Here is a 132,769-nt window from a genome sequence, read left to right as displayed (position 1 = left end):
TATATATATATATATATATATATATATATATATATATATATATATATTTACATAAATTATATATATATATAAAATGAAAGTTCCATATAGCCAAGCATTTGCTCTCTTGAATATTTATCCAAGACAAAACTTATGCTTACACAAAAACCATCTACACAAGAACAAAAAATATCATCAAAATGTATTGTATGAAAAAATTTAAAACACTTATACATGAATGATTGTAGCAAATTACTTCTAATTGAAAACTGAAAGCACTCTAGATGCCTTAAATAAATGAACAGATAAACATACAGAACTATACACATAGCACAGAATATAACACTACTTATTCGTGTGCAAGATGAATTATATTCAGTGAATTATTTGGTGGAAACAAGGATAGAACATAGAAAGCATTTCTGTATTATTTCTTACAACTGTATGTGTATTTGTTATCACATAGTTTGAAGTTTGGTTTAAAAAAAGAGCTACTGCAGGAAATCTTAGGAAAGAAGTGGGAAACAATAAGATCTGGAGAGGACAGGAACTCCACAAGGAGAGCAACAGAACCAAAAAATCTGAGCACAGGGGTCTTCCCAGAGACTCATACAACAACCAAGTACCATGCATGGAGATAACCTAGAACCCCTGAACAGATGTAGCCCATGACAGTTCAGTATCCAAGTGGGTTCCATTGTAATAGGACGGGAGAAGGGAGAGAACCACAGGGGGGATACAAAGTGAATAAAGTGTAATTAATAAAGAAAAAAATCAAATAAATAAATAAATAAATGGATAAGAGCTACTACTAGCTGTGCACTAAGGATGCTATTGGATCTAGATGTAATAGCACTACTAGTACTATGTTATTTCAAACTCACCAATATCTGAAGAGGCAAAAGATGCAGCAGCAGGTCTGTGGCCTCTACTATTTTCCGGTATAACTGGGTTAGTCAGTGTCTCAAAGTTGTCATCCACGATGTTTTCTGGAACATTGTCGTCCACACGGTTTTCTGGAACATTGTCATCCCTGAGGTTTCCTGGAACATTGTCATCGGCAACGTTTTCTGGAGCACTATCATCCTCAAGGTTTTCTGGAACAAGTGGCACTTCTAATAGTATCAGTTTTTCAATTACTGAAACACAAAAATTCTCAATTATGACTAAAATACTGAGTAAAATTACCATTCACTGAAAAGTAGAAGGAAAACATACTCACAAAAAGGAAATTCAAATAATTTGTCCCTCAAAGATTTACCCTTAAAAATGGCAAACAAAAATTTTTCAAACAGAAAGGCTATTACAAAAACAAGGACTTGATACCTCAGGAAAGAAAGAATAACAATGGCAAACTCAGAAATAGAGATGTAGAGAGACTGCAACCATGCTTTGCTATCAGGAATGGAAAATGGTTCAGCCTCCATGAAAAACTGTTTGGCAGTGTCTTAAAACTAAACATGTTATTTCCCTAAGAAATAACAATTAACACTTATGGCATTCATAACAAAGAAAACAAAAGCTTGCATTTATATAAAAACTATACATAAATGTTCACAGTTGCTTTGTAGAAAAAAAAACAAATGAATTTTAAAAAGGGAAAAAAGGAGCCTGTTCAAATATATATACTTTAGAAAGTTCATAATAATAATTTAGAGAGACTCGCAAGATGGTGGCACCAGGACGACTCTCATTCTGACCAGCAGCACAGCAGGATCAGCACAGTTACCAACAGTCAGAACTCCCGGCCCTAAATCACAATTGATTGTTTCCCAAGTGAGAGGATACCCCACGGTGGGAGATTCAATCAGCTTCAACTCACTCAGCTAAACCGAAGAAGAGAGCCCAGTTCCACCAGGTGCTTGGTCGCCAGCCCAGAGCCACATGCCGGCGTGCTCTGATCATTATCCCAGACTGAACTGTGAGCACCATAACATCAGAGACTGGGATATCCAGTCGAGAGAGAACCCCACAGTGCAGGAAACAATTGGGACTGACCTTAGGTCACCCAGACATTTCCTGGAAAAGACCCCGGGTTCCAAAGGTGCCCAGCAGCCAGCCCAGAGCCGGGGACCCAGGCACCAGCACAGAGTCCTGCCTGCGTGCCTGACTCCCTGCCCCAGATAGAACTGTGGGCCCCAGGGCACCAGAGACTGAGTTTCTCTGTCGGATGCAAACCCACAGGGAGAGGAACAGCAGAGCAGGTCTGATCTCAGAGCACAGAGCCGATACCACCACCCTGAAAAGGTCTCGGGAAAAATTATCCAGTTTCAGCAGATGCCCAGGCACCCAACTGCCAGAAAGGCAGAGCCACGCAAGTCTGTGCCTGCGGGTTCTACTTGCCATCCCAGACAGAACGGCTGTCCCCAAAGCAAAGACTGGGTGTCCCCGTCAGGAGGAAACCCCACAGCGGGGGGATCATCGGTCCAACTCAGGATACCCAGCTCCAAAAGACTTTCTGGATTCACGCAGACTCTAGGCTCTAGCCTTCTACTGCAGGCAGGAGCGCTGTGCTCAGCCGCCATTATTGAGTACCACTAGGGCACTGGGGTACACAGCTGCATCCTCAGACCTACAAAAGCTGGAGCACCATTACAGCAGCCCTCAGATATTGCTCCAAGGTTCAACCAGTTATCCCTAGCTGAACTGACAAAACTGTGAGAATCCCTGGTTCTTCAAGAGGGCTGCACCCAACAATTACACCTTAAGAGCAATAACTGCTGCTCACTAAATTCAGAGCAAGAAACCCAGCAGCAGGGCAGCCATCACCAGGAACAGTCCTGATGGGAGGAGAGCCTTCCTGAACACCACAGTTACCACATGGGTCCATATGCCTGAAGTGAACTGTGACAGTTCCTGAGAAGCACCACCATTCAGTTGACCATACTCAAAAAGCTAAAGAGATCTCCTTCAGAACCCTGCCAAGTGGATTCTCCCCACCCCAGGACTCAGCAGGCACCAGAAATTAACAGACAACACCTAAGACAGAGAGATGGGTAGAGGCCAGCGAAAAAGCACAACCAACAAAAGGCAAAGCAATATGGCATCCCCAGAACCCAGTTATCCAGGGGCAAGTAGCCCTGGACACCCTAACATAAGTGAAATTCAAGAAGATGACCTTACATCTATGCTTAATGGAGGTTAATGGAGGAAGCAAATAAAATAGGTAAAGAATTAGGGGAATATATAGTTAAACAGATTATGGCCATCCGTAAAGAAATACAGGAAGATGCAGCCAAACAGTTTGTAGCTTTCAGAGAAAAAAATGATTAAATCACTGAAAGAAATAAAAGAAACAGAGAAACAGGTGAAGAAATTGAAGGAAAATCAGGAAAACAACGTCAGACAGATGAGGGAAATCAACAAAACGGTTCAAGATCTGAAGATAGAATTGGAAAAATTAAAGAAAACACAAATGGAGGAAATCATGGAGAGGGAGAACTTAGGGAAGAAAACAGGAAGTAGTACACAAGTAAGCATAACCAACAGACTACAAGAGATGGAAGAAAGAATCTCAGGTGTGGAAGATACAATGGAAGAAATCAATGTATCTGTCAAAGAAAGTGCTAAATCTAAAAAAATTCCTGAGACAAACCATAAACCATCCAAGAACTCCAAGACAATATGAAAACACAAAACCTAAGAATAATAGGAATAGAAGACAAAGAAGATTCCCATCTCCAAGGCCCAGGAAATATTTTCAACAAAATCGTTGAAGAAAATTTCCACAATTTAAAGGAGAGGCCTATAACCATACAAAAGCACTACAGAATACCTAATGGATTAGACCAGAAAAGAAAATCCTCCCTCTACATAATAATCAAAACAGTAAGTATACAGAACAAAGAAAAAATACTAAAAGCTGCAAGGGAAAAAGGCCAAGTAACATACAATGGCAAACCCATTAGAATCACACCTGACATCTCAACAGAGACTATGAAAACCAGAAGGGCCTGGACGGATATCATGCATACCCTATGAGAACACAGATGTCAGCCTAGCCTACCAGACATACCCAGCAAATCTTTCAGTCCTCATAGATGGAGAAAACAAGATATTCAATGACAAAAACAAATTTCAACAATACCTACCCACAAATCTAGTCTTACAAAAGATATTACAAGAAAAAATACAACCCAAGAAAGTTAACTACGTTCAGGAAAACACAGGAATTAAATAACCTCACTACAGCAAAACTAACAGTAGCCAAGCACACAAACACACCACCACAACCTAGAGCAAAACCAAAGGATCTAGCAGTCACTGGTCATTAAACTCATTCAACATCAATGGACTCAACTTTCCAATTAAAAAAAACACAGACTAACAGAATGGATATGTAAACAAGACCCAAAAATCTGTTCCATACAAGAAACACACCTAAGTCACAAAGATAGACATCACCTGAGAACAAAGGGCTGGAAGACAATTTTCCAAGCAAATGGACCCAAAAAGCAGGCAGGAGTAGTCACTCTAATATCTAATAAAATAGACTTTCAACCAAATTAATCAAAAGAGATGAGGAGGGACACTTCATTTTCATCAAAGGTAAAATCCCCCAAGAAGACATCACAGTTCTGAACATCTATGTCGCAAATACAAAAGCACCCACATTTGTAAAAGAAACATTAATTAAATTTAAACCACACATAGATCCCCACACATTAACAGTGGGAGACTTCAACACCCCACTCTCAACAAAGGACAGGTCAACAAAACAGAAATTAAACAAAAAAAAAAAAAAACAAAAAACAAAAAACAAAAAACAAAAAAAAAAACATGACTCTATCAGATATCATGAATCAAATGGACCTAACAGACATCTCCAGAACCTTTCACCCAAACACAAAAGAATTTACTTTCTTCTCAGCACCTCATGGAACCTTCTCCAAAATAGACCATATAGTTGGTCACAAAGCAAGCCTCAACAGATACAAGAAGACTTAAATAATCCCTTGTACCATATCTGACCACCATGGACTAAAGCTGGACCTCAACAACAACAGAAATAACAAAAAGTCTACACACACATGGAAACTGAACAACTCAATGACAGCTGAATCAAGGGAAAAATAAAGCACAAAATAAAAGGCTTCCTAGAATTCAATGAAAATGAAGGTACAACATACCCAAATTTATAGGACTTAATGAAAGCAGTGCTAAGAGGAAATTTCATAGCACTAAGTGCCTTCATAAAGAAATTTGAAACATCTCATACAAACAACTTAACAGCTCACCTGAAAGCCAAAGATAAAAAAAAGAATTAAAAAACCCAAGAGGAATAGAATACTGGAAATAATCAAACACTGGGCTGAAATCAACTAATCAGAAACAACTAAAACAATTCAAAAAATCAATGAAACCAAGAGCTTGTTCTTTGAGAAAATCAACAAGATAGACACACCATTAGCCAAACCAACTAAAAGGCAGACAGACACTATCAAAAGCAACAAAAGCAGAAATGAAATGGGGACATAACAACAGACACTGAGGAAATCCAAACAATCATTTGGTCTTACTTCAAAATCCTATTTGGCACAAAATTTTAGTAGCTAAATGAAACTGACAATTTTCCTTAGGTTCAACTAACCAGAACTGAATCAAGACCAGGTAAAGAAAATAAATAGTTTTATAACCCCTAGGGAAATAGAAACTGTCATGAAAAGTCTCCCTGACAAAAAAAAAAAAGTCCAGAGCCAGATGGTTTCAGTGCAGAAATCTACCATACCTTCAGAGAAGAGCTAACACCAATACTCTTCAAACTATTCCACAAAACAGAAACAGAAGGAACATTATCAAATTAATTCTATGAAGCCACAGTCACCTTGATATGTAAACCTCACAGAGACCCAACAAAGAAAGAGAATTTCAGGCCAATCTCCCTTATGAACATTGATGGAAAAATACTCAACATAATACTCACAACCCAAATCCAAGTACACATAAAAGATATCATCCACTATGATCAAGCAGACTTCGTCCCAGGTATGCAAAGGAGGTTCAATATAAGAAAATTAATCAATGTAATCCACCATAGAAACAAACTGAAAGAGAAAACCACATGATCAACTCCTTCGATGATGAAAAGCATTTGAAAAAAAAATAAAACCCCAGTTCATGATTAATGTGCTGTAGAGATCAGGGATACAAAGCAATTACCTAAACTTAGTAAAGTAAATAAACAGGAAGCCTACAGCCAACATCAAACTAAACAAAGAGAAACTTAAATCAATCCCACTAAAATCAGGGACAAGGCAAGGCTGTCCACTCTCTCCATATCTCTTCAACATAGTTCTTAAAGTCCTTGCTAGTGCAATTAAGGGGGATAAAGGGGATACAAATTGGAATGGAAGAAGTCAAATTATCACTATTTGCAGATGATATGATAGTATACATGAGTGACCACAAAAACTCTATCATGGAACCCCTACCTACAGCTAATAAACACTGTCAGCAAAGTGGCTTCAAACAAATTAATTACAAAAAAGAAATCATTAGCCCTCCTGTATACACAAGATAAAGGGGATAAGAAAGAAATTAGGGAAACAAAACTCTTCACAATGGCCACAAAAGACAAAAAGTAGTTTGGTGTAACTCTAGCCAAGCAAGTCAAAGACTTGTATTACAAAAAAAATTTTAAGTCTCTGAAGAAAGAAATAGAAGATATCAGAAGTTAGAAATATCTCCCCTGCTGATGGCTTGGCAGGATTAACATAGTAAAATTGGCCATCTTACCAAAAGCATTCTACACATTCAATTCCCATCAAACTACCAACACAATAACCACTTTGGAAATCAATCTGGAACTTTCTCAGACAATTAGGAATAGTGTTTCCTCAAGATCCAGCTATACCACTCCTAGGCATAAATCCAAATTATGTTCAAGTACACAATAATGACATTTGTTTAACCATGTTCATAGCAGCTTTATTTATAATAGCCAGAACCTGGAAACTACCCAGATGCCCCTCAACGGAGGAATGTATGCAGAAATTGTTGTACATTTACACAATGGAATACTACTCAGCAATTAAAATCAAGGAAATCATGACATTTGCAGGCAAATGGTGGGATCTAGAAAAGATCATCCTGAAACCTAAAGAAACCAAGCAAGAAGGAGGACCCTGGGTAGGATGATCAATCCTCACTCAAAATGAAAAACAGGATGGACATTGGAAAAAGGAGAAAATAAGGAACAGGACAGGAGCTTAACACAAAGAGCCTCTGAAAGACTCTACCCAACAGTGTATCAAAGCAGATGCTGAGACACATAACCAAACCTTGGGCAGAGTGCAGAGAATCTTAGGAAAGGAAAGGAAGTTAGTAAGACATGGAGAAGACAGGCGCTCCACAAGGAGAGCAACAGTACCAACATATCTGGGCACAGGGGTCTTTTCTGAGACTGATACTCCAACCAAGGACCATTCATGGATATTACCTAGAACCCCTGCTTAGATGTAGCACATGGCAGCTCAATGTCCAAGTGGGTTCCCTAGTAAGGAGAACAGGGACTGTCTCTGACATGAACTCAGTGGCTGGCTCTTTGACCACTTCCCCATGAGGAGGGAACAGCCTTGCTAGGCCACAGAGGAGGACAATTCAGCCACTCCTGATGAGACCTAATTGACTAGGATCAGAAGGAAGGAAAAGAAGACATCCCCTATCAGTGGACTTGGGGAGGAGCATGCATATAGAGGGTGGAGGAAGGGAGGAACTGGGACAGGAGGAGGGATGGAACCACAGGGGGGATACAAAGTGAATAAAGTGTAATTAATAAAGAATTAAAAAAATTACCAACACAATTCTTTACAGACCTTGAAAGAAAAATTCTCAACTTCATATGGAATAACAAGAAACCCAGAATAGATAAAACAATCCTCTACAATAAAAGACCTTCTGGAGTTATCTCCATGTCTGATCTCAAGCGGTACTACAGAGCAACACTAATAAATGCATGTTATTGGAATAGAAACAGAATGGTGGATCAATGGAATCCAATAGAAGACCCAGAAATAAACCCCCACACCTATGGATATTGATTGAAAAAGAAACCAAAACAATACAATGGAAAAAAAGATACCATCTTTAACAAATGGTGCTGTTCTACCTGGATATCTACATGTAGAAAAATGCAAATAGATCCATACTTATCACCCTGCACAAAATTAAAGACCATGTGGATCAAGGACCTCAACAAAAAACCAGACACCACTTGAAACTACTTCCTGAACAGAACACCAACAGCACAAGATCAACAATCAATAAATGGGACCTCATGAAACTGAAAAGCTTCTGTAAAGCAAAGGACACTGTCATCAGAACAAAATGACATCCTACATATTGGGAAACGATGTTCACCAACCCTATATCTGACAGAGGGCTGATAACCAGAATATATAAAGAATTCAAGAAATTAAACAGCAACAAATCAAGCAATCCAATTTAAATAATGGGGTACGGAGCTAAACAGAGAATTCTCTGTAGAAGAATATAGAATTGCAGAAAAACACTTAAAGAGATGCTCAGTGTCCTTAGCCATCAGAGAGATGCAAATCAAAACGACCCTGAGATTTCACCTTACACCCATCAGAATGGCTAAGTTCAAAAACTCAAATGACAACACATGCTGGAGAGGTTGTAGAGAATTGGGAACCCTCCTCCATTGCTGGTGGGAATGTAAACTTGTACAACCACTTTCCAAATCAATCTGAGGCTTTCTCAAAAAATTAAGAATAGTGCTACTTCAAGATCTAGCTATACCACTCCTAGGCATATATCCAAAATATACTCAAGTATACAACAAGGACATTTGCTCAACTATGTTCATGGCAGCTTTATCTGTAATAGCCAGAATTTGGAAACAACCCAGATGTCCCTCAACTGAGGAATGGATACAGAAAATGTGGTACATTTACACAATGGAATACTTACTCAGCAATTAAAAACAGGGAAATCATGACATTTGCATGCAAATGGTGGGAACTGGAAAAGATTATCCTTAGTGAGGTGTCCCAGAAGCAGAAAGACACACATGGTATATACTCACTTATATAAGTGGATATTAGACATATGATATAGGCTAAACTTACTAAAATCTGTACACCTAAAGAAGCTGAGCAAGATGGAGGACCCTGGATAAGATGATATATCCTCATTTAGAAAAGCAAACAGGATAGACCTTGAAAGATGGAGAAAACAGGGAAGAGGACATGAACGTACCACAGAGCTCCACAAGGAGAGCAACAGAACAAAAAAAAATCTGGGAACAGGGGTCTTTTCTGAAACTAATACTCCAACCAAGGACCATGCATGGAGATAAACCTAGAACCCCTGCACAGATGTAGCCATGGCAGTATCCAAGCATGTTCTCTAGTAAGGAGAACAGGGGCTGTCTCTAACATGGACTCAGTGGCTGGGTCTTTGATCACCTCTCCCTGGGCCAGGCAGCCTTACCAGGCCACAAAGGAAAACAAAGCAGTGAGTCCTGATGAGACCTGATTGGCTAGGGTCAGATGGAAATGGAGGAGGACCTACCTATCAGTAGATTTAGGTAGGGCCATGGGAAAAGAGGGAGGGAAGGTGGGATTGGGAGGGGGTGAGGGAAGGGGCTGGGATAAAAAGGTAAAAAATTTTAAGAAAGAAAAATATTTTTTAAAGTTTTTAAAAGTTCATTCATAGTAGAAAGATCTATTGAGGAAGTAAAAGTTACATTTATACGTAAATGTGTACACAAATAGTTAGAAGTTTTATTGCCAAGAGAAAACCAAACAAAAAGCATGGACTCTGTTGCCTGCTCTTGGATCACATTCCCCTACCAGAGCTGCCTTGCCTGGCCTCAGTGGAATAGGGTACACTCAGTCCTGATGAGACCTGATGTGCAGTGGTGGTTTGATATTGGGTGCAGCTCCCCTTTTCTGAGGAGAATTGGAGATGGGAAAGAGGGAAGAATGGATTGGAAGTATGGGACAGGAAGGAGAGGAGGGAGGGGGCTGTGTTCCAGACATAAAGTGAATAAATAAATAAACTTAGAGAAACACACAGAGAGAGTAATAGTTAAATAAAAGAAAGTATGTCCAAACAATGGAGGAGTAAAGAGTACAAACTACCACTTGTTTACCTCATCTTCTCCCAAAGAATATCTCAAAAATGGAGACAGAATAAATGTAAGAGCCCTAAGAAAGTCTTCGAATGTTGTCTTCTGGGCAACACATGACCATTTATCAACTCACAACAGCAGTGATTACCTGCACAATGCCTATGACAAAATGTGGCCTGTCAAATTTCTGTCATAAATTGGGGAGGGACCAATGAGATCCGACCCCTTCTTGAGGCTCAATAGGCAGCCAATGGAAAGGAAGACAGTCAAGAGGACCGTAAAACTAGCCTTAGCTACACAGCAAGCCCCAGGTCAGCCTGGGCTGTGTATGATCCGATCTAAAACAAAGCCAAACAAAAGCTGTCAGTGACAATATTAAGAATATTGGGAGTGGAGAGATAGCTCGGCAGTTAAGAGCATTGGTTCCTCTCACATAGGACCCACGTTCAGTTCAAGTACACATGATGGTTCACAACCATCTGTAACTCCAGTTCCAGGGGATTCAACATCTTTTTGTTCTTCACGAACATTGCCTATAGCAGGTACACAGACATTATATACAGGCAAAATATCCATACACAAAAAACAAAAATAATAAATCTTTTAAAAATATTAAGAATGTTAATTCAGAGAGGCCGGAATGATGGCTCAGTAGTTAAGAGCACTTACTACTCTTTAGAGGTACTAGGTTTGATACCCAGAACCCACATGGTAGCAAATAACCATGCATAACACCAGGTACACAGGAACTCCAGGTATACAGGATCCAATCACTTCCTTGGACACCAGGCATGCACATGGCACACAGACACAGACACAGACACACACACAAAACCACTGCAATAAACAAGTATCTTTTATAGAAAGAATGCTAATTGGTAGCTCACAACTATCTGTAACTCTATTTCCAGGGGATTTGACCCTCTCTGGCCTCTGTAAGCACCAAGCATGAAAGTGGTGCACAGACGTGCAGACAGGCAAAACACCAAAACACATAAAATAATTCAATTTTAAAAATGTTAATGCATCTTGATTTAAAAAGTGTTATCTGGGGCAAGAATGATAATTCGGCAGATAAATAGCTTGTCACAATAGCATGAATAATAGAAAGAGTCTCCAGAACCCACCAAAAAAGCCATGCAGATGTAGAAGTCTACCTGTAATCCCAGGACTCAGATCAGTATTTATAGGGCACGGACAGAGCATACCTGGGGTAAGCTGACCAGCTAGAGGAAGAGATCTGCTTCAGTAAGTAAAGTGAAGTACAATCACAAAAGACACCGAACAACTTCAGATCTCCACAGATGCACATACAGACATAACCTGTACACATACTACACACAGACATGTGCTAAAATAAAAATACTTCTAGTACTATGTATGTATTATTCCAAACTCACCAATCTCATGGTAGATAGAGGCAGCTATTGTTTCAGGATCTGGAGGAACAATATTTCCTAATAAAGCAGGGCAATACACTATCTGTTTTTTTTCATCCGTGATAACTTCAGTTTTTTCTGGCATTTCTACCAGCACAACTGCTTCAATCTCTGAAAGTAAAGAATTGACAACCATGAATTCTATATAATATAAAACTATCTTTCGGGGGGGGGGATAAGTAAAATAAAAAAATGCTCTCAAAACAAATGAAAATTTGATAAATCTTCCCCTAGCATACTCACCCCTATAGAGAACTAACAGAAGACCTGCAATGAAAAGGGTAGTAACAAAAATGTGGAGAAACTGTTTCACCTTTGATTGCAATTTGGGGTAAAAATGGTACTGAAGCTCTGGAAAACTGATTGGCAGTTTCTTATTGTAATGTCATTACCAAAAGATATTACCATAAGACCCAGCAATTGCACTCTTGTCATTTATGAAAAAGAAATAAAACTTACATTTACACAAAAGCCAGTAAACAAATGTTTATAGCAGTTTACTCCTAATTCTAAAAACTGGATGGAAAAAAGTATATTTTTCAATGGATGAATGGGCAAAACAGAGTCAGGGGGAATGAAAGAGAATATGAACGATCTACAGATACCCACAAGGGGTATGAGTCTAAAGGGAATTGTGTTGATAAGAACAAAATCTACATGCTATAAGATTTTCTTTATATAATACTATTAAAGCAACAAAATTATGCAAACCAGTATTAGCCAGATGGCAGGAACAGGTAGTTCCTACCTTTCTATTTTTCTCCCCCAACCCTTTTCTGATTCTCTAACTTCCCTCCTTACAGCAGATCCTTTACATTTACAGGTCTTCTGTTAGCTCTATATAGGGATGAGTATGCTAAAGGAAGATTTATCAAGTTTTCCTTTGTTTGGGGAACATTTTTCTTTGGAAGAAAAGCATGACTTGAATAAGGTGGGTGGGGTAACAAAAACAAATGAGGTAGCCAGAGGTTGTGTACTCATTCTGTATCTTCACTACAGTAGTGACAAGAAAACCTACTCATAATAAATCTATACAGAAATCAATATAAGCACACTAATACAAAAAGACTTGGAAATTCTCAAGTAATAGCTTAGTTATCAGATCAATGTGACTATTCTGGCTGTATTATTTAATCTTAGTTTTGTTAAATAGTACTGTTGGATAAAATGATAAAATATAAAGGGGGTGATGTTACATTCTTTCTTACAAAAATATAAATCTAAAATTATTTCAAAATAAAAAGTTTTAAAAAATGATCTACAAGTGTTTTGCATTAAGGGTGTTGAGATGGTTATGGGTTAAACTGAAGCATGCTTTTTGTAAAGGGTATCATCTGCAGCTCACCAGAATCAGGAACATGCCCAGGAGATGATGAATTTTGCTGGCCACTGCTATTTTCCATTGCAGATGGGTAATTAATAGTCTCAGGGTTGTTTTCCGAGACAGCTTCTGGTATTGCTGGAACATCTACTAGAAAAACACTTTCATGTTTTTTTCATGTTCCCAATTATCAATTCATACATAACAAGACTATCCTTGAGTAATGTTCAGGAAATAAACACTTTCTCACATTGACTAAGACTAAAATTACTCCTCCTTAAATGACCTATCTTTTTGAAAAGGCTAAAATATATCATCTAAAAAGTACATTATGAAATGAATGAAACTCTGAGAATAAAAAAAAAAGAACAATGAAAAGATAAAATATGCATGTAGAGAAACTGTATCACTTACAAAACTAGTGAGGAAACAAAATGGTATATCGTTCCTTGGGAAATAATTTGGTGATTTCTTATAAAACGAAGCATGTGTCATCATATAACTTAGAATTTCATGTAAACTTGTAAACTTACACAAAACATACGTGAACATCTACAGTGTTTACTCCTAAGAGTGAATCTAGAAACATCTTCAATATTTTTCAGTGGGTGAACAGACAGAGAAAGTTGTACATCCATGTCATGGAATAGTAGGCAACACTAAAAGAACTACTGAAATATGCAAAATGTGATATTAATTGCAAGCAAATTATGTTTCATAAAAAATTATCCCCAAAGAGTTACATCACATTTGATTAAATCGAAGTAAAATGAAAATGAAAATTATAGAAAGGAATCAGGGTCGTAGATAGCCAGCTGATGCTTATGATGAAGCAAGGTGGGAGAGAAAAAAGATAAAAGAGGAGATGGTTGTGGTTTATAGGGGGTAGCATGATCTATTTTTACAATGATTCTAGAAATCTTCTATATCATAACTGTGGAGGTAGACAAGTAAGCAGCTCAAATTATAAAACTTCCTAGAACAAAATATAAACACTAGTGCAAACACATGTAAAATTAATCAATGTCAATTTACTAGTCATAGTGTTATATTTCTGCAATACATTATCACTGAGGAAAATGAGTACAGTTTAAATGGGGTCTCTCTATAATTTCTTCCCACTAACATACGAATTTTAAATTATCTCAAAATATAAAGCTATAAGGATGCTGTTGAAAACTAAACTGTAAACTACAAATTCTATAAGACTATCCTTAAATAATATAAAGGAAATACACATTCCTACAAAAAAAACTTTAAAATCCCCAAATAAAGGCAAAAGGAAATTATTCTTACAGAAAGAATCAACTGTGGATCACCAGAAAGGATCAAATAACAACAGAAATATCAGAAATGCAAAGGTGGAGAAAATAGATAATTCACATGTAAGTCCTGGGAATGAAAAACATATAAAGCAGAAGAAATGGAAGACTGGCAGTTCCTTATAAACCTGGACATGAAGAGGGTTATTATCTAGAATATACAAAGAACTAAAAAAAAAAAAAAAAAAAACTGAACATCAAGAAAATTATCCAATTTCAAAAGAACTAAGGAGAGGCGGTCCTGCTTTGTTGGGGAATGTGTGAGTGAGTGAGTGAGTGAGTGTGTGTGTGTGTGTGTGTGTGTGTGTGTGTGTGTGTTGGGGGAAGGAGGGATACTGAGGAGTAAGAGGATGCAAAGCAGAACCAGCCAAGGCAGCACTGGAAGAAGAGAACAGGGCCAGGGTCTGAAAGGGCCAAAGTGCAAGAGGGCGGTGGGACCATCAAATGTAACTTTTGTCTGTAGACTGCTGGAGAAGTTGTAGGCAGCATTTGTGGCCACCTGTGTTGTTGGCAGTATCTTCATCAGAGGCTGGAGAAAAGGCCAGACAAGCAGGAGTGCTGATTGTGTAAACCTGGCATCAGCTGAGCCAAAAGCCACAGGGACCCAGATTGAAAACTCCATCCTGCCCTCAGGGCCAACAGACCAGCTCCAGAGCCAGAGGGCACATGGGTGTCTGAGGGGGGCGGGGAGGGAGGGGAGTGTGTTCCAACCATTTGGTGTTACCAGGGGCTTTCACTTCTCCTTTGGTGTTGGTGCTTTCCTCTTTGGCTTTTTCACTACTGTAATTAATGCCCAGGGAGCTTTTCTGAAGGAGAGCAGGTGTGGACCTGGGATAGGGTGACCCTGCCTCCAGCTGGCAAGACTTCCTCTTCCTATTTCTCACTATCTTGTTTTTCTGGCTGCTCAATATTTGAGCTGTGTCTCCTGCCTGCCCACCTCTAGCTAGAGGAAAATCAAGAATGAATATTGGGGTCCCTGCTGGCTCTTCCTTACTTTTGGACCACCCCTCACTTTCCATGACCCATGTCTGTTTGTTGAGAACTCTTTCAGGAAGTATGTGGGGAGGAGTGACCAATCTGCTTAAGGTGGGAGTCTGCTGCTGTGTACTGCTGCACAGTCACTCCCTGTCCCAGTGGAGGACAGACTAAAGACCTTTCTCCAATCCTTTGCTTTCTCCCAGATTTCTTTATTTGATGTTTAAAGGTGGGCTCTTCCCAACTCCTCCACTGGTTGATTCAATTTTTTTTCTCCCCACTGTCTTGAGTTCTGACTCAAGCATCTCCCTCTTTTCCATCTTCCATCTTCAATGCCTCCTTTATTAAAACTATATATTATATTATATTATATTATATTATATTATATTATATTATATTATATTATATTATATTATATTATATTATATTATATTATATTATATTATATTATATTATATTATATTATACTATATTATACTATATTATATTATATATTTAAATCATAATTTAAAAAGTCATGAAATGTTACAAAATAAAACTAAGCAGAAGGTTCTCAAAAGATGAAATACATACAACTGAGAAACACTTTTGAAAAGGTTCAACATCATTAGCCATTAGGGAAATGTAAATTAAAACTACTTTGAGACTCACACAGGCATTTGAATGACCAAGATTAATAAAATAGATGACATCACATGCTGGTGAGGATGTGGGCAAAGAGGAACACATATACACTGATGAGCACAAACTTGACAGCCTCTATGGAAATCAGTGTAAAGAATCCTCCAAAAGCTGAAACTAGATGTACCATATGATTCAGCTCTTCCACTCTTGGGCATATACTCACAGAACTCAACATCTGAATAGTTGTTCTAGCATATTCATTGCTGCTCTATTCTTAACAGTCAGAAATTGGAAAAAGCCTAGATGTCCATCAATGGATGAATAGGATGACTATGATAAACTTAGAAAATGGGTTTTATTCAGCTGCTGAGAAAAATGAAATCATGAAATGTACAGGTAAATGGATGAAGCTACAAATGACTATCCTAAATAAAGCAACCAAGACCCAGAAAGACCACCATTTTGTTTTCTCTCACATACAGAAGTTAGCTTTTATGTTTAAATGCGTGTCTTGTAATTAGAATACTCATAATGGATAATGGTTAGGTAGCTAGTAAGGGACCAGAAGGAAAAAGGAATCATCCAAAGAAGAGGATATAGCATATAATGTTATAAAGGAATGAAGGGAAAATTTGAACAGGAAGATTAGAGGGAGTGGGAGAAAAAATGGAGGGTAAAGGATGAAATACCTAAAGGAATAACTAATGCTAAAAGTCTTTTGAAGAGCTATATGGAAATCTACTATTATAGAAGCTTCCTAACATGCTGTAGTGGTTTGAATGAAAATGGCCTCCATAGGCCCACAAGGAGTGACACTATTAGGAGTTCTGGCCTTGTTGGAATGGGTGTAGTAGCTTTGAAAGAAGTGTCATTGCAAGTGGGCTTTGAGGTCTCAGGTTCTGAAGCCAGGCTTAGTATCTTGCTTTCTACCTGCTGCCCGCTGATCCTGGTATAGAACTCTCAGTTATCTCTCCAGCACCATTTTTACCTGTGTGCTGCCATACTTCCCACCATGACAATAATGGACCAAGCCTCTGAATCTGTAAGCCAGCCCCAATTAAATGTTTTCCTTTATAAAAATTGCTGTAGTCATGACGTCTCTTCACAATAATAGAAACTCTTAACTAATACAAATTTCTACATAGAATCCTGTGAGCTATAATAATAACCTGCCTCTGAGATATGCTCACAGTGGCATGAACTTTGTAAGAGTAATCAAAAAAGAAAAAGAGGAGGTCCTCCTCCCCTTCCTTCTGATCTTAGTCTATCAAATCACATCAGGAATGGCTGCATTGTCATCTTCTGTGGCCTGGTAAGGCTGCTCCCCCCTCAGGGGGAGGTCATCAAAGACCAGGCCAATCATATTATGTCAGAGGCAGTCCCTCTTCCCATTACTATATAACCCACTTGAACACTAAACTGCCATGGGCTACATCTGTGCAGGGGTTCTAGGCCATCTCCATGCATGGTACTTGGTTGGAGTATGAGTCTCTGGGAAGACTTATATAATAGATAAATAAATAAGAAACGCTTAGTTTTAAAACATGTAACATTTTGTATTTTAGAATTCAGATGTTTTGTGATCAATTGCCTTCTTTGACTATGAGGTAATTCCTTTTCTGGGTATAAATACCTGTGGCCAAATAATAAACAAAGTTGAGGTTAAAGTTATTAATTTCATCCACCTTTTCCCTTCATCATGTGTGCATGAGTGGTCTTTGCTTACTTTCTCCCCCTTTTTATTTTTCTTTTTTTTTTTATCCCCCTCCCCCCTTTTTCTTTTTCTTACCAATTTCCAAACAGGTTAACAGAGATTCAGGATCTAACTACCAGCCTAGGACAAGCAGTACAAGTTTACTTTAGCCTGTGGAGGCCTTCACTGGCTGCCTGCCCCCGTACAGGAGCTAATCTCGGGTCAAAGAGCCCCCTTTTTACAACCCATTGCAGTTTTGCCTAGTTTACAGTACTAGCTTCAGGGAAAAAAAATGGTGACCAGTTAGTTTTTCCCCTTAGCAGCAGGGTAGTCAGTCCCTAGACTTAGAAAAGGAATCCTGGGATCCCTCCCCTATTTCTTTTTATTTCAATCATCTTTTATGATCAGTTGCCTGAGTTAGGTGACCCAAGAGAGAAAGTGAATGGGGAAACTCCACATCCCATCCCAGATCCTATTCTGGACCCTTGCCAAAGCAGAGAGAAGCTTTGGCAATCAGACCATACACGACTTTAGCAAGCAGGGATGTAAAATAGTCTAAATATACTAGAGAGCAATCATGCAGTTTCTCGTAAGAGTAAACATGCATATGGTCAAATCTGTCAAACTGTACGAATTCAACATGTGTAGGATTTTTACATATCAACTACTATAGCTTCAATGAAAATGTTGTCTCATTTGGAATCCAGTACTGATAATGTGATAGTATTAAGATAAGAGGACTAAGAGGTTAGTAGGCTATGAGAACTTCTCTCATGAATGGCATTAGGTTCCTTGTAAAAGAGGCTTAGTGGGACCTCATGAAACTGAAAAGCTTCTGTAAAGCAAAGGACACTGTCATCAGAACAAAACGACAGCCTGCAGACTAGGAAAGGATTTTCACCAACCCTATATCTGACAGAGGGCTGATATCTAGAATATAGAAAGAACTAAAAAAGTTAAAAAGCAACAAATCAAGCAATCTAATTAAAAAATGGGGTACGGAGCTAAACAGAATTCTCTGTAGAGGAATAGAGAATGGCAGAGAAACACTTAAAGAGATGCTCAACGTCCTTAGCCATCAGGGAGATGCAAATCAAAATGATCCTGAGATTTCTTCTTACACCCATCAAAATGGCTAAGACCAATAACTCAAGTAACAACACATGCTGGAGAGGATGTGGAGAAAGGGGGAACCCTCCTCCATTGCTGTTGGGAATGTAAACTTGTACAACCACTCTGGAAATCAGTCTGGCGCTTTCTCAGACAATTAGGAAGATCCAGCCATACCACTCTTAAGCATATATCCAAAAGATGCTCAAGTACACAACACGGACATTTGCTCAACCATATTTGTAGCAGCTTTATTCATAATAGCCAGAACCTGGAAAAAACCCAGATGTCCATCAATGGAGGAATGGATACAGAAATTGTGGTACTTTTACACAATGGAATACTACCCTGCAATTAAAAAAAAAAAAAAGGAAATCATGAAATTTGCAAGCAAATGGTGGGATCCAGAAAAGATCATCCTGAGTGAGGTATCCCAGAAGAAAGACTCACATGGTATATACTCACTTACAAGTGGATACTAGACCTATAAGATAGGATAAACATCCTAAAATCCGTATACCTAAAGAAGATAAACAAGAAAGAGGATCTGGGGTAAGATGATCAATCTTCACTTAGAAAGACAAATGGGGTGGTCATTGAAAGTAGGAGAAAACAAGTAAGAGGACAGGAGCCTACCACAGAGGGCCTCTGAAAAACTTTACCTAGCAGTGTATCAAAGTAGATGCTGAGAATCATAACCAAACCTTGGGCAGAGTGCAGGGAATCATATGAAAGAAGGGAGAGTTAGTATGACCTGGAGAGAACAGGAGCTTCACAAGGACCAAATATATCTGGGCACAGGGGTCTTTTCTGAGACTGTATCTCCAACCAAGGACCATGTATGGATATAACCTAGAACCCCTGCTCAGATGTAGTCCATGGCAGCTCAGTATCCAACTGGTTTTCCCTAGTATGGGGAACAGGGACTGTCTCTGACATGAACTCAATGGCTGGCTCTTTGACCTCCCCAACTCCCTTGGTAAAAGCAGCCTAGCTAGGCCACAGAGGAGGACATTGCGGACAGTCCTGAAGAGACCAGATAAGCTAGGATCAGATGGAAGGGGAGGAGGACTTCCCCTATCAGTGAACCTAAAGAGGGGCAAGGAAGAGATAAAGGAAGGAGGGTGAGATTGGGAGGGAATGAGAGAGGGGGCTACAGCTGGGATACAAAGTAAACTGTAACATATAAAAAAATAAAAATTTAATTAAAAAAAGAGGCTAGTGCAGCAGTTACTGAGCATGCCTTTAGCTATCTGAGGACATAGCCTCTCTCCTTCATAGGAAGCATCCTTAACCATAAAATGGCACTTTGTTCTTGAACTTCCCAGCTTCTAGAACAGTAAAAAAAAAAAAAAAAAAAAAAAAAAAAAGCATTCCCATTTGTACAAATTAGTTAAGTCTGTGGCATTTTTTACTAGCAGAAATAGACTATAACATTAGTTACATCTTAATATAACTTTTTAGATTTTTAAAAACTAAATATCTAATTCATATATTATAAGTAATCACATATTATAAATAATCAAACTCTTGAGAATTTGTGTCAGTGAAATAAAACCTTAAATGTATATAAAAATCTATACATAAATGTTCATAGCAGTCTTAATAGTAAAAACCCACAAAATTTCCTTTAAATATGAATGGTTACATCACAGTATACCTAAACCATGGGCTAGATTATTCAAAAATTAAAAGAATGAAACTGTTTATATATACAATGATTTGAATGAAACCCCTTGGAATTATATTGTAAAGGGGGTTATATTAAAAGGTTACAAATGGAAGGGAAGGGCAACCAAAGAGGAACGCATTTAGGTGTGTATATGTGACAACACAACTATGTGGGATAGAAAAGAACCTTGTGATAGAACCTGGACTGTGGTTAACACAAACTTTCTAATGTGATAAACTGCACAGAACTAAATTCACATGCACAAATGACAACCATAGCTTTCATAAGATGTTGCCTTTCAGAAAGACTGTATTTCTGCCTTGTTTCCTACCACTATGTGTGAATCTGAAAAGATCTCAACATACATCTTTCAATTAAAAAATGAATAGTAGTTTGTGTGAAGAAGTTTTAAAATCTAAAGAATGTTATTTATACATCTTTACAAACTCACCCAAATTGGGAGGCATGCAGACAATTGGTGTTCTCACAGCAACCGGATAAATGATCCCATTAGGGTCACAGACTGGAATGATCTCTACTGGTTGCTGAAGTGCTAGAGGAGCTTCCATGGCAGCCTGCTCAGATGAGGTGATGACACTGTAGATTCCTTGAGCACCTCCATCCTGGAGTACTAGATTTTCAGGTCTGGCCTCTGCCACTGGCTGAGGAACTGTTCCCTCAGGGTTGTCCTGGCCCTGGGCTACCTGCTCCATGTGGTTTAATAAAGCATCACAATTTTGCTGTCCAAGTAAAGAGAACAGAATGAGATAAACTTCCCTCAGTTCCTGGACTTCAATTCCTCCATGAGGTCAGCCAATTAAAATGTTTGGTTTTGTTGGTTTTTGTTTGTTTGTTTGTTTGTTTGTTTCTTGAGACAGGTTATCATATCATTGAAGTTTTCCTACAAATAATAACCCTCTTGCCTGGGCATATTTCACCACATCTGGCTGTCTGAACATTGCTTTTTGCAATTAAAACTTTATTATAAAGAACTTGCAAATTAAAAAAAAAATCACTCATCTAAATTAACCAGACCCAAAGTCAAGATACTCTTTTGTGAATATACATCACATCTAAAATGACACTAGTTTAAGTCAACTGTGAATAAAAACAAAAATTAAAATGCTAATCAGAGATGGCTAACTGTATTGTTCTTCCAGAAGATCCAAGATTGGTTTCCATCACCCATATCAAGAAGCTAACATCTGCTGCTGACTTCCACCCCATGGATTCTGACATGCCCTTTTGGCCTCCTGCAGCAATCATGCACACACACACAAACATATACACATAAAAATTTTTAAAATATGTACATCTGGTCAAAACACGTACATCTATTTCTGTTACTTCGTCATTTTCTATTATTAAAGGTAAATACTGCCCTTCCCCTTCCCTTTAACACATTTTAATTGGAACTTAATACATTTTAATTGGTCATTTAGTAACCTAAAAGTAGTTGTGATTTGGCAGGGCTGCATTTTCCAGTAGGATTTTAGTCACCCAAGCGCTGCTGAAATAAGTGTAGATCAACCTTGTTAATTTTCTTGTTACCTGTTCCATATCTTTAGGTACTAGAAGTTTAGGAAAATTGAAGGAATAATGCCTTTGTAATACTTACACATCTCTCCATCTGTAATATCCCATAAAACTGTTGTATTCTTGAAATCGTTGCGTAAATACTGTTGATATGTGTGCTTGTCCTTTCAAGAAGTTCTTCGAAATGCTATTATAAATAAAAAAAAATTATTAAGTTCTCATTTTAAAAGACAAGAAATACATGTGAAAATGGAGGAAGGATGAATCTGAACAGATGCCTCAGCTGTTAAGAGCACTTGCCCCTTTTGCTAAGGACCTGAGTTCAGTTCCCAACACCCATATGATGGTTCACAACTATCCTGAACTACAGTTTCAGGAAATCTCTTCCTTTTTCTGACCTCTGCAGGCAGCATACATGCATGTGGTGCACATACATACATGTAGATAAAATATTTACATAAATAAAATGAGCACATTCAATAAAACTTTTTAAAAAAACATAATTAATTAAAAAAACAAAATGTATGAAGCTGACTTTTGAGTTCTTGGCACAATGGATGTTGTCCAGCAGGCGAAAGGCCCCATTTCACTGATGAGGCCTGGGTGTGACACCAACCACTTGGCTGAGACACAGACTCTCAACTTGCCCCTACACTATTTAATCTAGGCACATTTGAAGAAACTTTGGTGATGAAAGGTGAGCATATCACAGCCCCTGACAGCCTCCTATGCACATAAACATGCTATAGCCACTTCCCATCAATGAAGGTGGTAACTTAGAGAAATGCAAAAATCAAGGGCTCCACCCCATACTTCCTGAATGGAGAACCTGAATGGAAGCAACAAGTCCTCTGATGGGTCCAGATCCATGGTCAAGTGGGAGAGGCCCAGGACTGTGATACTGAGATAAACACTACAGCTCTAGGGGAATATGACTGGCTTCAATACTAGAACTTTGCCAATTATTAGGTGTGTACCATTGGACAAATTACTCAACTTCTTTGTGTTTCAGTTTTTCTCACATTCAGAATTAGGATAAAAATATCTCCTAAGGATTCTCTTAAAGACAAATACTTCTGTAGCATTACCTTAATACTAAATGTATCAGTGCTGCAAGACGATTGGTTCAACAGTGCTCGGTACTCCATTCGTAGTATTCTCACCCCTGCACACTAGGTAAAGAGATAAGGCAAAACTTGCCCAGAAGAACAGACATAATCTAGACTGTCAGCTGAGGCTTTTCAGAAAATGTGGAGTCTGAGTAGAACATTTAAAGGTAAGGTAAAAAAAGATGTTGGCTGGGTAGAGATATGTAGAGCATACAGGGCAGAACAATCATCATATTCAAAAATACTCAGGGAGACAGGCAGTGGTGGTGCATGCCTTGATCCCAGCACTCTTGGGGCAGAGGCAGGGAGACCTCTAGTTCAAGGCCAGCCTAGTTTACAGACCAAGAAACAGGACAGCCAAAGCTACACAGAGAAAGCCTGTCTTGAAGAACAAAACAAACAACAAAAATCTCAGTGAGAAATTGAAGCTCAATGTTTCAATATCCAGTATACATGCTATCAAAGGAACTGTGTTCAGAAGGGAGTATAAAGTGACAGTCGCTGATAGGGAATAGGAGGGCAAAGAAAGTGGTGTTTCGAGGCTGCAGAGAAGAAAAAGCAACAGGGATTGCATATGAGATTGAGAGGTGAAGGGCTGTGAAAATGCACATAAACCTCTGAACACAGAAAAGGAAGATGAAGAAACCACAAAGGCATCAGTCCTGAGCAAAAGACTTCACTCTTTATGAACCAAAATGGTCCAAAAAATGGTAGGCTCTGGCAGGTTTGCTGGCTGTAAAAGCTGACTGGGGCTATGGAATTTTCTCCAGGCAAAACACAGCCCTGCTAAAACAGTCTACCCATCTGTATTCTGCCTCCAGCCTATATCAGGCTCAGAGACATACACAAGGTGCCTGGCACGGAAAATTTGCTATAAGGGAACTAGGGAAAAAAGAACCAAGGGTTGCAAACAGCACAGCCTAGGGGTGTGTCAGTAAAACTCAGTGAAAACCAGGAGCCAGTAATATCAGAAATGGATGTGCCTCAAAGGCCACTTCTTCAGAAAATGACTTGGGAACCTGAGTTTTTTGTTTTGTTTTGTTTTTTTGTTATTTGTTTTTTGTTTTTTGCGCTGACTTCACATTCTACCCAGATTTGTAGTTGTTGGGACCATAGCTAAATACTACACTATAGGTGGTAAGCTACTAAAGTCTAGACACTGTAGCCCTGCTAGATCTCAAACTTTTTAAATGATTTTTTATTATTTATTTCCTTTTCATATTTTACTGGAGATTGAATCTAGAACTTCATACATGCCAGACAAGGGCTCTGATACTAAACTGTATCCCCAGCTCTTTTTACCTTCTTATTTTGAAACAGGACCTCACTAAATTGCCCTGGCTAGCCTTGGCCTCAAGACACTCCTGCCTTAACCTCCCAAGTAGCTGGGATTATATGCCTGCACCACCACACCCAAACAAACTTTTGCTTTGCATTTCTTGTGTCAGCACATTCTATTCAAGAAATCTTATGAGATGAAAACCACCTATTTCATACCTATCTCCACTGTCTTTAACACAGTGGTTCTCAACCTTCCTAATGCTGCAACCCTTTAATATAGTTTCTCAAGTTGTGGTGACCCCCAAGCATAAAGTTATTTTCCTTGTTACTTCATGCTGCAATTTGCTACTGTTAAGAGTTGTAATGGAAATATCTGTGCTTTCCAATGGTCTTAGGCGACCTCTGTGAAAAGTTGTTCCACCTCCAAAGCACTTAGTTATGACCTACCAGTTTGAGAACCACTACTCTAGGGTATGCAGTTCCCAAAACCCCTGAGAATTACACATTTCTGTTGGTATCTGATAAAAGGTTAGTTTTTCTAATATCCCGTCAAAACAACATTAAGATAAATACCTCACAAAATATATCCTTTTGTTTCAGTTGAGATAACTTTATATATAGTTAGGGGCATAGTAAAACTGCCTCCAAAACAGCCAATGTCGTAGAAGACTACATTGGAAAAATTAAACACCAAAGAATTTACATGAATTTTAAATTAGCTATATCACCAGTCCTTTCTTCACTTTTTGAATTTAAGATCCTTCTCACTTAGCTTCCTGATTATACAATTCCTGAAAATACAAGCCTGCACTAGCAGGTCCAGTTAATTATAAGTTATTATATATGTTATAATATATATTAGTTATTATAACTTATTACAGTTAATTACAAGTTATTATATATGTTATAATAATTATATTTCTATTTCAAAATTTTCACATTAGAATAATATTCCGCCTGAAATTTTAAATATATATTATAGTGTGATGATAATTACAGCACAAGAGAAAATTTTAATGGTGTGATATCACTAAATGTAGTAAAATGTGTTCAATTTTTTTAAAATTACATTTAAAACACAGAAATTTGCTACATCACAAAACAATGGAAGTCTCTAAGAAAGTTTCAAATATTCTGTTCCTCTATGTATATTATAAAAGCAAGTAGTGCTTAACATCACTAAGAGCTAAATTAAGCACTAAGAAAATATCTTTAAATAGTTATCCGTTTTAATAGTTTTTAATTTTCACCTACATTTTAAAGGATTTCAGAAACATAGTAGACAAAGCAAAGATAAAGTAAGCCAAAACTCCACCTTCATATGATAATGAAAATACTAATTTTAAAGACAGAAAAGAAAGAAGTTATATAAGGACTTAAGTTTACAGAAAGTGACTGATGAGTAGTATTATGAACATATTTTAATATAGATAAACACAAGGTTAAGGATGTAGGTTGTTGGTAGAACACATGCCTAGTATGCTCAAGGAATTTTTCCATGTGTACTGCATGGCTTATTTTCCACCTCTATCCACTGAGAGGGCCTAGAATTACTGACCCAAGAATTAACAATGAATGCACCTAGCATCCAGAGGAAGATTTTTTTTTTCCTCTAAAACAGGAGGATTTCTTCAGAAGTTGAATTCCTGGGCAGGTGCAGGGAAAATGCCAATGTATACAGAACACCTTCTGGTGCCAGAAAAGAAGACAGTCCTCAAGAAAAGTGAAGACAGAGCCAAAAAGCATTAGGAGCCAAAAGGAAGACCAGATTAATGAAATTAGTGATGCTAATAACTGGATTACAAGATATACTACAATAAGCATTGAATATATATATACTTATATATAAATATTGGCTCAACTCACAGTAAATTTTCATGAGTCTGTTTTAATATGATGATATATAATTATATGAGTAAGAAATTGATGATGGTCTTCCTAACAAATTCTAACCAACTAATTCTAATAAACATAGAAGAAATGAAGAAATAGTCACCAATAGGCAAATATCACACTAATGATGGCCACAGTTAATATATGGAGAGATGCTAACCCAAATCAGTGTGTTTTGGAGAATCAGAATGTTAAAGAACCACAGAGGAAGGCACTTTGTGAATCAAATAATCTATATTGACATCACCATTAAAAAGATATACAGGCAACACCTACACTGTGCTGTGGCTCAACAAAATAACATCATTAGTGCAGTATTCTTGCCAACAATGTATAATAACAGTCTATTCAAATAAGAATATTAGACACAAAAATTGAGAGACATTTTACAAAATAACTGACTAGTCATCAAATATCAAGGTCACAATAACATGACAAGAATAAGGAACTGTGACAGATTCAAAGACACAAGGGAGACAATTAAATTCAGTATGTGTATGGGTGTGTAAGCATACATTTAATGATAATAATTACAGAAGAGGTCATGAATTCTAAAGGGGTTGGTTCATAAGAAGAAATGGTGGTGCTGCCAGAGAAGAAACAGTGACTCACAAGAAGAATTGGGGAAGAAATTATATAAATGCAATATGAAATCCTCAAAACATGATAAATTTTTTTAAATAGGAAAATACTACATGTGAAATACTGCATTGAACCTAGCCACAGGGGAAAATGTGATATATGGAAATAACAGCATAACTCAAGTAAGAACTATAGTTCAAATAATATTGCTGTACCAATGTTAACCACCTATTTTCCATTATAGTAGAATTAGTTTAATTTTAGAGGCACGAAATGAGGTTCACATATGGATAACTCTAAAGTATCTTGTAACTCATTCAAAAGTTTAAAACTATTTCAAAATTAGGAAACCCAATAAAACAAGGAACAAACTGCTCTGTGAAATGGATAATAAGGCTGTAGCTCAGGAGTGAACCACTTGTCTACCGTGTAGGTATGATCCCCAACACTGAAAAAAAAAATCTTTGAATTTCAGACAAGAGGAAAACAAAATGATTCATTCCTTGTCTCAAAAAAAAAAAGAAAGTACACCCTTTCCGGCGGTGACGACCTCCCTACGAGAACATGCCTCTCGCAAAGGATCTCCTTCATCCCTCTCCAGAAGAGGAGAAGAGGAAACACAAGAAAAAGCGCCTGGTACAGAGCCCCAATTCCTACTTTATGGATGTGAAATGCCCAGGATGCTATAAAATCACCACGGTCTTTAGCCATGCACAAACGGTAGTATTGTGTGTTGGCTGCTCCACTGTTCTCTGTCAGCCTACTGGCGGAAAAGCAAGGCTGACAGAAGGATGTTCCTTCAGGAGGAAGCAGCACTGAATGCGCCCGATTGAGGATGAGTCGGAGCCATCCCAATAAACACATTTTGGATAAAAAAAAAAGAAAGTACAAAAATTCAGGATGGAGAAGTATTCCCTTGAGTAAGAGTCTAAAGTAAGTAAGTGCACAGTAAACAAAATTGAAAGAGTCTGATGCTGACGATGTGGCTCAGTACTAGAGAGCTTGACAAAAGCCAGGAATCCATCTCTAGCACTGAAAATAAAACCTGAATTGGTCCCTTAGTAAATGTGAAAGTACCTAACAATTACCAGTGGATATTACATAAGCATTCAAAATCTGAACTATGTCAGTTAATAATACTTCTTTCTTTGCTAACAAGTGCTCTATTTCTATTCACAGTACAAGAATTGAGTCCTTCATGGGGAATTCTGCGTGCTTGAGAGAAAACTCCAAGAAAATAAAAACAAAAGACAAAACAACAACAAAAAATTCCCACTGAAGTACTACAACAACATGAAAGGATGTACTGGTAGAATTGTACTCTTTTGTTTTTGATATAATAAATAGACATTTGGGGCTTCTTCAAACAAAATAGATGTTCTAAACTTCAGGGCACCAAGGCTAGTCTTCCAGTAACCTAGAATAATTTCTGCTATGAAAGGAAATATTCCTAACTATGGACAAAGAATTAAATGTTACAGAGCTCTTGATCTTCAAATAATCCAACAGTGACACTCTGTGGACAAGAAAGAAAACAATCCTTCTTTGGAACAAAACAGGATGCAAATGACTGAATTAAACAAGAAACATCACATTGAATTATAATAACTATTCAAAAGGTAAATTACGGACTTTAAAGATAATCTTAGCACAAATATATTAAGTAGTTAGCAAATTATTTGTTCTAAAATACATGATTAAAATTACTTGAATCAGTCTTGCATTATACACTTAACCAATAACCAAAACTAAAAATAATTATAGTAAAACATGTACTAGTAAAACTGTATTCTTATCAGGCCAACTTCCCTTAAGAACATAACCCTTTCAGTACTTCAGGTCTTTAAGGCTATGTCTGGCCCTCTTCACCGACCCCACCATACCCCAACCTCAGAGCCACAATCTTGCAGCTTCCTTAGGTCCTACCAGACCCTTAGGACCTTTTTCTTCCCTCACCCCCACTTTTCCACCTCCCCTTTTGAAGCTGCCTATAATCCCACAGCTTCTCTATGCCCTTGTAGCTTTTATGATACTGGGTAATTCTGTTCCCATCCCTTTCCTATCAATAAGACCTCATTCCTCAGCTTTGTTTTTCATTGCCTTTGGGCAAATCTATGCCCCTCCCCCAATCCACAAAGGCGCTGATACCAGGTGCAGTATTGTTAACCCTGACCCCTGCTGAGTACAGTAAAAATATACTGAAATGCTTGATCCCCTTTGGTCTACCCTGAATATTAGGGATGCCAACAAGTACAGCTGCTGGGATATTTTTTCTTACACCCCCTTCATCCATGGGAAAGGTGACATCCACACCCTCTTATTCCCCCTTGTTATGCCCCTTAGAAAACCTCCAGCCACTCACCCAGCACCTGACCTAAAGAGCCCCATATTTATTCACTTTTTCCAACAAATATGACTCCAATATCCCTTAGATAATTAATCTAATAATTAATGACACCCTAGATTCCCAATATTATTTGGGATTTTAACAGCTACTTTGAGCAATCAGGGAAATGAAAAAAAGATTCCCCAATCCCTACATTCCAGCTTTCTCTTATCTTTGCTCCAAGCCCTGTTTGTTTTTCTCTCTGCCCACTCCAGCCCCTGCCCTCCCCTCACACAAATGCTTTGTGAATGTTCTTTCTTTTTAAGTTTCTGTTGATGTATTTGTAAGTTTGCTGCAGATGTAGGAGCTGGGAGCCAGACACAGCAGGCAAGGGAAGGATCAAAGAAGTAGGTATGCACACACGCCTTGCTGGCTGGTGTCTGTCTCAGCTCTTTCCTGCAGCGTCCTCTATAGCTAGAACTCAAAAACTTTTCTATCTCTAAGCCTTCTTTGTTTTCAGCTTACTGGATTCAGTTTTACAGGGATTTAGGTATCTTATAGGTATGGGCATTATTAAATTGTTGTTTTATGCTGCTCCACTTCAATAAAAAAAGCTGACTCTGGAGTTGGGTTATGGCTTCCCCTCCTCCTCTAGACCTAAGCATGCTTGTTTAAAGGTTTCCTCCCAAAAATCTCTGTCCCATCAGGCAGGCCACTTGACTATGTGACAGAGAAAGGAGAGCAAAACAGGAGACTACTTCCAAAGGGAATTATTACTACTCATTTCATACTCCTTTAGGTTTTGGTTTAACTCTCTAAAACTTTTGCTAAGGTATAAATCTTATTTCAGTATTTGCAGGACCTTGGCATGACCACCACCATCTCTAACAGGGAGCTGCAGATAGTCATCACAGTATTAGGATGACCCATCTCCTTCCTTTTGGACACTGGGGCCACTTACTGACAGAGTTTGGGGGACCCACCTCTCCTTTTTGTTCCTCTATTGTCGGGGTAGGAGGACAGCCTTACCAACCTTCTAAACCCTCATCACTTAGTTGTATTTTTAGAGGTATTCACTTACTCACTCCTTCCTAGTAATACCAAGCTGCCAAGTCTCCTTGCTGAGAAGCAACCTCCTAGCCAAAGTGGGAGCCTCTATTTCTTTTGCTCCCCCAATCCAGTTGACCCCAAGCTCAAAGGCCACTCCCCTCTTCCTTTTTCTCCAAACCACACAAACCAAGATGCCATTCTATTTACCAGCCTTCCAGGTGGATTCTTGAGAATGGGACACCCAAAATCCCTGTGTAGCCAAACATCAGTCTCCTTTTGTATCTAACTACAAAACTCTACCAATTACATCACCCAGGCCCAATAGTCACTCTCTCTCCAAAGTCCCAGAGGACTTAAGCCTTTACTCTCTGACTTAAGAAAAGGCCTTTTGTGCCCCATGTCTTCTCCCTTTAACAGCTCCTTCAACAGTTTAAAAACCCAGTGGAACCTCCACTTTGTTCAGGATCTCCAACTTATTAACTCTGCAGTGATTCCTCTCTAACCCATAGTACCAACTCCTATGTTCTCTTTTCTACCATTGTCCAGGGGCCTCTAAATTTTTTTCTGGCCAAGACCTCAAGGATGCATCCTTTTTCCATTTCTCTCAACCCCAGTCACAAAATATCTTTACCTTTACTTGAACTGACATGGACACCAACCTTTGTACCCAACTCAACAGTTCTGTATTACCCTAGGTGCTCTAGGACAGCCCACATCTATTTGGCATAGTTTGGCCTCTAACTTACTCTTTTTGTCTCTTCCAAAATCCAAGCTTATACAATACATAGATGATCTTCTCCTCTGTAATCCATCCTTACAAATTAGCCAGGCTGACACCTCTACAGCTTTCCATCTGGCCAGAGATTTAGGGTCTCACCCTCCAAGGTCCAGCTGTACATCCTTCAGATTACTAGTGGACTAGCTATTATTCAACTCACAAGTCCATTACCTTAAATATAAAGCACTTAATTCAGCCACTCATAGTCCTACCACTGAGGATGAAATTCTGTCCTTTCTAGAGATGGCTGGTTTCTTATGGTTTTCGATCCCCTCTTTCTCCCTTCTTGTTGGCCCCCTATCTGAAGGCAGCCCATGGCATCTCACGTTAGTACCTCCTTGTACCCATTATCAAGTTCCTTCATAAGCTGCAAGGTCTCCCCTCTTAAAAGATACTGATCCCACCTCTCTGTCTTCATGGTCATTCTATCTCTTCTTTCAGACCTTAATCTCCCCATATCTGCTACTAAATAACATTCTGCATGGCCACTTTGGAGAATGCTGGTTTTGTGTCCCTCCAGGGTCAAACTCATGACCACCATTAATGGCCTCACTCATTGGACTATTAGTCTGTCTCACCTCATTAACTGCTCTGAGCCAAATACCACTACAATCCCTTATCTCTCCTCTTTCTCTCTCTCTCTCTCTCTCTCTCTCTCTCTCTCTCTCATTCTCTCTTGAATTTCAGGCTGCTTTAACTCCTCAGGAACACATTGGAACTGTAATAAATACTTTCATTATGAGCACTACCACACAGTCCTTATGTCCAAATGTTCACAATACCTCAACCCTCTGCAGCACTCAAGTTTACCACTGGCTACCCACCAGGTACTCTGGAACTTGTGCCCTGCTATTCCTTTTCCAAAAATTAGGGCTGGTACCTAGAGAAGAACCTTTGTCAGTTCCCATCACAGAGTTTATGGCAGCAGGACCTGACAAATGAATAGTTCAGGTCCTGCCCCTTGTCACAGTCCTGGGTTTAATCACTGGCATTACTACTGGAACAGTGAGACATATTACTTCCTTAATTATCTATACCATCAGTCTTCCTCACAGTTTATCCAGGAGCTCCAAGAGGTAACATCCTCACCCTCCAGGGACAAATATATTCACTGGCTGCCGTGATGCTACAAAATTTTTGAGGATTAGGTCTACTAACAGCAAAGAAAGGGAAAAGAGTGTTCTTTGCCTCTTTCTCAGGGAAAAAAAAAATGTTGCTTCTATGTCACCCAATCAGGTATAATAAAAAACAAGATCTGACTACTCCGGAAAGATCACCAAAAAAAAAAAAAAGAAAGAAACAGTTTGATGTTTCTGGCCAATGGATCATTGACAGTTCATCTAAATTGGATACTGCCTTTCTTAATCTTTTTTCTCTTCCATTTCCTAATCCAGATAATTGCATCCTGTTTTACAAACTCATCTAAATCTCTTCAGCAACAAATTCAAAAGATTTCTCACCAGGCCTTTAGTCAGTTGCTATTTCAGAATTGCCAGCCCCTACCTATGGTACCAGAGGCCTACAACTCTCAATTATGCCCTAACAGTGAAGCTCAAGCTTGCCCTAGGGACTTTGTCGCCCTATACAGGAGGTAATCTAATGATCTTTGTTCTCTTTCCCAAACCCCTGATTAATTAGCAGTAGTAAATAAAAAGGGGATGAATGTGGGGACCAGGGACCAGGGGAAAACACACTACCCTGTGGCTTGACCCAGAGCCCATGAAGCTTGGAAATCCCCACCACTGTGACTCATTGATATAAAAAAACAACCAGCTCCACCATACTTTACCCCTAGTTTACTGTACATACTCCATGGCCCTATAAAAGTCCTTCCTTCCCTTTTTACCCAGCCTCTGCTGTCTTTCTTCTCATTCAGAGGCAGCCACCATTCTGTTCTTCTCTCCAATAAATCTCTTGTATGTTTTGTTGCATGGTATGACTTTGTGGTATTTCTTGGCTTCTAACTGCCAAGATGTCCCTGAGCCAGAAAAACCCTTACAATAACTACCTTCCTTTATTATCCATTCTGTATTTTCTTCACCTTTGCCAAGTACCTCAGCAGGCCTTGTCTCTTTTCACAAGGGAGTGACCTATACCATCATTCCTGAAGGGTCTATGCCTTTTGTCATCCTGCCTGGATTAGGCTGTGACTTTAAACACAGGACATGGTAGCATCAAAAAAGGCCCAAAAGAATTACCTGCATTCCAGATATAATCTTTATACCTCCATTGTGGAAAAACAATCCAATTTTACCTTGGTAATATAAATCAATCACTTTCCCTAACACTGTTAATCCTTTCTTAGCCTGTTTGCTTACTGGCATCAGAAACCCCAAGTGGCCAGTCTGAGCTTCCAGTTCAATGGAATGCTCTTTTTTTTTTTTTAAGGAATGTAATGAGAACAAATATTTTCACTTAAATATACGAACCATAAAATAATCTGTAATAGATCGTTGGCTTCTTTCTCTTAATGAGTGAAAATCTGAGCTACGGCTGCATTGTCCCATAAGATTTTCTTCACCATGATCGTTTTCATCTTCTTCATCTTTTTCTTCATCATTTTCATAGACTTCAATGTCTTCAGTATGCTCAGCTTCATTCTCTGAAAAGCGGAAATTAAAGTCACTTTATATACTTACTACCTAAAAACCTTATTAGAGATATGTTCTGAGTATGCCACTTTAAATTAAAACCTATTTCAATTTTAAAGAGTAACAAAACAGAAATCCCTCCATGAGCAACTTAGAATAAATATTTAAACATGGAAAGGACAAACCTCTTCAAACAGGAATAAGTACAAAGTTAGAAAAATCCAAACTATGAAGAAATGTTTTACAATGCTACAAAATATATGCTAGAAACAGGGAAACAAGAGAAGATAACTGCTAAAGCTTTTCTAAGGATCACCAAAAATTACTTTTCTTTTTATTTCTTCTTTTGTTTTTTAGTTAGGGAAGTAGGATACCTTCAAAAATATGTTTCAGAAATCTGTTCTAATCTGTGCACCCACCACCAACCTGCTATGGTCTCTGATACCCTTGCCTCTGCATTACAGAGTCCAATGTTGCTGCCTGGGTAGTACCACTGCAAAGATTGCCTTCTCTGTTGAACTGAAAACCTTCAGTGCATCTTCACCACTTGTTACAACTCCAAAATCATGGTTGCCTTACAAGTTAGACTTGACATGCAATTTAAATAAACAGATGTGAAATAAAAGTTTAAGTCAGATGTGGTAGTGCATGCCTGTAATAACGACACTCAAAGAGACAGAGGCAGGCAGATCTCTTTGAGTCTGAAACCAGCCTGGTCTACAAAGTGAGTCCAAGACAGCCAAGGCTACACAAAGAAAGCCTGAGGGAAGGACGGTGGGAGGGAGAGAGGGAAGGAGGGAAGGAGGGAAGAAGAGAGGGAGGGAGGGAGGGAGGGAAGGAGGGTAAGGGAAGAGGGAGGAAAGGGAAAAGAGGGAAGGAAGGAGGAAAGACGGAAGGAAGGAAGGAAGGAAGGAAGGAAGGAAGGAAGGAAGGAAGGAAGGAAGGAAGGAAGGAAGGAAGGAAGGAAAACCAAAAAGAAATAAAAGTTGAAAAATCTAGAAATATCAAGGTAACGGTATGGCTTTACATCATTCAGTACAGAACTAGAACCAGGAGTGTCTACAATGATATGACCCTCAGGCTTGATCTAGGTCAGGATTGCACCCTTTCTTCATAGTTTTGAAGGAGCAGAAGAGTACAAAAGCTAATTCACTTTATCCATCCTGAGCTAGAGCAGCAAGGAGGTATTAATGACCTAAAAGACCCAGATGACAGAAACAAAAAGAACTAAGAAGATGGTAATTAATTGGATGTAGTGGTTTACACCCTGAAGCCAAGGCAAGAGGATATCAAGTGAGAGCCAGACTGAGCTGGCCTATGTGGATTACATAGAGACCCTTTAATTTCCTCTCAAAATGAATGAGGGGCACTGGATTTGATTCAGGCAGGAGATTCTTACATTCAAGGTCATCCTGGGCAACTTAGCTAGATGATCTCAAATGGAAAAAAAAAATATGTAAAAGGAAAGCCAAGTAAAAGGAGGCTCAAAGGCAACATGCATGGGGCCCAAAGTTCAAGTCATTCCCCAGCAGTACACAGGGATGATTTTAAAAAAGAAAAAAAAATGGGAGAATTAACTCTCACATGAGGTAAAAAATAGAGCAATAAATTAAAAAAATAAGGACACATCCAACTTGAACTGCATAAAGCAAATCCAAATAAGATTTGCCACTAAATCTTATTTTTTTAACTGAAATTTTCTGACCATAAAATTAGTAAGCTATGAGTAATTAACCCAAAGAGTGTCCATAAAGACAAACTTAGAATAAGCCACTTACCGGAGTTTCCAGTAAGCATGCATTTCATAAACCTGAACTTAAATAGAAGAAGCCAGACATAACAGTGAATACAGTGCATGATTCAACACAAAGAAAGCTCAAAGACAGGACAAAGTAAGCCATGATGAAAGAAGTCAGCATAGTGATTTCCTTGATAAGTAGGTTAGGGACCACAAGACAAGGCCAGAGAATACACAATTTTTAGCCCATTATTTGCTATTCAGAATGAATGGATTATATACATACATTGACTGAAAAGTATTTAAGCTATATATTCATAATGTATATATATTTTCAATACAGTAGAATTCTATGTAAAACTTACTTAAAAATCAACTCTTTGGGGCTGAACAGATAACTCAGAAATTAAGATTATTGACTACTCTTCCAGAGGACCTGTTTCAATTCCTTACAGTCACATGGCAGCTCACAAATACATGAAACTCCATTTCCAGGGAATCCAATGTCCTTTTCTAGTCTCCATGGGCACCAGCATACATGTGTTTCACTAGAATGCATGCATGCAAGGATCCATATGAAAAATTTTAAATTATCTCCTTATAGAAAGTTCAGAATCAAACAAGTAACATATCACCAATAAATATGAGCTGTATATGTATTTCCCTCTCTTTTTCTTTTATACTGATAATATATTTTGAACAATTTTTAGTATCACTTAAAATTTCAAAATATTATCTGTGCAGGGGTTCTAGATAATCTCCACGAATGGTCCTTGATTAGAGTATCAGTCTCAAAAAAGACCCCTGTGCCCAGATTTTTTTGGTCTGTTGCTCTCCTTGTGGAGCTCCTGTCTTCTCCAGGTCTTGCTATCTCCCCCTTCTTTCAAAAGATTCCCTGCCCATGGCAGTTTAGTGTCCAAGTGGATTCCATAGTAATGGGAACAGGGACTGTCTCTGACATGAACTCAATGGCCTGCTCTTTGATCACCTCCCCCGGAGGGGGGAGCAGCCTTACCATGCCACATAGGAAAACAATGCAACCACTCCTGATGAGATAGGCTAGGATCAGAAGGAAGAGGAGGAGGACCTCCCCTACCAGTGGACTTGGGGAAGGACATGGGTGGAGAAGGGGGAAGGAGGGTGGGATTGGGAGGGGAGGAGGGAGGGAGCTACAGGGAGATACAAAGTGAATAAATTATAATTAATAAAAATTAAAATTAAAAAGATATATTTTTAAAATTCTTCACAGTATTTCAGTTTATTAATGCAGAGAGGTTTTGCTACCATCTGTTATCAGATATTTTGTGGCTTCTAAATTGTATGGCTTCCAAGTTTTCACTATTTTGAAGTAACTGTGTATTTTTTTCAAACAAATATTCCTGGTACTTACAAACCTAACTGTGGCTGACAGGGTCACAGACCCTAGAAGAGAACCTACTACTGTCACTTTCCTAAACCAGCATAACTCCTTTACTGAATTATACCTATCCTTATATCCACACACAACATAGCTCGTACCGTACCTCTCTCCAGAAAAGCTTCTTTTTGTAGCATATCTGTCTTCTTTATTACCCTAAACTTTAGGTCAGATTTCTGTTCAGACCTCCACAAATACATGTTGATCTTTTGAGAAATGTTTCCCCCTCCCTTGAACCGTAACACAGGTTTGATTTGGTTTGTACTTGCTTACTCTCCTTCCTCACCTTCCCAGTTTGAAGACACCAAGATGAGTACCTAAGACTTAAAACATATTTAAAACTACCTTAGATTCTAATTTCCATATATCTGCCAGCCTCTATGACATAATTGCTGGACCAGAAGAGAAGCAAAGGAGATTGCACTCAAGTTTCAGTAAATTTCTTCCTATTATAAGAAAAGACAGAAATAGTCCTCCTCTGACCCATAAAAACAGAGCAGTTACCTGTGAGCTGGGACCCCTCCTCCCTTCCCCTTCTTTGTTTACTGAATAAACTTGTACTATCAATACCAATGTTTATTGCTTGGTTTCATTTTGGTTTTTGTCACACTGAAAGAGAAATCATATCCCACTGTAGGTCACCTCTGCAAAAGGGACCACCAAATTATACAGAACCAAACTATTCATTATAATAATTATTCATTATTACCAGGAGAATATATTCCCCAAATGCACAAAGGTTTTCAAAGTTAAGAAAACCAATGTAATACATAACACACCAATAAAAGGAGAACACTCATATTATCGTCTTGACACAGAAAAGGCAGTTGATAAAATTCAGTACCATTTCACAATAAGATATTTCTGGACATTGGAAAATAGAAGAACAATTTTACAACATAATAAAGGATACTACTGGAAAATCTACGACAAGCACCATACTCAGTGAACAACTGAAAAATCTTTCTGTGGCTTGCTCTGATAGTTCCAGCACTTACTAGGCAATTAGTTGGCGGCCTGCCAGGGCTACATAGTGAGCCCTGTTTCAAAAATGGGAGGTGTCTTTCTGTGGATTCATGTATATGCATATGGAAACAACATTGTGCTTTAAGTTAAAATTCAAATTTTTTATTACTTGTATGCCGCAAAATGATTGGCTTTTGCATACTAAGTTTGTATTTTACAAAAAAAAAATAACTAGTTTTTAGTTCTAGGTGTTTTTATTCCTTAAGATTTTATACAAAGGCAGTTATGTTATGTCACCTGATTCATGAACTCCAGGAAAGCTGTTATATATTAGCTGTTTACTTGGGTTTTACTACTAAATAGTTCAATTATAGCTGCCAGATAAAAATAATTTTCCAAGAAATAGAATACAGTCTCAGTAATGTTTTCGAAGGTTGTTCCTCTTAGAGGGAAAAGGGGAACATAGAACATATCAAAGCTGAAGGGAAAACACAAACACACAGAAATACTATATTACTGTTAGTGAGTCTTGGGCTTCTTTGAAAAAAAAAACTGTATGTGGATGAGTATTTTGCCTTAATGTACGTATTAGTACAAATATGCATGCCTGGTGCCTACAGAAGTCAAAACAGGGTGTTGAATCCCCTAGGAGTGGAGTTACAGATGATTGTGAGCTGCCATGTGGGTGTTGAGAATCAAACCCAGGTCTTTTTCAAGAGCATCAAGTGCTCTTAACTACTGGGCCATTTTTCTAATCCCAAACTCAAGTTTCATGTATCAACTAATACAAAGATTATGGAAATATTTAAGTGGTTTATTAAAAATCAGAGGCAGACCACAAAATTTTACCTAGGAGGAAATTTAACAAAATTACCATCTGTCAATTGTTCATCAAAGAAGTCATCATCGTCGTCATCGTCGTCATCGTCGTCATCGTCGTCATCGTCGTCATCATCGTCATCATCGTCATCATCATCATCGTCTTCAATGTCAGAGTCTAAGGTTAAGACATCATCGCTGGTCACATCCTCAGTAGTACCAGAACTAGAATCTTCACTAGGCATTTCATCTCCAAAATCGCTGATGCTGTCATCACTGTTGCTTCCTATATAAATAATTTTGAAGAATTAGAGAAAATTAGATCAAGTAGCATGTTAAATAAACAGTCTGGAAGACTACTATATAAAGTTATGGGCTGTTTAAAATCTCTATTTGCTATGTAGACCAGATGACCTTGAACTCACAGATATCCACCTGTTTCTGCTTCTCTCACATGCTAGGAGTAAAGGCATGCACCATCACACACAGCCTAAGAACAATTTTTATTTTTTGCTCACGAAATATATTTAGTATTTTATACTTATAATCAATATAAGTTATCTGAAAAACCACTATTTACTATGAAGATTGAGATATAGGAATATATATGTAGAGACTATTATTTCTAGTAGTTCTACTTTTGTAGAGCAATAAATTCCTTCATTGGAGTAATAAATATCTTTCAATTTAACAAATATCAGCAGTTCTTGGTGGAGTTTGGCAATACAGAGCTTGCCTAGCCTGCCCAGGGCCCTGGGTTCAATCCCTAGTACAAGAAAAGACATGTTACCCCATGATCCATGTTATGATGTACTCAATGTTTTGTTTTTAAATTTAAAATTATAAAATTGTTATCTCATAGCCACATATGTAGTGACCAATAACTTATAAACCTGACCTCCAAAAATTAATTTACAATAAATGGCGATGGATAAAATACAAAACAAATATTATTACAAAACAAATTAAATTCAAACTAGATCTCACAAAACATGAAACAACTAACCACATATGAACTATATATAAAATATCGACTCAGTAACCATTTTAATATTATCTATACTGTCAAATGTCTAAATGATCTAATTTCTTAAAGTTGTCCCTCAAAAGAACAATTTGATTAGCATAACAGCATACGCTTTTAATTCCAGAATTTTAAATGCAAGGGCTGGCAGATATCTGGGGTTTTAGAACAACCAAGGCTATCTAGTAAAACCTTCTCAATAAATAAATAGATATAAATAAATAACAACATATTTAGGAATGTATAGTTAGCATGAGAGATTTGAATTTAATCCACATGGAAAAACCAGGGATGGTAATGTGTGCTTATTGCAGCACTAGAAAAATTTATCAACTTAAAAAAGGAGATGTCCTTCAATGTACAAGAGACTTACGGAACACCAAAAAGTCTAGACCAGAAAAGAAACTCCTCACTCCACATAATAGTCAAAACACTAAATCTAGAGAACGAAGAAAATGTATTAAAAGCAACAAGGGGAAAAGGCCAAGTAATATACAAAGGTAGACCTAACAGAATCATACCACACTTCTCCCAGAAACCATGAAAGACAGAAGGGCCTGGACAAATGTCATGCAGACTCTAAGAGAACACAGAGGTCAAACCAGACTACTATATCTAGTAAAATTTTTAATCAATATATATGGAGAAAAATATATTCTATGACAAAACTAAACTTAATACCTACACAGCAACCCTGCTCTATAGAAGATACTAGAAGGAAAACTCCAATCTAACAAAATCAACTACAGCCAAGAAAACACAGCACAAAGATAACTTCACAACAACAACAAAAAAAATCAAAAGAAAACAAGCAAACAAACACACTATGACCACCAACTCTACAATAAACGGAACTAACATGCATTGGTCACTATTATCTATCAACATCAATGGACCCAATTCTTCAATAAAAAGACACAGACTAACAGAATGGTTGTGGAAACATGATCCCAAATTCTGCTGCATTCAAGAAACACACCTTTGCAACAATGGCAGACACTACCTCAGAGTAAAGGGCTGGAAAAAGTTTTTTGAAGCAAACAGACCCAGAAAACAAGCTGGAGTAGCTATCCTAATATCTGATGAAATAGACTTTCAACCAAAATTAATTAAAAAAGTTGAGGAGGGACACTTCATTCTCATCAAAGGAAAAATCTACCAGGAGGCCATCACAATCCTGAACAACTTTGCCCCCCCAAAAAAAGAGCACCTGCATTCGTAAATAAAACATTATTAAAGCTCAAATCACACATCGCTCCCAACACCTTAATAGTGGGAGACTTCAACACTCCACTCTCACCAAGGGACAGATCACCTAGACAGAAGCTAAATAGGGAAATAATGACACTTACAGAGGTCCTAAATCAAATGGACCTAATAGATGTCTACAGAACCTTTCACCCAAACTCAAAAGAGTATACCTTCTTTTCAGCAACCCATGGAACTTTCTCCAAAATTGACCATATAGTCAGACACAAAGCAAGCCTCAACAGATACCAGAAGATTGAAATAATCCCTTGTATCCTATCACACCACCATGGCCTAAAACCAGACCTCAACAACAACAGAAATAACAAAAAGCCTACACATGCATAGAAACTGAACAATTCTATACTCAGTGACAGCCGAATCAGGGTAGGAAAAAAAAAAAAAAAAGAAATTGTAGACTTCCTAGAATTCACTGAAAATGAAGGCATATAACTTACCCAAATTTATGGCACACAATAAAAGCAGTGCTGAGAGGAAAGTTAGCAGCACTAAGTCCTGATGCGACCTTATAGGCTAGGGTCAAATAGAAGGGAAGGAGGTCCTCCCCTATCAGTGGACTAGGGGAGGGGCATTGAGGGAGAAGAGAGATGCTGGGTGGAACTGGAGATGAGGGAGGGAGTCACAGCCAGAATACAAATTGAATAAATTTTAATAAATGCTAAGAAAAAAAGAAATCACAAACTAGGTGGACACAGTGGCACACACCTGTAATTCCAACACTTGGGAATGCAGAAGCAGGAGGATCTCTGTCAGTTGGAGGCCAGCCTGTTCTACAAAGCAAGCCCAGGACAGCCAAGGTTACACCGAGAAACCGTGTCTCGAAAAAAAAATCACATAATACAGGTTCTAAAGAGCAGCCTTGCTAGGCCAGAGAGGAGGACATTGCAGCCAGTCCCAAAGAGACTTGACAAGCTAGGGTCAGAAGGAAGGGAAGGAGGACCTCCCCTATCTGTGGACTTAGAGAGGGGCAGGGAGGAGATGAGGGAGGGAGGGTGGGGTTGGGATGGAAATGAGGGAGGGGGCTACAGTTGGGATACAATGTAAATAAACTGTAATTAATATATATAATTAAATTTTAAAAATTATTATCTGACAAAAAAAAATACAGGTTATAGTACCAGTTCTGTTGTTACTCAAAGAAATGACTTTGGGAAATATAGATCAACTCTTTTCTTCTGTGTTTTCTCATCTATAAAACATCAAGTCAGCTTTGACAGTCACTCTGAACATTAATATTCATCATGAAAATAATATAATATCAGAAACTACCTAGTTATTTAAATAAAATAATTAAATCACATGGATGGAATGATACATAACTACTGAGAAAGTTTATTTTCAAAGAAAATCCATTGATTCCAGACATTCCCAACCTGTCTTTGTGTTTGTAAGATGGAATTTCACCACACTGCCCAGACCAGTATCAAGCCCTAGCCTGATCCTACAACTTTGAATTCATTTGTCCACTGTTCCTGAGGTCATTTTTATGCTTGTGGTACTAGGCACCTAACTTCTGGAGTGACAGGCAAGTGCTCTGTCAATTAGGCTAAATAAATACACACACCCCCAGCTCCATTTTAAAAATTTAATTAATTTTAAAAAAACTGTGTTAATTTACAGGATTAATAACTCCCTAAATATTACAGAAACACTCTTAGAAACAGCTTCTCCTGTCCAGGGTGTGGTACATGCCTTTAATCACTGTGCGTGGGAGGCTCTGGCTCTTAAATAGTTTGCTGTTTACGAGATGGCCAGAGCGCCTAAATTGCAACAAACAAAAGTAGCTTTTCTTTTGTTTGGACCCAATTTAGATACTACAAAGTCAGCCACCTGGCTGATGAAAGCAAGCACTCTCCACCACCAACCTCCAGCACTAGCATTTGCTTCTTTCCAGACAAATGAAGTTTAAAACTGGCACACATTTAATCCCAGCGCTAAGGATATAGAGGCCAGCCTGCTCTACATAGCTAGTTCCAGGTCAGCCAAGGCTACATATGGAGACCCTGTCTTAAATCATAAACACACACAGAAAGAGAGATACAGAGACAGGGAAAGAGACAGAGGGAACTCAAACAGTAAAATCTGCATCTAGCCCAAGTCCTTTTATGAAATATCAAGCAGAAAGGTTGATTGAAAAACCACATTTTGCAAACATTAAAAACAGTTTGCCAGTACATGTCATGAAAATTCTAAAGCAGAATGAATTCGGAGAATTCTCTATCAAAGGACCACAAATCATGAGGCCTTTCCTAGTAACATGCCAAAAGACACCTCATTCCGCTTTTCAAGGATCCGAAAATTTTACAGTTGTTCCCAGACCGAACATCTGTCTCCTAAAAAACAAACGTCTTTATTTTAACCATCAAAGCACCAAAGCTCTATTTAGGTTCTCGAAATCACCTCCTTAGATTCAGAACTTAAAAAAAAAAAAGAAAAGAAAAGAAAGAAAAAAGAAAAAAAAAAAGAATATTAGTCCTTCCTTATCTTAGCCTGTCTTCACCAGGACAAAGAGGGGATAAAAAGGAGGGTCAAGTCATCCCAGAAAGTCCATGCCAAGTATTTAGTTAAGCGGCCAAACTGCAAAAGCTCACAGAAGCTGGCACCCTAAGAGAAGTCCCATCTGAAACACCAGGGTTGCTTCCATTTGAGATTGCAAAGTACAGGCTCATTCTTCCCCAAAAGAAAATTCTCTCCAGTCACAAGTGCCTGTCAATAGTCTTAGCTGAACACCACTCAAATATACAAAAAAAAAAAAAAACATTTTAGAGCTTGCGTCCAAATGGACATGCAGAGGCACTTTAGGGTCCATGCCCAAAGGGGTGGTAATCAGCTTGAGATACCTCTATCTTCTTGGGTCGGTAATTTCTAGAAACTGCTTTATAGCACCTTGAAACTGTGGAAGGCACTAGCCCAGATTTGATTCCCCTGGTGGCCCATAGTCTCCTACCACCTCAAGACCCGGAAAACCCACAAACCTAAATTCTCATTTAAACCACCCGGACGCCATGTCACAAGAAATGCTCAGGGGTCCCAGAAACGCTTTGAATGCCAAGTATGTGAAGAACCTTAGGATCCCTTCAAGTCCCCAGACTTGGGTCCCCTCTAGCCCCAGGAAGCCACGAATTGTGGCATGTGTTGGGAGCCTTGGCAAGTCACAAAAGCCATCTCTAGGTGAGCTCGTGCACACGCGCGCGGGGGGGGGGGGGTGTTTCACGCCACTGCCTGAGGAACCCAGAAGCTTGCCCTGAGAGCCTGTGGAAGGCCCGAACTGTAAAAGATGAGGCCGAAGCCCGAGAGTGAAGGGATACTACCCCCTCAGGTTGCGTTTCTGGGACTCCATGACACCAAGAAATCTCCAGCCCCCAGCCATAGCTTCACGTCGCCGCCCCCCCCATCCCATCCGTCCTCCCCACCACCTCCAACACCACAAATCTCTGCTTTACCCTCCTACCCCATCGCACCCTCAGGAAAGAAATGAGTTCCTCAGGTGAACCTCGGGGGAGGGGGGCTTGGTTACCTCAAGCTCCTAGAAACCTGGGAGCCCACCCCCACCCCCCGGAGAGGCACCCAAGTAGGAGCAACAACCAGTTCTCATACACATAATCAACGAATTCTGGCTAGTCAGACAATACAAGTCCGTCGCCACAAAGAGCGAGCTGGCGGCCTGAGGACGAGCTAAATTTCGCTTTGGCCGAGGCTGCTGTCTAATCAGGCGCTAGCGAGGCAAAAGAAAGGGGTTCTTACCTTCCTCCCCAGACATCCTGCAGTAGCGAAGCCTTCCACTCACTGCCTGGATAGCGCCTGGACCGAAATCCGGCGAGCCTTCTTCAGAAAGAAGGCACCGAACGCTCGAAGGCGCCAACGCACGAAGGCGCCACGGGCTCTGAGGGGCGGGGGCGGGGCCACCAAGGCGCGCAAACTAGACTTCTGAAGCTGCGCAGTAGTGTCTAGCGCGCTGTAACTGTTGGAGGCAGGGATAACGCCAACTTTTGGCGGTTAACCACCCTCCCCCATCATTTAAAAAAATTTTTGAAAAAAAACCGTCCATCTCTTGTACATAGCACAGCCAATAGCCAGCTACACCGCCTTGACGAAGTGAACTTTGAAAGTAAATAACAAAAAGTGCCTACAGATTCCTCCTAGGTCATCGCACTGCTTAAGCTGTACTGTTCTGTTTGCCGTTTTCTAGATAGCGCTTTGTGCTTCATTCCTCCATGAAATAATGGCTATGATGTATATACTATTCTCTATAGTTCTAAAAAGCCTGGAGGTATTAGCGTCCCATTGTAAAGATGAAAAAACTGAAGTTAGGGGCGCTTGGTGGCAGAGACCTTTAATCCCAGAACTTGAGAGGCAGAGGCAGGTGGATCTCTGTGAAATCGAGGCCACCCTGGTCTACGTACTGAGCTCCACGACAGCCAGACCTACACAGAGCAGAAAAACAAAAAACAACAACAAAAAAAGAAAAAAAAAAAGAAAACTGACGCTGAGAGAGGAGAGTTTGATCTGCTCAAAGCTATAATGCTGTGCAGTTTTAATTTATTTTTTTCACAGACCAGGTCCCATTATTCAGTCCAGGCTGACCATGAGCTCCTACATTGAAATGAGCCTTTTTGCCTCACACCACCTAAGTAGTTGTGTCTGCATTTGCACCATAACTACTCCTATTCCCTAGTTACTTTACTTCCATCTTAGTTGTGTCCAGAAATTTCTTCTATTTTTCAAAGCCTTTATTATTCCTACATCTGCCTGTTTCAATGTGTGTTTATGGGGTTTGATGGATTTTATTTTTTGTTTTGTTTTGTTTTGTTTTTTAAACTCTTCTATAGCCTGGAGTTTGAACTTCTGATCCCCCTGCTTTTTTGACTGAGGAGTCGTGAGATTTCAGGCATGTGCCTCTACACAGAGCTCTGTTGTGATAGCCAGCACCAAAACACTTATACAACACCCTGTAAGAAGGGGTCACTCAAAAAAATAAAAAATAAAAATAAAAAAATAAAAAAAGAAGGGGTCACTCCTCTAGGGTCCCACAGAAAGTTACCTCCACCTCCCCCAAAGCTCTTAAATTACATTGCTTTATATTAAAATATTTTTGCCAACAGGCCTCTCACTAAGGTCCTGGTGGGAACTTACTTATATGTTATCAAGTATAAAACAATTTTTTTCCTGTTCCCTTGTGTAGTCAATTATGTGATGACAATTTTAACTCTGTCTGCTCATCTGGGAAAACAGTAAGAATTTCATTCCTGGTTAGAAAGAAATCTGTATTGTCTTGGGTAGAAATACAGAGTTGTGGCCTACCGTGAAGACACATCCGTAATTTCAACAAGTAGAAGGGAAATCCGGGAACATTGCGAGTTCCAGGACAGCCTGGACTAGATAGCAGGGCCCTCCAGCAAGGAATAAGGATTGTTGAGTAGTAATAACACGGTAATCCTCAAAGCCCAGGATCCATCTACTGTCAAAAAGGTACCACAAAGAAATACATAAATAAAATGAATATTTCTTTGTCATTGTGTGAGAGGGTTAAAGTGTACAGGAGGGTTATGGCATGCTGAGTGCTGGAAATTGTCTCTCAGGTCGAACTTTACCCGTTAAATAATTTTTCTTTTTTGCTAATGGCACAGCTCCAGCTTCGGTTGGTAGAAAGCTCTGGAGAGAAATTTTAAGATGAAAGTGGCTTTGCTCCTGATGCCATGGGTTCTTTGGGGAAGCTGTGGCAGAATGCAGCTTTCCCCACATTGTAAAGAATAAATATCTGGCAATTGCTTCCAGTCCCTTGCAGAAAGTATATTTCTGGAAACCTCGGGAAGATATGTTTCTAAAAAATTCGAGAGAATGAATATGCAGCAGATTCTACCAGTATAATTCCACAGTACCATGCCTGCTCTTCTGTAAGTCATAGTTGCACACCCTTGGAAAAGCTACCTTAGCCCTAAAGGTAGTACCTGTCTTGTTTTGTTATTTGTTTGACAGATGAGAGAGGCCTTTAACTTGAAAAGGCCTCAGCTCTTTTAAAAACCCTTTTAAAACTTTTTTAAAACTGTGTTACCCTCCCCCGAATGGGGGAGCAGCCTTGCCAGTCCACAGAGGAAGACTTTGCAGCCAGTTCTGATGAGACCTGATAAGCTAGGGTCAGATGGAATGGGAGGAGGACCTCCCCCTTATCCGTGGACTTGGACTTGGCATAAGAGGAGATGAGGAAGGGAGGGTGGGATTGGGAGGGGAGGAGGACAGAGACTATAGCTGTAATACAAAGTGAATAAACTGTAATTAATATAAAAAATAAAAATCTAATTAAAAACTGTTTTATGTGTACATATGTGCATATATAACACTTACATGCAGGAGCCTGCAGAGGTCAAAAGAGGCATCAGATCAGATCCCCTGAAACTGGAGTTGCAGACTATTTTTATCAGCCATCTGGGTGTTGGAAGCCAAACTGGGGTTTTCCGCAATAGCTGCATGAGCTCTTAACTGCTAAGCCATCTCTCCCTTTCTCATAATATTGAATGTTGGTATTACATGTGTATGACACCATACCCAGATTACTGCATGTTTCTTGCAGGTGTAATTCACATACTGTTTAGAGGTTTCTTTAATTATTACAAGCCAGTTACTCATTATTTCAGTCTTCCATTTTTGCTGTTGTTGTTTATGATAGCAGTTTCTGGAGTCCAAGTTGGCCTTGAAGGGTAACAGCCTCCTGAATATTGAAGGAATAGCCATGATTCCTTTTACCCTTCTTTAGTACTTGTTTCTTACAGCTGGAGTTCATAATTCTTTAGAATTTTGTTCTTCTTCCCTCGCTCCCTCCTTTTCTCCCCTTCTTTCTTTATTTTTCTTTTCTGTTTTCTTTCTTTCTTTCTTTGACACAGGGTCTTAATCTATAGCCCGGACTGGCCTTGAGGCCTTGAGCTCACCTTAAGTTCGTAAGTGCTGAGATTATAAACAGGTGCTGCTACATCTGGCTTTTTAAAAGTTAAGGTGTGTAGCATATGTACTTGAACTTGTTTACATGTGCCTGAAGGTCAGAGGTCGACACTGAATGTCCTCTTTAATTTCTGTCCATCTCTTTTGAGACGAAGTCTGTCAGAGTACATGGAGCTCATTGATTTAGCCACACTGTCTGAACAGGAAAGTCCTCTAGTCTCTAAGTCCATAGCTCTGGGATCCCAGCTGCTTCACATGGACTTTCCCAGGGGTACTGTGAGAAAACAACTACGTTTCCTAGCAGGATCTGAATTCGGGTCTTTATGTTTATACAACCAGCATATACAACTGAGTCACTTCTTAGCTCCTTACATTAATTCTCTAATAATTGCTTTTATTGCCCAAAAGATCTGAATCTTTATGCTAAAGAAATTTTCTAAAAATTTTACAGTTGGGAATCACTTCTTATATTTATTATGAAAATTTTAGAAGTGGCCTAACGGTACAGAAAGTAGAATGATAAACCTCCAGGTCTGTATTACCAACCAACAGCAATTTCAGTGCCTACTCCAATTTTCTGTTCAATTTAATATTTCTTCACAGTAAGCTTTCATCTCTAAAGTAATGTGTGTTTGTTCTCCATATTAGCATAACCTGGTCCGCCCTTTTGGATTTTCTTCTGGCATTTAGTACTAAGTAGGAACCCATGGTTTGCTCATGGAATATGATTAAAATTTCAAGTTACTCAACAAACTCCTTCACTTTTTTTCTGTTCAGTCATCTGTACGCATTTACTTGGCTCTTCTCCTGTGAATGAAGGAAAGAAACCAATTTCCTTACTGTCATTCTTATGTCCATCTTTCATTTCCAGGCAGGCCTAAAATGCATTAACCATTAACCTGAGTATGGCATAACAATAGTGACCAATAAATAAGGGTGATTTTGCAACACAACAGACAGAACAGATGTTTGGTCAATAACCAGGGTGGTCAGGGACCTTTGAAGTTCTGCTATTATGTTGGACTGGCTAGTGAAGAAAAGCCATCCCCATAAACGTAACTAACCCATATTCTAAAATATTATAATATTAAAGGATGGCATAAAATCAGCAAAAAGCATCCCCTGCCTCAGACTGAGACAAGAAAAAAACATTTGTATTCCAAATAAAAATTATTAATACTTGGTCACATGAAATGAGTGACAGAAAGTATGACATGTTCATCAATCTTGTGTCAGCTGAAGTTATTCTTTATTTAACCTAAAACTAGATCCCACCTTTTCCTATCCCCTTTGTGAAAATTCCCATAGAAAAGTAACCAACCCTGTTCTAAAGCCCTCCCCAATCATTTGCAACTGCCAACCAGGATGTAGTGTTTCTGTGTTCTTTGCCTTTTTAAAAAATATATATTTATTTTTTATTACTGTTTCTTCACTTTGTACCTGACCTGTAGCCCCCTCCTTTGTCCCCTCCTAATTCCACCCTCCCTCTCTTTTATCCTCCCATACCCCTCTCTCAGTCCACTGATAGGGGAGGTCCTCCTCTCCTTCCCTCTGACCCTAGTCTATCAGGTCTCATCAGGAGTGGCTGCATTGTCTTCCTCTGTGGCCTGGTAAGGCTGCCCCCCCCCTCAGAGAAGGAAGATCAAAGAGCCAGCCACTGAGTTCATGTCAGAGACAGTCCCTGTTCCCGTTACTAGGGAACCCACTTGGACACTGAGCTGCCATGGGCTACATCTGTGCAGAGGTTCTAGGTTATTTGCATGAATGGCCCTTAGTTGGAGTATCAGTCTCAGAAAAGACCCCTCTGCTCAGATATTTTGGTTCTGTTGCTAGTCTTGGGGAGCTCCTGTCCCCACCAGGTTTATCCCCCCCCCCCTTCTTTCATAAGATACTGTCCAATGTTCGGCTATGAGTCTCAGCATCTGCTTTGATATACTTTGATATACTGCAGGGTAGAGTCTTTCAGAGGCCCTCTGTGGTAGGCTCCTGTTCTGTTCCCTATTTTCTCCCTCTTCTGATGTCTATCCCTTTTGCCTTTCTGAATGAGGGTTGAGCATCTTACCCAGGGTCCTCCTTCTTGCTTAGTTTCTTTAGATGTACAGATTTTAGTATGATTATCCTATATTACATGTCTAATATACACTTATAAGTGAATATATACCCTGTGTGTCTTTGTGCCTCTGGGTTACCTCACTCAAGATGATCTTTTCTAGTTCCCACCATTTGCCTGCAAATTTCATGATTTCTTTGTTTTTAATTGCTGAGTAGTGTTCCATTATGTAAATGTACCACAATATCCGTATCCATTCCTCAACTGAGGGACATCTGGGTTGTTTCCAGCTTCTGGTTATTACAATAGTGCTACCTCAAGATACAGCTATTCCACTCCTAGGCATATATCCAAAAGATGCTCAAGTTTACAAGGACATTTGCTCAACCATGTTCTTTGCCTTCAAATGCAATTGTAAAACACATTTGAGGCTGCTCTGTGGAAAGTGCTTCCCTTTAGGGCAGTCACCAGCAGCTTAATAACAACTCTAAATTCAGACTTTGGTCATGCTTAGTGGTCTTTGGGTCTCTACTCCAAAACAGAAAAGCAAGCAAAAATTCTATTTTGAAGAGAATGCCAACTTACTACAAATAAGTTTTAGGCAAAATGTTCAGCATAAAGTGAAAAAAAAAACCATATGGAGAAGATCATCAGGAGAGCAGTGTATGCCTATAATTAAAAGCACTTGGGAGGCTGAGGAAGGAGAATAAGGTAGTATTCCAAGTACCTAGGCTACATGAAATCCTGCCTCAAAACAAAATAGAACCACTGTAAGCGAAAGAAGCAATAAATGTATGCATATAGTCTCCTGGTTCCCTCTGTCTTGCTGCTTAATAACCACAAGAAAGTGTTTATCCTGACAGGATCCTAGCCGGTGACTATGGACTCAGAACAACCCGTCAGACCGAAAGTCCCGAACTTTTCAAGCACTCAGCAAGGAGCTTTCCCCACAGGTAAACGAAGCCAGCTAAGCCCGGGAGGCAGTATCCCTTTCATCCGGGCTGGATCTGTGGGAATATGGACATTATTCAGTGGGCAAAGCACTCCAGAGGGCCAGGACGAGTTTAAGCCCTCAGACCCTAGAGGTAAAAGTCGGGTGTGTGTGGCAGCCCACCATGCTATAGGTAGAGAAAAGAAAATACAGATAAAGCACCAGTTCAAGGACCGCTGTTTCAAGATGCTTTCTCTTTCCTCCTCCCTGGACTGCAATACACCTAATAGGGAGTGGTGATCTTCATTCTGCCAATGAAAAAGCAGTTACTTAGGCCATATAGCCAAAGTCTGACATACAGAACCTAGCAGAGATGTGGTGGCTCAACTCCAAGAAACTGGGGTCAAATTTTCCCTTTCAAAACTATTGAAAACTGAAAGATGCTGATGTTCTTACACCGACAGGGTGCTCTAAATGGGAGGCAAAGAAACACCTTAAGAGGCTCTTTGCTAACAGGCAAAGCCACTGGAAGTTGGTCTTGAGGACATGGGACCTTCATGCCACTTTCATGGATGCTTGATGGCATGTCTCTTCACACAGTGATTATCAGACAGTTCCCATAGATACCCAAAGGAATACTGTGAAATACCTATGAAATATATCCAGTTCATGGCCCCTGGGTGGCATTCACTTAAGAATAGCTGTGAATGAGGGCCAACACAAAAATATATACTTAATTAAATTTTCTACAGCCTGTGTGTGTGTGTTCATGTGAGCATGCTACAGTACAAATGTGTAGGTCAGATGAAAACTTCTGGGAAATTCTTTACTTCTACCTTTATATGTGTTCCAGGAATTGAACTCAGATCCTCAGGCTTTGAGGGAATTACCTTTACTAACCAAGCAACCTTGCCAGTCCCATTATGAGTATTTTTAAACTTTTTGCTTGTAACTCTAATATGTGGTTGTTGAGCATGAACTTTGTAGATGACAACATCATGACACAGTGTTAAAAGACTGGGCAGAACTTAATTTCTGACTTTTTGTTGATGTCACAGCATGTACTTATAGGAGTCTTGTGTTTCGTGTTTCACCCAAGGGCTGCCTCTGTTGTGGAATATCCACCACAGAAGACTACTTGGACACAGGTTTAAGCCAATAGAAAGTCTTTATTAGCCAGCTGTGACTACACTGGATCCCAGTGTAGCCCCAGGCCTTTCTCAGAGTGAGCTTTTAAGCACAAAACTATGCTCTAGGTTAACATACTTCAGTTAACAAGAACAGTTATTCAGAAGCAGAAGCAGAACTACAAAAGCCAAAAAGAAAGGTTAGTACATTTGTTTGTTTGTTTGTTTGTTTAGGTTTTCAAGGCAGGGTTTCCCTGTATAGCCTTGGCTGTTCTAGACTCACTTTGTAGACCAGGCTGGCCTCGAATTTACAAGAGATCCTCATGCCTGTGCTTTCCTGAGTGCTGGGATCACAGACATAAACCATTATGCCCGGCCCGATTAGTATATTTAGAGACTTTCCCAGAACTATGGACTTTGAAGGATTAGGTTTTTGTTTTCTTTTTGGCAGGTGGTACTATATGCATGCTGGTACTTCCATTATGGAGTCAGTTGTGCTAAGGTCTGGAGGCTGGAAATATACCCCAGTGGTCTTAGTGAATGAGTCAAATCGTGGACTTATACTGCTCCAAAGAAGTATCATCTAATTTAAGATACAGGACCCTGTTATTAATCTACCCAGAATGAGAAATAAAGGCCCAGGCAGTGCTGATAGCAGAGGTAGCTATCCAGGGGGATCAAGAGAACAAGACTGGTACCAATTATCTGATTCATCTTTGGTTTTTTTTTTTTCTTTTTTTGAGGTTTTTCCACAACTATGGTAATATTTTTTTTAATTACTCCTGATCAGTTAGCACAGAAACAACAGGGTTCTTCTAAAGCCATACAGAGTCCCCCTTGTCTCATGAGAAACACATCTAAGCCTTTTTTTTTTTTTTTTTTTTTTTTTGGTATGGGCATTCTGCAAGGGAATCTGTCTTTTGTTTTAATTTATAAATGGAAACTTTTAATGACTCTAGGTCTTGGTCAATCTATTTAGATTTTAAAGTTTTTTGAAGTTTTTATCTTCTATGATAAAGGCTAGTGTGTTTATGGCAGTTGCTGGTTCTAGCCAGGAGGGGGTTGAGAACAGGAGCAGCTCTTTTTTTTTTTTTTCTTTGTAGTCCATAGTCCATATTAAAGTGTATTTTCCTTTATTCCCCATTATATAGGTACACCTGTACTAAGATGCATAAAAGGGTCTTCTCAATTTGGAAAACATCAGAAGAGACACACTTAGTCAACCCATTATTAAATGCCCACCACGTAGTCTCAGGGGCCCAATTATATTGCTATTGTCAGAATGAATCAACCTGGAAGGCTGAATAGTAGTCATCAGAAAAAAAGAAGTGTCTAGGTTAAAGATTTTGGATATTAAACAAGTTCCTGCCCCTTGTAAGTCCTCTAACATTAATTTGGACTGCCCCCAGTCCCAGTCAATTTTGCCAGCCAATGGGCTGATACTCTTGATAGTTCCTATCTGTACGTAGTATAGGGGTCAAGGGTCTAAGCATAACCAGCAATCCTGAATATCTTCTGGCTGGGAAGGATTAACTAAGTGGTAGACTTTGTCAAGAGTAGAAAATAGGGATGAGGATCCTTCAGCTTCCCAGAGCACATGAGGAGTGACTCATGCCTGGTGTGTGTCAAATTCTTTGGAAGGGAGGATTGGTCCATACCTTGGCATCAGTAGAAGATATTTCTTTGGGCTCAAGTGTCTGGAGACCCAGAAGGGCAGTTTAAGTCTATCCCTAGAGTCCCTTCCTGTGAAATAAAGTCTGATTTCCCATGTTCTCTCTGTTTCCCACTGGCTAGAATCTTTTGAAAGGAATTTTTCAGGAAGCCTCAGTTCCATAACCACAAGTTTTACAAGGGACAGCCCCTTGTTTCTGACAACTAGAGAACATAGATGCAAGGTGTGCATAGAATTGTAAACTCTGGGGAGGTAAAGGCAGGATACTGTCTGTGAGTTCAAGGCCAGCCTAGTCTACAAAGCAAGTCCCAAGACAGCCAGGCCTACACAAAGAGAGACCCTGTCTTGAAAAATACAGAGAGAGAGAGATGGGGGTTTTGTAAACTCTATGTTCATATCTTATAAGATAAATTCCCACATCTTTCCTTTCTCCAATAAAATTAGACACTTAAAATGGGTATCAGTAAGTAAAGGTCAATATGGAATATGGGTTGCTGGTCTGTATCCACATAAGCTATCACCTTGTCCCTGTACCTGTCTTTTTCAGCCCCCAGGTCTGGAATTGAGAACAATGGGGGTTCGAGAATGATCTTGTATTCGTACTGAATGTAAGACTCAGAAGGAGGTTCAGAGGTGGGAAGTAAGGGCCTGGGACTCAGTGACAATTTAAATTTAGTGGGCCCATTGTCTGGTTGACAGTCCATTTGGAGCAATATTTGGAGCAATTTTTTGCTTCTGCTTTCTTGATCTGAGTGTGATGGATCTATGGTGTCATGCCAGCTACCCTCACAGCCACAAGAGTAGAGAGAATCACTGTGTATGATCATTTCCAAGTTGGTTTCACTAGCCTTTGGGCTACATGCTTGTCGTAGGCAGTATCACTAGATCTGAACAAGGGGAAACTGGTGGTGGACTCAGAGGTTGGCTGGGTCTCTCCGACCAACAAATAGCATTTATGGAATAGCATTTATGGAGGGCTGATGTGCCTGGATTGACTTGAGAAAGGAATAGTTAGAGAGCTCTGGCAACTGAGTCTGTGTTGGGAAGGTCTTCCAAGCATAATCTTATAGTGGGAGAATCCCTCCCTATTATTGAGGTTAGGGGTCCAAAGCAAAGCAAAGGAAAAAGGTCTTTCCACCCTTCATTAGAGTCTCATTAGTGAGAGTTTTGTTAGGTATTTTTGACATCCTGTTAATTTTTCTTTCACTTGCCCAGAACACTGAGGTCGACATGCATAATAAAATTTTCCATCTATGTCTAAAGCTTTCGCTATTGAGAGGTTTCGGCTATGAAAGTCAGGCCATTGTCAGACCCCATCACTAGGGAGAGGCAAATCAGGGGCCCAGGTTCTGGAAGTGCTTTTTAACTACTATCTATTTGAGCAGTTTCAGTCTGGATGGGAAATGCTTCTACCCACCCCCCCCCAAAAAAAAAGGTATCTTTAAAAACTAGCAACTACTTGTATTCTCCCCTGGTAGGCAGGATCTTGGTGAGGTCAGTTTTCCCAGAGTTTGCCAGGGTACTGGCCTCTCTTTTGGATCCCTTCCTGGGAAAGGAATCTCTATTATGGATTTCTTTGTGCAAAAGCCTAGCATCTGGCTAGGACATCCTGTGTCAATCTGTCCAACACGCCTTGGTCTGAGCAACTCAGGAAGTCTCCTGGAACCCAGGTAGGTAGCTTAGTAACCAGAGTCCTGCCAGTTGTTTCTGGAAGACTGATCTTTCCTCCTGATGTCTTCCACCAACCTGTGGGTTTGAGCTGTCCTTTTCACCTTTTTTGTATCTTCTGTTTCTTCTTTGTGATACTATAGAGTCTCAGGAAATACCCAGGCAGAGAATGCCATCAGACTATCAGTAGGATCCACTGGTCTTGGGGCTATATGTCTGGCAGCCAAATCAGCAACCCAGTCACCTCTTGCTTCAGGGGACTCAGTTTTTTTTTTTTTATTTCCTCAGCAGTGAAGGATAGCAGTTAGTAGGAGAAACCAAATAGCCTCCAAGAGGACCAAGATTTTCTCTTTGTTTTTCTGTTTTTTTTATAATAATTTTTTGAAACTTATATATTCACTTTACATCCCCATTGCAGCCCTCCCTCATCATTCTCAGTCCTTACTTCCCATTCTCTTTCTCTTATCTCCCTCCCTTTCTCCTCAGAAAAGGGGAGCCCCCCCTCCACAAACCCACCCCAGCATATCAAGTCACATCAGGACTGAGAGCATCCTTATCCACTGAGGCCAGGCAAGGCAGCCCTGTTAGGGGAAAGTGATCAAAAGTAGGCAACAGAATCCATGTCATAGACAGCACCTGCTCAACTTACTAGGGAACCCACATGAAGATCAAACTGTCCATCTGTTACATATGTGTATAGGGCCTAGGTCCAGTGCATGCATGCGCTTTGGTTGGTGCTTCAGTCTCTGTAAGCCCTCATGAGTCTAGGTTATTTGACTCTGTTGGTCTTCTTACAGTGTTCTTGTCCCCTCTGGGTCCTTCTATTCCTCCCTCCCCACTCTTCCACTGGGCTCCACCTACTGCTTGGCTGTGAATCTCAGCATCTGATTCCATCAGCTGATGAGTAGGGCTTCTCAGGGGACAGTTATGCTAGGTTCCTGTCTGTAAACATAGCAGAGACCCGTTAGTGGTGTCAGAGGTTGGCTCTCTCCCACGGAGTGAGTCCCAAGTTGGGCCAGGCATCATTTGGACATTCCCTTAGTCTCCACTCCATCGTTATCTCTGCACATCCTACAGGCAGGACAAATCTTGGGTAGAAGGTTTCGTAGGTGGACTGGTGTTCCCCTTCCCACCACTATAAGTCCTGACTGGCTAAAATGTGGCCTCCTCGGCCTCCATGTCCTCTGCTGCCAGGAGGTCCAGCCAGAAAGATCCCCATATCCTCCCTGTAGCCTACCCTGTCACAGGTCTTAAGCTTGTTGCAGCAATGCCCCCACCCATAGTTTCCCTTTTTTCTCCAAGCACTCTCACCTCCCCTCCACACTCTCCCCACATCAGATCTTCCTCCCCACCCTTGGTGTTTTTCCTCCAGTGGTAAGGAGTTTGGGTTTTTTTTGTTTTGTTTTGTTTTCTCTATAGATCATACCATGGACATTCATGGTAGTAAAAGCATAGCAACTGTTTGTGTATATGGTAGCAGAATTTTCTTTTCCTCATCTTAGAGCCTAGATAAGATTGATCAGTTCTTCTCTCTGGGCTGAGGTAGCTGGCTTGGGTCCAACTTGTCTTAGCTAAAGTAGCTACTGCAGCCCCCATACACATATTTTCATCTTTCAACTTGTCACAGTCATGAATGAACACCTGCTCATTATCCTCAAGCAAGAGGGTAGCAGGATTGATGGTGGTTGGTTTCTCACATGCGACTCTAAGGTGGTCCTGGCATAGGCCTGATACTGGGTCACCCAGGCATTAGACAGCCAACGTTTTGTTATTCCTCCGAGGAAGGCCTCAGCCATGTTGTGGGGTGCTGAGTATTAGAGTCTTAAATCCTAACCTAGATGTAACTTGCTTTTTGGTTTTTTTTTTTTTTGTTTTGTTTTGTTTTTTGTTGTTGTTTTTTTTTTTCATTAGACTGGAGACTGGCAACAGTCGCCACAGCTCTTAGGCAGGTGTGCCATCCTGTGGCTCCAGGCCCCAGAGGCAGATTGCAAACCTGTCTAAAGTCTTTGGCGTCAGGGTGAGAAGGACACTAGCAATCCTACTCTGAGACAGGCTTCTTTTGCCTCCCCTCAGCTGGTAGTCGAGCTAGGGAGCCCCTCTATATACAAAGTTGGGCTTTCTTAGCTGACATTCTCTGGCCCAGGGGTTCTCAACCTTCCGAATGCCACCCTTGAATGCACTTCCTCATGGTGTGGTGACCCCTCACCCAGAAAATGATTTTCATTTCTATTTCATAACTGGAATTTATCGCTTATTATTCACAATAGAAACATCTGATTTACCACCCCTGGGAAAGGGTCAGGGACACCCCCCCCCCCAGAAAAAAGGGGTTGAGACCCACAGATTGAGAACTGCTTTTCCAGCTCAAGGTCTGTAACTCCAACAGCAGTCCTTCAGTGGTCCCTTTATTACTTATTTTTGGTTTAGAGGTCAGGAGGAGGGGATTTACATATTGTAAGATTTTGGTCCCATAAAACCTGTGAGAGAAATGTAGGAAGTCAGCCTTTAGTGTCTCATGAGACAAGATTGGAAAATTTTTATATCCTTGGGGCAACCTGGTCCAGGGAAGTTGCCTGTGGTAACCTCCCTCTGGGTCTGTCTATTTAAAAGCGAAGATGGGTTGACTCATCTCTGCCAACTGAGGCTGAAAAAAAAATGCATGTTTCAGGTCCAAGACCTGTTTCTCTGGAGGAATCACACTCATGAGAATCAGAGGTCCCAAGTTTCTTCACAGGCAGGAAAGGTGTATTTCAGGGTGACTGACACACCAATAGGATGCCAATCTCTCCAAGCCAAGCAATATTAACTATAATTCCCCTTTTTGTTTTCAGGGTTATTGGGTATTGTTTAATCTGGATGGTGATGACTGAACTGACCAGTTGAATCATTATAGCAACTTGATGTTTGGCTAGTCCTGGTGGGGGTGGTTTTTGCCTATGCCCCTGGGAATCTTTGTTGTAAATCTGAGAGATGGTCCTACTGTGTCTTTCTTTTTTTCTACTGTATCTTTTGATTGGGGCAGGACTTTCACCCAGGATCTATTCTTCTGACAAATACCAGGAAAAAAAATTGATATCTGTAAGTCTGTCTCATCATCAGAGAAGGTGATTGTGGCTTTCAGTTTATACAAAAAGTCATGTCTCTTAAAATCAGTCTTCTGTTATTAAATACCTTTTGAGCTACCTCCAGCAACGGGAACCTATTTATACCTTGAAATTTTTCTAAATTTTTATACTTTTTCTAATATCTGGGGCTGACTGGGTGACAAAAGAATTAATTTTGACATCTGTCTTTAATCCTTCTACAAAGGATCTAGTGAAACTTGTTTAAAGTATCCTTTGTCAGCATTGCACATAAGGGAAAATCTATTCTATCCAGGCTGCTTTGTCCAGCAGTGATACCCACCCCCTACCTACTCCTACCACCTGGTCCAGGCCAAGTTTTTCTACTTTCTTCAGAGAATGGTGGTGTCTGAAGTTTTCCAATTGGACCACACAGATTGAAAAAGTAACAAAAATCATGAAAGAAAAAAGAGTGGAACTTCCTCTCTCCCCCTTTCCTGGAACTGCTTATAGCAGCCAGGGAAGCAAAGGTAATGTCCACCTTGGGAAACTATTTCCCCCTCCCTATGTGCATTCTGCTTAGATCGGGGGAGCTGAATGAGAGGCCTGGTCCCTTCCCTCCTCCACACAGGATCCAACCAGGACCATGAGCTTGAGTCAAGTGATGAAATAAGTGAGCACTCTGGAAGTGAACAGATAAGGGGTTTTTTTGCTTGTGTGTGTGTCTCTCTGTTTGTTTGTTTGTTTGTTTGGCTATTTCTGTGAGACATAGAAGAGCCAAAGGATTCAGGTTCCCAACAAGATACACAAGTCTTCCTCCAGGGGCATTCTCGTACCAGAACAAGCCACCAGTTAATACAGGAAAACAGAACTGACAGAAACACATAGAATGTAGCAGCTTTATTTGTAATAGCCAGAAGCTGGAAACAACCCAGATGCCTCTCAACTGAAGAATGGATGCAGAAACTGTGGTACATCTATACAATGGAGTATTACTCAGCAATGAAAAATAAGGAAATCATGAAATTTGCAGGTAAATGGTGGGACCTGGAAAAGATCATCCTGAGTGAGTTGTCCCAGAAGCAAAAAGACATGCATGGTATATACTCACTAATATAAACATACAACATAGAATAAGCCCACTAAAATCTGTACATCTAAACAAACTAAGCAAAAGAGAGGACCCTAACTAAAATGTTCAATCCCCATCCTGAAAGGCAAAGAGGATGGACATCAGAAGAAAAAGAAAATAGGAAACAACCTCGGAACCTGCTACAGAGGGCCTCTGAAAGCCAGAAGAAAACAGGAAACAACCTGGGAACCTGCCACAGAGGGCCTCTGAAAGCCTCTGCCTTGCAGACTGTCAAAGCAGATGCTGAGCCTGATGGCCAACTGATGGGCAGAGTGAATGGAATCTTATGTAAGAAGTGGAAAATAGTAAGAGCTGGAGGGGACGGGAACTCCACAAGGAGAGCAACAGAACAAGATAATTTGAACACAGGGAACTTCCCAGAGACTCATTCTCCAACCAAGGACTATTCGTGGAGATGACCTGGAACCCCTGCACAGGTGTAGCCCATGGCAGTTCAGTGTCCAAGTGGGTTACCTAGTAATGGGAAGAGGGACAGCCTCTGACATAATCTGATTGGCCTGCTCGTTGATCACTTCCCCCTGAGGGGGGAGCAGCCTTACCAGGCCACAGTAGAGGACAATGCAGCCACTTTTGATGAGAACTGATAGACTAAGATCAGAAAGGAGAGGAGAACCTCCCCTATGAGTGGACTTGGGGAGGGGCATGCATGCAGAAAGGGGAGGGAGGGTAGGATCGGGAGGGGAGGAGGGAGGGACTTATGGGGGGATACAAAATGAATAAAGTGTAAGTAATAAAAAATTTAAAAAAAAGAAAGACAGACAGACACACACACACACACACAACACACACACACACACACAGATACATACAGTAAAGACAACCAGGAATGGTGTCTTAGGGTTTCTATTACTGTAATGAAACACCATAACCCTTAATCAAGTTGGGGAGGAAAGAATTTATTTGGCATACATTTCCACTGCACTGTTCATCATTAAAAGTAGTCAAGACAGGAACTGAAACAAGTGGAGGAACCTAGAGGCAGGAGATGATGCAGAGGCCATAGGGGATGTTGAATACTGACCTGCTCCCCGAGCTAGCTCAGCCTGCTTTCTTATAAAACCCAACCATCACCCACAATGGGCTGGGCCAACCCCCGCCCAGTGAGCAGTAACTGAGAAAATGCCTTACAGCTGGATCTCATGGAGGTATTTCCCCAACTGAGGCTCCTTCCTCTCTGATGACTTTACTTTGTGTCAAGTTGATACACAAAACTAGCCAATACAGGTGGCCACTAGATATTTATACACCTGAAAGAGAAGACAGGGTGAATCTGGTGTTGTCTCACACAGATCCTGGACACTGAATCAGTGGTCACATCCTACCTCTCCTATTTATCCAAACAGAAGGTGCCTTAACCAGACTTACCTCTGGAGGTGACAGAAGTAACTGTCTAATTTCTTTGCCTTTGGGGTAGAGATGTCAGACTCCTCCAAAGAATTTTCCAGAGATTAATAAAAGAGAATTTTGGAGACCTGGAACATCTCAAGCTGTGTACTCCCTACTCTGAGGGACTCTGACATCCCACTCCGCAACATCTCAAGATCTGGTCTCGGGGTATCTGTGGAACCTCCAGAAGTGTGATGCTTTCACCACAGAAGAATACTGGGACAGAGGTTTAAACTGATAGAAAGTCCTTATTAACCACTACTACTGGGTGTTCTGGATCCTAGTTTAGCATGGAGCCTTTCTCAAGGTGAGTATTTAAGCATAAAAATCATATCCTGGGTTGACATACTTCAGTTAAAATGAACAGTTAGCCAGAAGCAGAGCTACAGAAGCCAAAAAAAAAAAAAAAAGCTTTCAGACTTTCGAAGTACTATGTATTTTGATTGACTAGATTTTTTGTTTTCTTTTTGGCATGTGGTGTTATCTACATAGTGAGTTTTATGGCCTAAATGGTACTTCTACCGTGGAGTCAATTGTGCTAAAATCTGGGGGACTGTTACACCAGTAGTCTAGATTTCTGCTTCCAAGGCTTCAAAGGCTAGGCATGAATAAAGATTCACTAAGCCTGAAAACAAGCTTTTGTCTACATTCCAGAACCCTAGGGCTTTAAATCTGGGTGGGAAAAGTAAATATTTGTTTAGAAAGCTAGTAACCCAAAGGTGGCAGTTATTGCCAACAAAGACCATTTAAGTGAAATCAGATATTTGCAAGGACTTGGAGGGGCAGTTGGGAAATGCACAGGATAAAAAGTACATGAAAAGAGGTAGGGGAGAAAAGCAGCCATGATTGGAGATTTCTAGGTGCTGCTCCAGTAGCCTCTAACTGGGCATTATCTTAGTTTAATAACTCTTACCTTGTTGTCTTTAGCCTTAAGGGAGGGTGCAGTTAGATAATTATAGATCAAATTTATTTTGCTATTAACCTGAACAAAACTTTTCTTAATGATAGGCATGCCCACATACAGGCTTGTGCATACATCTGAGCCTTAGGTAGTGAAGGACAAAGACATATTGTAAAGTCAGAAATGTCAAGGTTATTTTTTTTAACTCTGTTCTAGGCACCAGACATCTATAGGCCTAAGGAAAAGAGAGCTTTCATCGAAAGTGGCAAAATACCCCAAAGGTAACCTAGTTCAAAGTTTTTTTTTTCATTTTTTTCTGTTTGATATATATCTTAATACATTACTAACTTTTAATGAAGGCACTTGGTGCTATGAATTTTCCTCTTTGTACTTTGAGTATGTTGTGCCTTCATTTTCATTGCATTCTAGGAAATCTTTGATTTCTTACTTATTTCTTCCTTAACCCAGTGGTCATTCAGTAAACAGTTGTTCAGTTTCCATGACTTCGTCGTAGGTTTTCTGTTATTGTTGAAGTCCAGCTTTAATCCATGATGGTCTGATATGATAAAGGGGGTTATTTCAATTTTCTTGTATCTGTTGATTTGGTTTGTGGCCAACTCTATGGTCAATTTTGGAAAGGTTCCATGAGGTGCTGCAGAGATATTATTTTGTTTGGGGGTGAAATGTTCTGTAGATATTTGTTAGGTCCCTGGCTGGCCCTGAACTAGCTATGTATATCAGGCTGGCCTTTAATTCAGTCATTCATCTGCCTCTGCCTCCTGAGTGCTGGTTTTAAAGATACGTGCCATTTGACCTGTTTAAAAGAGAAATTTTAAAAATCCAACATTCTAACACAATCTAAAGCAATGATAAACTATTTTGATATATGTTGAAAAATGATAGTAGGTGTCTTAGCTTGCTTTTCTGTTGCTGTAATGAGACACTAGCCAAAGCAAACTAGGTAAGGAAATGGTTTCTTTCATCTTATAACTCTCAGGTCATAATCCATCAATGAAGTCAGGACAAGGACTCAAAGAAGAAACCTGGAGGTGGAAACTGAAGTGGAGACCATGGAGGAATGTTGCTTGCTGGCTTATTCTTCACTGCTTGCTCATTTTGCTTGGTTACAACCCAGGACCCAGAGGTGACATCATCCACAGTGGGATAGGTCTTCCCAAACAATCATTAATCAAGAAAATGCCCCCACGAGGTTGCCTACAGGGCAATATGATGGAAACAATTCCCCAATGAGAGTTTTCTCATCCAGGACTATTCCAGCTTGTGTTACGTTTACAAAAAGTAACTATCACAGTAGAAAAAAATATTAATCTTATATTTCATGATTCAACCACTATGTTACCATGAGAGCAGAAAAGTTTATATGTATAGTCTATAAAAACAATGGCCTTGAATCTGAGCTGAGATGTTTCAGGTAGCATTTCTTGGCATTGCATAGTTTAATAAAATGCGTAATACCAAGTGCACATTACATGTTGAGAACTAAGGTTACAAGAAAATACTGAGATGCAACACAGGTGAGTGCTATCCAAAACACCTCAGATTCTTTATGCATTTGATTTCTAGTTAATTTTTATTGTTTGGCATCCAGAAACCCTTTGCTGTTGATAAATCTTTTATCACATTAAGTTACATCACATTAAGTTCCATTTATAATTAGGAATCACAGTTTAAGAAACACAGACTGAGCCAGGAAGTGGTGGCACAAGCCTTTAATCTCAGCATTCAGGAGGCAGAGGCAAATAGATCTCTGAGTTTGAGGTCAGTCTGGTCTACAGAGTGAGTTCTAGGACAGCCGGGGCTACACAGAGAAACCAAACAAACAAACAAGCAAAAAACCAAAACAAAACATGGACTTTCTGTGTTCCATATTTGTGGTTTAAAATGTGAACCTCAGCTTCTTCTCTAGATGACATGCCTGCTGCTTGCTGTCATTCTTCCCTGCCATGATACACTCTTATCCCTTTAGAACCATAAGCCAAGTAAATCTTTCCTTCTGCAAAAATATAAATATGGACTGAATGGACACACAGAAACACACAAAAAGCACAGAAAAAAGAAACATGGCCCCCAGGCCATTGTTATCCTCTTAACCTATATGCATTAGCAAAGTTATAGAGGGGATAATGTTGATGATTCTTAATATTTAATATTGATTTACCTTTTAGTTAAATAGTGGTTAATCCTAAACTGTATAGCCAAATCACCACACAGACACTAGGATTTATTTAGCCTAGAGCACAATGCTGGGCAATAATTACTCCATCCTAAACCTCCAAGCCCACATAGCTTCCTCCCATTCAGATTTCCCCACTTATACTTGCTTTTCAGTCATATCTTCGATCAGGTTCCTTTCTCCTCATGTTTCCAGGTCCTCTCCTCTTCACTCTCTCCTCCCACAGCTTCTTTCTCCTCCCCTCCGGACTAGGATATCCCACCCTATTCTCCCCATTGCTCAGTATTGAATGGTTGTTTTTATTGGCAATACAGAGAACAAGTGGTAGCATGTTTACACAAACTTTGATCCTTAGAATAAGCATCAAAATGCAATGTGCGGATTGAAACCAGGTAGAGAAATCAGCCTTTGAATGAACAAGGGTAAACTGTATACATTCCACAAGTATATTATACCAACAGAGTAAATATATATTGCCCATCTACATAATCTCCAGTGTGTGTGTGTGTGTGTGTAGGGCAGAGATCTATGTTCGATGTCTTCCTCTTTCACTCCCTTATTTTTTGAGATAGGGTGTTTTACTAAATATAGAGCTCACCAATTTGGCTAGACAGAGGCCAGCAAGCTCCAGGAATCTTTCTGTGTCTGTCACCAGATTACAGATAAACTCAGTCATGCCTGACTTTTTATGTGTGTGATGGAAACGTGAACTCAGGTCCCATGCTTACACAGCAAAATCTTTACCTACTGAGCCATCTTTCCAGCCTCTCCAGTTCAGGTGCTTTAAAAAATATGTCACTACCCAAAGTGTACAGGAACTCCACAAGAAGACCAACAGAGCCAACTAACTAGGGCCCAGGGGGTGGGGGACTGTGGCTGGGGTGGGTTGGTAGGGGGTGTCCCTTTCTCTGAGGAGTAGGGGAGGGGGGAGGGGAAGTAGGGAGGGAGGGTGAGACTGGAAGAAGAGTAAGGGGGCTATGACTGGGATGTAAAAATGAATACATCAAAATTAAAATTAAAAAAGAAAGAAAAAAAAATAAGTCACTGAAACAAATGCCACTACAGGGCTTGTGGGGATTACTTGAAGTCCTAAGTGAACCTGTACCATTAACATGAGCACAGCTATGTCAAGAACCCCAGTGCTTCAGCCCCAAGGGAACAGCAAAGTCTTCCCCAGGTTAGGATCAGAGTAATGGCATAGCCTTTGCCTGCTTCATGTACAGATGTTATCAATGATTGACCTTCAGTGAAAATCAGTGCATACAGAAACTCCCAACCACAGCTTTTTCATCACAGATGACTGGAAATGGAAACTACTCCCCTACAGAGATCTCCTACTGAGATTAGCTAACCATCTTCCTTCTCCATCAGTTCTATATAACAAGCCCACCTTCTTGCTCAATGGTCTTTAAATAGAAGTACCGAGTTTCCATGCTGCTGGTGCGTCTCCATCAGCGTACATAGCACAGCTGATGCCAGCTTTTCAGCACTTGTGTCTGTCCTTCCTTCAAGCCTTCATTGCTTTTGTGTAGGTTGCAGCAAGGGCTGGGTTTTCCTTCATTTATAATTTTGTCAAAGGCTTGTTTTACCCCTTTTAGGATACTTTTTTTTTTCTTCTCTGGACAACCAAATGTTCGAATTACTGTCACTCCACTCTTTTAATTTATTACGTAGGCTTATATTCTATACTAACTTGGGGAAGCATTCATAGAAACTATTTTGGAATCAACAATCCTGGAAAATAATCCCCAATATTCAATGGCCATTTCACCAGCATCAATAGGGCCTCAGATCCTCAAATCCACAAAAGATTCCCTTCCAATATCTTGTTCCCACAAGCTCCTGCTCCCCGAGATCTCCATGTGGTTTTCCCTACTGTGTCTCCACTAACAAACCTCTCTCTCTCTCTTCCCTTTTTTGTGACAGGGTTTCTGTGTAGCTCTGGCTGTCCTGAAACTTGCTCAATAGACCATGCTAGGCTGAAAATCAGAGATCCAACTGCCTCTACATCCTGAGGGCTGGCATCAAAAGTATGCACCACCACCACCCAGCTGACAAGCCTCACTCTTACTGAGTTTACTACAGTTTCCACCCCCTCAAATTTGGCTTTCACTATTCTTTCTGCATAACGTTTTTATTGATTCTCTGGGAGTTTCCCATCATGCAAGCTGATCACAGTCCCTTTCCAGACCTTCCCTATCTGTCTCCCCTTGCATTCACCTCTCCTAAAAGAAATATAAAATGAGAACAGAACAATGACAACAAATCTGAAACAAGTCCTCTTTGTGTTACCAATATATACTCACTGGAGCATGGTCAAATCTTCAGTGGCCTGCCCCTTAAATAGAACTGAGTCCTTCCCCTCCCACACCTCTGCCAGAAGCTATCAGTTGTGGAGAGCTCCTCTTCAGCATCCCCACCACACATTTTAAGAGTTCTCTTCGGTTGCTCCCTGTCTAGGCTGTTAAATTGGCGGGGGGGGGGAGCTAGAGGTAGGGGTTGTCACAGAAGCCTTCTACGTGTCTTTCTCTCACCAGTGTATCTGCAGTCATAGTTGTCATAGAAAAAGGAGCCTTGTCATTTTCAGTCAGCTGGAGAACATACCATGGGGTCTCCATAAGGTTTCTGGTGACAGCACAGACCACAAACATGGTCCCCTGCCTCAGGACTATGGACCCAGACAAGGCCCTTGGATGCTGCCAGTACCATGGCCATCAACGTGGCCTTTGGTAGCAGTGTAGGCCACTCACATCAATATGGTGCCAGCAGCAGCATGGTCTATGTGCATCAAAGTGCCTTAAGGCTGTAACAAAGACCAAGGACATCTGCCTGGCTCTTGGTGGTAACATGTGCCACAGACATCAACTCTTCCACTTTGGGCACTCGCCCCAGATTAACTATTACTGTTAAATGTATGCATGAAGCCATGAGTGTAAATGAGCCCTTGTTTCCTTAACCTTCTTGTTAGGTATTTGGTCACAGTCATCACAGTAAGTAAAACAAGTCAAGTGTTTTACTGCATAGCACAGTATGATCACTATGCTTTGCTGTAGGTCTGTAGGACCTACTCATCTTTCCCAGCCACAACCATAGCCTCAGCTAACGCATCCCATTGATCCTTTGTTGTCCTTGACAACTGCTCTACTTTTTGGTGAGTTTGACTACTTTAGATTGCTCACATCAGAAATATCATGTTTGATGACCTGTGTCTTTCCCTTAGTATCATGTCTTACCTGTCCACTTAAACTGTCCCAAATAGGAGGATTTGGTCTTTGGAGGCTAAGCATATTTAAATCTTTTATGGCTTCTAAACCCCGGGAATAGTTCTCACACCTGATGGTGCATCAGGATTCCTGGAGGGCTTATCAAAACAGATCCCTTGGCTCCACTATACTTTCTTATCCTACAAGTAGATGGAGTCTGAGAATTTGTAGTAACAAATTTCTAGTTGAAGTAGGTGCCTCTGCCAAGAGACCATACTGAGACATTTATCTCTTAGAGAAATATATTCAGTATCCTTAACCATGAAAATTAAAACTGTTGAGAGTCCATCTTTTTCCAGTTAGAGTGGCCATCATGAAGAAAACAGTTTTGACAAGGATGAAGTTAAAAGAGGCCCTTACACAATGCTGATGGGAAGGTAAATTAATGTTGCCACTCTGTAGATCAGTATTGTTTTTCCTGAAAGCTACTAAAAATAGTACTAGTATCTAGTCCAGCTCTACCACTTACTTGTTCTATACCTCAAAAAATCTAAGCCAACATACACATGTGTTTGGTGGCACTGTTAACACCAAGATAAGGAATCACCTTAGATAAGAAAGATCAATGGACCAATAAATGGTATCTATTCTATTCACAGTGAAACCTTATTCATCCACAAAGGAGAAATATTGATAGAAATAGAGATCATGTTGTATGAAATAAACCAAATTCATAAACACAAACATAATCTTTCTTTCACAGAAGTAGTCAAGATTCAAACAAAATAAAAGGAAGACTACTGGGGAGGAAGAAGGAGCCCAGTGAGAGGAGAAAGGGAGATAAAGGGAGGGTGATAGGGGATAACTATGAACAAAGAACACTATATAAGACACGACGAATCCATTATTTTGTATGCTAATTTAAAGTGAAATCATATTGGAAGTAAATAGAAAGTAATAGTAAAAACAAAACTTTTCCTTAAAGTGTTATTCATAGAAGTCTTGCACATTTTTAGTATTTCCTAACACTTGGTGAATTGTTCAGTGACATAGGAATCCTGGTTTTATCAGAGGGGGGAAACGGAAAATTTCTCCAAAACGATCACTGAATTTATTTAGGAATCCTTCCAAAGAAATTGCACCTTCCAGAGAAGATAGATGTACATATTGACAGAAATTCTCATGTTCACGTGGCATTGCCCTCAGTACCCCTTCTCCTTTGCACTTGACTATCATCGAGCCTTTTTATTGAAATCAATACTTAAGCAGACAAGCCCATCATGCTCTTCATCACGTGAAGGTCACCTTTACATGACTATTCCAGTTTTGCCACATTTTGTACATTTACAGATTACGTATGCAATTTTTCTTTTAGTGATCATTTCCCAGACACACTGCATGTTTCCTGGGGTCGTAGGACTGAATCTGGTTGATTTCTACATGCTAAGTTGCTAGCTAACATTCAATACCTACATGGGATCCATTTCTCCAATCTTACAGTTGTGGTCTGACTGAAAAATCTCCCTGATAAGCTCACATGTATGAACACTGTTTTGAATTGTGGCACCTCAGGAGGTGGGGCTTAGCTGGAGAAAGTGGATGACTGTGGGGTAGGTTTTGAAGTTTGTATCTTGACTCCAATTCCTATCTCTGCTTCCTGATCATCTCATACATGATAAACTATGTCCCCACATCTGTCCATGAACTATTTGTCATTACATCTTTCCCACCACAATGGAGTGCGTTTTCTAAATCCTGACAAAAAAATATAGCGGAAACATACCTCCCCCTCTCCTTTTGCTTCTTGTCACACCAAGTTAAAGAACCAATAGCCTAGTACCCTTGACATTAACTGTCAGTGTTGGGGGTATCTCTGAATTGATGGTGCCGGTACCTTCTCAATCTAGCATCATTTACCTTTGAGTTAGTAGGGCAACTTCCCAGATTAGCAAAATCTTGCCCACCTTGGATTTCATTTTCTTTATTTTTCTTTGTTTGTTTGTTTACTTATTACAATTTATTCACTTTATATCCCTGCTGTACCCCATCCCGCATCTCCTCCTAGTCCCACCTACCCTCCTTCTTCTCCCTCTATGCTCTTTCCCCAGGACCCTGACAGGGGCGGTCCTCCTCCCTTTCTATCTGACCCTAGCTTATCAGGCCTCATCATCTTCTTCTGCACTTTGCCCAAAGTTTGACTATGAGTCTCAGACTCTGCTTTGATACCTCAATCAGTAGTTTTTCAGAGGCCATCTGTGCTAGGCTCCTGTCCTGTTCCCTGTCTTCTCCTGCTTCCAATGTCTATTGCATTTGTCCTTCTGAATGAGGATTGAGCATCTTACCTAGGGTCTTCCTTGTTGTTTAGCTTCTTTAGGAGTATAGATTTTAGTATGTTTATATTATGTGACCAATATCCATTTATAAATGAGTATATACCATATGTCTTTTTCACCTCACACCCATCAGAATGGCTAAGATCAAAAACTGGAGAGGTTGTGGAGAAAGGGGAAGTTTCCTCCATTGTTGGTGTGAATGTAACCTTGTACAACCACTTTGGAGATCAATCTGGCGCTTTTTCAGACAATTAGGAATAGTGCTACCTCAAGATCCAGCTATAGCACTCCTAGGCATATATCCAAAACATGCTCAAGTACACAACAAGGACATTTGCTCAACCATGTTCATAGCAGCTTTATTCACAATAGCCAGAACCTGGAAACAACCTAGATGTCCCTCAATGGAGGAATGGATACAGAAATTGTGGTACATTTACACAATGGAATACTACTCGACAATTAAAAGCAAGAAAATCATGATATTTGCAGACAAATGGTGGGAACTAGAAAAGATAATACTGAGTGAGGATTTAATTTTCATATTTAGTGAGAATTCAAGAGTGCCTCAATGGCTGCCAACAAGACATCCTGTTGAGTCAGATGACGAATCGGGACATTTACTCACTCCTTCCTACTGTTTTAGTTCCTTAGAGTCTGTATGCAAAACAGAAAGTGAAACCATTCAGAACATATTCTAAAGATGAATTAGCAGTTTATGGCATTACTGATATTGTATGAGGAAAGATTATATATTTGAATCTAGAACATCAACCTGTATCTGATTCCAAAGATTACTTCCTCAACATGTGATTAGGCTGTGTGAGGTACTAATAACCAAATTAATGACACACTGACTTCCTTGAATAGTGGGAAAAGACAGTAAATTTACAACTAAATATATGGTGTAAGGAAGTCTATCACTGACGTCTCACCATAATATCTGAGCTACAGAAGCCCCCAAATTGCAGTGCCATAAAGTTGCTTACATTGTTCATGTAATGTGAAGATGACAGAATGCCTTTGGCTTAGCCGCACTGCTAGGAACACCACATTCCAGTCTTAAGGTGGCAATCATTTGGTGTAAACTGCTCTTGCGGCAGAGGAAAATATAGCTGAGATCCATTGATTTTGCCCCATGTAACCCATTAGGCAAACAAGGGTTTACAACTGGATGCAATACTGATTGTGAACAATAACATAAAAAATTCATAAGGTTAGATGAATAAAACAAGAGGCTGGGAGGAGCCAGGTTTCCTGGGACATGACAAGTGGAACAGGGGGATTAAGGGAGGCATTTGTGTCATGTGTTATGCTATTAGGAGCAATAGCATTTGAGACTGCTATTTACCTAAAACGCATTTCCTTATCTTCTTGGTCAGACACTGTTACAGTGAGAAGTGGGCACATGACCAAAATCTAGAACAACGGTAACAAAGACGACTTGTATCATAGCTATCTGGAAGGATGCCAAGAACCAAGAGAATGATGGACCACAAGGTGGAGCCTGAGATTTCAAATGAAGGATAGGCTTATTTAGATTGTGAGAAAAGTTACAGATGTGTTTGGGATATAGTACCTCTTGGATTTATTACAGCGTAGGGTACCAAGATGCTCGATGTATGAAAAAGGAAATCCTGAGTGCAGTCAGGAACATACTCAGAACACCCAGTTCCTAAATACAGTCTAACCTGTCAAGTAAAAATGATGCCACTGCTAAAAAATGTCAAGGGCCAACCAGGACATCTATGGCTCAGGCCATACTTTTAGAAAATCGGTAAACTACCAAGGTGAAAACAGATCACAACACACAAACATTCACCATTTATCATTTGGTAAAAATTCACCATTCATCATTTATGGTGGAGATGACTGAAATAGACTCTCTTTGGAGAAAGGAAGTTAGAAATATACTGAACTGGGCATATTACAAATTCAAATCTGAAAGGCCTTTCCATATATATTAAAGTGGCTCACAGATGGGTGAAATGAAATCAGAAATAAATTCCTTTTTCTGAAGTCAGTATCATTTATGAATTAGTAACTGACATAACTAAATTTAGACAGTAGTGTTCTTGTACATGGAGGAATTTAACAATTGTTCTCAGAGGGCATAGTAAGATGGAAAATGGGGCATATTACGAATATGAATTATAAAGGTTTTCGGGTATATATAAAGAGTACCGAATATTGAAAAAAATGAAATAACTATAACCCTTTGTCTGAAAATCAAGCATGAGTTAACCATGCTTGATAACCAAACTGAGAATAATGGTAATCGTCTTGGACATGGAAGAATTTACCAGTTGTGAGATGACCCAGTGTGCTTAGGTGATGATGAGGGTCTTCCCTTTCTGACAATTGTTCATTCTAGGTTACATGCGTGAAATACCTGTGATTTTAGCAATACAGGGGCAGATTTATCACACTGTTACTCTCACATGAGTTCCTTGACTTCTTTGTTATGGCTTCTACATGACTCCTGAGAGTGTGAAAAAGAAATGCTTTGAGCTGTATATCATTTCACATCTGTTACTTGAACCCTGCTTTCTTTTATATGAATTTACCTTGATATCCACAAATTTACCACTTTACCTACAGTAAATATACAATGAGTATTAAGCATGTCCACAATGTTGCACAGCCATTACTACTATCTGAGTCTAGGATTTTTCACTCAGTTCATATTGAAATGCTGGGTCAATTAAACAGTAACTTCCCATTTCTTTTCAGGACCCCCTGGTAACCTCAATTTCCTCCCATATTTGCCCTTTTACTTGGCTTAATGTAATTCATGTGGCAGTATGTATCAGAATTGCATTCCCTTTAAAGACTGAATATCACACGCATAAACATAGTGCATTTCATACTTCATTCGCTCTTCTAATGACAGAGATTTCATTTCTACCTTTTGATTGTTAGGAGTAATTATATCCCAAGCATTGGTATACTGGCACTGCTTTTTCAAGTTTGGAGACTTGATATATAATACAGTAATTGTTTTACACAGCAGCTACACCTTAAATTCCCACCAGCAATACATAAGGGATCTGATTTCTGCATGTTCTCACTTTTCTATTCAAAATTTAAATAATCAATATGATTATCAACTAATTGTTAATGAGTCTCTAACTGAAGAAAAAGCACACCCATAGAATTCTAGCACCAGAGAGGCTTGAAGCATTGTGAGATCAAGGTCAGTTGAAGTGATTCAAGTGAGACTAATGGTTGGAGATATACTTTAAACACTAATACTTTAAACGGGTATTTAAATTTTAAAGATATACTTTAAAACACTAATGGTTGGAGATATACTTTAGTCATACATCATTTTGGGTTTGACCCTTAGCACTATTGAAAAAAGTATCATAAATGTGTATTGTCCATGTGAAATTCTGAAATGCAGAGGAATTAGAGGAAACAAAGCATGTCTGCCATGTAATCTGATAGTGGTCATTTGTGTATGTATATATTCTGTACTACATTGTCCCAAATTGGGTCAGTCTCAGGGGACTTCATATGACAGCTTCAGCCTGTAGAATGGGCCCCGGGGATTTAATTTACACAGCAAACTGCAAGTAAAATCTCTTCTATAGTTTGAAAAATGAGGGTTTAACTCTTAAATATATTACTTAGTTGTCTCAAGGTCTGTCTTTTCAAGACTAACAAGCCTGTACACTAATAAACAGTGGAGAATAGAAGAAAAATAAGATCCCAGGCTTGGGTGTTAATTGCTGTGGTTATTTAACTTTATTATATTCTTATAAAGATTATAAAACAGTATTATAAACACCTGAGGACCATTTAACTGGAAATAACATCTTCATACAAGCAAGATCTTCATTTGAAAGAAGAACAAGTTTAAGTAAGAATCTAGTTGTATCAGAAATGATATAGGTGATATAAACTTACACATTTGCATTGTTGTCTAAAACATATTTGGTATTCTAAAGAGAAAATATACATCCTTGTCGTAGTGAACATTTTGTTGACATTTAGAACAAATGGCTAACACATGTATAACTGATTCTCATAGCTTATATGCATTACACCACTATAGAAAGTAATAAAAAACATCCCATTTTTCCTTTGAAAGCTCTCATTCATAAAAATAAAGCTTGGGGTTGGGGAGGGAATGAGGGAGCGGGATACAGCTGGGACACAGAGTTAACAAAATGTAACTAAAAAGAAAAATAAAATTAAAAAAAAAGAATTAATGTATCTTTCAAAATGTAGCAGAATTGATGGCTCAGAACCAAAAAAAAAAAAAAAATTAGAAATACTGCAGAAGATGAAGAGCTTCCCTGTGTGGCAAGCAATCCAGTTTCTTATCACCTGAATAATAAGCTGAGAGGTACTGGTGATAACAAAATTATGTACATACTTTTTATAGAATAAACATCTATATATAGTTCTTTTTTAGCTCTGGTGGCAGGCCAAAGTGCCATATTAAATTCAAAAAGTCCCTTGTGTTTTCTCACAGATACAGAATATTTTATAAACATGCGAAAGTATTCGTATGAGTAATAAAAAAACAGATTTTTAAACTGTGGACACAAATATCTTGGAAACAGAGATATCAGAATTGAATGTCTAATGTTCACGCTTAGCAAAAATACAGAAAATTGTAAAATATGTATAAAGTTTCTCCAATTCACTCCGGTAGAATGAACACCTGCACAAATTATTTCATATATCCAACAGTTTAAAACATACAAAAGACTATTTTATGTACGCTTATAAACTTGCTTTTCCCCCTTTAGTATGAGCAAATACAACACGAAGGGCCCTGACAGAAAGAAAATAACTTCTATGGCTCTTCCCTTTCTAGCATTAGTAGTAGCAGGTCACGAATAAAACCACTGTGGTATCAGACATATAAAATAATTAAGAAAATGAGAGCCTAAGTGCATCTTTAAATTCTTTTTTGAGGAAAAAAAAATTCTCATGTTTTTATAATAGACGTTCAGTTGCTGGTATTTTCCCCTTTGGGGTTTAATTATTTGGTTCTACATATAAAGATTAATCCAAATAAACTGTTTTCTTCTGTTTGTTACATGAAACAAACTTGTAAACATAATAAAAATAATTAAGCACATAAATAATGAATACCTAGTTTTAAGTATGTTGATATAAACATATTAAACGGTGTTTATAGAGTAAGCGAATACTATCAGTATAATTATACAAGTTTGATAAAACATTGTGTTAAAAACCTCCTAAGAAATAAAAACTGATACGAAAACTTCTGAAATAAAACATTTTCGGTATACCTAAGAATGATATCTAAATTTGCATCTTTTCAATTATATTTTACTTCTTTAAGTTTTTCAATGTAGTAATATAGTTTTGATGCTGGTCCTAGTTTCAGCCCCATGTGCTTCATCATCAGCTCACTCTTCTTTCCCATCAATTTCCTACGGAGAGAAGAAAATTATAGTAAGAGTTCTTCCATAGCCCATCAAGTTAGTTATATATAGAATGAGTAAAATAAAATATTGTCCATTCCAGAGATAAATTTATATTATCTGAATGTTTTTATGAAAACTAATGACATTTTATTTGTGTAATGGAGTATCATTTTAGTATTTGTAAATTTAAATTTAAAAAGTTTAAACAAGTATTTTATAAGTATTTTTATTTTTATTAATTACAGTTTATTCACTTTGTATCCCACCTGTACCTCCTTCCCTGTTCCCCACCCATATCCCCTTCCCAGTCCACTAATAAAGGAGGTCCTCCTCCCCTTCCCTCTGATCCTAGTCTATCAGGTCTCATCAGGAGTGGCTGCATTGTCTTCTTCTGTGGCCTGGTAAGGCTACACCCCACTCAGGGAGAGGTGATCAAAGAGCAGCCCAATCAGTTCATGTCAGAGACAGTCCCTCTTCCCATTACTATGGAGGCTACTTGGACACTGAACTGCCATGGGCTACATCTGTGCAGGGGTTCTAGGTTATCTCCATGAGTGGTCCTTGGCTGGAGTATCAGTCTCAGAAAAGACCCCTGTGTCCAGATGTTTTGGATCTGTTGCTATCCTTGTGGAGCTCCTGTCCTCTCCAGGTCTTACTGTCTCCTACTTCTTTCATAAGATTCCCTGCACTCTGCCCAAAGTTTGGCTATGAGTCTCAGCATCTGCCTCAATACCCTGCAGTGTAGAGCCTTTTAGAGGCCCTCTGTGGTAGGCTCCTGTCCTGTTCCCGTATTTTCTCCCTCCTCTGATGTCCAGCCTCTTTGCCTTTCTGAGTAGAGATTTAGCTTCTTAGCTGGTGTCCTCCTTCATGATTAGCTTCCTTAGGTGTCAAAGACCTCAATATAAAACCAGACACACTAAACATGTTAGAAGAAAAATGAGGAAGAGCGTTGAACTCATTGGCACAGGAAACAACTTCCTGAACCGAACACCAACAGCACAGGCTCTAAGAGCAATGATCAACAAATGGGACTCATGAAACTGAAAAGCTTCTGTAAGCAAAGGACACTGTCGTCAAAACAAAACGACTGCCTACAGATTAGGAAAGGATCTTCACCAACCCTTTATCTGACAAAGGGCTAATATCCAGTATATATAAAGAACTAAAGAAGTTAAACAGCAACAAATCAAGTAATACAATTAAAAAATGGGATACAGAGCTAAACAGAGAAGTCTCAATAGAGGAATATAGAATGGCAGAGAAATACTTAAAGAAATGTTCAACATCCTTAGATATCAGGGAAATGCAAATCAAACGCCCCTGAGATTTCACTTTACATCTATCAGAATGGCCAAGATGAAAAACTCAAGTGAGAACACATGCTGGAGAGTATGTAGAGAAAAGGAAACCCTCTTCCACTGCTTGTGGGAATGTAAACTTATACAACCACTTTGAAAATCAGTCTGGCACTTTCTCAAACAATTAGGAATAGCGCTTCCTCAAGATCCAGCTATACAACTCTTAGGCATATATCCAAAAGATGCTAAAGTACACAAAAAGGACAATTGCTCAACCATGTTTGTAGCAGCTTTATTTATAATAGCCAGAATCTGGAAACAGCCCAGATGCCCCTCTATGGAGGAATGGATACAGAAATTGTGGTACATCTACACAACGGAATATTACTCAGCAATGAAAAACAAGGAAATCATGAAATTTGCAGGTAAATGGTAGGAACTGGAAAAGATGATCCTGAGTGAGCTGTCCCAGAAGCAGAAAGACACACAGGGAATATACATACTCCTAGGTAGATGTTAGACCTATAATATAGGATAAACATACCAAAATCTGTACACCTAAGGAAGCTAACCCAGTATTTTTAATAAATGTGCTAAGTATCAAATTATGACTTTACTGTGTATTGAACAAAATACTACATATCTATGACAACTGGCTAAAGACTGTGAATAGTAGAAATTTCATGTTATTAACTTTCTGAGAAGGGAAAGTAGTATGTCAGTATCCATGCAAACTATAAATGTGCTGTACAGTTTCATCTTCATGTTGAAAGCTAATCAGCTGTCTGAAGCTACTTTAAGTGCTACAATAAATACTGATTCACTCAGAATCAGTATTTCGAGGCTAGGAAGGATTTGCTCAGTTAGTAAAGCGCTTGCCTTGAAAACATTTAGAGTGGAGTTGGCTCTCCGGAATCCATTAAAGATGCCAGACATGGCGGCAACTACTTTAATCCCAACACTGGACAGGTGAAAATTCCTGGGGTACTCTGGCCAGTCAGTGTAACCTAACTGATGAGCCCCCAGATGGCAGTGAAGACCCTATCTCAAAGGAGGCTGAATAGCCTTCCTGAAGATGACACTAGAGAATTTTCTCCTGTGGTCCTCACAGACACATACACATGTGTTTCTGCACCTGCACACACATGTACACACACACACACACACACACACACACACACACGCATAAAATAGTGTACGTGAGACATTAAATCAGTAACTTTGTTAGAAACTACTGTGAATACATTACTTAACAAGTCACAAGGAATCCTTTTGAAATTCTTTATTATTGTAATTATACAATTTATGTTATTAAAGCCTATTATTTGGTATTCAAATCATAATGGTGTTGTTGTTTTCCCTGGGTATCACGAGAAGGCCATACTGGTGTATGCTGTTGACCAACAGCATATTCCTCCTATTCATGGTTCTAGAGTAGAACAGGTCCATGGAGGATTCTTGTGTTTGTCATTACATGGTCTTTTAAAACCTTAACTCCCACCCTCAATGACACATCTTCTCTAATAGGCCACACCTCCAAATCCTTCTCAAACTGTTCCAGCAACTGGGGACAAAATAATATTCAACCATATGAGCCTATGGGTGGCATGCTAATTTCCACCACATTCCACAACTTGGTGCACATAGGCTTGTAGCCATGTCATAATGCAAAATGTATTTAGTTCAATTTCAAAACTCCCCATAGTCTTTCAATAAAAGTCCAAAGTCTCTTCAGATATTTGAGTTGATTTCTTAACTGTAAGACCCTGCAAAATCAAAAGGACATTACATACAACCAGCGTGCAATGGCACATAATACCTATTACCATTCCAAGTGGGAGGAATAGGAGCATAGCGATGAAATACTGGACCAAATATGAAAGCCTAGCAGGGCAAACTCCAAATCTTGTAGTTCTATGTAATTGTCCAGGGGCTTAGATAGCTCTGCCTATACAGCTTTGTTGACTGCAACACATTTCTCTCTTGAACTGGTTCCACTCCCCGTGTGCAGCTCTCCTTGGTAGATATTCTACAGCTCTGTCATCTCCAACATCCTGGAGTCACCAATACAATCCAGGCTTCACTTTCACAGTTTCAGGCAATGGCCTCTCTGGGCCTCCATGAAGAGACTTCCCTGCCACACTCCTGGCCTCAGAAGCTTTTTGTAATAGTGTAGGAATATTCCATAACCCCTTTACTCTTGTATCATTCTTGAATCTAAAGCCACACCATGTGGCCAAAGCTGTCAAGTTCTGCTGCCTGCTTGGGATGGACCCAAAGCCCTCCTTGACTTAAATTTATACAAGCTCTGATTTGTTGTTGCTCTTTAGGAACAGATACTACCTTAGGCCATTTCACAAGTTGCAGGATTAGTTGGGTAAGATCTTACCCTGAGGTCACCATTCCCTGTATTCCATTTCTCCTTATTTCTTTCAGCACAAACCAACATAAAATTTCCCAGTGGTCTTTTTCTTTTCAAACCACATGTGTATTTTTGTATTTCTTCTAGCCCTGCTTGTTCTTTTTCATTGTAAATCTGTGTAAAAGTGATCATTAATAATCACATAACAGAGTCAATATTTGAAGGTCTTGAAATCTCCTCTGTAAATGAAATTAATCTAAAACTGGTCACTTTAACCTCATTAAGATTCTTATGACAAGGGCAAAAGGCATCCATAATCTTATCCAACATATCACCAGAAAAGCCTCTAGCCAAGCTGCTAATATTACTTCTGTCTGAAATCTCTTAGTTTATCCAAAATATCACCAGAACAGCCTCTAACCAAGTTGCTAATAGTGTTCCTCTCTGAGACATCTTGAGTGGGTCTACAGATGGCCCATTAAGCTCCATTTATAGCATTCAACCATGTTCTTAATCCAAAGTTCAAATACCTTCCACATCACTCCAAAAAGCAACATAGTTAGGCCTATTATAGCATTAACCTATTACCTGGTACCAATTTCTCTCTTAGTTACTTTTTTTATTTCCCTGACAAAACACCATGACCAAGGCAACTTACAAAAGAGAAAATTTATTTTGGGGGCTCACAGTTATAGGGAGTTAGCGAGTTCATAACCATTATAGTGAGGAGCACAGCAAAAGGCAAATAGGCGTGGCATTTGAGCAGTAGTTGAGAACATGCATCTTGAAACATAACCATAAGGTAGAGAGAGCCACATAAGTCCATTCCCAGTGATGTTTCTCTTTTAGCAGTGCCACAACTCCTAATCCTCCCCCCCAAAGAGTTCCCACCAACCGGGAACAAACATTCAAATATACGAGCCTGTGGGGTCCTTTCTCAATCAAAACACTAAAAAGGTTAAAAAACAAAACAAAAAAAAACCTAATTTTTCCTATTTTATCCTAGCAGTGACACAGGAATAACTTCATGAGTCTGAGGCCAGAATGGTCTACATAGTGAGTTATAAGCCAGTCAGAGTTACACGATAAGATGTCTCAAAAAAAAAATTAAAGTATCTTGGAATAAATCTAACAAAGGAACTGAAAAATGTGTTGTATAATGCAAACCTTTATACATGTAAAGGTCCTAATTTCAAAATGGAGAACAGGGAATATGTTATGCTGGGGAAAAGGTTTTGCTTATTTCATATAGGAAAAAAGAAATTATGGGTTCCATCAAAAGTAATAAAAATCAGAAATGACAAAAGAGGACCACCAGAAGATCTTGGCCACACACAAGAAGAAAAAAATCAAGAAGACTAAACAAAACAGGTAACATAAATTGCTGATCCCTTCACACGGGAACAACTCTGAAACTGCCTGAGATATAAAAAATGTCTCCAGCCAGAACTTCAACAATATATGGCCAATAAATCCTTGGCTACAATATCCTCAAAATTTATTATGCCATTCTTTTAATTGGCAAAGATAAAATTGGTTTACAGTTTGGTTTCATCCTGCACATCTCATACATTTATAATTTTAATACTGTATAATGCTTCTGAGAAATTATATGTTTGCAGAAAAAAAGACTGTACACTAGAGACACTGGATCAAACCTGACAGAATTCACCCTTCAGCATGCTGAGACATTGACACATCTGTTCCAGCATCTTGCATGTCCCAGCATTCTGCTTGTTCCTGCCTCAACTGCTTCAATTTCTGTTTCTCATCAAAGCCTGCTAGCAAGAGAGCTTTGAAGAAAATTACTAATCTCAATTGGTCTAGCATTTTAGACTGTTCCAAACAGGACTTCTATTAAGCCTGAAATTTCTCAACATTCAAAGACTGGACCATAAATGTTAATGCTTGCTTAATTAACCATTTTACCAATTTCCTTTGGGCTCCCCATAGGTATTCTGCGTGTCCAAAAAGTCAGCTACAAAACATTCATGAGCATAATGTCAACTTCCTTTAAGGGGATTGGGTAGGTTTTGGGTTGATTTCTGTGGCTATGAATGTTTATTTCCATTGGGAGATGGTTATAAATTATTAATGGTCTTATTCAGAGAAAAAAAAACAAGGTTAGACTCAGGGATTTCTCTATTTTCCTTTTTCTTTTCTCTATTTTTCTTTCTTAGATAAGGAGAAAAGAGGCTGAAAAGAAAGAAAGGGGAATACAGGGATATCTTATAGGAATAATAAGACAAAAGTTAGATTATTGAATCTAGTCAAGTTAAGGTTTTATTATTCTCACATAAGGTTATTTTAAATTTTATTTTTAAATTAATTACAGCTTATTCACTTTGCATCCTAGCTATAGCTCCCTCCCTTATCTCCTTCTCAATTCCACCCTCCTTCCCTCTTCTCCTCCCATGCCCTTGCCCCATTCCATTGATAGGGAAAATCCTCCTCCCCTTCCATCTGACCCTAGCCTATCAGGTCTCATCAGGACTGTCAGCATTGCCTTCCTCTGTGGCCTGATAAGGCTACTCCTAGCTCAGGGGGAGGTGATCAAAGAGCAGGACACGGAGTTCACATCAGAGACAGCCCCTGTTCCCCTTACTAGGGGGTGCATTTGGAGACTGAATGGCCATGAGCTACATCTGTGCAGGGGTTCTACAGTAACAGAAGAATCAATTCAGGAAATGTGCTTTAAGTTTATTTTATGGGTTTTGAAACTTAAAAGGGGAATTGATAGCAATTTCTATTTAAAATATTCACAAACAGGATACCAGAAAGGGTTTGGTTACAGTAACCCTTCTACTCCAAACATCACATGAGTATAAAAGTTATGGCATGCAATTATGACAGACACCGGCTATAACTTTCTTCTCTCCTACTCTATTTTTCAAATTTTTTTTTATGGTGCTAGAGACTAAACTTAGGGCCTTGTGTATATAAGGCAAGCACACTACCACTGAGCTACACTCCTTAGCCTTTTATTTTATTTTCATAAGGTTTTCTCTCACACTATTCTTTTTTAATTCAATTTTTATTTTTTATATTAATTACAGTTTATTCACTTTGTATCCCAGCTGTTGCCCACTCCCTCATTCTCTCCCAATTCCACCTTTCCACCCTCTTATCCTCTCTCTGTTCTTTAAGGTTTCATACACAGTATGATGCCTAAATAACTAGCTTAACAAAGCATATATAAGAAAAAAAGACTGTAATTTTTACTTAAATGTATAGTTTGTACTGACATCAGTTGTCAGCTTTTGTTTGTTTGTATGACACAGGGTCTCACTAGTCAGCCTTTGGTGACCTAATACCTTATGTATAACCCAGAGAACCTTGGAATTCACATAATTTGGCCTGGTTCACACCCCTGAATACAGGGAAAATAGGTATATATCACCATATCTGGCTTTCATCTGTCTGTTTTGATGAAAGTAAACTTTCCAAATAATAGTTAAAATTTTGTAAGCATGTAACCACTATACTTATTCTATTATATCAGTATAGTAAAATATTATAGAATAATATAAATATTATTAATATTATTTATATTAATTATTATTAATATTATTTATAATATAAATATTATAAATAATCTTTATGCTACAATAGTCTTCTTTGAGAATTCAAACAAAATTTAGAACAGAAGTTGAATAATTAGAATAGTATACCAGTTATCATTTCTCCTCCATGATTGTCTGGTTTAAGAAGTAGAAATATAGTCTTGGCCTCAATGGCATAATCCACACAGGCCTGAATAGTCAGTCGGTCAGAGAATCACGTTTACAGTGTGTGGACCAAAGTGGTCATGTAGCTGTTGAACTCTGTGTGGATCCAGGTATTGGCCACAAATTCCATCTTTATTTATATAAACATGGACTTGAGAAAAAATGTATATGAATGAGATGAATTCAAATAAATTTTGTTAAAATATTACATAATTGCCATATTCTACTAGCGACTTCTTTTAAGGAAAACTTAAAGGTAGTTCATATTAGTGATCATTTTTGCTACTGAAAACATGCAGGTAGGTATAGTAACATTTATGTAAATATATTGAACATGAAAATATTTAAAAAAGCTTATTCAATATTTTAGAATCTTATTCAAAGTGATTATATAAAGTTTATGACTCAGAAGACTTAAGGGCATCATAAAATAAATTTTATTTTATTATTGTATTAATGATACAAAAAATTAAAGACTAATCTCCTGTGTTCTTGTTCTTTAAATTTTGAGGATTTCCCCAACTCCTCCTAGAGCTCTACCCACTGAACTTCACTGTATATTATAGCATCTAAATTTGCTTTGAAAACTTGTCATCCTTACTCATTTACAGTACTATTTCAGTTGCATTTTCTACAGTAATCAAATGACTCAAGGTATATGTAATAGTAAATTTTAATGCCTTAAACTTTAAATATGAAAATAAAAATGTTCCTTCCTTATACGCCTAGGCTCACTGAGGAAATTTTAAACTTTTTCTTTGTACAATAAAAGCACATAGTACAAAATTTTCCATTTACTATCATGGTGATAAGTGCAGATAACTTTCATCACCAAAATCAACAACTGCAAATCAATCTACACTAAAATTTGCAGGTTTATCATTACTGAAACTATTTTCTTAAATCAAGAACATTTTAACATACTAATTCGTACTGAAAAAAAAATTCACTGTGTTGAAATATATGACAATTTGACCTAAGGAAGGACAGGCTCTGGCACAAAAATAAAACCATGATTAAAAACTCAACTCAAAGCCAGGCACAGTGGCAGACACCTGTAATCCCAGCACTCAGCGAGGCAGAGGCAGGAGGATCTCTGTGAGTTTCGAGGCCAGCCTGGTCTACAAAGCCAGTCCAGGACAGCTAAGGTTACAGAGAGAAACTCCGTCTCGAAATAAACAAAAACCTCAACTCAAGGTACTCATGGTACAGATACGTTCAGGAAGTAAAGGAAAAAGAATTTCAATATTTTACCATCTTTCTACTACACGTGTTGAGCACCCCGTAGATGAAATCATTGGGACACAAACATCAGTACAAACATAGTGAGATAACTTGGGGATGGGCCATTAAAGTCATGGCTACTTTATAGTTAGTTTATACAAAAGCCTGCAGGTAGTTTGAAACAACAATTCGGGAGCACTTGTGTACTTGTGTTTTGATTGCACCCCATCATATGAAGTCAGGGGTCTTTGAGTTAGGGTGTCATGTCAGTACTCAAAAGATTCAGTCTTTACATTCTCAGGGTAGATAAGATCATTTCTTTAGCTAGTGGATTGAAAATCAGAAATAATAAAAATAAGGTGTGCTAAATAAGTCTCAAAAACAATTGGTATTTCAAAAAAATAATATCCTTTAAGTGGGAAAGAAAACTGATAAGTAAAAAGAAATACAAGAGTTTGAAGGAGGTAATTAACGATATAAAAAACTAATAGGAAAGGGGGACTAGAGAGGTGGCTCAAACTGTGAAGGGCACTGACTGCTGTTTCCAATAGGCCTGGGTTTGCTTCCAAGCACCCCCATGGCAGCTCACAACTGTTTGTTATCTCTAGTCCCAGGAGATCTGAGATCCTCTTCTGGGCACCAGGCACACACAAGATGCACAGATACACGTGTAAGGCAAACACTCATACAAAATAAAAATGAAAGGAGAATGACAATAGGAAAAAAAAATAAGAAAATGTACACAGGATGATTTTTGGTCTGTGCTCTTTCAAACCAACAGAGAAGACTTTAAAGTCACTATGTCTTCTGGCAAAAGAATTATTTTTTTAAAAAAATGTACGATTTACCTTGGAAACATAATATGAAATAACAAAATACTTTGAAAAGGTTTGATAATGACACAAATTCAAAATATTGGAGAGTGATTTTTCAGGTGACATTTAAATAGACTGGTTTTGCTTAACATTAAACTGAACTATCAGCATAACAAAATACATTAATATTTTATGCATTTCCTGGAATTCAACAACACTGAAATAAATGTTGGATGAAACATATATATTTATTACTCTTTTGAAAATACTAATTTACCTGTAGACATCACTATTTTAGATAGTCCCACAGAGTATTTATTATATAAACACCTTCTTATCAGTGAACTTATAGAAGCTTTAGATGTCGAAGAAACTACTAGAATACATTTTTCCTGTTTGAAACAAAGAAAGGTATGATGAATGCAGGTACATGTTCTCTTTTAAAAGTTTCTAGACTAGAAAAAAAGGTAGATATCATTGTATCACAAAATCATCAGTTACCAAAAAAGGGTGAAAACCTTCAGGGTACCAAGAACTGGTACTTTGCAAACTGAACTTAGGCCTACAAGCTGTTCAGGTATCAGAGAAAGAAACTGAAAGGCTAGGTAGGATTGCCTATCCTATTATCTGATGATAACTTAGTCAAATTAGTTAACTGTGCAAAACCTGCTTGATACTTTGAGATTCCTTGTAAGACTTTTTTTCTCACTGTTAATTCTATAAATTTCTTTCAAATAAGCAAAAATATCATCAGCAAGGCACTTTAGAAAGCAGCTCTTCTTTCCCACTGTGTCTAGTCTACATTTCTCTGTATGCACACATCAATAATTTTCATAAAATTATAGTTTAGTAAAGACTGCTTGCTACACATAAGAACTAAATGTCTCTTGAACACAGTTAAATTTTACTAGTATTCTGTTTATGTGAAATCTTAGGATTTTCTAGGAGCTACTTTTAAACTGCTTCCCAGTATCACAAAAAGAACTCTTGCACCAAGGAAAGATGACAAAAGGACAAAAGAGTAAAACCTGAGAGTATCATTAAAGGTTACTAACAATATACTTCTTTAAATTAATGACTCATCTAGATTCATATTGGTCTAGTAAATCATGTGAACTACACATGAATTACGTGTGAATTACACATGTCATTTTTCTCAGTGTTTTAATTCTGAACCCTATGAAGATATATACAAAGATAGTATGTTTAATACCTATACTTGAATATGTACATTTATTTAGAAAATGTGTTAACATTTGTTCCTAAGTTTCTAAAGTTATATTTGATCTTTTAAGTGTATGGTTTTTCTGCCTGCAAGTAATATGGGTAGACCACATGCATGCCTGGTATCCACAGAAAACAGAAAAGTGCACTGGATCCCTGGAACTGGTTCTACAGATGGATGTGAGCTGACCTGTGGGTAGAGGGAAGAAAACCCAGGTCCTGTGGAAGATCACTCAGTGATTAACCACTAAGTAATCTCTCTAGTCCCTGTGCACAAATCTTCTTAAATGTAGGAAGAAAATGACAGTTCATAAAGAAATCTATTTTAAGAATATTTTCTATTCCGTAAAAATGTTCTCAGTTATTCAAATTCTGAACATCTTTTCCTTTTAATGAAATAATAAAGTTAGATGATAATGAACTGAAATGGTCCTTTTGAAAAAATATACAAATTATAGTACTTGTCCTTTATCTTTTATCATTAAATAATGTTTACCAAAATAACTTTCCAAAATTATAATAACATTTGTACTAGAAAATATAGCAATCAAAAGATATTAAAGATATTTCATATCACTGTTATTATACTAACTTCTTAAGCAGATGGAAATATTTTCAAATGCATTAAAATGTATTTCACGCCAGGCACAGTGGTGCTTGCCTGCAATCCCAGTACTTGGGGAGGCAGAGGCAAGTTTTTCTCTGTGAGTTCAAGGCTAGCCTTGTCTACAAAGAAGTCCATAACACCCAAGGCTACACAGAGAAACCCTGTCTTAAAAAAATAATAAAAAACGTGAAAGTATTTCACATTAAATTCAAGATCAACCTTTCTTAATTTTATTTCCTATTAAAAAGAAATGTTAACTACCTTAGAACCTAAATATATCATAATATATTTATAAATATTTCATACTGATATTTATACATTACAAATGTTTTAAATAGAAATAACAGAGTATTTTAAAAACAAGATGACATTTCATTCCACATGGTAAGCATTCACTGAAATAAACATGCTGATATCACATTGAAATACTAGATGTGTAAGATAATATTGCTAAGATTTTTTACCTTTATATTTAGAGTGCATATTTTATAGACATGATATATTTGAATCTTCTTTAAAATTCTATTTTTCAAATATCTGCATTTTAATTCAAGAGCAGAAAGACACACATGGTATATACTCATTTATATAGGCCTATAAGATAGGATAAACATACTAAAATATGTGCACCTAAAGAAGATAAACAAGAAAGAGGACCCAGAGTAAGATGATCAATCCTCACTTAGAAAGACAAATGGGATGGACATTGGATGTAGGAGAAAACAAGTAACAGGACAGGAGCCTACCGCAGAGGGCCTCTGAAAGACTCTACCTAGAAGTGTATCAAAGCAGATGCTGAGACTCATAGCCTAACTTTAGGCAGAGTACAGGGAATCATATGAAAGAAGGGGGAGTTAATATGACCTAGAGAGGACAGGAGCTCCACAAGGACAAAATATACCAGGACACAGGGGCCCTCTATGAGACTGTTTCTCCAACCAACGGCCATGTATGGATATAATCTAGAACCCCTGCTCGGATGTAGCCCACGGTAGCTCAGTAACCAAGTGGGTTTCCCTAGTACGGGGAACAGGAACTATTTCTGACACGAACTCAACGACTGGCTCCTTTAACGCCCCCACCCCGAGGGAGGAGCAGCCTTACTAGGCCACAGAGGAGGACATGGCAGCCAGTCCTGAAGATACCTGACAAGCTAGGGTCAGATGGAAGAGGAGGAAGACCTCCCCTAGCCGTGGACTTGGAAAGGGGCAGGGAGGAGAAAAGGGAGGGAGGGTGGAATTGGGAGGGAATGATGGAGGGGGCTATGGCTGGGATACAAAGTAAATAACCTGTGATTAATATAAAAAAAATTTTTAAAAAAATTTAATCAATGTTTTTACTGTAATTATTATATTTGGGTCTGAGTAAACCATTTTATTGTGTGCTTTCTGTTTGTTTCTTTTATTTTGTTGTTGTTGTTCCACTTAGCTTATCTTTTGAGGAGTTATTTGAATAATTAAAATTCTAGTACACCTACTTTCCATTTTTTTACATTAGACTAGAGGCTCATTCATAACTTTGTTTAGTTCACACATAAAAATTCATACTGTACCACTTCACACAAAATATTAAAACTTATATAGATCCTTAGCCTTAATACTTAGGCTTTCATAATATAAACAGTTTATATATTTATATCTGTGATATACTCTTAGAAATGATTACAAGAAAAATAATTTCTTCAGTATTTTCCTGCCCCAATCTATCCCTTCCTCTCTTCTTCCTGACTAATTGCACATCTTAAGAAAAATCTCAACTCACTGTCTTTCTCAATATTTTAAATTCTATCTCAGTTTTTCACATTAGACAGTTTTTGCTTTATTCATTTATTCATTGTTCCTTCATCACCAGTCAATATTTTACTTTAGATATTTCTCCTCCTCCATGCCCAACTCCAACCCCTGTCTCTGCCCTGTTTGAGTTCCTGCCTTGACTGCCTTTGATGATGAACTGTAATACAGAAGTATAAGTTCCTCACAAGTTACTATTGTTTCCTCACAATAGAAAATTTAACTAAGACAAAAATTGCCTTATACATTTAATGCTGCTAAACTACATGTAAAAAATAATATTCTAATACAGACACTTATAATACTGACTAACCCTTTTTCCCAACTTTCTACCTCTTTTTCTTTGGTAGAACAATTTTAATAGTAATGTCCTTCTTAGTGACTGAAGTATCTCCAGATTGCTTGGGTTGTACTGGTTTCTTGCTGGTCTGTGGCACTGGTAGTAGAATAGCTGTTTTCCATGGAGACTTCTTTGAAGATTTAGCCTCTTTGGAGGTGGAAGACTTTGTTTTTGCAGAGGTGAAAGAGTTTGTTTTTCCAGAGATAAAAGAGGGTGTCTCCCATGTTATTTGTCAATGAAAGTGCTGAGAAAAGAGAAAAAAAAAAAAAGATCGTTATGACTTAAAAAAGTTTTAAGATTATCTTTAAAACTTCCCAAGGGTTATTTATAAAAAATGTTAACTTTTTTGAGATAGGGTTTCTCTGTGTAGCTCTGGCTCTACTGGAACTCACTTTGTTGACTGGGCTAGCCTTGAACTCAGAGTCCACCTGGCTTCTGTCTCCCAATACTGGGAATTAAAGGTATGCACCACCAATGTCTGGCTTCATGAAAATTATTTTAAACAAAATCCAAATTAGCAAAACTAGAGATGTAAAGGACAATCATAGAGGCACGCTTTAAAAATCTGTCTTCTACTAAAATAAAAAGTCTAAAGAGAAATCAATACATTTCTTGAAATACACAATTTATCAAAGATAAATCAAGATAAAGTAAATATAATTTAAATAGATTCATAACCTGCAGTGAGATAGAAGCAGTAATTAAAAATCTAGCAACTAAAAACACCCGAGAGACAGATAGATTGAGCATAGAATTCTACCAGATGTTGAAAGAATAGTCCTTATTCTACAAAAGAGAAATGTTTACATCCTTCTTACAAGTTCATCATTACTCTGATACTAAAAACATACAAAGACCCCCCCAAAAAAGAAAACAATAGACCAATATTCATTATAAATATTGATAAAAATCTCATTAAAATATTATAATCCATGTTCACTGCTGCTCTATCCATAATCATTAAAAATACAAAAAAGATTTAATATTTATGAACTAACTGATGAATGGATAATGAAAATGTGATAAATTTGCATAATGGAATATTATTCAACCACTAACGAAAATGAATTATAAAATTTGGAGGTATACTGTTCAAGTTGAAAAAAAAAACAAAAAACAAAAAAACAAAAACTCCTGATGTGATCTGATAGACTAGGATCAGAAGGAAGGAGAGGAGGGCCACCCCTATCAGTGGACTTGGGGAGGGGCATATGTGGAGATGGGGGAGGGAGGGTGGGATTAGGAGGGGAGGAGGGAGGGGTTTATGGGGGGATACAAAGTGAATAAAGTGTAATTAATAAAAGTTAAAAAATAAATAAAATAGAATAAAAAAAATCATCCAAAGGAAGGTAATGAAGACCCAGAATGAAATACATTATATTTTTTCTCTTATATGTAGATATCAGTTTTTCTGTTTTCAGTCTGTGTTTCTTTTAGAACACCCACAGAGGTTAGGTAACTAGAGAGGGACCAGCGGGGAAGGTAGGAACTTCCAAGGAAAGGGAAATAGAATATAGTGTCATAAAGGAGAAATTAGAACAAGTTAATTAAGGGGGAAAAATGTAGACGAAAGAACATGGGGAGAAAAAGCCAAATGGAAACCTTCCTGAAATATATGAGGGGAGTGGCAATGCATGCCTTTAGTCCCATCACTCAAAAGGAAGAAACACATGAATTTCTGTAAGAGGCCAGGCTGGTCTACACAATGTGTCAAATACAACCAGGGCTACACAGAGAAACCCTATCTTGAAATACACACACACACACACACACACACACACACACATACACAAATATTGGTTTGGGGATATACATTCATTATATATGTATATAACATATTTATTATATGTATATAATATACATGTTATATGTGTATATTATGTGTATAATATACATGTTATATATTATATGTGTATATTATATGTGTATAATATGTATATAATATACATATTACATGTGTATAATATATAATATACATATTATGTGTATTATATGTATATATTATATGTATATATAACATTATATACCTGTATATATTAAATTAAGTATATTAAATTCAATATATAAGTATATATTGAATTAAATATATAAATATGTATATGTAATATTATATACATATATATGTATATAATATTATATACATATATATGTATACATTATGAACATGTATATATGTATCTAATATGTGTATATTGTGTGTATATACATGTATATAATATTATATATAATATATGATTATATAATATACATATACATAATATACATATTATATAATTATATATTATATACATGTATATGTGTATTTAATATTATATACATATATAATATGTATACTACCCCACATTACATGTACATAATATTAAAAGTTCAAGAGGCGTGACCTTATAATGGTGGGACAATACACCAGCTGGACAGTACAAGCTATCAAAAACCAAAACAGTTACCAATAACGGGCTACCACGTTTTGAGGTATTGGTCAAAGGGTTCCAACAGCTCCCATGTCTAATACTACAAGGGCACTTCAATGTACCGTTTGCCCTCTACAACTTGAGGCAAGAATCTTAAAGCAGTTTTAATTTGCTGAACATACCACATACCATGTCAAGAAACATGTAAAAATTGAGTTGGTACACAAATGGAAGCTTCATTTCTACTGGCTATGGCTCACAGTATGCTATACACACTACCAAAGAAGAAAAGTAATCATCTCCACAAGCTACAAGCTGAGCAAACTACAAAAATCACTTGCCTACAAGATACACCCACAGGCAAAAAAGAAGCCTAAATTTGGGGAGAAGCAGGGAGTAACCAATCACTTTTGACTAGAATTAAGGCCCACTCCATGAGATTGAACCTAAAATTGATACTGTTAAGAAGCAAAGAACCTGTAACATAATAGGTCAAATGTCCTATGGGCAATCCTACTACCATGATTCTGATAAAAGGACATATACAAAATGACTGCTAATGAATGACATACATTATTGATCAATTCTCATTGATTGTGATTCACTCAACCCTTTTATGATAAACTTCCTGCCATGAGGGGTTGGAAATTAGGGAAGAGACCTACAACTTGACCACCTGCAGAGAGTGAGAAATTTTGGAGTGCTCAATCCTAAAGGAGATATCTGTATTACCATCGAGTGTCAGTTCCCAATATGGAAAAGCAGACAGAAAGATTCTAACCAGAGATAGAAGAGCAATCTGATGACAGTGTATTTTTAAGAAACAACAGAGAAGATGCATTTCCAAAACCACAAAAATATGACAAAATGCATAGGACCTACACAAGACAAAATTCCAGCATGGACGAGGTGAAGTAGTTATAAAGTCTCAACCCTTAGCTAAGAATCTATATTCAAAATTGACAGCTGCTGTTAAAACAAAACAAAACAAAAACAATTTTCTTCAATAGAGTGACATGACGCATATCAACCACAAACTATGGCCAGGCACAATGTTCTTTAGTATGCAAACACAAATTTGACACCTTTTTTTTTTTTAACTTTTCCCTCTTGTTAAGAAAGAGAAGGAACATGATGTTATAGGACAAAGAAAGATGATGCATGATATTGGAAGACTTGGGGAAGGAAACACAGTAAGATCAAAATTTAAGGTTAAAAGGAGGACCCTAGGGAGGATGCTTACATCTCATTCAGAATGGCAAACAGGATAGATACCAGAAGTGGTGCAAGAGAGTGAACAGGATGGGAGCCTACTATAGCGGGTCCTCTGAAAGGCTCCACCCAACAGGGGATGGAAGCACATGCTGAGACTCACAGCTAAACTTTGGGCAGAGTGCAGGGAGTCTATGGAAGATGGGGATAGAAGGAGAGGAGCCCCACAAGGAGACCAACAGAGCTAAAAAAAAAAAATCTGAACCCAGGAGGTCCTGCAGAGACTGATGCATCAACCAAGGACCATGCATGGAGAGGACCTAGGTACGCCCCCCCCCCCACTCAGATGCAGCTGACAGGCAAATCAGTCTCCATCCACATGGGTTCCCAAATAAGGGGAGCAGAGTCTGCCTATGTCATGATCTTGGTTCCCTGCTCTTTGAACACTTTCCTCTGGCTATGTGGCCTCACCAGAGTTTTCAAGTACTATTTTAGTAAACCAGCATAATCTCTAACAAGAATCTATAAACATTCGTCTTTATACCCGCAGATAGTTATAGTCTTCACTCTTCATCATAAAAACTTCTCTTTGCAACAGATAGAAATCACTACAGAAAAACCACAACCAATATATAGATTGGTGGAGTCTAGTCCATCTGCAGAACACTCCTACACATAAAGCAAAACTAAGGGGACGCTGCTCTTGATAGGGTGGAAAGATTCTACAAACCAAATTAGAGAGTTTGCTATAAGACTGTGCATTCTAGTAATATTAGAACTGATACCAATAAGTCTCCTCAACATGAGTGCCCTAGCATGAACTGAAGAATGACAACCATGAAGAAGTTAACCGGACAGAGAGAAGCCTACCAATCCTAAACCCTATACAAAGAAATACAAGGAACTGAGGAAAGCTGGGAACCGGCGAATTGGCCTTCCCCGGAAAGGAGCACACCAATTGGCTGTCTGGTACCAAAAATCCAACCCTAAAGTCACACATTCATTTACTACTACATAGACTGAACCAGATATTTTTAGTACTATATATGTAGATACATATTTTTATGGTAATAATTAGTGAGAAATGGAAGGATTAGAATGGAGGGGAGGGAAGGAATTAAAGCTAAAAGTAAGTTATAATCTCAAAAAAAAAAAAAAAGAGAGAAAACTTTCTGTTAAACTATGAAAAAAATCTATAATCAGGAAACAATACATTTCTCCAAAAGAATGAACTTAATAGAATGAGACAAATTTGATTTACCACAGTGAAAATTTCTACCAATTTATCACTGTTCTACTTCTTGTATTTGTTTCTTTGAAAGTGAAAGACAGGTCTAGAGATGGCTCGGTGCTTAAGAGCACTGACTGCTCTTCCAGAGGCCCTGAGTTCAATTCCCAGAAACCACAAGGTCATGGGATCTGTAACGGGATCTTTCTTCTGGTGTGAGTGAACACAGAGAAAGCAAGAAATACAGGCTCAGGTCTTTGGCTTGGACCACACAGCCACGCTTTGAACCAACCGTCCTCTCCTCGTTCGCAGTCCCTCCGCCACCACGGCCAAGTTCACCGTGAACACCAATGTTTCCCGCTCCTCCGTGCCAGAGGCTTCTCTCTGAGCTCACCCAGCAGCTGGCACAGGTCACCTGCAAGCCTGCACAGTACACTGCAGTGTACTTGGTCCCGGACCAGCTCATGACTTTTAGCGTCTCGATTGACCCCTGCGCCCTCTACAGCCTGCAAAACATAGGCAAGATCGGGCGGCGCCCAGAACCGCACCTACTCCTGCTTTTTGCCGCCTGCATTAGCTCGATCCGATCTACATCAACTATTAGGACATGAAAGCAGCCAAAATGGGCTGGAAAGGCTTCACCTTTGCTTGAGTGCTGCTGGCCTGACTTACCTGCACCTTTGTTCTTGGAGCGTCGTTGCAAGCAGTGTTCTGTGTTCGTCCGCCTATAATGATGCCCAACTTCCAGTTGGGAGAAATAAAGTTTTGAAAGACAAAAAAAAGGAATATATATGTAAATATATCTATAATTTCTTAAAACGTGAAAGACAGACTTTCTGAATAAATTACACCCTTACTCGATATACAGAAGTCATGTTGTAAATCAATATAAAGTTTTTTTTTCTGAACATTGCTGAGGTATGAAATGAAACTTACTACACACACACACACACACACATACATACCCACACCCACACACACATCTGAAGCTAAAATACATTATGCTCCATTCAGTATATATGCCAAATAATAAAACTTGTCTGGTACCAAAAAGCCAGCACTTGAAACATATGTACAACTAACGTTATGCAGGCTGGACAAGTTATATTTCGGAATATGTATGGATGTACATATACAATGAATGCATATAGCTGTAATTAGCGAAAAAAAGATGCCATCAATTTGAAGAGCACAAGGGGTATACGGCAAGGTTTGGAAGGAGGAAAAGGAAGACAGAAAGGTTGAACTTAAATTATAATCTCAAAGAACTTTATTTTTATAAACCTAAAAGGGTTTATAATCAGGAAATCATCTAATTCTCAAAAATGATGAACTTATTAAAATAACCAGCTAATTTGAATATGAACAGTGAAACTTTTTAATTTTATTTATATATTTATTTTTTGCAATTTATTCCCTTTGTATCCCTGCTACAGGTCCCTCCCTTGTCTCTTCCCAGTCCCACCCAACCTCCCTCTTTTCTCCTATGTCCTTTCCCTTGTCTCCTGATAGTGGAGGACCTTCTTCTCTTCTATCTGACCCTAGCTTATCAGGTCTCATCAAGGCTGCCTGTATCAAATTCCTCTGTGGCCTGACAGGGCTACACCCCCCGGGGGTGTGATCAAAGAGCTGGCCACTGAGTTCATGTCAGAAACCCCTTACTAGGGTACCACTTGGAAAATGAACAGCCAATGGGCTTCCTTTGAACAGGAGGTCTAGGTCCTCTCCATGCATGGTCCTTGGTTGGAATATCAGTCTCTGCAGGACACCCTAGACCCAGGTATTTTGGCTCTGTTGCTCTCCTTGTGGAGCTCCTGTCCCCTCCAGGTATTTCTATCTCCCCCTTCTTTCATAAGTTTCCCTGCACTCTGCCCAAAGTTTGGTTATGAGTCACAGCATTTGCTTTAATACCCTGCCAGAGAGAGTCTTTCAAAAGCTTTCTTTGGTAGATTCCTGTCCTGTTCCCTATCTTCTCCTACTTCTGATGTCTATTGTGTAAATGTACCACAATTTCTGTATCCATTCCTCTGCTGAGGGATAACTACGTTGTTTCCAGATTCTAGCTATTACAAATAGAGCTGCTATGAACATGGTTGAGCAAATGTCCTTATTGAATGGTGGGGCATCTTTTGGGTATATGAGTAGGAGTGGTGCAGCTAGAACTTTTTGTTGTTGTTGTTGTTGTTACATACTATATTTTATAAATTTATTTATTTTTTATCAATTAGAGTTTATATACTGTGTATCCCAGCTGTAGCCTCCTCCCTTGTCCCCTCCCAATCCCACTTTCCCTCCCATTCCCATCCCCAAGTACACTGGTAGGGGAGGTCCTCCTCCCCTTCCCTCTGACCCTAATCAGGTTTCATCAGGACTAGCTGCATTGTCGTCCTCTGTGACCTGGGAAGTCTGCTCCCTCCTCAGGGGGAGGTGATCAAACAGCTAGCCACTGAGTTCACGCCAGAGACAGTCCCTGTTCCCATTACTAGGGAACCCGCTTGGATACAGAGCTGCCATGGGCTATATCTGTACAGGGGTCCTAGGTCATCTCCATGCATGGTCCTAGGTTGGCATATCAGTCTCATCTAAACTGTTAAGTTTCTTCTGGCTTTACTCTACCCCTGATACAACTTGTACCCAATTGTCCACCTCCATCAATACCTCTAAATGAATTATCCCTGCCTTCATCATTTCTGAGCTTGAGTCTGCTCTCACTTCCAAGAAATTTATCAACTTTCTCTAGTCAGAAGCAAAAGAATAAAGATTAGCAATCTAGTTTTGTAGAGAGCCAGACAGTAAGCATTCTGATGGTTACATATGGTGTCTTTCATACATTTTTCTTTGATTGCTTTTAATAAAAACTACCCAAAGAACATAAAAACCAGTTTCATCATACAGCAACATGGGATGGATATCGTCTACTCTCTGTAACATCACGGTAATATCAGTAGAAAAGTTGCTCTTGTGATTGATTTCTATGTAGTTTCCTACAACGTTTTATCATGGTTAAGTTTCTACCTCTATCTATTCTCCACTAAGCAAAGCGTTTAACACCTCCACTTTAGAATAAAGGCTGTCTTTGGGAATGACTTGAGTTAGTCCCTTTATACCACCTAAAAACCATGCTTGGGGCTGAGGAGGTGGTTCAGAAGGTAAGAGTGCCTGTTGCTTCCCTTCGAGAAGAACGGAGTTTATCTCTAACACTTATACCGAGTGGAGCACAACTGCCTGTAACTCCAGTTGTAGAAATATCCAACACCCTTCCTCTGTCCTCTTGGAACGCCCATATGTACGTGTAAACAACCGCACATGCAGACACGCATACAGATAGATTAACGAAAATGTTTTTAAGCTTCCAACTCAGTAACCAGGTCCCAAAATAGTTTAAACGGCAAAAAAAAAAAAAAAAAAAAAAAAAAAAAAAAAAAAAAAAAAAAAAAACAGGATAAAGAATTCAAAAGTCCACTTTGAAAGATGATTAATAACCTCCAATTGGATTCAAACGGACAGAAAAATAAAGTCGGGCAATCTGTTCAGAGATAGGATGAGAAACTCTTAACTGACATAAAAAATACAACCAACTGTGATTCTGAATTAAAGAGCTTAGGCAAAGAGAACCAAATAAATCAAAATTTAAAATTCAAATGACTACTGGACCCAGGCAGAAATGAGGAGATGATATAAACCTGAACGAAGACTATGAGGTATGGCAAGACAGACAAAGGACTTTGAGTGTCACACCTCATCCCTTTCACGGGGAGTAACAAGTTTCATAGTCCATCTATGAATACAGAAAAGAACCTGCAACAGACGGAATGGCCATAAGCAAACTTGGAAAGACTGAACATACAGACAAACAAACAAAAAAAAAATTATACGTATTAAATTGGGTAGGGGAACTGGATTGAAGAGAGAGGTGGAACTGTACAGAGGGATATCTAACAAGGAAAGCCTTCAGAAGGGCCATATGAAAACCTACTGCAGTAGAAATTCCATGAAAAACATATCAAAACAGTTACAGCAGAGTGACCATGTAATAAAGGGACACCTACTTGTTACCTAGGAAAAACCAGTCTTAGAAATAGGTCATCACTTATTGAAGTGTTGGCCAAAGGTGCCCCACAGACCCCCTCCCCTAACACTACTGACCACTGCTAATACTATTAGTTGCTCACCAAAACTTGACAGTAAAAATCTCAAAGAAGTTTTAATTTGTGGAACGCACCACAAACTTATGTCATGGAACATGGAAAAACTTAGCTGGTGCTGAACTGGAAGCTTCGCCCTTGCTGGTTATGTTTCACGGTGCTAAAAGGTGCTACACAAACTGCCAGAGGTGCAACGAGACCATGAATCTGAGCCATGTGCTCACATTGTGATGTAGCAAAACAGCCTTCCCGCAAAACAGACTGGTGCAAACAAAGAGCACAAATTTTATGGGAGTAGCAAAGCAGTCTTTGACTTGATTTAAAAGCCCACTGTAATCAGGCCTAGAACGGGAGATTACATAGATTCAAAGCCTCAGGCGAAATCCTACTAGTATGGTTCTGCTGAATGAACATAGAAATCAAATGGCGCCTGGGACAGATTGCCATACTGACTGAACAGAGAGCATCACTCAAGCATCATCAGGGAATCTCCTCACAGTGGGTGGTAATTAAGACAGTGGCCTGTAAAGTGGACAACATGCACAGAGCAGGAGACTGCAGTGCTCATCCTTAAATGGGATGCCTGGACCAACCCCTCCCCTCAAGGGTCAGGAAGGGAGGCAAAAGAACAGGCAGAAAGACTTGAAAGTAGAGATGGAAGAGGACTTCCACCAAATAGCATTTTTGAAACACAACAGAAAGATGTGCAAAGGAACTCACAGATGAACGTGCGTGTCTTAGACGAAATCCCAGCATAGAGGAGGGGAAGTGAGTCCAAATCCCAGCCCTACACAGTAATTGATAGCTGTTGCGAAAGGGAAAATCCATTTCCTTCAACGAAGTATAGCATTGATTATGTCAGTCATACACAAAGGCAGGCCACGTGTTCAGAAACAGTCAGCCAGCACAAATCAGGTTCCCGTTTTTTTTACTGTGTTTCTCATCTTTATTTAGAAGAGAATAAGAACATGAAGTGCAGAAGATGGAAAGGGGGTAGATAATTTGGGAAGAGTTGGGGGAGGCGAAAGAATATGAACAAAATAAAAATGTATGAAAATTATCAGATCATAAATAAAAGCATTAAACAAAAATAATTCAAATCAATATCATCACATAAATGAAGATTTACATACAGAAGAATTCCCTATAATCAGAAAAGAGTGTAATTCTTCAAAAGTATGATTTAATTTAAAACAACCCAAGTGTTGGAGTAGAAAATTAAAAATTTCTAGCAATTTATCAATGGGCTACTTTCGGTAGATTTTCTTAAAATGGAAGGGAGTCTTTCCTTCTGAACCACTACCCATTATAAAATAAAATCTTACGTAATTTATTGAAAACTGTATTCAAAGTAAAAATAAGAAAGTATGTAGATATGACGTACAGACGGGCATTTTGCAAACATAATCAGTTGTAAAAGCATAAACATAATATCCAGAAAAAAAAGAGCTACACTACCAACACTTGCCCTTGTTCTCTAACGCCAGTGCCTAGCATCATAAAAATATTTTATCACACATTCTTAGACTAGGGAATTATTAAAATTTATAATTTAAAGTATAGCTTCTCCTTAATGCTTATGGCTTTCACTGAACTGTACTAACAAAACTTAAAAATTTAGTCATTCTAAGTTAGAGATCATCTACACGGTCACAACAGAATATAAAAAAATGAGAAGAAAGTAGGATATGCAGGATAACCTCTTCCAAACTGAAAGCAACTTAAAGCACAAACTAATGTACCAGTATACTCTTGTTGCTACATTTTGAAAAAGCCAAAAGGGATTATGGACATCATTTATATGAAAAAGGGCCTGGGTGTGATCGCTACCACAACACACACAAAACACAAACAAACAAACCATATCCTGAACCACTACCACAGGACTGGGGGTATAGCTAAATGTGGAAGAAAAATGGTACTAAAAGGTAATAATGTTCTCATTCACATATTCCAAACTCTTAAGCAAAACTCGGTGTTCAGAGTAAATCCAAAGTTTATACCTTGTGAGAAATCTATCTTACCTAGAGTTCCATTCTACACAGCAAATTCCCTTCCCTCTGTTGATTTTCTCGGAGGCTTTTCTTTGCTCAATCCCTATTTTTTTCCAGACTTTGAGCTACTTCCATATTTGCCACATTTTTGTTATTTTTAAACACAGCCCCTAGTCCGTATATCATGACGGGACGATAAATTTCCTGAGGGAAAGTATTATGCCTTGGCTACCTTAGTATCATAGATAGATATGCATCACAAAAACATTCACCAAAATTACCAACTAATATCTACTTGCTAGATACAGCAACAAAGAACTGGCATGGATTACTATACAAAAGAATGTGTTAAATCATAGAAGACTTCAATAACATTTAGTTACGAGAATAACATAACTTCCTAAAAGCTCTTTCCTATTCCCAGCCTCCTCTATGTAACTTACCTACTTATTTTATATTTCTGTTTTATGATACAGATAACATTTAGTGAAGTAAATTTTAATTATATTTACATGTGATTCTACCTGTAATTTTGTATTAAAGTCAAGGCCAGTAAAACTCAGCAGTGATTACTTAAAAAAAAAGGCATTAGGCTTGCTTAAGCCCTTGGACGAGTTGGCAAGGAGCTTTGATAGTTTGGAGACATTTCTCTGAAAGAAAGTATCTACGTTATCATAATATTAAATCTAGAAACACCATTACAAATGAAAAATACAATAAAAACAACAGAAATCCATGACAGCTTCCAAGGAGTCAAATTTTTATTCACATACAGATTTACTTGAAAATATGAAAGTATCAGTTTACCTTTAAAATATAAACAGAACCAAGTAAAATATATTTTAATACTTATGTCCACTCTTTAAAATTATGGTTGAGATGTGACTAATGAAATAACATGTGTAAAGGTTTTTAAAAGGGTTTGGTGTTAAGAATAGAATTTACTTTTGGTTGTGAGCCTAGCCTTTAAAGGCTGAGCCATCTCATTGGAAGGAGAAAAGAGGGAACAGGACAGGAGCCTACCATAGAGGGCCTCTTAAAGACTCTACCCAACAGAGTATCAAAGCAGATACTGAGACTCATAACCAAACTTTGGGCAGAGGGCAGGGAATCTTATGAAAGAAGGGGGAGATAAAAGACCTGGAGGGAACAGGAACTCCACAAGGAGAGCAACAGAACAAAAATATCTGGGCACAGGGGTCTTTTCTGAGACTGATACTCCAACCAAGGACCATTCATGGATATAACCTAGAACCTCTGCTCAGATGTAGCCCATGGCAGTTTAGTGTCCAAGTGGGTTTCCTAGTAAAGGGACTAGGGACTGTCTCTGTCATGAACTTAGTAGCCTGCTCTTGACCACCTCCCCCTGAGGGGAGAGAAGCCTTACCAGGCTACAGAGGAAGACAATGCAGCCAGTCCTGATGAGACCTGATAAGGTAGGGTCAGAGGGAAGGGGAGGAAGACCTCCCCTATCAATGGACTTAGAGAGGAGCTTGGGAGGAGATGAGGCAGAGAGGGTGGGATTGGGATGGAATGAGAGAGAGGGCTGCAGCTGGGATACAAAGTGAATAAACTGTAATTAATATGAAAAATTATATATATATATATATTGAGAAAAAAGAATAGAATCTAGTGCCTTGTGCATGCTATGCCCTTACTTTATACTGAGCTATATCTACAGACCTCATATATACACTTTAACTGAATAGTCATTACAAAGGTAATTTTTAACGTAGCTATATTCTATACATACACAATGTTTATTAACAATACAGCTCCAACATTCTAAATGTGACTTTTGGCTTTGCCCATATTCTTAGCGTGAACTGGAACATAAGACTCCTGGGAGCTCTCAAGAATTCTAATTATCTTACTTTAAATCTTCCTTTAGCTGTAGTGCCTAGATTCGAGAACACTATTACCAGTCTACTACCATTCTAATTGGTCATCAAGTCGTAATATCACCACTACTAAACACAATGCCACCAGAATCAGATCTAAAATAATAGAACATGTCATTAGACATTAGCTTACCAATTTTTCCTGGTGGCTGCAATACATCTCCTGTGAGGTAACACCATCCAACTGGGAAAATGTCCCAGGGGTCATATCTGTACCAATAATCAAATATTCTACTCTATCCATCAAAAGTAATATGCCTTGTATCTCCTTTGACAGCTCCAATTGTGGCAGGACAGATCATAAATGGATTTTTTTTCTACCAACAGCTTCAATCTCCATCCCAACTTTAAAATTATTTAGGGGTGGTGATGGGGATTCCTACAAAAACATTTAAAATTTTTTCACAGTTTAGATATATTAAGAATTACCTTTTCAATGTGTTTTTTTATAAACTCTTAGTAATCAAAAATTAGACTTGATATTTCTCAGGAAGAAGAGTATTTTTAAAAACCACAAACTATTCCTGAGACATTTTACTTCTTTTCTACACAGTCAAGAATCTAGAAGGAGGGGCTGGAGAGATAGCTCAGAGGTTAAGAGCACTGACTGCTCTTCTTAAGGTCCTGAGTTCAATTTCCAGCAACCACATGGTGGCTCACAACAATCTATGGTGAGATCTGGTGCCCTCTTCTGGCGTGAAGGTGTACATGCAGGCAGAACAATGTATACATAATAAAATGAATCTTAAAAAAAAATACAATCTAGAAGGAAACAGAATTAGCCTGATCAATCCACTCATACAAGAAATATGTTTTATTATATGGCAGAAATTTATGGTTCACTGACAAATAAAAATATTAAATATTGCTTCCAGGGAAGTATCAGTTTACCTTATGACTCTGACTACAAGAAACAAGGGACACAATACTAAAGGATAGATTTTTATTCTGAAGAGATAAAAATAGGAAAATAGGAAATAGATAAAAATAGGAAAGGTCTCTGCAAGTCAGTCACAAAACAGGTAACTCTGTTGAAGAGCACGGTCACGCAGAAAGACTATGCAGAGAAAACTAAAAAGCAGTTCCAGAGCTGTTTTCTTGGGAAAAGGTGGAGCCTGAAACCATAATTTCCATCAGTCATCCCTGCTGAAAAGAAACTAACAGTATTAGCCATAAGGTAAGTCCACAGTTCCTGCAAACCTTAATTCCGATGGGGACATCTGGAGTGACAAGGACTCATTATATACTGCAGGCCTTCTAATAAAAGAAGGGCTTTTGCCACTGCTAATATCTTAGCTTATTAAAAGTTAGGTGTCATCTTGAGAAAAGGTTTATTGTTTGATACTAAGCTATTCTGAGGACCTGATATCATAAACAGAAATCAAAAGCAAAAGAAGTTATAGAGACTATATATAACAATATACTCTTGCGTGATCAGTAGACCAATGAAGAAATCAGGGAAGAAACAATAAATTCCAAGAATTAAATGAAATGCAAACACAAAATACCAATCAAGTATTTTTCAATTCTGAGAGGAATTTTTATGAAGGCCTATATTTAAACAGGAATGGAAGGGAGGGAGGAGAAAGAGGCTGATTGATTGATTGATTGATTGATTGATTGATTGATTGATTTGGAGAATCAGGAGATGGCTCAGTTAGTAAAGTACTTACCTTGTAACTGGGAATACCTGAGTTCAGATCACCAGAACCATGTAAAACACAAAACCTGTTGTGTACATCTGCACTCTCAGTGACGGGGAGATGGGAGATGGAGACAGCCAATCCCTGGAAGCTCACAAGTCAGCTACACTGGCATGAGAGGCTAACTTCCAGACAAAAGAGAGATAAGATCTCAAATTTAAAAAAAAATGGAAGGCATCTGGGGGCCAATATCGAAGGTTTTTCCTTTTTTAATTTTTTATTTTTATTAATTATAGTTTATTCACTTTGTGTCCCACCTATACCCCTCCTTCATCCCCTACTAATATCATCTTCCCTCCCTCTTTTCCACCCATGCCCCTCTCCAAGTCCACTGATAGGGGACGTCCTCTTCCCCTTCCATATGACCATAGCCTGTCAGGTTTCATCAGGACTATCTGCATAGTCCTCCTCTGTGGCCTGGTAAGGTTGCTCCTCCCTCAGGAGAGGTGATCAAAGAGCCATCCACTCAGTTCATGTCAGAGACAGTCCCTGTTCCCATTACCAGGTAACCCACTTGGATACTGAGCTGCCATGGGCTATATATTTGCAGGGATTCTAGGTTATCTCCATGAATGGTCCTTAAATATAAACATGCACATCATGCATGAGTACACATAAATGTATTTGCAAACAAACATATAACACAAATGTACACATTTAAAAAATCAAATATATATCACATAAGTAATCTAATAATGCACCTCAAAGTCTTTGGAAGGCAAGCCAGGTCTGGTGGCTCATACTTGGACTCCCTAATTAGGGAGGCTGAGGCCAGTGAATTTTGAGTTTGAGGCCAGCCAGAGCTCCATCACAAGATATTTTTGTCTTAAAACAAAAACAAAAACCAAACAAGAATAAGTAAAGCCCAAAATTAGTAAAAGAAAAAACATTAAGAGATATAATTAATGAAATGAAAAGGGAAAAACAAAGAATCAATGAGACATTTTTTTTTCTTTTTCTGGCTAATATCCAGACTATATAAGGAACTAAAGAAGTTAAACACCAGCAAACCAAGTAATCCAATTTAAAAATAGGGTACAGAGCTAATCAGAGAATTCTTAACAGAGGAATATCGAATGGCAGAGAAACACTAACAGAAATATTTGCTCAACATCCTTAGCCATCAGGGAGATGCAAATCAAAACGACCCTGAGATTTCACCTTACACCCATCAGAATGGCTAAGATCAAAAACTCAAGTGACGATACATGCTGGAGAGGATGTGGAGAAAAAGGGAACCCTCCTCCATTCCTGGTGGGAATGCAAACTTGTACAACCACTTTGGAAATCAATCTGGCACTTTCTCAGAAAATTAAGAATAGTGCTACCTCAAGATCCAGCTATACCATTCCTACGCATATATCCAAAATATGCTCAAGTACATAACAGGGACATTTGCTCAACCATGTTTGTAGCAACTTTATTCGTAGTAGCTAGAATCTGGAAACAACCTAGATGTCCCTCTATGGCGGAATGGATATAGAAATTGTGGTACATTTACACAATGGAAACTATTCAGCTATTAAAAACAAGGAAATCATGAAATTTGCAGGCAAATGGTGGGAACTAGAAAAGATCATCCTGAGTGAGATAACCAAGAAGGAGAAAGACACACATGGTATATACACACTTATAAGTGGATATTAGCCATATAATATATATTATAAACATACTAAATTCTATAGTCCTGAAGAAGCTAAACAATAAGGAGGACCCTAGGGAAGATGCTTAATCCTCATTCAGAAGGGCAAACAGGATAGACGTAGGAGTAGGAGAAGACAAGGAACAGAACAAGAGCCTTCCACAGAGGGCCTCTGAAAGACTCTACCCACCAGAGTATTGAAGAAGATACACATAGTCAAACTTTGGGCAGAGTGCCAGAATCCTTATGGAAGAAGAGAGAGATAGAAAGACGTGGAGGGGACAGGAACTCCACAAGGAGAGCAACAGAGCCAAAATACCTGGATCCAGGGTGTCCTGCAGAGACTGATACTCCAACCAAGGTCTATGCATGATGAGGACCTAGACCCCCTGTTCAGAGGAAACGCATAGGGCTGCTCAGTTTCCAAGTGGATTCCCTAGTAAGGGGTTTCTGACATAAACTCAGTGGCAGGCTCTTTGATCACCTCCCCCTGGCGGGGGTGCAGCCTTGCCAGGCCACAGAGGAAGATGATGCAGCCAGTCCTGGTGAGACCTGATAGGCTAGGGTCAGATAGAAAGGGAGGAGGTCCTCCCTATCAGAGGACTAGGGAAAGGGCATAGGGGGAGAAGAGAGAGGTTGGGTGGGAGTGGAAGGAGACAAGGGATGGGGCTACAGTGGGGATACAAAGTGAATAAATTGTAATAAATTAATAAAGAAAGAAATGAAATGAAATGTAATGAAAAAATAAAATCATGTTCTAGAGGATAGAATTGTTTTCTCACCTTCTTAAAGAACACTGCAGGTGTCGGTTCAGATCTAGTTAGTGTCCATAATAAGAACACAGGCCATGATGAAACATTCATTCTGTACCGTGTTTTATAAATTAGGTATCATGAAAAACCTGTGAAAATTTGATCACAGAGAATAAATGGGTTACATTCACCAATCCTCTTCAGAGAATAACTTTCTAAGGACTTGAATAAAAGGAAATTAATCTTCTTGTCGCTATATCCACCCCTCTGATGTCTAGCAACAATATCAAAGTAGAACCAGGGACTCTCATTTTAGAGAAGCAATTGACTAGGGTTTGCCAACAAACATGCTTATGTTGAGGGCAGGGCAAAATAACACAGGTAATCCACACTACAGCTCAGGAGAGCTTTTATTCTCCCACTACCAAACATCCAAGCATGAAAACAAAGATTGCAAAAGGCCTCTAGCCCCTCGTTTCTTGGAGTTCCGGACTTCTGTCCTTTCAGAAAGATCATGTTTATTGAACTTCACACATGCATATATACAAAGGGCATCTTATTCTAAGTTTTTAAAGGTGCAAAACTATGCATGCATACTCTCGTTGACAACATGAATGCTGAAGTCTGTATGGGTAGTCTATGAATATCACCTCTTCTGGAATACATCAAATAACATAGATGAACAATCAAATAAGAAAGCAAGTATGGTAAATAACGAGGTAGGTAAGTCTATGAATATTCACTGTAAAATATTCTACATTTCGTGTACATCTGAAACTTTTCATAAAATATTAGTAAGAAGACCTTTCTTCCTTTAGCAATTTCCATACATACTAAACATGCTCTCAAAACTCATACCAGAAGTCCTCAAAATAGAAATTTCACCCACTTACGTCAGCATATGTCATATGAAGCAAGGAGTACAAGCTTGCTATTTCACTGTTTTCTGAGGCAATTCTTTTCACTCGAAACCTGCCTGCCCCAACACTAGAATTGGAAAGAGGTTATATGCACTCTTGATGAATGCATGCACTAAGATGGGGACACAGGTGAATCGCAGCCCACAGAGCTATCAACAGGGCAACATACGAAAAAAAAAAAAAACACCTTGAGATAGACAAAGTCACCCTCCAATAATCTTTTACTGAAACTCCCCAAACTATAACTAGGAAACAAATGGTGATGGTGCAAATTAATGGAGGGGTTGGAACGCACTGTTTACTGCCCAGCCTGATCACCTGAGTTTGCTATTTAGAACATGGTACAAGGAAGACAACTGATTTTCCCAAGCTGAACTCTGTGATACGTGTATAGAAACCACATAATGAATAAATGTAAACGCAATTAAAAAATTAAAAATAAAAAAAACAACTTTTTGTGTAGTGACACAAATGTATGGTCTCAACACTGGAAGCTGAGGCAGAAGGGTTAACTGTTCAAGAAAGAGAAAATAAACATAGCTCTGACCAATTTAAATGGTCAATGAAGTGGGATGCCACTAACAAATAAAGCACCTTGCCACTAAGTTCCACTGCACCCCTTTTAAAATCACTTTAATAGAATTCTTTTTGGTACTAATTATTGAATACAGGGCCTGGAGAGATGGCTCAATGGTTAAGAGTGCTCTCTGCTATTTCAAGGGACCCGGGTTCAACTCCCAGCACCCACATAGCAGCTCACAACTATCTATAACTACTGGTCCAGGGGATCTGACACCCTCACACAGACATCCATACAGGCCAAACACCAATGTATATAAAATACAAATAAATTATTTTTAAAAAAAGAATTGAATACAGTTCTTTGTGAATGTTAATTATGTGTATTTATTACTGGCTTACACCCTAGTCCTTAAAGTACATCAATTTTAACTAACAAAATTTGAAACAATATTACTAATTGTTCTCAGTATTCTGTATTACTGGTTATTGGGAAATATTTCACTAATAAAAAAGTATTCTGCAATCCCCATTCAGAAAGGCAAAGAGGATGGACATCAGAGGAGGGAGAAAACAGGGAACAGGACAGGAGCCTACCACAGAGGGCCTCTGAAAGGCTTTACCCTGAAGGGTATTGAGGCAGATGCTGAGATTCATAGCCAAACTTTGGGCAGAGTGCAGGGAATCTAATGAAAGAAGGGGGAGACAGTAAGACCTAGAGAGAACAGGAGCTCCACAAGGACAGCAACAGATCCAAAAAAATAACAGAACACAGAGGTCTTTTCTGAAACAGATACACCAGCCAAGGACCACTCATGGACATGGCCTGGAATCCCTGCACAGAGGCAGCCTATAGCAGTTCAGTGTGCCCTAGTAATGGGAACAGGGACTGTCTCTGACATGAACTCAGCGACCTGCTCTTTGATCACTTCCCCCTGAAGGGGGGCAGCCTTACCAGGCCACAGAGGAAGACAATGCAGCCAGTCCTGATGAGACCTGATAGACTAGGATCAGAGGGAAGGGGAGGAGGACCTTTCCTATTAGTGGACTGGGGGGGGGGGGGGGGGGGGAAGGAAGGGGGGGGGGGGGGATGGGGAGGGGAAGAGGGAGGTAGGTATAGGGGGGATACAAAGTGATAAACTGTAATAAAAATAAAAATAATTTTTAAAAAAGTATTCCAAGTTTTACATTCATTCTTATTTTAAGCATTATAAAGGACATACAAACTAACATCTGAAATTCACTAAGAATACACAATGATGATCAAATGAACTAATCACTCATTTTCTACAGATTACCTAGGTATTCCTCAATCCTCAAAGGATTTTTTTTCCAAAAAAAATATGTCATTACCTTTTTACATTTTAAAAACAGCCCAAAACGAGTACCACATGTGCTTAAACTTAAACCCTTTGCTAAAACTTTCATTCTCTCATCCTTTCCAAGGACTAACAGTAACTAGATTCCTTGGGGTCTAATGGTTAGGTCTGAAAAAAAAAAACTCTCTCGGTGAGTAAAAAAGTGCTGATTCTTGTACTGGTCTCACACTGTGACATTTCACATTTTTCCTATCCTCCTCCCAAAGGTTTTGAATGGCTCACGGAACAGGATCAGGAGGTGCAGCACTCACGGAAGATGTGACGGACTTCTTCCCTAGAAGAGCTTCTGAATTCACATGCATAATCTAAGAAAGCTGCTTTCGGTTCTTTAAATTGGAAGATGACTATCACATGCTCAAACATGAGGCCGTTCTGCACCCCTGCGCGGTTTGTGTAAAGGTGAGTTGGTACCAAGCTCCTCTCCAGTCATGTATGTTTCATAGTAACTACCTGATCAGACACTTACAAAAAGGCCTTAAGTGATTTTCAAACGGACATTTAAAACCATCTCTAATTAATAGTTTACTAGTAAGACTATGTTAAAAAAAAAAAAAAACAACAACAACAACAACTATATCCTTAACCAGTGGAGGCTGAAGTAATTCTCTTTTTTGTTCACATGTTCCAATAGGCCATATGTCTGAAGAATCAACCAACAAGTCTCCAAAAATCATTCTTACTGTCAGCACCATCCAGTCGTAAACATAATCCGGCTCCAGTAATTCCAGTAACAGAAGCAACACACACTGACACCATATTGTGAGGGTCATGGGCTTCCAATTTCATACCAACTTGAAATTCATTGGTTGGTGGCGTCTTAGACTACACATAAATAAAACTGTGCTAAAGCGCATGAATGATAGGAAAGAGAGATGGCAGGGGCTGGAGAGACGGCTCAGAGTTTGAGCGCACTGTCTGCTGCTCTTCCAGAGCTCCTGAATTCAATTCCCAGCAACCACATGGTGGCTCACAACCATCTATAAGATCTGGCGTCCTCTTCTGGCATGTAGGTGTACATGCAGACAGAACATTTTATACATAACAAATAAATCTTTTTTTATTTTTTTATTAATTACAGTTTATTCACTTTGTATCCCCCATAAGCCCCTCCCTCCTCCCCTTCCTAGCCCCACCCTCCCTCCCCCTTCTTCTCGCTTGCCCATCCCAAGTCCACTGATATAAGATCTGGCGCCCTCTTCTGGCATGTAGGTGTACATGCAGACAGAACATTTTATACATAACAAATAAATCTTAAAAAAAGAAAGAGAGAAAGAGAGAGAGAGAGTGGCAAATTATATTACCAGAATAGTTAGAAGACATTTTTAGGTAGAGTCACAGCAGAAGGTGAATGAGGTCAGTGTTACAAGGTTCAAGGCAAAACCTCCCTTTTGACTGACATGCAGCATAAAAACACTGGTCCTCTCTAGCCTCAAACATCAAACACCAGAAAACCCAAATATAGCCTATAAAATACACCCTGAAAGACTTTTAAAAAGAAAAATCTCCTTAAGCTAGTCCTCTTGAAATGAGCAAACTGGAAGTCCTATCAAAGCCTATGATAAAGTTAAATTTCCCAGCACATTTCAAACATCCCTACACATGTTTGACCTTGATCCCATAGGTGCCTCTGTTTACCTTACATACCAGCTCCTCTATGTCATGTCTTGATGCTCAAATTATTTTGGATGTTTCCTTTCTCCTCATTCTAACAATCTTAAATAGTGTCTCTTCCACGAGCCCTATCAGTATAGGGTTATATTTCTCATAATCCTTCGCTATTTATGTCTTTCCTTCCATATGGGCAATTTTAAGGGCTAAGTACATCTAACAAAATTACTGCAAGTAGATCATCCGGTTATGAATGGCACAAGCCTAATCCCACTTACTCCTCATATGACTAGAACCCTGTAACCACACAGACAGATAACCTTCCACAAGTTAATGGCATACATCACTGTGTAAAATAACAACAGAATTATGGCGTACCTGTCTGAAATATCTGAAGGAGCTCTTTCAGATCCAGTCTCTTTCAAATACTTGCCCCAGTGAAAATAATCTGGAAAAACACATAAAAAAATAGGGTGGGTTTGGAGTTTGTAGTTAATTTTTTTTTCCTGAATATTAGAAGTGTTAGTCCATACTAGAACAGGAAGGACTATGGGAGAGTTTGAAGGGAGTAAAGGGAATGGAGAAGTGGAAGTGTTATAATTACATTATAATCTAAAAATTAAAGAAGGAAAAGGTACTTTCTATAAAACAGGTTCAAATTTCTCAATTTATATTCGATTGTGCACAGAAATAAAAGCAACTTTCTGATAATGGTCCTCATAGAAATCATAACTCATATCCTCTCAAATGAATTGTGGACTAAAGCAGAGTGATTTTGAAGGAATGGGTTGGGGGTGTGGAGATGTAGTAAAGGCCTAGGGTTCAATACTCTACGTTGCAAGAAAGAAATGTGGACACTAGAAACAACTAGGGAATTCGATGGATTAAAAAAATCTATGCAGACGCATCAAATGTAAATTTACTCAACAATTTTGTTTGCACTATATCATCTCATTAATGAGAAGGCACTTTGTTTTTTTTTTTTTATGGAGTTCTAAAGTGTCTGTATGTGTTCTAACAGAATTTTACCACTGCAATGCTTTTTTTTAAAAAAAATAATAACTGAGAACCGTACTAGCTCTTAATGGACTATTAAATCTCCGTCCACAGTGTCAATAACATAGTGTTAAGACATAAAAGTAAACAAGTGAACAGAGCAGTCACTGAAATAGATTATTTTAGTGCTGAACATCTTGCTGTGTCCTTTCATGTAGTCACCATGACATACCACCATGCTATCAGAGTAGTGTACTCTGCCTGGATTGAACACTTTCATTAAACGCACTGTCCTGACTGGACTGTCAAGATACCCGACCAGTTGCTTAGAAATGCTAAAGATATATGGTTTTACTTCAGCAATCAGGAAGTTGTTCTATACTCTTGTTAACCAGTATAAAAATTTTCAACCTCTCTTCCTTAGGTGAATGTGTATTACCAGTTCTTCTATGCGGCGGTTCTTATTTATTCTCAGCCTCCATTATGTATGATTTAAATTAGTTAGATTCAATTGTAGTCTAAAATATTAATCAGAAAACTCCAGATATAATTCCTAAGTTTTAAACTGCAGGAAGTCTCTCAGTTTAATGATCAGCACACACTACTTCACAGCATTTATCACAACTATAATTAGATATTTATTATCTACCTGCCCACTTAAGCTCAGAGAAAGCAGGAATCCATCTGTCCTGTTTGGCACTAGATTCCTACAAGGCATCCCTTTATTCCTAGGAAATTATTTCAAGCAGTTTAAAGATCCATCAGCAATTCCTTTCATTATATTGGCATGTTTATTTAACAAATGCTTCAGAGAAATTCAAATCCTATTTCTGTTTAAATTGTCTGAAGAAAGCACACACTTATATTTACTGAATAGTTTTATAGTAAGAACTTGTAAGACAGAAATTAAAGTCATAATGGCATGGGTCTTGTTCTAGGGAAACCAAGAACCTATTGATAAATACTACATCAAGATAATGCTAATAAACTAAACAACATTAAAGGACAGCATTCAGAACCCAACATTTAATCAGAAGTAATAAGATATACAAGACTTGAACCAGGAACAAGGAAGCAATAATGTGAAAAATGTATTATGAGAAACAAAGCACAACAGAGTATAAACAAGTATGGCATATTAATGAGTCAATAAGAAGCAGACTTCTAACTACAGGAAGACAGGATGAAAGAATTATTCACTTATTCATATTACAGGTAAGAAAATAAATTTTGTTTATTCCTTTTGTATTTCCTAATTTTTCACTATTTTCTTTTTTTTTTCTTTTTTCTTTTTTCTTTTTTTTCTGGAGTGACCTGAGAAAGTGCTTTACATGCTAGTGAAATACTCTTTTTTTTTTTCCTGAAGGCAAAGCTGGATTTATTATAGCGTTTTTATTAACAGACTTTCGCCAGACAGTTCTGAGTATGTTGGTACAACAGGCACGTTGGCTTCGAGGTTTGGCACCTGGTAGTCCACGGAACCGCACTTCAATCGCACAAGGCTTCTACAGCTTTGTGGACTGTTTGGGCAGGACCTGCAGCTGGCCTCCCCTGTTAAATGGCTGAAAATAAGTTTGGGTTCATTATGATGTAAGTGTTCTGAATTCACAATTTCATTGGTCTGCAGCAGGCCTGGCTCCACCTTCTCTGCCTTGTCAGTCTGGTTTGGGAAACTAGAGACCTTGGTTTCAGTCCTTCCACTGCTCTCTGTGTCCTCCGTGTCTCTGCTTTTGCAGAGCCCCCTTTGGTTAGTCTCAGGGTTGCAACAAGCTCTTTGGGAAGATGCTCATCTGTGTCCTGAAGGCTGTGTATGCTGGTATGACTGAGCTTTTCTTGAGCCTGAATGTGCTGCACTGGGTGGAGAAAGAAATTCCTCAGCAGTGAATTTTGCATCCCTGGCAGAAGCGTGTGTCAAATGGAATGCAGAAGGTCTTCAGCAGCCTGGTGTGTGGCCTTCACTGGCGCCACTGCATTCTGAATCTGGACAAAGCTATCAGCAGTGGAGGCACACTCGTGACATAGGGAGTCACCCATCTGTGTGTGTAGGCATTTGGGCAGCTGCACCTCGGACTGACAGAGAAGTGACACATGGCGTCCTGCTCCAGACAGAGCTCTAACAGGGCTGAGCTTGCTTCACTCCTGGGGCTTTTGGTGAGTTCGCTGCTGTAGGCTTCAGGCACACGCATTCTTAAGTTCTTTGTTTGGCCTTTGAAAAACTCAGAGCAGATGTGTGGCTCTCTGTAAGTGTTCTTCTCTGAGGCAGCACAACCGTGAGATGCCAGTGGCTGTAACTCGTAAAACTCATGTTCTACTTCGGATTTTTGGCCCCTGGTGTCAAGCACTGGAGGTGTGTGTTTTGTTTGGTCCCCAGGACTTTGCCAGGACTTGCAGACAAGGTGTGGGCAAAGGCACTGCACTGAAGCTTTTTAGGTAAAGGGATCTGGCCACAGGTACCCTGTGGCCCAAGGCACCGACACATACACTGGAAGAAGAAGGTGGCGGAGGTCCAACTGATGCACATGACAAGCATCATGAAGGTGCCCAGCTGGTGTAAGCCAGGACCATGGAGGGCATCATCAGGGCCCCCGCTACAAAGGTGGTCAGTGCGGCCATGGCAACTGCAGAACGCTTGCGACCCAGAGAGAAGATGACCTTGCCTTCTCGGTCGGGATCCAGAGCCATAGTGAAATACTCTTAACAGTAAACTTGCATCCCAAGCACAGGAGATTTCAATTCTTACATTGGCTTTGTCAAAGAATATTCTATGACCTCTTCACTTACCTCTATAAATTTTAGTTTCCTTATTTATTTGAAAATTCTAAGCATGTATCTCTAGTATTAAAAAATATATATTTGGAGGCGACAAAGAAGGCTCAGCAAATAAGAGCACTTACTGCTCTTGTTGGACGACAGAGGTTTGGTTCCTAGTATCCACTTTAGTTGCCTCATAGCTACCTGAAGCTACAACTCTAGGGAATCTCATACTTTCCTCTGGCTTCCATGGGCAACTGTACTCACATGCACACACCCACAAAGACATACACATCTGATTGGAATTAAAAATAAAAATCATTCTTAAAAAAAGATTTCAGTTGAATCCCCTATGAGACAACACTATAAATAAGGGCAAAAAATATGACTTTAAGAAACAAATATAAGAATGCCCAGAATGTGACAAAGAGTTTATTGAGATTAAGAGTCACTTAGGTCTGCAATAATTTGATAATTATCCTCTAGATAACGGTTCTTCCAGGAATGTTGTATCCTATTCAGTTGTTGACAAAATATGTCTAAAGAGAAATCTAAGAAAGGATTTCTTTAATAAAATATGCAAAAGGAAATAATTTAAGGAGAAAAAAACATGAGAAACAAAGTGTGATACTATTTTGATCGGGAAAACGGTATATAACTCAGCAGATAGTTCAATATTCTGATATTTGTTTAAAATTTTAAAGGTTTCATTTTAAAAGTTCAATATACAGTAACATACTTGTTATAAACAAATAACTAAAAACAACACATAGATAAGTAAATCTTACCTTCATTTACTGTCTATTCCATGGTATCTACTTCTGCTTTACTTTTTATAATGAAAAAGAATTAATGCCTTATTTTAAGCACTATAAATTTCTGAAAGGTGATAGCAAAAAATGAGTTCAAGAGTCAGACCACTTCAATAGCTTCCCCTTAAGCAAAAATAATAAGGTAGTTGTGAGCTAGAAAAAAATAGTTTAAGAGTAGCAATTGCTAATGGAACTTGGGTAAGTATAGGGCTTCCTGTTAGAGGGTATCAGAAATGAAAGGATAAACCAGAGTAGATGGCAGCCCAGCGCCACTGGTATTCAAATTGAGACCAATGCCAGTGCCTACATAGTGACACTGAAAAGTAGAAAACTCATGAATGCAATGAGAAGTTATATGAATCAATCTTCTAACAAGAATTGCTTGTAATTGCAAGTAATTACTGTGGTATAGGCCTATAAACTCAACACTCAGGAAGATGAGGCAGGAGGATCTTGATTTTTCTGTTTTTAAATTTTTATTTTTATTTTTTTAAGAAACGAAACATAAATAGGATGTAATAGAAGTAACTGATATTCACAAAACAATCACGCAAATGCACATATATAAAATATTAAAAGCTAGGATCAACATGAGTTGAAAAAAACAATAATGAAAAATAAGACTATGAAGACTTCAAAAAAAGAATATGTGTATATACATATATATTAACTTGAATTTCTTAGAAATAGGTAGCATATATTAAATTTTTATTTATTACAACAGAACTTCAAGCACCTTTTGACAGTTCTTCAATTAATTAATGTTAATTGTGAGCATTTGAGCATAATAAAACCTTTTTCTTTAAATATGTTTTACTCATTAAGACTTCCTTCTAGTTCAGATAAGCCAATTTCCAATTAATCTACATTTTTTTGAGCTTCTGTTATTTGCTAACATTAGAAACAAGACTGAGAACCCTACTGATTTATTCACTGAACATTTCTTGAGCTTTTTTTCACTATGCGGGGTATTTGAGGAAAACAAAGAAATAAAGAACCTGATGTTGGATGTTGAAAAACACATCTTACCCAGGAATGTGTTTTGCTTCCTCTGCTATTTGTACTTCTTTACCTTATATAAGGTACCTGATTCATATCACCCTATTCCTTGATTCTGCTTCTTTTTTTATTAATTACACTTTATTCATTTTGTATCCCCCCATAAGCCCCTCCCTCCTCCCCTTCCGATCCCACCCTCCCTCCCCTTTCTGCATGCATGCCCCTCCCCAAGTCCACTGATAGGGGAGGTTCTCCTCTCCTTTCTGATCTTAGTCTATCAGTTCTCATCAAAAGTGGCTGCATTGTCCTCTACTGTGGCCTGGTAAGGCTGCTCCCCCCTCAGGGGGAAGTGATCAACGAGCAGGCCAATCAGATTATGTCAGAGACAGTCCCTCTTCCCATTACTATGTAACCCACTTGGACACTGAACTGCCATGGGCTACATCAGTGCAGGGGTTCTAGGTTATCTCCATGAATAGTCCTTGGTTGGAGTATGAATCTCTGGGAAGTTCCCTGTGTTCTGTTGCTCTCCTTGTGGAGACCCTGTCCTCTCCAGCTCTTACTATTTCCCACTTCTTACATAAAATTCCATTCACTCCGCTTCTTTTTTTTAAGATTTATTTATTATGTATACAATGTGTGTTTGCATGTACAACCGCACGCCAGAAGAGGGCGCCAGATTTCATTTTAGATAGTTGTGAACCACACTGGTTGCTGGGAATCGAACTCATGACCTCTGGAAGAGCAGCCAGTGCTCTTAACCTCTGCGCTATCTCTCCACCATCTCTCTTCCTACTGCTCATGGGAAGCTGAGATGGACCTTTCCATTTAGGCTGTCAGGAGATCTGCTCCAGCAACTTGGTACGAATCCTCTGTGCACATGCAAAGCTCTCTGATCTCTGGCCACGTGGTGTTAGGACCTCACTAGTCGTGCCTTTCACTTCAGTGGCGAGCCACATCACTCAACATACCTTACAGTCCTTCCATACAGCTCTTCCACCTCTGCTGTTTTACACTACACCATTCTCACCAGACTATTCTAGGTGTTTTCTACTGCCATCTGACCTTTGCCTGCAAACCCACTGGTACCTCCATTTGCTGATCTATGTAACAGCTCAGAGTCTGTCTTTAAGCACCTCTCTGGTGTCATTTTTCTAACAGAGGCTCTTGAATTTTAAGTTATCCTGCATTACATAGTGATATTCTGTCTCAAAAATTCAAGGAAATTAATTTTAGAAACAAATTAATTTTAGGGGAGCTGCATAGTTTTAATCCACTATTAGTCTGATTTTTTTTCCTGCATGTCCTTACCATAACCCATATTCTAAAACAAAGAGATTTTATTAGAGTGTCCTAGAGAGCTCAATCCAGGCCAAATCGATGTATGCGTAAAACACACAGAATAAGCATTATACAAAATTCTGATACATAAAAGAAAACCTCAATGCAACATGCCAACTCTACATGCCTGTAGTTAACATGTGATGGTGTGTGGATTGAATGTAATTTGATAATTAAAGGAATATACTCATGAAATCATCTAGAAAGCCTTCTATACCTCTAACCCAAGAAAGTTATCTGCATTTCCAGTCTCACCTCCCCAACTCTATGTCTTTGGATAGTTCTCTCTCATCAACATCAACACTTCTTTTAATACTTGTCTTACATCATTCTTCTTTCACCCATCTATCCAGTCAGTGGCCAACACCTAACTAGGTGATTACACGCTTAATTTTCCTTCCTGCTGACACTCACTGGTTAACACTTTCTTTCAGTTCTGCCTGGTGTAACAACACAGCTATCTAACTGGTTTGGCCATCAGTGTACTTTTCTAACATAGTAGAGCATGATATGTCAGATACAGCCTGGGCTGTTTTCCTTCCAAATCACTCTCCTGTTTAACTGGCTATGCGATTAAGAAAAAAAAAAAAAAAAAAAAAAAAGAGCTTTCTATGTGGCAACACTAAGATCCTCCACAATTTCAAAACCACCAGACACATGTTAGTGACACACACTGCACACACCAACTCAAAAAGACTTTTATTTCCAATGACTCCTCATATTGTTTGACTACCTGCCTCTTAAAATATTACCAGTGCTTTGAGACCATCAATAAATAAAACTTTTTCCTGAAAGGTTTACTGTTTCCTTAATTCAGTACAAGGATCCGATTGCAGGTTTGGTTTATTCATTTACTTAACAAATATTCATATAATTCCTACGATGTACTTGTTAATATGCAGACAGAAGATACACATTCTAGTTAGCAGCAAGGAACATGCCTATATCCCAGACCTTAAAATGTTCAAACAGGAGTTTGAAGCTGGCTTTGCTACATAACAAGACCTTGTGACTGAGGAAGAAGAAGATGGAGTTGGGGGAGGGGGTAGATATACAATCTAATCCATAAAAGCTGGGAATATGAGGCTAGAGATATGGCTCGGTGGTTAAGAGCTCTTACAGTGGACTGGAGTTTACTTCCGTGCAAACATGTTAGGGAACTCAAAGCTGCCTGTAACTACAGCTCCAGGGGGTCTGATGACATCTTCTGAACTCCAAGAACATAGGCACAAAACATGGCAATGGACAGACACACACACAAACTATATTTTTTAAAGATAAGAATTCCACAAAAAGAAAATAACATTTTTTTATTTTTTATTAATTATACTTTATTCACTTTGTATCCCCCCATAAGCCCCTCCCTCTTCCCCTTCCAGTCCCACCCTCCCTGCCCCTTCTTCACACATGCCCCTCCCCAAGTCTACTGATAGCGGAGGTCCTCCTCTCCTTCCTTCTGATCTTAGTCTATCAGATCACATCAGGGGTGGCTGCATTGTCATCTTCTGTGGCCTGGTAAGGCTGCTCCTCTGTCAGAGCAAGGTGATCAAAGAGCAGGCCAATCAGGTTATGACAGAGACAGTCACTCTTCCCATTACTATGGAACCCACTTGGACACTGAACTGCCATGGGCTACGTCTATGCAGGGGTTCATTATTAAACAAAAAATTATAGGCATTAAAGGGGATTAGAGTGATATTCTATTCTGAGATAGAAAGAACAATTAGCTTAAAATATAAAAGGCTTCTTGAATTTATTATATGAAGAATATAATTTCATTTTTGGGCTTAGAGCACCCTTATAAACATGATAAATGTTCCTAAAACCCACAGACCCCCCAACCCTTTCTTTTTCAGAGACAGGGTTTTTCTGTATAGTCCTGGCTGCCCTGGATTCACTTTGTAGAACAGGCTGGCCTCGAACTCACAGAGATCCACCTGCCTGCTCCAACCCACCACACAGAACATAGTAACATAGTAACATAGTACAAGAGGGTCGAGGATTTCTTGTATGCTTACGGAAAGAGGAGTTTTAACAGGAAGCAAGGCGGCTTTATGGGCAACAGAACACAAGTTTTCAGAGGAAAAAAGACGCTAAAACTTTACATACAAAAAAAAAAAAAGATTTTAGTGAGGCTTGAATGTTTGGAACTCAACCGCAGATCTAAGCGAATGCTGGCTGTAAAATGGACACGAAGATGAAAAAAAGGGTCAAGTGATTCAATTCTGTTCCATCTTTTGTTACAATGACATGAGGTTATACTTGTGTGGGCGAGCATGCAGTGTTGGGGGGTTGTAAGCGAGTCCTTCACATAGTTGATAGTTTCAATGAGCAGAGAAAGAACAAAGTAGAACTTCAGATTAAAGACATTAAAGAAGTTCCTGCTTATGAAATCCATTGTTGCCCAGGTGTCGTCTTGGTCCTCAGTTCTGTCTGCATTCGCTCAGAGCTCAGAGCTTTAGAAGCTACCCATACATACATCTCATACAGCATTCTCATCTCTGACCTCATCTCTAAAAGTTAGACTAATCAAGACTGAATGATACCAGCTAGAACAACAAGCTACATGACTCTAGGAGATAATTAAGAAGGATGCAAGGCTATGACGATGGCCCATGTTAAATTATGGCTAACATTCCTTAAACTATACCATGGAGCCGTGAAAATGAGATATAGTCGTGTAGATATAGCACCCAATCTAGTGTCTTGAAAAATTTAGTGTCAGAACTTAAAGACAGAAACAAAGTGAGATGGACTATATAGGTTTCTAATTATCAGACATTTCACTTGGAGACAGCATCTTAGCATAACTCCTGAGAGGCTTCACCCAGAAGCTGATGGAAACAGATGCAGAGACCTACAGCCAAACATTAGACAGAGCTTGGGGAGTCATATGGGAAGAGTTGGGGGAATGACTGAGAGAGCTGGAGGGGTCAAGGACTCCACAAGGAGACCTACAGAGTAAACTAACCTGAACCTGTTGTCCCTCACAGAAACTGAAACACCAAACAAAGAGTGTGTATGGAATGGTCCTAGAATCCCTGCACATATGTAGCAGATGAGCAGCTTGGTCTTCACGTGGGTCCCCCAATAACTGGAGCAACAGCCTTCTCTGGCTCTGATGCCTCCATCTGGCTCCTGTTCCCCTAACCAGGCTGCTTTGTCTGGCCTCAGTGGGAGAGGATGGGCCTAGTCCTGCACGGACTTAATGTGTCAGAGTTGGTTAGTACCCATAGGGGATCTCCCCCTTCTCTGAGGAGAAGAAGAGAGGAGAATGGGGGGATAGGGGATGGGAGTAATGGGAGGAGAGGAGCAGGGGCTTCAATCAAGATGTAAACTGAATAAATAAATAAATAATTTAAAGGAGAAAAATTAAGTCTTCAAAAGGAAAAAAAAATTTTCTAAAGATTTTTTAAAGTAATGTTTTAGTAAGATCTAGCCCAACAAATTAAAAATTAGTCTTTTTGTATGTCAAAACAAATCCAACAGCACTTAAAAGGTGCAGACAGGAGGATGAGGAGTTCAAGGCCATCCTGACTACATGAGACGCTGGATAAAAAGAAAAATATAGAAAAGAAAAACACAAAAGAAATTTAAAAATCCAAGAAGCATATTTTTAAAATGATAAAAAAAATGTAACCTACAAGTTAAAGAAACACTTATCATTTTAAAATTATTTATGTAGAATTTCTATATATAGTGAAGTAGCATTTCATATCAGATAATAGATATATAAAGGTCAAGTTAAGGTTTGGGGATTCAGCTCAGTGGTAGAGTGCTTGCCCAGCAAGCTTAAGGCCCTTGGTTCGCTCCTCAGCTCTGGAATAAATAAATAAATAAATAAATAGATAGATAGATAGATAGATAGATAGATAGATAGATAAATAGATAAACTAACTAACTAAAACAGAACAGCTGCCTTAACAGTTAAATTCAAAACAGAAAGTCATAAAAGTCAAGGGTTGTCAAAATTCCAGTTGACAATTGTAAATTGTTTTAAAACACAGCCACAAGCTAATTGCTCAAAGACTTGCTGCCCACCGACATTTGTGAAGGGGTAGAGTTAATGGCAGGACATGTCACTTTACTATAGGCAGCTCATGATGCTGTACATTCACAAAAGAAGTAGAACAAGTTATAGCCTGCTTTTATTATCAGATTATAAGCCTATAACCTAGGCTTATCTATGGTTTCTAATACCAGTCCTACAAGAAATAATGGAAAAGATGACAATAGTGCTTACTAAACAACAGACTGTAGAAAAGCATACAATAAACTACAATTTAAAGTGACAAGAAAACTAAACATCCCTGACAATACTTCAAACATGTGGGAGATACCTGCAAACTACACATTTAAATATCTATAACTCTTGAAATCTCAACATGAAAAAAAAATCTGACTATTAAGTCATCAAATCTAAGTAATATACAAATGTACTAAGCACTACTGGCTACTTTATCTCAAAAATTACCACAAAGACTGTTTTATCTGAGATGACTTATGAAACTCTACTAAGTTCATTTTAAAAATGAGTATGAACATTACTTCCAAGTAATTTTGAAGTATAATGAAAAACACTCCAAATAATACCTTTTAAATTTTTTTCAAAGAAAAAAACCCAACTGCTTCACAGCAAGAAGCATATTTCTATGTTCAAACACAAGAGAACTTAAATACTTTTGGATTAGTGCTTGAATTTAAATATATATGTATGTATATGTGTGTGTGTATATATATGTGTGTGTGTGTGTGTGTGTGTGTGTGTGTGTATACCAAAATAAAAGCTAGCCAAAACTGATGAAAGGCAGGAAAAGTGACCAAATATTGAAATCAAAGACTTTGACAATATTCACGCTTAAATAATTACCCAAAGCTACAAAGTACATATCAAACAGAGTTGTTTATAGCTGAAATTCTGTACTAGTTAATCCTGTTGAGAAAACTGTGATGTGTATTCTGAAGACAAAAATCAAGACACACAAGCTTTTTCCTAAGGGGGGTAAAAAGTATCTTCAAGCATAACATAGCATTGCAGAGTATCTGTGCCTTTGGAAGTTTATAATGGCACATTACTACAAAAGATGAGCCCCCTTTCTGCACTTAGAACAATCTAGTCCTATAAACTTAGAAAGGGGCAGAATCACAGCCTTAAAGAGAAGTCACAAGTTGGGGGAGCTGAATGTTCTCTATCTTCAAATGTTTCCCAGTTCTTTACTCACACAAAAGTTCAACAAGTTTACCTTTAAAATCTTCATCTGGTCTAGAAATCATCATCATATTCAGCTGCCATGTGGACTGGAAATTCTCTTAACTTTGCGCATAAGTGAAAAGTTATCATTTCTTGTAAAAACAAAAACAAACTTCCTACCACATGTCCAAAAACAATGGTAGGAGAAATCTTTTAGGGATATTATGTTTTATAGAAATCATAACATAAACATCATTATGATTATTTCTATGGCTACCAAGGTTTACTTATACTAAATAACAAAGGCAAAAGAAAAAAAAATGCCTTACTCATGAAAATCAAACGATATATGCCATTTCAAATCTTAGACAATTTCTCAAATTTGTTCAAGTTACCCTGCTTAAAAACTATTCATTTCTGTTAGATTTTTTTCAAATGAGATAGATTTCTATGCCTCAAGTAACCATAAATAAATCTACCAAATATAGAAAACATATTTAACACTATTTTACGCCTACATATATAAACATTAAATAAATAAATTATACCACTTTGGCTATAAGATAAATGAAATTGGCATTCTTCTAGTTCTCTCAGGATAAAAGGTTAAAAAGATTATCAAGACTTTCCATGAAAGGTAAACTTTTCAAATCACCAACATCAATTCTCAAATTTCCAGGTTTTCTGTTTGTGTGATCACTTCAAATCTGAAGATCTCATGCACTAACTCTATGACATTTATAATGATTTAAGCTTTTTAAGAGACAGTTACTCAAAGAACAGAACTCTTGCACCTACCAACTTCCCTTAACCCAAAGATAGGGGCAATAAAAAGCCCAAAAAAAAACGCACCCCAAGAATGCAAACTAAAAAATTGTATTTAAAACTAACTTATAATGGAACAAGGGGATAAGTCATTTTCATTCAAAAGACCTAGTATTTACTCAGCCTTTTTCAATAGGTTTTACTATCATCAATTATTTCTTAGTGAGACAGACCTGAATTACCCAGACCATTTCACTGATGCGGAAACAGACACCAACAAAAGAGAGCAGAGGCAGGAAAAGGGGTGATTGGAAGCATATGGGAGGAACAGGCAGGCAGCTAAAAACGAACAAACTCAATAGAAAAGGAGAGTCACATCTAGTCTGAGATTTAAGAGATAGTTTGAAAAAGTACTTTTAGTCACAACCTAAGTTAATTGGTTAGAAATGTGCAGTTGCTTAGCATTTAAAAATACTCAATTTCCAATATTCATACTGATTTCTACTAACACTAGCAAAATACCCCTGATGTTCAACAGGCCTAATCAGAAAAAAAAAATCTCTCGTAAAAATATATAACTTCATGTGATCATAACAAAATGCACAAAGATCACAGAAGTCAGAAATAATTGTTGGTTGCAACCAGAATTTAAACAACAGCGGCAAAATACTTGAGTTTGTCCATTAGTCAAATACTTGTTCTTTATCAATTAGGATTTTCTTAGCAAATTTGAAATATGCAGAGATAAGGGACTGGTGGGTTGGTTATCTTAAATACCAGAAACAAGAATGCATAATGGGCTTTGAATATACCTTGAACTGGTGCTTGATGAAGGCCTGTAAACCGAGCCACAAATGCAAAGCACTGACCAAATGTCTCATGACAAACAAGAATAGATGCTTAACAGCAACTCTTTGTACATATAAGACATTAGCAGTTATAAAATATCCCCATATAGGTAGTGCAAGAACACGTATAGGATTTTCCCCTCCAAATTACAACTGTAAAGCAAAACAGGTTCTCTAGGGTAAATAGGCACATAAGGAAAGTATGGTTGGGGGGCACACATGGTGTTCAAACATTTCTATGCTGTTTTAAATGGTTTAAGTTTTTATAAATGTAAGACGATTTTAAAGGTAAAGCTATAGAGTAAGATAATGTTTTAAAAACTTACTGTCTTCTCAAAATCTTCATTAGACTCACTTCCAAAAGCTTATTTTCACATTACTCCCATTAAAAAACAGAACACCACGAATGGCTTTAGAAACTCCCATCGTTATCAGTAGTTTATTAAAGGTGCTTAAAAAAAAAAAAAGGAACAGCAGGATCAAATCGTCATCACTTAAGAACATTTTCAGGCGATTATAAAGAATCAAGTATATGCCAGTGAATTACTACTATAAAACAACTGCTCGAACCCAAGTGCGTCTTTCGATAGTCTTCCTTTAAACTGAAAAGAATAATGTCCCTGAGAAATTGAAATTGCAAGAGCTGAGTGTCTCCGAGGCAACAAGCATCTTCAGTACTTTTGAAAATCATGTACCATAAGATAATCGCCTTGCCTTCGGATATCCCTTAGTAAGCCATCTCTTTACTTCCAGAAGGCATTCTAAAGTTACACTAGATGCAAGTCATTCTTCAAAAATAGAAACAGATTTCAAATTGTAATCATACTTTTTGATATATGACAAATAATTAACAACCTTCTTTAAAGCATCAAGCCTCAGAGGGCAACCTGCAAGTATATATGAGCTGCCCACATACAAGACAAGACAGGAGGGAATTGGGGAGAAGGGTGATTACTGTTCAGCCTTTGAAACTACATATATACCTCAAGGCAACCCAACCCTCCGGGGAAAGAAAAAAAAATCAATCAAATTCAAACATCTTTTTCTGACTCTTGGAATACAAGTACTATTCAGGTTTAAAAAAAAATCAAAAAAGGAGATGGACCTTTACAAGGCTGTTTCTAGGGAAAGGAAGCAGTGGTCACTAGACTTAAGCCTCGCTTGCCTGCTTACCACCACTGCCTTGAGTATACACATATCCTCACCTAATCCTCTCAGAGGGAATCGGTCCTTGCCTTCCTGTCCAGCTTCATCCAGGAATCATCCACTCTCTCGGGCTAACCCTGTGACAAGCCCCAAGGCACATACCTGGCACCAGACCTGCATAGGCTCCCGGCCACAAATGCATCATTCTAAGCTGGCATTTCCTCCTAACATCCAAGTTACCTCCCAAGTCCTGGTCTGAGCCCAAACCTTTCGAAGTCATCCCTGCCCCTCAGCCCTACCAACCACCCTCAAAGACCCCAGGCTCCAGCCTGGCCTCACCTACCCCGGGGAGGATTGCAGAGGGCGAGGGCTCTGTCGGTGCTCCTAGAGAGGGATCCCTGGAGGGAGCAGGTCCAGGGGCCTGAATGCCTCCCACAAGACAGGCCAGTGAAGGGGCTCCAAGAAAGGGCAACAGTGCACGCTAGCAGCAGAGATGGCCCACAGAGAACACTAAGTGAGATACAGCAGCCTAGCCGTGACATCTGGGGTAAAGCGTCCAGGGTTGTGAGAACAGAGGCAGGATGCTGGCGCCCAGTAAAGGGGCGTTCCCAGCGCAGGATGTGCCCCTTTGGCTCCCCGCCACCAGCCCTGCAGACAGTCATCAGAACTCTGACACCAGAACTCCGTTTGCACTCCCCATGGGAGAAAGTGGCCACCACACAGCTCCGGTCTCCTCCCGCCTGAGCAACAAAACTCTGTCTTGCTATTTCTTGGAGCAGGCACCAGACTTTACACTGCCTCGGCCATTTTTTTGAGGTGCCGCGCACAGAGCTGCGCATGCCCCACAACCAGTGTCGCCACCCCGCCCTCCCACAGCCGGCTGTGTGCCCGGGGGTTGCTGTGAATACACTGTTGCTGCGGGTGGAGCTTGAGCCCTAGACCCAGCAACCTCCTTGCACAAGTTGGAGCGGTGGCCACCATGAAGACTTGGCGATCCTGAAAAAGCCTTTGGTTTCTTGCTCCTAGGAGCAGTCCACGCATGTAAGACCCCCAGGGTCTAGCGTCAAGTTCCAACCTTTTAGACTCCTACTTTGGCCACTGACCCAAAAACGAACGCTTCCTCCAAGAAACCAAGTCCAAGGAGCAGCGAAAACTCAGCTCCTACTACGGAACTTGAACAAAACCAATCCTTCCGTGGTTCCAGCAACTTTCAGCTTTATTCTTCTTCACCGTGGGTTTTTGGCACCAATGTCCTCATAGTCCCACTTTCTGGATTTTGTTGCTCTTCATTTATGCTTATCCTAAAAGAAACTAGTGTAATTTGGGGTTCTTCCTCTGCACATGCTTCCTCACCTGAGAGGAACCTGCAGCATGAATGGAGATCGCTCTGAAGAGAGGAAGGAAAAAAAATGCCTTAAAACAACCCATCGAGCTGCACAAAATACAACAAACAAAAGGCCACAGAAAACACTCACCTCAAGTTCAGAGTTTATGATAAGCCAATTTCAAAGTTTTGTTTGAAAAATAAACAATGTGCCATGTTAGCCAAAAGATCTTGTTGTCTCTCTACAACTCTTTGCAAACTGAGTATGGGTTTAGCCTCTTGTAGTTTTCCTGCCTGAGGACTGCCTAGCAGCAGCCCAGGAAGTCAGGAGGGGCTGGAGATGAGAAGTGTGCCTGGAATGCCCTGGCTGGCATACGAGAATCGTACAGGGATCACACACCCCGCGAACAGATGATGGCTAGTTCAACTTGACTTCCAGAGAACAAAGACTGTAGGGGAGTGTTTTAGGGGCCTCCAAGATTAGGTGCACATAATTGACAGAAACTAGACACTTCAAGGATGCTTGATTTGCATAATACAGCACACTCCAATAGTAAGAGTAGAATGTCAGTGCTTGGTTAGCAAATACATAAGCGCAGGGAGACAAGAGCTAGCAGGAAGCTGCTTAAGTGTGGCCAGAGGAATCTGTTATCTAAAGGCATTGTCTAGATGAAGTCAGGCAGAGAGAGCAGGGGACCAACCCTGCAGAGGGGAGGGAATTCTGCCTTTAGCACTGAGCTCATTAATGGCTCTCTGGTCCAGGTAAGAACTGCAACCTCCACCAGCCAGGTACCTCCAATATTACCTTAATGTATAATGGACTTTCAAAATTACAATTCTGAAGTTAGTGCCTAAAACTAAAAGCATATATCCACAGTAACAAAGAGTATATCACTTTTCTACAACATGGAATAAAATGATTGCCATATGCAACTTTCACAGTAAGAAATGCCAGCTCCTCAAAGACGTTAGCACTGTATGCACTAGGCATTGCTAAAAGATACTTTTAGGGGAAAGAGGAAAAGAATTTTTGTCTCCCTAAGAAGCCAGTAGTGCCTAAGACAATAAACTAGAATGTACTCTGGTACATCTACTTGTCCAGATCTGCAGGAGTTCAACGGGGTCCTAAAGGGGGGGGGGTGAAAAGAATGGGGGACAAAGAGACATGAAGAAGGAAGCCAAGTTTATTTGTCTCATCAAGGACTCGTTTATTTGAAAATTTTACACAACTATATAGGGAGAAGGCAGGAAAGGGCGAAGGCTAATTTACTGCCGCAGAAGATAGCAAAAGTGTTTTATGGTTTGATATACCGCACCTGCAAGATACCTCAAGAATGTTTCCTTAAGATATCTCAAGGATGCTCCAAGACTAACGAACAGATGTTCTCACATAAATCTATCACCCATGACCTAGGGTACTAGTGAAGCTGTTGGTAACTTTTCCACTAATTGGCACTGGCTCCACTAAATGGCTTTGGCTCACTAATTGGCTTTGGCTTCAGTAAATAGCTTTGGCTCCCAGCATCTACTCTTTTGAAACTGAACAGGCTTGCCACCAGAAGATCTCCAAAAGAATGTGGTATTTAAATTCTTTAGCTTTTCCTAGTAAATGGCAAATACTTTCCATGAAGATGATCATACAAAATTCTTATGGTGTAACATAGCTGATGACTTGGGGGCCATAGAGTGGCTAACTCCAAGCCTCTCTAGATATGTTAAAATCAGATATTCTTTTATTATATTTTATTTTATTTTTATTATTAGTTACATTTTATTAACTCTGTATCCCAGCTGTATCCTGCTCCCTCATTCCCTCCCAACCCCACCCTCCCTCCCTCATCTCCTCCCTGCCCCTTTCCAAGTCCACTGATAAAGGAGGACCTCCTCCCCTTTCATCTGATCCTGTTTTATCAGAAAATCAGATATTGATTTCTATAACATATCTAGTCCAAAAAAGATTGAAACATAATGAACTTACTACTGTTGATTTGCTTCAAAATTTGAAAATCATTTGATAACTACAAATAAACACATTGAAATACTCTTTGTTCTCTTGAGCAATATAGCTAGCTGCTTATTAGGTCTTTTGATAGCTTATTAGAGCTCTTCTACAAATACCACTTTCCTATAGTTTTGATTTAATTTTTTTAATAAAAATATTTCTTGTATCACAATTAACAAATAACAGGATTTTACATTTCCATATTTGCAGAAACTTTACTAAAAAGTAGAATCAGGTCTTTACTAATATGTAAAATTTCTCCTTCAGAGGAACTGGATTTAAAGTAAGAGACCATTTCAAGTTCCAGTTTTTTTAACCTCCATAGTATAAAGCAGTAGTTATATAAGTATTCAGATATTGAGACACTTAAATCTAAGACTTATTACATATAGTATATGTACAAAAAGGGAATTGCAATAATTAAAAGAAACATAAATTATTAATGTTGTATGTTGCAGAAAATTATTTTTCACTGTTTGAATTACTGAATGAGAACTGTGTGTGTGTGTATGTGTGTGTGTCTGTGTGTGTGTGTATGTAGTTTGCATTCTTTTGGAATTACAGCAATTTTATAAAGTTTTTTCTTAAAAAAAAAAAAGAATGAAAAGAAAAGAGGCTTACTGGCACTACAGACACACTGAAGCAGGTAACTAGTTCAAAGCCAACTTGGGCTACATATTAAGACTCCCATTTCAAAAACTAACAAATATTAAACAAAAGCCACATTAAAGTACTGATTGTTCTCAAATCCTTTTAAAATGAAAGAAAATCTATATTAATGTAAAATTATAGGTGGAAAAATCACTGGGTCAGTGATAGGTAAATATTAAAGAAATATCTGATCACAACCATTGCTGCATAAAGAATGTTTACATTATCTAAAAGGGAAGGACGAGTGAATTTTCTAAGCAAAAGAAAGATCAACAGAAAAAAATGAACAGTTTTATTCTAAGCAAATGCTTTACAAATTATACTAGATGAACTTAAATACTTAATAAATGACCATTGTCTTTCTAATTCTGAAAATTTGAAATTCAGCTCTACACCAGATTAAAGATTTGGCTTGCTATCACTTCTTTTAATACACAGATAATTATTAATTTGTACATACTGATAAATTTCCCATCTACTGATATCTCACTACAATCCCTGTTTTTAAAGCATAATTACTGAATTCCGTACTCGGGAAGCATAATTTGCACCATGTACATTAGAATATCTTCTCACTAACTATACCCATCTCACCAAAGGATTTATAGTCATATCATGTTAAATGCAGTATTGATAATGACGGCTACTGTGGAGAGCTGCTTGTTTTCACCCTGGCCTTCACCTGGAGACACGGATAGGCAGGATGTTTTGCTGAGTTTATTCATTTCCTGTTGTTTGTGTGAGGATCACACAGACAAGTGGTAGAGTTAAACAAGTTTGACTTCTCCATGAACCCCTTCATTGTATCGAGGTACGTTGCTCTGACTATAAAAAGGAATGTTGCAATAAACTGATATGACGATTTCTACTGACAGCCCCCTCGAACTGATCCCATGTGTAGTGTGTTTTTTTTTTAATATTATTTTATTTCAATCCACACTCCCCACTCACGAACTGTTCGACTCTGCCGGCAAGCTACCTTTAATTAGCACCTGTGTTCAAAATATACTTAGAGGGAAACCTCTAGGGTCAACAGTGATTGCTCAGCAGATAAAGGCACTCGCTACCAAACCTGATGACCTATGTTCTGTCCGCAAGACCCGTATGTTGGAAAAAGAGAAGCGATTCTTGCAAGCTCTCTTCTGACCTGCACATGAGTGCTATGGTGGCCCACCATGAACACCTTACACACCACAAACATAAAAATGACTACATTTTTAAAAAGTTAAACCTCCAGTATTATAAAAGTTATGTTAGATATTCTTATTCCTGCATTAAAGATGAGGGAAACAAATTTCACACATTGAGTTAAGTGTCAGAGTTAGCTTCTATACATACTTTCAAACATTTCCTAACTAATCTTCCCACTTTGTTATCAGCAGTAGATTTCATCATATTCTATACATATGTACTTTCAATAATAAATATTTTGGATACTTAGACCCTACTTTTCCTCCTTTGTTAAAATAGAATCTCTTTTAAATAATGTTAGCAGAGATCAGAGCATCACCCTTTCCTGTTATATGGTAGCATATTATATGTAGCAGGTATCTAATAATTTACTGACTTAGAGGATGAATGCCTTTCATTATGTTGAATAAATTTTGCCTAGAACACATTTTAACTTAAGACACTCTGAGCCTGCCACTTCCAGACCCTTGAGTCACAGCTGCTGTCATATAAAATCTCTCTAGTTCCATAAAGAGTGAGTGGTGGTGAATGCAGAGACTCGTGATTGCCCAAGCTGCTGAGTACAGTAAGTCATGACTGAGGGCTCAGCCCTAAAATAAGACATGTATACAACCCTATTAAATGTTTTTGAAAAAAATGAAGAAGACAGGAAATATGTAAAATTTAGAAAATAGGGTGAAGACTAAAAACTTCATTCTCTAGGCATAATGCAACCATTGAAATCAAGCCCACGGCAACTGTAGTGACCTATATTGGATCCCCCACAGAAAGACTGAACCTATCAACAGTCAGTGATGGAAGAGGCTCACCGGCCTCTATCCTTTACTGCTGAACTACTGACTATGATATATTCTGAAATAAGGGGAGCCGTTGCCCTGAATTGTGTACCAGCTATTAGGTCTTCCAGGCTCGAAGAGTTATTTCTGAACCTGTGGTCATATTATGTTTCTGTTTAAACTTAGCGGATCACAAAACAAAATGAATAGATATGACGATGAGCCGAAAAATATTTGTGGGGAAGCGGGATAGAGAGGGGTATTGGGGAGATGGGAGAGCCAGAGGTGAGAGCAGTCAGTATGCATTACACACATATGTAAACGTGTCAGAGAACAAATTTCATTGCTTGATTTACAGAGAAGACTATCTGAACTGCATGGGTAAGAACTAAGGTTGGAATACTCCATGTTTTAGTGATTTCTCAAGCACACATCACATTTCCCCTTATCCATATTATCTGATAGTTCTCTTAACTTTATTGGCATATCACCCTACCAGGTCATTGTCCTAAGCCAAGTCCAATGTAAAATCCTCTATTTCAGTTGGATTGGGTTAGTTAGTTTTCACTCTTTCTTCAGTGTTTCACATTAGGGAAGCAGAATGTAAAGATAGTCTTTCCTAAGTTTCCTAAGTTTAACACAGACTTAATGCACACTTATAGTTTGTATAGAATACTATTTGCAAACATAATGAATTACGAATTAGGAAAACTACTTTGGGAGGAAAGGGGTACTCTTGGGATGTAAAGTAAATAAACTAAAATATAAAATTAAAAATAAATTAAAAAATTATTTTCCTGCATCATGTATTTTTTACTAAAACACAAAAGCCTACATCAGGAAGAAATTAGATATCCAAGGTATAACCAGTAAACACCAATTGCCTATTTCCCCTTTAGTAATAAAAAAAACCACATGTTAGATAATAAATAACTAGTAAGTTAGCTTAAAAAGTTAACTGAATTTAGAAATGCTTTTAGACTGTTGAAGAACCTTAAATATAATTTTAGAATTGGAAGCACACACCAAAAACATAAATTGGCTTTAGCATTACTGTCGGTTCTTAACAACCCTCTTCATAACATCGAAATAATAATTTCTCTAGAAAAGTAAAACAAAGTGAGGCCAGAGAAGTTAGCCTAAGAGGTGAAAGAAACTGAAAGGGTAAGAATAGCACCAGGAACCTGTACCTCCTGACTGCACCAGGAGCCATGATTTATTATATGAAATCCAGATCCCATCAATTAGCTATTTCTTTACAACCAATTCTAAGTGTTTACTTAAAAATAATAAAAACAGTAGTAAGGAAATCGATTACATTTAAGTCACAGGTAAGAAAATATTCAAACTGATTAGAAAACCACATAGATTTTGTTTAACTGATGCTCATACTTTTAAAAAATAGTCTTTTACTAACAACATATCTGACATCTGTGCTAGCTAGCAAAGTCAAGTATTTTAGAGGTTGTGTAAACTGGCATGAATTCCATGAACCACATTGTACTGCACTTAGCCCTCAATAGATGTACTCGTTCTTTATTCAGACAGGTTATGTATTGAATGTAGCTTTGCTAAAAACAGAGACAGCAAGATGACAGAGACAGTTTGAAAAATCGGGAAGTTTAGTGTCAGAGGAAAAACAAAGGCATTTTAAGATTTGTTAAAGGGAACTAGAACCTCTTATCTCATGCTTCATGTATCAGTCTGCAATCAACCTGTTTCAATGGAATATTGGATGGAAAGGAAAAGCATCTGGCCAGCTGGCAAGTGGTCCTTAGGACATGAAAACAAAAACAAACTCAAAATATCACTTTTGATTTTACATTTTTTTGTGCAATTTATTCTCCATTTGAGCTGCCATCCTTCCCCCACTTTATTCTGGGTCCTAGAAATTATAGTGACAGTGGTTCTATAATGACAGCTTCTAATAGGGGTTCACTAGTTTGGTTGTAGGTTGGAGACAGGTACCATGGCCAATTTCTAGTGGTTACTAGTGTCCACGTGCCTTCAATTTCCTGTGTTTCTTCCTTTGAAACTATGCATATCTCTGTAAATAATCCATTAAGTTCTCTTCAAAATCACATATGACTGTACCTACTGTTCCTGATAGGACCATTATTTCAACCGCTTAAAATCTATTTCAAGTCAATCAACTGTAAAATGGTGGCCTAAAATATTTCTGTGAGTCCTCTGAGAACTTACAACAGACTAGAGGCACTCTAGCCACACAATACCTAAGGGTTTTCTAACCTGCCATATGTTAAAAAGCTACAAATAAATAGTTTTAACCTGAGGAGAGAATGTTTAGATAATGTGTAAAATTATCTACATTCTAATAATATTCCTACATCTATAATTATTTCCCCACATGGCTATTACCTCTCCCCTTGGCTGTTCCTGTTGCTTACTATTTCTTAAGAGAATAAAGGAGTGAAAGTTGAAAGGTGAGGAACAGATAGTTTGCCAAATATACAAAAAAGCTGATAGGAAACAGAGGAAAGAAAGAAAGAAAGAAAGAAAGAAAGAAAGAAAGAAAGAAAGAA

The 132,769-nt window shown here is 38.7% G+C and overlaps 2 protein-coding genes across 2 annotated transcripts; one reads left to right on the top strand and one right to left on the bottom strand.

Annotated features, from left to right (window-relative positions):
* Positions 1 to 27,173: 27,173 nt before the first annotated feature.
* LOC129683144 (40S ribosomal protein S27) lies at positions 27,174 to 27,517 on the top strand. Its single transcript, XM_055615746.1, has one exon. The coding sequence runs from the start codon at positions 27,197 to 27,199 to the stop codon at positions 27,449 to 27,451; it is 255 nt and encodes an 84-aa protein (XP_055471721.1). The 5' UTR covers positions 27,174 to 27,196; the 3' UTR covers positions 27,452 to 27,517.
* A 16,876-nt stretch (positions 27,518 to 44,393) lies between these two features.
* On the bottom strand, positions 44,394 to 112,615 carry Scml2 (Scm polycomb group protein like 2). Its single transcript, XM_055615734.1, is given in 14 exon segments — positions 44,394 to 44,571; positions 80,224 to 80,272; positions 81,966 to 82,065; positions 82,067 to 82,173; positions 84,339 to 84,453; positions 87,988 to 88,199; positions 101,026 to 101,227; positions 101,230 to 101,289; positions 105,038 to 105,126; positions 108,409 to 108,484; positions 108,486 to 108,647; positions 109,812 to 109,822; positions 109,825 to 109,881; positions 112,441 to 112,615. Coding segments are annotated over 14 exon segments (1,593 nt in total).
* Between the last annotated feature and the right edge of the window lie 20,154 nt (positions 112,616 to 132,769).

The sequence above is a fragment of the Psammomys obesus genome, unplaced genomic scaffold (assembly GCF_907164565.1).
Source record: "Psammomys obesus unplaced genomic scaffold, mPsaObe1.curated_primary_1811, whole genome shotgun sequence".
Lineage (NCBI taxonomy): Eukaryota > Metazoa > Chordata > Mammalia > Rodentia > Muridae > Psammomys > Psammomys obesus.
This window is presented reverse-complemented; position numbering and strand designations above follow the sequence as displayed.

Coding starts and splice junctions, on each gene's coding strand:
- LOC129683144 (XM_055615746.1), top strand. CDS start 27,197: ATGCCTCTCGCAAAGGATCTCCTTCATCCCTCTCCAGAAGAGGAGAAG.